Genomic DNA, 138190 nt, shown 5'->3' with positions numbered 1-138190 from the left:
GCCAGTGGAGTGAGGGGGCCCCTGGCGATTCGAAGCCCAGCGGGCCGGCCACGAGATGGTCTGGAGTGGAGCCCCGAGGCCCCTGACAGGGCCTAACACGACCACACACGCAGTATCTCAGACATGACCAGAGGCGGAGTTGGCAGTGGACCCGCCAAGCAGGGGCCCATCGACAAATACACCGGGCCGAGTGTGGGGTCCGGAGCATCTGGAGGCGGCCAGTGCGCGGGACCGGACAATGCAGTGCTCATGGCGGCGATAACCCAATCCAGGGACATGCTGGACGCCAAGATAGGAGCGGTTGGGGCCGATGTGACCCTGCTGCGTCAGGACCTTCGCAATGCAGTGACTCGCATCGCAGAGGCGGAATCCAGATTCTCGAGTGTGGAGGATGATGTGGGGACCTTAAAGCAGAAAGTGGCCACGATGGAAAAAATTTAAAAAGGCCTTGCGATCTGGGTGGAAGATGCCGAAGGGCGGGCGCGCAGGAATAACCTTCGTTTTTGTGGGTTTTCCCGAAGGATGCGAGAAGGGGAATATGGAACACTTCTTGTCCCAGTGGTTGGAGAGCTGGCTCCCTCCAGACGTTCTTTCACGCTGTTTTGTGATAGAGCGTGCACATAGAGCCCTGACGCAGAAGCCGCCGGCCGGGGAGCGGCCCGACCGGTGATCGCTAAGATTTTGAACTTCCACGACAGAGACACTATCTTACGAGAGGCGAGGGCAAAGGACTCTCTTACGTTCGAGAACCAGAAGATCATGATTTTTCCGGATTATACTAAGATGGTACAACAACAAAAACACTCTTTCATAGCGGCCAAGGCGAAACTGCGAGGCCTGAAGCTCCAGTATTCCCTACTTTATCCGGCCCGCCTACGGGTGGTATTCCAGTCGCGGACACACTTCTTTGATACCCCAGAAGAGGTCTTCAGGTGGATGGAGATGGTGAGGGTTCGGCCGCATGCCCAACCAGGCTTGAATCCGGGTCCGTCAAGGGGTTCATCACAGGAGCGGGGTGACCAAAGTGTCCGGAGTAAGAGACACAGGCGATCTAGATCACGGAAGCGCTCCTCCTCTCGCAGTGGAGCACAGGACGGGGCGACTGCTGACTCTGACCACTCCGGAAAGGACACTTGAAGGACATCGGGGTGTGATTTGATCTGCTGGTATTGTGGGCTCCGGCTGGGAGTGGTCGGATGGCTGTGCTCTGCTGATCAGATAGCTGAGGACTGAGTATGTTGAAACTGTTCGCTCCGCACATTTGAGACTATGTGGGACTGCGGGTGGGGTTTGGGGAGCTTGTCTACAGGGGCTATTTGCCTCCTACATGGGTGGGAGTTGGCGGGGGGGGGTTCTTCTTGGTTGAGTGGGTAGTTGGGATCCATTGGTATGGTTGGCCTTGGGCGCTCTGTTTTGGGCCCGAGATTGCCCATGCTGCGACAGATACTTCAGTGTTCTATGAGGTATAGGGGTGGGGGTGGGGGACGGGGGACAGGGAGTTGAGGGGGGTGTTCTGGGGGTGTGCGGGTGGAAGGGTCGGGGGGGTTGGTGGGGGGTGCACGTGATTTCTAATGCCTTGCTAATACTTGTGCTGTGTACTCGGGCCTGCTGCTGGGTGCTCTTGTTCTGTGTTCCCTGGGATCTTGGCTGACGCATCGACTCCGGGGCCCCCTAGGGCGTCCATGCGCATATTGAGTTGGAATGTTAGGGGGATGTTGGATAAAATCAAGAGGGGTGCGATTCTGCGATGGGGAAGAGGGAAGCGGCAGATGTACTGCTGCTACAAGAAACGCATATGATGGGGACAAAAATACTTAGTCTGCAACGATTTGGCTACCAACAGGTTTTCCATGCTGGCTTTTCTAGGGGCTCCAGGGGGGTCGCCATCTTGGTCCATCGCCGGTTGGCTTACGTTCATGAGCGGCGGTGGCTAGAACCGCAGGGTTGATATGTCTTTGTGAAGGGAATGGTGGGTACGGAATCTGTTGTGTTTGGGAGTATATACGCCCCCCCCATTGCAGTGGTCCCTGGCTGACAGGTTGTTTGTGGTATGGGCGGAAATCCCGGAGTCCCTGGCAGTACTGGGAGGAGATTGGAATGATGTGATGGATGCGAGTATAGATCGTCGGAGACTGCAGGAGACACTGCCTGTTGTTGCCCCCACCCGGTTGAGTGCGATGGTGGAAGGGTTGGGCTGGGTTGATGTTTGGCGACACTTGCATGCTAAGGCTCGAGAGTATACCTATGTTTCAGCTGTGCATGGCTCCTTCTCGTGACTAGACTGTGTGTTTGTGCCCTGTGCGTATTTGAGTAGAGTGCGAGGGGCGGATATCCTGCCTAGGGGGTTGTCTGACCATTCCCCAGTGGCCGTAGATGTTGAACTGCACAGGAGGAGGCAACCGTTTCGATGGCGGATGTCCCCATGGCATCTTCAGCAGGCTGATTATGTACATCATATGCGGGGGGCGATAGCCCATTATTGGCAGGAGAACCTGGGTGCAGACGTAGATGTGATGGTAGTCTGGGAGACCATGAAGCCCACATTGCGGGGAATAGACATAGCGTGGTGTGCGGCGGCCTGTCGCCGACGCAGGGAGGCCATAGTTGCAGCAGCGGCGCGCGTGGAGGTTCTTTAACGGCGGTGCCAGAGGGAGGGGGACGATGTGGCGGTGCGGCTACTCCTGCAGGCGCAACAGTCCTATGCGTCCGTGTTGTTAGATGAGGCCTGACAGGCATGGCTAGCCACGCCAAGTAGGATTTACCAGTGGGGTGACAAGTCCTGTACTATGCTCCATAGGTTGTGTCAGAGTGCCCTACAGCCGATTACACTGCCGGGACTCACGGATGGAGATGGAGTCACAGTGACGGACCCGGTGGAGTTGGCGGCTAGTTTTGCTCGATATTACGCGGAGCAGTACGCGCCGCAGGATTGCCCCCCGGTTGATGCGGTCGATAAATTTATTACTGACCTACCCCCGAGGGCCGCCTCTGACGAGACGCGAGCGGCGTTGGACCTCCCTCTCACGGCGGAGGAGCTGGGTGATGCGTTGGCACAGCTCAACACCGGGAAGGCGCCCGGGCCGAGTGGCTTCCCGTGTGAATTCTACAAGAAATTCCAGCTCCAATTGGGGTCCCACTACAGGGCTGCGTTGGAGGCAGCGCGGGAGCTGGAGCTGACTGGCGCCACGCTGAGGTGGTGGTGTTCCAGAAACCGGGTAGGCCGCCTGACCGACATGACTCATATCGCCCTATATCTTTGCTTAACATCGAGGCTAAGCTGCTGGCGAAAGCGTTGGCGAACCGTCTTCTCCCCTACGTGGCTGATCTGGTCCACCCGGACCAGGCGGGCTTCATGCCGCACAGGGCGACGCGACACAACATCAGACGGGCGCAGACGGCAGTAGATGCGATGGGGCCACGGGGGAGCAGGCCGCCCTGCTGTTGGCGGATATTGATAGGGCGTTCGACTCCTTGAGCTGGACTTACTTGTTTGCGCTTCTGCCCCATCTCAACCTGGGCCCTGTTTTTATTTCGTATTTCAAACTGTTGTACACTGACATTACAGCGTCTGAGCGAGTCTCCGGGGCGGTCTCCGAGAGGTTTCCAATTGGTCGGGGAACCCGCCAGGGTTGCCCATTGTCTCCGTACTTATTTGCGCTCGCCATGGAGCCCCTGGCCTCTTGGGTGCCAATCGATGCGCAGCTTCGGGGCTTCAAGTGGGACGGGGGACTCACTGACAGGATCGCACTCTATGCGGACGACGTCCTTTTCTTCGGTTTTGGATAGATCGGGCCCACGGGTACTGGAAATTATGCGCATATTTGGCGAGGTTTCGGGTCTTTATCTTGACCCGCGTAAATCCACCTTGTGGGTACTGGGGGATGGAGCCTGGGCATCAGCCTTACAGGTGGCGGTCGGAGGCTTGTTATACCTCGGCGTGTTCCTGTCCAAGTCTGCGGCGATCTCTTGGGAGCGCAATGTGATACCTGTTTGGGAAAGGGTTCAATCGGACATTAGAACGTGGTCCCGGATGCCTCTTACTATATATGGTAGGTCTGCGATTTTTAAAATGGTTGCACTCCCACGCCTTTTGTATCAGTTGCAGAACCATCCGCACCCGATCGCACCCCAGTGGTTCCGGCAGGTTAATTCCGTACTGGGACGCTTCTTGTGGGCTGGGGGTTCTGCCAGAGTGGCGCTGCGTACCTGTTTCCTGTCCACATACTGTGGTGGTCTTGCGACGTCTGATGTGTTGTCATACTATCAGGCCTCCCACTTGTTAGTATTGAATGAATGGTGGTACGGAGATAGGGGAGACCCAGCGTACGCCTTAGAGCGCTCATTGATGGCTGTTCACACACTGCACATGATCTTGTATTCGGCATGACTACGGAGGCGGTTGCCACGTGCCACGCAACTGGTGTTTGTGATATGGCGACAGGCGCTGCGTCGCATGGGCTGGTGGGGCAGATTGACAGCGGAGACTCCTCTGTGGAATAATGGGCGACTCCCCGCATTGGCCTCGCTGGCGGGGTTTGGCGGATGGGATTCTATAGGGATCTCTTTGCTGGGAGATGTTGTGTCCGGAGTAGCCCTCAAATCGTTTCAGGAGCTTAGAGACGAGTTCCATATGCCTAACACTCAATTTTTCAAATACCTGCAGTTCCGCCACGCGCTTGAGCCCAGTCTGGTGGGTTTGGAGTTGCTGCCGGAGTTCAGCCCCCTGGAAGCTAAGGTTTTCATGGGAGACCTTGGAGACAAGAAGGTGTCACGTATTTATCAAACCCTAGTCATTCATTGTTCCTCCTCCCTACTTGCATTGAAGGAAGCCTGGGAAAGGGATGTTGGACCCCTAGATGAAGATGATTGGAGGGAGGCTTTGGAGTCCCCACAAGGGACTGCTATTGCGGTGCGCCTCAGGCTAGTCCAATTTAAATATCTGCATAGGGCCTACTATACACGAGAGCGACTGTGGAAAGCGGGTTTGATTGGGTCCCCAGAGTGTTTGCGATGTGGAGCTGAGATGGGTACTCTACTGCATACTGTGTGGTCTTGCACAGGCCTGACCCGGTTCTGTAGGGGTGTATGGAGCTGCCTGTCGGAGGTGTTGGGATGGGACCTTCCCCGTACTCATCGACTGGGCCTTCTTCATGTGTTGGAAGGTGTTGGGGGGAATACCTACAAATGCCACCTTTTACTGATGGGTCTTTTTGTTGCCAAACGGGACTTGGCGCAAGCATGGAAGAGTGATCGAGCCCCCCCGCTGAACGTGTGGAAGGCAGGGATGGATTATTGTATGGGGCTGGAGCGCCCAGTGTTTGAGGCTAGAGGATGCCCCCGAAAACATTACAGGATATGGAAGAGGTGGGCGGAATATAGGGGTTTAACTCTAGTCCCTCCAGTGGAACCTGACGATGGTGTGGATTCGGGGGATGGGCCCCAGGCCTGAGGAGGCACATGTTTCCTGGCTCGATACAAACATGTACTAGAGGCTTACTGTGATTACGTGCACTGGGTTAGGGAGGGATAAGGGGTGGGTAGGTGGGTCACTGGGTGGACGTGGGTGGTGGGGGGATAGGTGGGGTTGTCTTTGATTGGGTCTGTGAAATGCTCATACATGTTTTGATGCTTGGCAGGGCTCTCCTGACCGTGGAGGACTGCATATATGCCTTACCTGGTCAATAAAATAAAATTTTGTTGTGAAAACAAACAAGCAAGAACTGCTTGTCTGCGTGTGCGTATTATGTGTTTGTTAAAAGACATTTTGAGCAGGGCTGCTCTTTCCTCTTACAGCCTCACGCAAGTACATAACAATTGTTTGATATCTTCATTCCCTGCGCCACATAGCCTACATTTTGTCCCACAGTTTCTTCTCAACCATGGTTGTAAATGTGGTATCGCTGGTAGGATTCCTAGCCTATGTTTTAAAATGGCTTCTTTTGTTTTCCTGCAATACCCCAGTCCAAAATACGCTTGTAACCCAGGTGATTTGTATGTACACAGAGTCATCCAGGCGTGACGCCGGTTGGAAAAAGTAGCTTTGTCCTCTACGTGCAAGAGTCTCTTTATGCTCTTATTTACTGCACGTTTGAATTTCGCATGCGGTAGTGGGGTTTCCCATAGTTGTTCCAGTCCTGTAACAATCAAGGACTCCTCCAAGTATTTTTTCTCGGGCGTTTTGGAACAGCTGGACAGATCTTGCCAGAGCTGATGGTTCAGTGTATTCTCTGGTGAATTCTTCATTTTGTGCCAGCACTTGATATATGATCCTCTCCTTGCAAGCATTTGGCTGATTAGTCCAAATTCTAACCGGATCTGGGCTTGTGAGGTATAAGATGGCAAATTTAAGAGAAGTCTGTATGCTTTTGAAATGATTGTGTCCAGCAGTTTCGCGTCTGTGCCTCTTAATGCCTCGCTGCCGCAGGTGATAGATGACTGTATTTTTACTTGGGCAACGCGGAGCAGTGGTAAAAGAGTGGGGCTGGTCAGCTTAGTTTTTAGGTGTTTGAGTGTTGTCGCAATCAGCATACCTTTTCTCTTTGTGGCCTCAAGATGGTTTGAGAAGCGACCTCCTTCGTCAACTAAGATTCAAAGGTATTTATATTCAGAGCAGTTTACAACTACCTGTGTTCCAAGGACCCAAGTGTGCGTCTTTTTATTCCCAGTTATTGACAGTACTTTGGTTTTGTCAATATTTACTTCAAGTAAATTCTCTTTGGCGTATCCATGCAGCGTGTTGATAAGATTCTGTTGTCCTACTTTGGTGTGACTAACCAGGACCACATCATCTGCATAGGATATGCTGGGCAGGGCTTTACCCCCCAGTTGGGGTGCGTGCACATTGCAGGCTTCTAGGGCAGGTGGGAGGTCGTCTGTAAATAAATTATTAAGGGTAGGCACTAAGACGCACCCTTGCTTAAGGCCTTTTGTAGTCGGAATACGCCTAGAAAGGTGCGTGCCATTCCCAAGCTTTACCTGCACCCACGTGTTAGAGTGCAATTCGATCAACAGGTTTAGTAGAGGGGCCGGGATCCCCCAGGAGGCTAGTTTTCTCCAAAGGTAGGCTCGATTGACATTGTCAAAAGCTGCCTTGAAGTCCACAAAGCAAAAGTGAAGAGTTTGTTTAGTCAGTTTTGCTTTGTCAATAATTAACGATAGTGCCAGGAGGTTTGTTGTAGTTCCCGTGTCTCTACAAAATCCAGTTTGACTAGATGGAATTATATTACACTTAGTTGCCCATTTGCACAGCTGAGGCAATAAAAGCCCTGCGAAGTATTTTGCCTCAATGTTTAGAAGGGCTATCAGGCGGTAGTTCTTTGGTAACGTTCTGTCCCCCGCCTTATAAATCGGTGAAATAACTGAACCCTTCCATGATGCAGGAAGACACCCAGAATGGCTGATCAGACATGAAGAGGGGGGTCAAGGATTTTACCCAGTATTCCGGATCAAGTTTGAAGAGGGCTGGAGGAATTCCGTTTGGCCCCGGTGCACCATCCTTCCTTCCTTTGGAGATTAATTTCCTAAGTGTAGCAGTACTAAATTCGATTTTAACTTTTTCTTTGTAGTTTTATTATTTGTCGGGGATGGTCTTCCCGGGCAACCTTAGGCTTGTTTGTCACCGCGGCATGTTGATTGAAGTGAGTGTCCAAGAAGGATTCCCAGGAGCTTTTGGTTATATACGATGTTATTCCACCATGTTTAGGATTTAAAAGTTTGTTTAGCGTGGACCAAAATCGGACGCTGTTATTTCCCTTAGAGTCATAGTGAAGTTTAGCCCAGAAATCTTCTTCATTAGATCTTTTGACCAACCATTTCAGTTTGTTAAGGTCTGCCCGGTGTTTGCGAAGCTGTTCGAGAAGATCCCTTTCGCCCGGGCTTTTTCTCAATAATCTTAGGGATTTTTTAACCGCTTTTATGTGGTCTTTTAAGGCTAGTTTCTGGGGGCTTGAAGTCTTCCCTGTGACCTTAGAGCCAAAAGTTGGGAAGTGCCGTACTGTTGTTGAGTATGTGTTTGCAAATTCAGCCGTAAAGATTTCCCATACGGTTACTGGGTTACCCACAGGATAATTTAAGCTGGTTAATTGTAGTTTTGCTGCTTGAAGTGCCACCATCGTGTTTGTGACTGAGGTTTTAATTTGTTTTAGATTTATGGTGTGACAGGCGTGTGGTCCTGTTGGATTGGGGAGAATTGAGTCTGGAAAGGCACGAAAAGAGACTTCCTGGGGGCGGTGATCGCTATCTCCCTTGTCTCGTAGGTTGAAGCCCAGTATATGATGAAAAAGTGGGAGGGAGACTAGCGTGTAGTCTATTGTAGAGGTCGCGTTGCCTGAGTTGAACGAGGCCACAGATGGAGAGTCCTCAGGGAATCTTCCATTTAGGACCCTCAGGCCAATGTGCTCCAGGTCTTACAGCAGCTCCTTCGCTGGCTTGGAGGTTTTACCTTGGCTGCTAAAGGACTGAGTTGGAATATTCCAGTAGTAGGACTGGGCCTGAACGTCACTATTTGAGGATGAGCCTAAAATGTATTGGTTGAAGTCTCCAGAAAGAATTAAATTGGGTGTAGTTTGCGAAGTCATTAAGTGGTATAAGTGGTCCATTAGAAGTTTCGACTCTTGTTTCTTCCTTTTTGGGTTGATGTAGGTGTTAATCAGCAGCACCTCTTCTTTTTTTCCCCTAAGATTTAATGTAATCCGAACTGTATTTATGGCAGGAGAGTTGGTGGTAAATTCCTGCGCACTGCCGACGTATGAGATTTTGATGTAAGTTGCTAAGCCACCCGCCAGCCGGCCGAATTTACTTTTTCTTGTGGCTGGGGAGTGATAGCAGGTGTAGCCTTCTATGTGTGCTGGATCCTCCAGCCATCTTTCCTGAAGGAGGATAATATCAAATAATTTCACATATTGTAGGAATTCAGTGTCTGTTACCATGTCGTTGAGCCCAAGTAGATTCCACAAGCATAGTTTCAGAAGTGAAGTGGCCAAATGCAAGCCTGGCTCTGTTGGGTTCCCTTGTCATTGTGGGTGACTTGGTGTGTTCCTTATTCTAAATAGCCGATGATCATCTGGATTGTCCAAGTAAGAGACGGTTGAGCTCTTTTGGGTGAATGTTGTCTGTATTTTTGTAGGAGATCGACCCAATGCGCCCCTAAGCACTGACGTTGTCATCAAGCTTTTTGTAACTGGTCTGTACCGGGGTCTCTCGAGCAGGGGAAGCGGATATCCTATGTTATGATGTAGGGCAGGTTTAATCCCCCAGGCTTTGAGAATGTTTTGCTCGTCTAGGATTTTATTTACAATTTCGGACGAAATCCAGGTCGCTTTTGTCGCTTCCTTATCCTGTGTTTTGCCAGTTTTTATGAATTCTACAGATAGAAGGTCAGCTGAGAATAAACCATTTAGAGATGGTATGGTGCTAAGGAGACGAAGTAGATTACCTCTATTCAGAATATTGAATGCACCCTCTGATTCGTACTCTGGGGTATAGAGGATAATAGTAGAATTCCTATTTTGATCATCCGTCTGAGCTGGTGGGATAATATTAGAATTCCTGTTTTGATCCTCCGTCTGAGCTGTTGGGCGGTTGCTACGCGCTTGAATCTCTCTGTTGTTAGTGTCGGACTGCGTTAAGATTTCTATGAGGGTGTCACCAGAGGAGAATTTACGGGATTCAGAGGCAGAGGGAGCTGTGAGGCCCCCCACTATAGAGGAGTATGACTAGGTTTGGGTGCACGAAGGCCCTGGTTGCATGGGTTCTTGAGCCCGTGATCTTTCACAGTGAGCGGTGGTCATAGCTTCCCGTGCCGAATCCGGACTGTGCTTTGGAGGGGCCCCCCTTGGTTCGAATGTTGATAGCGATATGGAGGGGCTAACGTCCTTCCCTTTTCCAGGGCCACGATTTACCGTAATATTTGAATTGCCGGTTTCGCAGGTGGGCAGGGCCCTGCCGGCCCCCTGTGTAGGTGCCTCTATGATTGCTGCCAAGTGTTCACCTTTTGAAGAAACGCTGAGCGCCGTGGAAGTTTGTTCTGTACTTGCGTTGTTTACTGTGATTAGGCCCTGATTTTGCGGCTCCTGTCTGGTTTCAGACCTAAAGAGTGGGTAAACTTCTGCCGTACTTGAGATTGTTAGTTTGGTACAACCTTTCCTTCTTTGCTGACGCCGACCCTTGGCGTTCTGAATTGGCACGTGGACCTTGGGAGGTGAAGAGGAGCGTGCTGACAAGTAGCTCGCTTGTGGTGCCAGTACAGCCTTGTCTATAATGCTAGCAGTAATGGACTCTTCTATTGAGGGTTCGAGAATGGGTGTTTCACGGGGATTGATGTACTGGTCCCTTACGTGAGGCCCTTTTGGCCGGCCTTCTAGCAGAGTAGATCTTATATCTGGGAGTGCTGCTAATTTGTCGATGATCGGGCCGCAGCTGCACGCCAACTTTGCTTCCTGCTGGGCTCTGCCGATTAAAGAATTTAGTTGGCCGAGTTTCTCGTCAATCCGCCCCACATAGACAGCCAAGGTGTCAAGTAGAGCCAACTGTAAGTCCATTTTGTCAGATTGAAAGTGGAGAGTTGTGGAAAAGTAAATTTTGCCATGTTGTATGTGCCTACGTGTTCCCCATATTATGCTATATGTGCATGATCGATATGCATGTTTACCCCTCTGATCGATTAAAGACGCAATTACAGTTGTGTCCATCTCTAGTATGCCAGTTTCCAGTCCTCGTGAAAACAACGAATATTAGGCTTATGTAAACCTACGTTGCCACATTTTACGGTGTGCACGTTAACTCATTGAATTGTCCCCGTTTCTAGGCCTCAAAAGGGCCCGGACACCAGATTCAGCTCCTGTCTCCTGAACCCTCTCCGAGGAGCGATACAGCCCCCACCTGCATCCCTGACCCTTCGCTTACTTCATGCCTCGCAGTGCCCGGCCCGGCCTGGCTCTGCCTCCCAGTCTGCCAAGAGTATGTTATGTTTCTAGTTATCAGTCCAGCCCTCCTTCCCTGCATTCCTAAGCTACTGCATCGCATCAATAGTTTCCGTCATGGTCTAGCCTTTATGTCTCCATGTAAGAGAAATACTGTATTAATATTCATAGAATATTCCTCGTACACGCAATACATGTAGAATTATGCATGCATCAGTCCTAATGTCTAGTAGCCTTTGCCCTGATAACTTTTGGATTCTATCAATATGTACTCCAAACACCAGATACCAGATATGCCTTAGGTACATGTCGCTCTGACACTCCAGACTTTAGTCTCCTCTTCTAGCGCAGAAGTCATAGCCCCCAGTTCTCCCTGGTAACACGTCATTGCCCGTTTGCGCGCACCACTAGGTTAGAGGTCCCAGCTGCTCAGGTAGCCCCCTCCATGTTTCCGCCCCGTTTATGACACTTCTGTTACGTTACATCACATGTCTATGTATACGCCCTGTACACGCCTTCTTGTTACATCATTTTGCCCTTATCTTTCGCGACTGCTACGAGTCACGCCTATTGCTACGCCTACTGTATTGAATGTAATGCAATTGTTTTGATATATATACTATGAACTGTTACAAAAAGTTACCCAGTTTCCCTTGTCCCTTCCCTGGCAGCTGCCATCCCGTACTATTGCAGGCTGTCCTGTTCCTGTCCTTTATGCCTGATTAAAGCCTGTAGACTCAAGATACCTCGAATCCTGACTCTTATTTATTGAGCTATCTGTTTCATTCACTGTATTAAAAAATAGAACCGGTAATTAATTATTTATTTACCACATAATGGCGCCCGAACAGTCCCTTGCCCTTTCCCCACGCGCCGGCGAAGCCACGCAGGCCCCCTGATCCTCTGCAGCCGTGACGGAACTCTACTGCGCACCGGCAGATATTTCTGCTTCAAGTATCCCTCAGGTCCACGGAGGAGACGGAGGTTGCGGTCCAGCATCCAGACGAGGCGGTAAGGAACGCGGCGAGTCCCGACCAGAGCCCAAGCCGAGAGTCCAAGGTCCGAGGTATCCGGAGGCCCACCTGTAACTGAAGTCCGAAGTTCGTAGTCCGTCGTCGTAGCAGTCCAGTCCAGTCCGAGGCTTTCCGTTCTTGCTGCCCGGTGAGTACCGTTGCTGGGGTAGTATCTAGACAGGGTCAATTCATTTGTCTCTGGTCCGTGGGTTTGGGTACACAGATCCAACACGAAGTGTTCACCTAGGTGGACGCGGGTCCTGACGTGTCTCTTTATGGGACCGGTAAGTTTCGCGCTGTTTTAGCAGTGCATCTAGTCATTCTAGTAAGTTCTGTTCTCGAGAAATTCATGTGTTCTGTCCAAACTGTTATTCTAAATGTTAATCCATGTGTTTTCAATGTCGTGGTATGAGTGATTTGTTTTTCCAGTTATTATTGTGTTTATCGTGTATTGTATTGTGTCCAGATTCCAGCCTAGACAATGCCTCTATTCTCGAAATTACGTCAGTTAAAAACCAGAAAAGGGTTATTAGAGGAAGCAGTTCCTGTCCCGCCTAGGGACAGTCCAGGTCATTTTATGTATCATAAGCATGGCTTAAGTGCCATATTATATCTAGACTTATGGGTGGATTACACCAAGGAATTAGAAGAGAAATATAGATGGCCCGTATCAGGTACGTGGGATGCCGAGTGCATCATGCGAGTAGAAGAAGCATTATGGAAAAAGAAATCCAGACAGTCCCAGAAAGATGCCATCGAGTTATGGCGCAAAGAATCTCATAAAAGAACCGAAAAAGAGATCAGAAAAACAGAATTAAGTAGGGAATCCTCAGAAAGAGCCCAAGAAAGGGAATTAATCGAAGTAGGTGAACAAGTTAAAGCAGAACAGTCAGACCGACAGAGAAATGCCCTTATTAAGGGTATGTATCCTCTTCTTGCCGAGGGCTTGCCAAAAGCAACCCCGAAGCACCATGTAATTTTCCGCCGCCATTAGTTCCGACTAAGCTACATCACAAACCGACCGCAGCTGATATATTTCTCTCGTCCTATTTGGACGACACAGTCCCAGCCTATGCTAATCCTGTTCCGCCTGCTCCTGTAAATAATGTAATTCCTGTTCCTCCAGCCACCGGGGCACCCGTTGCAGCACCTGTCACGGCACCCCCGGTCCAGCCTACAGTACATGTACCCGCCACATCAGTCACTCTGCCCGCACGTACAATGCCTGTCGACGATTCTAGTCTAGGAGCAACGGGCGGAAGTCCTCCTGGAACCCCGCCTCAACACAGACGTCTGACGCTACTTGAACTACATGAACGAGCGTTACAGCGTTCGCCCAAACTTCAGTCCGTTGCAGATATCAAGCGAGCCCTTACCGAATGCCGTTATGATCCAGTCCCAGGCGATGATGATATGGTCCTGTATTCATTGCGTGTAAGACGGGTGACCGAATATTTGGACACCCTGCCGAATATGAAAGGATATCTAGACAGAATATATCGTTTTATCCGTACCGGAGTAGATCCAGAAAGTATTGGCGACGCCATGGTTCAAAGAAAAGTCGAGACTCAGCTCATGCTTTTAAAGTTTCTAATTAATTGTTTAATAAGAGAACAAGATTATCCGGATAAAGATCCGGAAGAAATGAAAGTCCTGACCAGGTGGAGTGACCATATAGCCGAGGGAAGACACAAGACACAGAACTGTATAGAGAGTATGTACAAGAAAATCCATAGGGAAATAATAAAGTTACACGAGAAACGAGAAGCAGCACAAGTAACCGAGAAAGAAGACGACTCTGATAATGAAGAACTAGACGACGAGAATCCCTCCAGAATAGCGTATGTAGGTAGAACTAGACTTCCCGACCGACATTCACGCCTAGATCACAAGAAAGTTTTCCCTCCTCCAGCACCAGAACAAGGTTCTCTTGAGCAAGTATTCCAAGCTACCGATCACATTCTGAAATCACGAATCGGTTATAGTGAACTTAGCACCATGCATAAACAAGAACTAGCCCGATCAGCAGTCCGGTGGACTACTGATTCTACCACTTTTCCAGACGAAATAGTGGCACAAATGTTTCTGAAACTGCCCCCAGCCGAGCAGTGACTGGTGGGTATGTATATGATCCAGCACCTCATTACACTGTATGAGGGACAGCATTCTGATCCAGGTCCGCTACATGATGTATTGAACGAGTTACTCCAGTATAGATGGAGAGGTCTAGGTACTGATTTAATTAGTATCATTCTAGAACAGCGCCACAAATATCGAACGTTTCTGAATCCGCATTTTGTTCATGTCTCACCTCCAGAAAGTAAATCATTTTACATAGATAGACAGCATCCGTTACGAGAAGTACACCCAGTTAGAGGAACGGGTGGTGAACTAGAACGAGTATTTGTTTACACCCCTATCACAAAGATGGAACTCTTAGAGATGAAAAAGTTAATTCCTTGTCACGACAAAGATCCAGCAGGGTTCCATCGAGAATTAAAAGACATGCTCCGTATGGGAGAATACACGTATCCTGATATCATTAAAATGTTAAAGGTCCTGTTGCCCGTAGGGGTATATGAAAAACTCAAGGAAAAAGAATGGGAGGTGGGAGAGAAAAAGATCGATTGGACAGCTTTAGAAGCTGAAGATAATTCACGAGTACCAGGTACCGGTCTTGGGGGTAAAGTTAAAGAATTGCCCGAGTTATTGATACAGGTTTTGCCAAGATTACTAGCCACGAAAAAGGAAGATTGGGATGCAATCTCAGCTTGTAAACAGAAACAAGATAAAGACACTAGTGATTTTTATTCTAGATTTGAAAAATGTTTTATTATTAACAGTGGTCTGAAAACAAGTAGTGAATCGTACCCTCATCTTTTTGTTACCAAACTGGTCGAGAATTCAAGTCCACAAGTTAAAAATCGAGTATTGAAAGTCGAAAGTAGTTGGCAAGCTAATACTCCGTCACAGATGTTACAAATGCTCCAGTATCACCAGAACAGAATCAGGGAAGAGCAGGAACACGAAAGAAGACGTATGAAAGACACGAAGATGAAAGTATTAGTTGCACAATCTGTTCCACAAGACAGTCAGAAGAGGGGTCCGAATCAAGCCAGTCATCCTGCAGCTCCCGTTAAAGGGACTTGCAATTACTGTAAACAGCCAGGTCCTTTTATAAACGAGTGTGCAGTTCTGAAACACAACATAGCTACTGGTAAGACTAAAGAGAGACCACGTCCGCCTAGACAAGAACAAGTTTCACAGACTTCTCAGCCACCACAGAATGCACAACAGACAGTCACGGTACCGCAGCCTATAGCTGCAACACAACACGTTACACAGCAGATGTACCAGTACGCACAGTCAGAGTATCCAGATTATCAGTCATATTCATGAAACAGCCTAGAGAGGGAGGTAGGCTTGCCTCTCATCGAGATACCTGTAGATCAAGAGGGTCCCTATGTGCACAGTCAAGTATTAGGGAAAGACAGAAAGTTTTTGATTGATACAGGGGCAAGTAGGACTACCATCTGTCATGACGAGGTTCCAGGGGCTCCGCTCTCAGGCTCTAAAAATGTTTCCCTTGGATTTTCAGGAAAGCCAATTGTTAATGAAATTTCGAAACCAGTTACTCTAGAAGTTGGTCCATTGTCCCGAACTACTGATTTGTTACTCACGAAGTCTTGTCCAGAAAATTTGTTAGGCATTAAGACATTGAAAGAATTAGGAGCAGTTATTTGCTGCTCCCCAGAAGGGGTCCGATTGTTTCTGAGAGACTTTAAAGGTCATTATGTATTACGTGATTTTGATCCGAGATTATTGAATGTACCACAGCAGTTATGGGCGCAAGGTCCAACTGATGTAGGTTGTATGCATATCACACCCCATCGTGTGACTCTCAAACAAGGTGTAGTTTTGCCACGAATCAGACAGTACAAATTGCCACCTGAGGCTGTAGCAGCCTCATCCAAAATTATTGACGAGCTTATTGCTCAAGGAGTGGTTGTAGAAACTGACTCCAACGTATGTAATTCTCCTATCATTCCAGTTCTGAAACGTACTGATCCAAATGCACCTCCAGTATATCGATTAGTGATTGATCTTCGGGAGCTTAATAAATGTATCATACCCCAGTATCCAGTAGTCCCAGATATTTCATCCCTTTTGACAGCCATTGATTCTGAAGCTACGTTCTTCACAGTTATCGATCTCAAGAATGCATTTTTCAGTGTCCCCATTCATCCAGACAGCCAGTACCTTTTCGGTTTTTGTTTAAATGGAAGGAGCTATAAATTCACGCGAGCTCCTCAAGGTTTCACAGAAAGTCCTAGTATTTACAGTCAAGCACTTAAGAGACAACTAGACAATATCCGCATGCCAACTGACACTGCCCTGCTCCAGTATGTCGATGATCTACTGATCACAGCCCGTTCTGAACGTGACTGCGAGCGTGCGTCACTTACAGTTCTGTATTTTCTGGCCGAGCAGAGGCACAAGGTGTCCCCTTCCAAATTACAATTCTGTGTCCAGCAAGTGGTATACTTGGGACACTTACTGTCCAAGTGGGGTAGGCAGTTGACACCAGACCGTATCCAGTTAATAGCGAGTCTTCCACAGCCCAAGACACAGAAGGAGGTACGAGCTTTTATCGGCCTCACTTCTTACTGCAGACAATGGATTCCTCAGTATGCATTTCTAGCCAAGCCACTGATACAGTTAACGACACAGGAGGCAGCCGTATCGACTGTCCTCCCTTGGACCCAGGAACATACACTTGTATTCAATGAATTAAAGAAAGCCTTATGTCAAGCACCTGTTCTAGCGACACCAAACTACAGAAAGCCTTTTACACTTTTTGTTACAGAACGTGATGGTACTGCATTATCTGTTCTCACACAAGATCAAGCAGGACAATACAAGCCCTGTGCTTATTTTTCTAGCACATTAGATCCAGTAGCCCAGGCTCTGCCTGCGTGCCTCAAGTCAGTTGCAGCCACAGCTCTAGCTATCAGACAAAGTGATTCCATAGTATTAGGACACTCCCTGACAGTACAAGTTCCACACTCCGTGGAAGTTCTTTTAAACCGAACACAGACTCAACACTTGACAATTGCACGTTTAACAGGTTATGAACTGACACTGTTCCAGCCACACATAGAAATCAGACGCTGCAACATTCTAAATCCTGCTACACTGTTACCGTCGGTTACTTCAAATCCTGCCACACATGACTGTGTGGAAGTTGTTAACGCTATGACAAAGCCAAGACAAGACCTGACAGATCTTGCATTACCTGACCCCGACCTGACACTTTATGTGGATGGTTCATGTATGAGAACGAGTACAGGAGAACTAGTAGCCGCGTATGCAGTGACTACTGACACTGAAGTTATAGAGACACATCGTATTGACACCCTGTCTGCTCAAGCAGCAGAGCTAGTAGCTCTGACCCAAGCCTGCATACGTGCTAAGAACCTGAAAGTAAACATATATACAGATTCACGTTACGCATTCGGAGTTGTACACGACTTTGGAGTGCTCTGGCAGGAGAGAGGTTTCATGACTTCTCATGGAACCAAGATTCAGCATGGTCTCCTCATTCAAGCTCTGTTAGATGCAATACATTTACCGACAGCTATCGCTATCATGAAGTGCAAAGCACATACGAAAGTCACTGACATCATTTCCCAAGGTAACGATCTAGCAGATCGAACAGCCAAGCTTACAGCTCAGACTCCAGACATTCCAGTTAACACGACACAGACACGCACTCCAGATCAGACTACTTGTATGACAGTTAAGGACCCTACACAAGATGTCATAGACATACAGTTACATGCTACTCCTGAAGAAATAAAGAAATGGTCCGAACAAGGAGGGGTCCAGACAGATCAAGGATGGTTGACGAAGGGAAAAGCCACATGGTTTCTCCCCGACTCTATGGTTCAAGTCATTATTAATACCGCACATAGTCCAGCACATCTAGGAGAAAAAGCTATGTTAGACAGTATTCAGAACCTTTGGTTCAACAAGCATTTATGAGCTGCAGCCAAGCAGAAAGTCCGTACCTGTATGATATGTTGTCAGTTCAATCCAGGTAAAAGTGTCCCGGTGGAACAAGGCGGATTCCAACCTCCTGACCACCCTTTTGAAGTCCTCCAGATGGATTATATTCAGATGGAGAGATGTCGAGGTTTCAAGTATGTCCTCGTAGTTGTATGCGCTTTGTCCAGGTGGACAGAAGCATATCCGGTTCCAGATTATACAGCCGCGACCACTGCCAGGCAGTTGGTTCGTGAGTTCTTTCCCCGCTATGGACTCCCTAGGGTCGTGTATTCAGATAACGGCCAGCCATTCTCATCTGAGCTCATGAAACATGTTTCCCTTCTGTTAGGGTACCAGTGGAAGTTCCATTGTGTGCGCCATCCTGAAGCAGCCGGTCTCGTAGAGAGACATAATCAGACTTTGAAAATCCGCATTGCAAAAGTATGTAGAGAAAAAGGTGTAGACTGGCTAGTAGCTCTGCCAGTTGCTCTGTTCTATATGAGGATGGTTGCACATTCCAGATCAGGTCTGTCCCCGTATGAGGTCGTATTCGGCCGCCCCCCAAACATGTGGGGTACACCTAGACCCCGCAGTATTACAGATGTTTCCAGTAATATGCTGACAGATTACCTAGCTTCCTTGATGTCTGCCCTACACTCTTGTCGTTCACAGGTTGCCGCCGCATTTCCAGACAACACCGAGGTGAAACCGCATGAAGTCGTTCCTGGTGAACATGTTTTGGTCCGCAATTTTGATCGTTCAAGTCCGCTGGAGCCCCGTTGGAAAGAACCTCGAATGGTGTTGTTAACAACAAGGACCGCTGTCAAACTTGAAGGCAGGAAGGGGTGGGTCCACCTCAGCCATATAAAGAAGTTCCATGGATTACGACAAAAGACATTTGTTAAGGACTGCCTTGTTCCTAAAGACTGCCTAAAAACAGACTCTGAACTCAAGCCTCCCCTGTTAGAGAAAACTCCGCAGCAGGAGTATAAAGAAAAATTAAGGTCTAGTAAAATAAGTCAGCCAGTTTAATTGTCTATGTCCCTCTCGGGTGAAACGGTTAGACAGGTTCCTGACATGTATGAGATAGACCCACACAGTGAGAGAGTTAGTCAAAACTCTAAAAGATGTATCATCGTTCTATTCTTCTTGTTATTTTTGAGTCTTATGGTTACCTGCACAAGTTATGCTTTACATTTATGTTTTCCAATTTCACATGTACATATGTTTTCTAATGCTACAATAGAGCACACATTTAGTGATCTGCCTCCTCACGAGCTATCCTATCGTCTTGCTATGCGCAATAACACATTCATTCGAATGTTACACTATTCACACCAGACCAGCAATGCCACTAATTGTTGGGTGTGTGGTCGACTCCCCCCTTTCCAGACACCGAAGGGAGTTCTGCCACTCTTTCCTTATCCGTTTTCACATAATGGTTCGTGTGGAGCATGGTCCACGTTAACGTCATCCTCCAATGATATGTCCCTTCTGAATAGAACATGTTTTCCAGACAAGCAGGGTCTCTCCCATAGAACAGGGTTAGATCTAGAAAATGAAGTATATGATTTAGGTAATTATTCTTCGAATTTTATGGTCCTGAATGTTCAGTCTGATACTACTCCAGATTTGCCTGCTATTTCAGTACTACCAGTCAAAGGCGAATTATGTGTCAGAAAACATGGTTCCGCACATGTAGGACATAGTGATTGTACTACTATTGTCAAGTATAGTGACAGTGGGAAATCTATTTTCAAAGCCTCACGTCATTCTTATTTTGTTTGTGGTCAGACCGCATATGTTCGTCTGCCCCTCGATTGGGATGGAACATGTTACATTGCCTTCCTACTGCCACCAGTTTTTCTAGCCCCATCCGATTATCACAGAAACACACATCTAGTACACGTCAGACCTAGAAGGGAGATCGAGTCCCCAATTGTCGATCAAACTGAAACTACTCTAGAACAGTATCAAGACTTCAACAAAGGTTTCTTTTTCTTTATAGGACCTATCCAGAATAGTAAGTTAATACGTAGGTTAACCAGAACCCTTGAAGCTGTAGTGAATGAGACTACTTCTGCTCTAGGTAACTTAACTGAAGAGCAATCTGCTATGAGATTTGTCGTGCTCCAAAATCGTCTCGTTCTTGACGTCATCCTGGCCGATAGAGGAGGAGCATGAAGAGTCATCGGATCTAGTTGCTGCATTTTCATTCCTAATAACGCGCCGTCTGTTTATTCAGCTATAACCAGACTTCATAAAATTGCCCATCAGTTACACCAAAATCCAGGCACCTGGACATGGTCCGGTTGGCTCTGGAGTATTATATCTGCCTGGGGATGGAAAGCATTGTCATTCCTAGGTATTGCAGTAATGATCATATTCAGTTGCTGCCTCTGTATACAATGTGGCCCTGCGATTTGCGGCATGTGCGCTACCTCTTGTATTCCTAGTCCTAAATCCCGTTCCAAGACAAATCGAGACGAGCAAATGATGCTATATGAAATGATAGATGGTATCATGAATATTGATGTTTCCTGATGGAAACGTAGGGCACAAGGAGGGAATGTGGAAAAGTAAATTTTGCCATGTTGTATGTGCCTACGTGTTCCCCATATTATGCTATATGTGCATGATCGATATGCATGTATACCCCTCTGATCGATTAAAGACGCAATTACAGTTGTGTCCATCTCTAGTATGCCAGTTTCCAGTCCTCGTGAAAACAACGAATATTAGGCTTATGTAAACCTACGTTGCCACATTTTACGGTGTGCACGTTAACTCATTGAATTGTCCCCGTTTCTAGGCCTCAAAAGGGCCCGGACACCAGATTCAGCTCCTGTCTCCTGAACCCTCTCCGAGGAGCGATACAGCCCCCACCTGCATCCCTGACCCTTCGCTTACTTCATGCCTCGCAGTGCCCGGCCCGGCCTGGCTCTGCCTCCCAGTCTGCCAAGAGTATGTTATGTTTCTAGTTATCAGTCCAGCCCTCCTTCTCTGCATTCCTAAGCTACTGCATCGCATCAATAGTTTCGGTCATGGTCTAGCCTTTATGTCTCCATGTAAGAGAAATACTGTATTAATATTCATAGAATATTCCTCGTACACGCAATACATGTAGAATTATGCATGCATCAGTCCTAATGTCTAGTAGCCTTTGCCCTGATAACTTTTGGATTCTATCAATATGTACTCCAAACACCAGATACCAGATATGCCTTAGGTACATGTCGCTCTGACACTCCAGACTTTAGTCTCCTCTTCTAGCGCAGAAGTCATAGCCCCCAGTTCTCCCTGGTAACACGTCATTGCCCGTTTGCGCGCACCACTAGGTTAGAGGTCCCAGCTGCTCAGGTAGCCCCCTCCATGTTTCCGCCCCGTTTATGACACTTCTGTTACGTTACATCACATGTCTATGTATACGCCCTGTAAACGCCTTCTTGTTACATCATTTTGCCCTTATCTTTCGCGACTGCTACGAGTCACGCCTATTGCTACGCCTACTGTATTGAATGTAATGCAATTGTTTTGATATATATACTATGAACTGTTACAAAAAGTTACCCAGTTTCCCTTGTCCCTTCCCTGGCAGCTGCCATCCCGTACTATTGCAGGCTGTCCTGTTCCTGTCCTTTATGCCTGATTAAAGCCTGTAGACTCAAGATACCTCGAATCCTGACTCTTATTTATTGAGCTATCTGTTTCATTCACTGTATTAAAAAATAGAACCGGTAATTAATTATTTATTTACCACAGAGTGTCTACAGGTCGTTGCATAGTGTTTAAAAGAATGTCCCAGGTGTTCGACACTTTTGGTGCTTGAGTCCTAGGTTTGGACCTTTTTTGGGTTGAAGATTTATTGGGTGTTGAGGAAAAAGAAAAACTTTGTGAAATTATTGAATTCGAGAGTATAGCCTCCTGGTCGGGAGCCCGCTTGGTCGACTGGGTTTTGTTGTTTAGTTCATCTGTGGGCAGAGATAGTTTAACCGGTGTAGCTGGAATGTAGGAAGCAACTAGATCAGCCCACTCCTGTGATCCCAGATAAGTTAGGTTGACGGGCCGTCACCCCCAGAGTTTGGTTTGTTTTCCACGGCCTCCTTCCGGTGTTTATCGGAAATCTGCTCTTCTGCATTTTCTTCATTGGGTTGTTGGCACAATTTTGAGACGTCCAGTTGGTGCGAGAGGATATTAGCCGTCTTTGACGTGTTGTTTGGGTTAAGGCTGCTTAGGTCTTCTTGCCATTGGTTAGAGTCCTTACCACTGCAGGATGTGAGGTTGCACAGAGAATGCCTTACCTTCTGACTAGTTGAAGGTAAAGGTGAAGTGGTTGGGGTAGGTGAGGAGTTAGTGTGCTTGGGAGGGGGGATGAGCGTAGGCCTGGCCTGGCCCCCCCTGTCGCCTGACCGTGGTGTAAGTGGGCTGCGAATGGCCCTGTTCGTAAACTCCCTCCAAAAGAAGAGAGTTTCCCAGATAAACCAGAAAGGACTGGGTGAATGTAGTATGCAAAAAGAGATTTCCTTTCTGTGTTCTTCCGTTTAAACTAAACCATTTGGCAAATAGCAAAAGCACTCAATTGTTCTAAACACGACATGGTAAAAAAGTATAAAGTACTGAGAATTCTACAAATTCCTCATTTCTCACTGATTTATTTTTTGAAATTCAGAATAACATTTCAATACACAAGTTAAAAAACAATTTAAAAACAGGATGTATACAGTTACTCAGGTTAGATGTACGTACCTATTCTATACAAATTACAGACTAATCTATGAGTTGACAAATATTACATGCATCAATCACATTACAATCAATTAAATTTCATAAAATAAAATTAAAATAAAACATTTGGAGTCCTTCTGTCGACGCGTTTCGGTGCTTTGAGTTTGGATTGAAAACACCTTCCTCAGGACTGAACTTTTTGTTTAAAACCAGGTATTTTCTTTTCTAGAAAAGAATACATACAATTAGACTCTGATTTCAAGTGAGATAAGTTTCCTACTCTAACATGTCGTGTATTTACCAAAAACATTTGAGATTATACTCTTACCAAAATCTCTAGCTTGCTTGTTACTTGTTATTGCGTATTCTTCATTATCTTTTCAGAATACTGGACCATCTGCTTTACTTTTCTAGTCCCTTTGTGAGTGCATAAATCTTGTGACTCAATCGTTTAACCTGTTTTAAGTAGATGAATTTAATCAATCACTTTGTTTTGGGGTATACCCAAAGAGTTATCCAACTAATAATATTGAGAGCTTACTTGTTGCTTGGTATTGCGTATTCTTCATTATCTTTTCAGAATACTGGACCATCTGCTTTACTTTTCTAGTCCCTTTGTGAGTACGTCAAGCTTATGACTCAATCGTTTAACCTGTTTTAAGTAAATTAATTTAATCAATCACTTTGTTTTGAGGGATACCCAAAGGGTTATTTATCTAATAATGTTCAGAGCTGGAATTCATGAACTTACTTTCCAATGGGTGCTACATTCATATCTTTTGCAGATTACTTGACCTTAGTAGTGTAGGATTAGTTGAAATGAAGCAAATTTGTCCACATAGCGTCACATCTGAGCTCTAGGGATTTAAATTGAAGTCACATTGTGTGAAAACCCTAGGTGCTCTATAGGCAAAACACTGAATAATTCCATGAGTTTTTTATTCTCAACTTACGTAGAAACCTTCCCTTCGTTTCGCGCTCACAACCTCCCGACTTTTCTTATATTTCTTAAAAAGTCTACGGGGACTTTTTGTTCATCTCCTTCGTGACCCAAGTCGTTCTTGTTACAGGTTTTGTTGGAGACCAACCTGTTGGTGCAAAGAGAAGGAGGTTTTCTTAGTATTCACATTAATTACAATTGATACTCTGAAAACCATTCACTTTGCTTGACTCTTTAGCGATGCTCTAGAGTCCTGTTTGAGCGTCGATGCTGCCCTGAGATTATTTGTACTACACAAGTTTATGTCTGTCATTTTCTCTATTAATATTTAGAGTTTGTAAAAATTACTACAAAATATCCGGTGCAGATATCTAGTTAGCCGGTCTTTACCAGGATTATGTGCAAAAGCCTTTCTAACAAAATCCGGCCCCGTTATCTAAATGTCCGGTCTTAGCCAAAAGTTTAGGGACGAGGTGCATGGTATGGCCTCTTACCTCAACAGACGCGTTCGTAGCCTTATCTCCTCCACTCGTCGTTCGATCTACTGCGAATGAGAGTATCCAGAGTCCGGCTTTATATACAAGACTCCCGCTTAACTTAATTGAATTATTGTCAATTTTCTCCCTCATTAGGACATTGGATTGAATCGAGTCCGCCATTTTAGTAGTTTTTCTAACGGTCTGTTTAGTAGTCCTTCTATAGTATTTCCATATCGTCGGAACTACTGCACTTGGATAACTCAACATTTCGTACAATACGTTTACCCGTTTAAAGCAATATTTATTCTTAACTTTCAGTGCAAAGCTTATAGCTATAATTATGCCTGTGTCGAGCCGATACTTAACATTATCCTCGAAGGTGTATTTGACCGCCATTTTAGTAGTTTATAGATCTCAGAGTTCGGACACGGAAACAACATTATTATTATTACAGGCCACCCATATGAACGATTACGACACTATTAATCAGAATGCCCTAGTGCCCTTCAATATAAGGGCATAGTTACATTTCGACAATCTGTGGTGCAGTCTATGCTCATGAACGATATTATTAAACACATCCTGTAACTCGGAGAAAACAATTTAGCTAATAGTAGATGTTATGACAGCGTTGTTTATGAAGTTGCAAACCTCGGGAAATATTCCTGATGGTGCAATTATACTTTAAGCGCGATCGATTTAGTTCGCCGCCATTTTAGTAGTTTTTATGTTACGCTGTTTTAGTTCAAAATTATTTTTTCTTAATTGTCGTCCTCCCGTTTGTTCTATATAACAGGATGTACCCGGGCGTCTCAGTTGCTGTTTTCAGACAGCGTTTACATGTATCTGCCAAATTGGGACATTATCAACATATATATTTACTCAACAAACCGGTTCTATTTCTTGTCTCTGTCACATGTGTTGGGTACATAAGCTTCCTGTTTATAACTAAACGGACTGTGCTATAAATGATGTTATTGACGCATCTTTACCACATATATTGACATTTGCAAATATTCACAGTCTTTGATCGATATGTCACCACGGTTAATATGGTGTGGGAAGGGGGGTCGGGTGAAGGAGAGTCGCCACAAGTTTGAATGAGTCTGTAACCGTTTTTTTATTATTTACTTCAATAATACCGGGTTGCTTGTAATCAAAAGGGGTAAAGTACAAAAAAACATAGGCGTGGCAGCACTCCCACGAGGAACCGTCGAGGTCTTCACATCCGGTCTTGCCTCAATGAGAGATGGCCTGCTTGCTCCGGGGATGAACTCGAGAAAAAGAAAAGAGCCACATTAGGGACTGAGTTCGATATATACAAAGTGAGAGGAGGGTTTGGGTAGTGAGGGATCACCAGGGGACTACCACCGTCTATAGCTGCGTATGAGTGCAGGATGGCAAGGCACGGCGAGAGTGTCCACCCTCAGGCTACCCGTTCCCACCCCGTGAGGAAAACAACCCCTGAAAACGCCCTCGTACCTTGTGAAGCCACACTTCTCCCTTGGAAGTGTGGCGGGGCGGCTCATGGAAACGTTGGCCTCCTGGCTTGTCGAGTCTCTGCTCCAGGGGTCTCAACAGCGGTTCCACGACGGTTCCTCCTTCTTCCTCCTTGGCGGCGTCTTCCTCATCTTCCGGTCCGCTTTCCGAAGGTTCCGCGCTGAAGGAATGAGACGGGGCTTCCTTAAACGCCCCCAGCTCCCGTGATTGGTCAGCGGTAGAAGTCGTCCAGGCACCTGAGTGGCTGTGTGTAGACGCTGTCTGAGAACACGCCCCTGTCGTCATAGAGGCGGGACATGGAAACTGACGTGTCGGAGGCAGAGCCGGGGAAGCCCAGGAAACGTCATAAGGATCCTGCGGACGGGGTGGAAAGGAAGAGACGTTAGCAGGCACACCCCGTCCGTCCACTTCAGGGAGCCCGTCCAGGTCAGGGAGCCCGGCATCGTGACACATCCCACCCCCAGGATTGACCCGATCGGGGGAAACAGGATACCGGGACAGAAAGTCAACATTACCCTGCAAGGAACCTTTCCTGTGACGGACCTCAATCTGGTACGGCTGTAGGGCCAGGAACCAACGCAGGATGCGGTCATTGTTCCCCCGGTTGCGCTGGAGCCAAGTCAAGGGAGCATGATCAGTATACAACACAAAGGGCCTCCCCTCGAGATAGTACCTCAACTTCTCCACACCCCAACGGACAGCCAGGCATTCCTTCTCGATGGTAGAATAAGCCTGCTCCCTCGGAAACAGTTTGCGACTAATAAAGAGCACAGGTCTCTCGGCACCATTCGCATCCACCTGAGAAAGAACCGCACCAATACCCACTCCAGAGGCATCCGTCTGGAGTATGAAAGGTTTGAGGAAATCAGGAGACACCAGAACAGAGGAAGAAGTCAAGGCGTCCTTCAAAGCCTGGAAGGCCGAAGACTGTACAACAGAAGGGGAGGGGAGTGTAGCAGACTTGGTGTTTTTCCCAAGTAGGTCAGTGAGGGGCCCTGCCAGACTAGCAAACTGAGCAATGAAACGGCGATAGTAACCCACCAACCCCAAGAAGGCCCTGAGTTCTTTCTTTGTAGAGGGGTAGGGTAGTGCCTTGATTGCTTCCATTTTCTCAGTCTGAGGCTTAATCAGTCCTTCCCCCAAGAGATACCCGAGATACTTGACCTGCTGGAAAGCAAATCGGGACTTCTTTGCGTTAACGTGGAGATTGGCCTCCCTTAGACTGGTCAGTATGTTCCCAAGATGTGTTAAGTGATCCTCCCATGTTTTGCTAAACACCACAATGTCGTCCAGGTAGGCCGACGCATATCCTAAGTGAGGTGCCAGCAGTGTATCCATGACCCTCTGGAACGTAGCTGGCGCCCCATGCAGTCCAAATGGGAGTACTGTGAAATGGAAATGACCAGAAGGGGTTGAGAACGCCGTCTTTTCCATATCTTGAGGAGCAAGGGGTATTTGCCAATACCCCTTGGTGAGATCGATGGTGGTGATGTACCGGGCCTCACCGAGGCGTTCCAGCAGTTCATCGACTCTAGGCAAGGGGTATGCGTCTTGTTTAGACACCCGGTTAACGGCCCTGAAATCGATGCAGAACCGGATACTACCGTCCGGCTTAGGCACTAGAACCACCGGGGAGCACCAATTGCTGTGGGAAGGCACTATGATCCCGGATTTCAGCATACTATCTACCTCGTCCTGAAACGCAATGCGCCTTGCCTCTGGGATGCGGTAGGGCTTTTGTTTTACCACTGCATTGGGGAGAGTAGGTATACTGTGTTCCGCCAAGTGGGTACGGCCCGGTTGATCCGAGAAGACCGCTGCATGAGACATGAGTAGGTTTTTCACTTCTTGTTGTTGGGTGGCAGACAGCTCTGGGTTGATAGGAGCATCAGCAACTGTGTGACTTGTATTGGACACAGGAGACGCCACATTGATTGCCTGAGGGGGTGTTCCTAGCCATTTTTTAAGCAAGTTGATGTAATACATTTGGGTTTTACCTCTTCCTAATTGTATCAAGTACGTCGTGCGTCCTATTTTCCTCACGATCTTGAAGGGTCCCTGCCACTCCTTCCTCATTTTGTGTGTAGAGGATGGTAATAGTATCAAAACCCAGTCACCTACATCTAGTACTCTCCACTTTGTACCCCGATCATAAAGGGTTTTCTGTTTGGTTTGAGCCACCGCTAAGTGCTCGTGAGCCAGGGTCCTGAGTTTATGAAGCCGGCTCTGTAACTGCCTGGTGTAATCCAAAAGGGCCTCGGCTTCCTGTGCTCCCTCGGTCTCCCAACTGTCTTTAGTGATTTCGAGAAGTGTTCTGGGGGGTCTCCCAAACAACAGTTCGAAAGGTGAAGTCCCTAGACTAGACTGTTTCTGGCTACGGAGCACAAAGAGGGCCAGAGGCAATAGCTGATCCCAGTTCTTCCCGTCACCCGACAACAATTTTTTTAACGTTAACTTAAGGGAGCCGTTATATCGCTCAACCAAACCGTCTGTTTGTGGGTGATACACAGAGGTTTTGATGTGTTTGATGTTTAATTGTTTGCACACCTGTTGCATCAACCGTGAAACAAACGGGGTGCCCTGATCGGTAACAATCTCCTTCGGAAAACCCATACGAGAGAAGACCTCAACCAACCTCTGGGCTATTGTTGTAGAAGTAGCAGCCTTAAGGGGAAAAGCCTCGGGATATCTCGTGGCGTAATCAACCAGGACTAGGGCATACTGATGTCCTCGGGAGGATTTCGGCAAAGGGCCGATCAAATCCATCCCTATTCGGTCAAAGGGAACCCCTATGATAGGCATGGGCACCAAAGGGACAGGAGGAGGAGTGTACGGGTTACGCTTCTGACATATCCTACACTCCTGACAATATTTCTGGACTTGGGCATAAATGCCTGGCCAGAAGAAATGACGTAAGATGGACTGACCTGTTTTGTCTACCCCAGAGTGGCCGGCTAACAGATGTGCATGACCAAAGAACAAGATCTGATCACGAAAACTATTCGGGACCAACAATTGAGGGTCGGCATCCGCCTTGGCGAGCCTGTACAGTAGGCCGTTCTTTTCAACAAAGGTGGGATAACTTCTAGTGGACGGGTCTTGTCCACTACGGGCAACCTGCCATGCGTTGCTAAGGCTTGCGTCGTTTAATTGGGCTGTTCTAAAATGAGTGTCTGTGGCCCAGGGCTCTACGGCTAACAAGGCATCACTAGGAAGGGACAGGTGGTGAAGAGCTTCTAACAATAAAGAACTAAATGTGGGGTTGTCTGTCCCTATGATTACAGGCTCGGGTAGGCTAGCCATTACTCCTACGGCTACGTCCATTTGTGTCCCCGAGGGCGTTGTCAACGTGACCTTGGCCACAGGGTACTCCTTAACGTCCCCATGGACACATCGGATACTGACCCATCTCCCTGTAAGGAGAGAGGTGTGTTCTACCAACTCCTTTCTTATAACAGATTGTTTACAGCCGGAATCCAACAACGCTCTTACTTTAGTACCGTTCAATAGGACACGTACATAGAAAGTGGTTCCGGTTTCTTGAGCGTACAAGATGGACCTTGGGGCATAGCTCACGTCCATGGGTTCTTCTTCTCTTTCCTTTTTTTTCCGACAAAAGCGAGCGATATGACCCCACTCTCCACAATCATAACATTGAGGGCCTGTATTAGGAAGTTCGGGTCGTTGGAACCGCGCTTTCACTGGTTCAGGAATGGGTTTTTGGTAAGTCTTTTTTTCGGTTTTGATAGGAGGTAGCACCTTGGCATTTTTCTCTGGTTCCCTCATATAAGGTCTACCCTGGGCTCGGGCGTAACAGGTTGCCATTTCTATAGCGTGATCCAGCGTTAACCCAGCATGTTGTTTAAGCCACCTCTGCGTGCTGTAGGGAAGGGACTCGATGAACTGTTCAAGGTATACCTTGTTCATTATGGCATCAACATTTCCTTCCTGGGGTTTAAGCCATAAGTCCGCAGACTCTTTTAACTTAAAAAACAAAGTTTTGGGTAAATCCCCGGGTGAACCCTTTTCTTGACGGAACCTGAGTCTATGGGTTTCCTCGTCCACCCCCAACCTGTCGAGGATATATTGTTTGACGACCGCATAAGCAGTAGTCCCATCACGGTTCACTGTCTGGTAAGCTGCCTGGGCCTCACCGATCAATAATGGCGCCAAATAGAAGGGCCACCTATCCCCAGGCCAGGAACTGGCTCTTGCCGCTCTCTCAAAGTTCAAAAAGAAAGCCAGTGGGTCCTCGCCTGGACTGAATTTTTGTAATGGAACAACAGTGCCTGGTGGTGGAGCTGAAGTCCTTCCCTGTCCTATCACAGTCATCAATTGTGTTTGTCCTTCAGCCAGTTTTACAAGATTGTCGGACTGGGTCTGAATGGCTTGGGTAAACGCGGCTCTGTCAGCTTCCATTTGGGTCAACAGATTCTCCATTCTGTTTCGAATGGTGGGGTTCACTGAAGGTTCCGAGTCACGGCACCACTTGTGGGAAGGGGGGTCGGGTGAAGGAGAGTCGCCACAAGTTTGAATGAGTCTGTAACCGGTTTTTTATTATTTACTTCAATAATACCGGGTTGCTTGTAATCAAAAGGGGTAAAGTACAAAAAAACATAGGCGTGGCAGCACTCCCACGAGGAACCGTCGAGGTCTTCACATCCGGTCTTGCCTCAATGAGAGATGGCCTACTTGCTCCGGGGATGAACTCGAGAAAAAGAAAAGAGCCACATTAGGGACTGAGTTCGATATATACAAAGTGAGAGGAGGGTTTGGGTAGTGAGGGATCACCAGGGGACTACCACCGTCTATAGCTGCGTATGAGTGCAGGATGGCAAGGCACGGCGAGAGTGTCCACCCTCAGGCTACCCGTTCCCACCCCGTGAGGAAAACAACCCCTGAAAACGCCCTCGTACCTTGTGAAGCCACACTTCTCCCTTGGAAGTGTGGCGGGGCGGCTCATGGAAACGTTGGCCTCCTGGCTTGTCGAGTCTCTGCTCCAGGGGTCTCAACAGCGGTTCCACGACGGTTCCTCCTTCTTCCTCCTTGGCGGCGTCTTCCTCGTCTTCCGGTCCGCTTTCCGAAGGTTCCGCGCTGAAGGAATGAGACGGGGCTTCCTTAAACGCCCCCAGCTCCCGTGATTGGTCAGCGGTAGAAGTCGTCCAGGCACCTGAGTGGCTGTGTGTAGACGCTGTCTGAGAACACGCCCCTGTCGTCATAGAGGCGGGACATGGAAACTGACGTGTCGGAAGCAGAGCCGGGGAAGCCCAGGAAACGTCATAAGGATCCTGCGGACGGGGTGGAAAGGAAGAGACGTTAGCAGGCACACCCCGTCCGTCCACTTCAGGGAGCCCGTCCAGGTCAGGGAGCCCGGCATCGTGACATATGGTTAATGTCATTACTTCCTCAAATGTCATTGGGCATCATATACTACTGTTTTGGTATTAGATGAAACATGTCCCCTTCTACCTTGATGTTATGGGCGGGTTATACGATATTTTTAAGGAACACCAACTGCTCATATTTGATGCCCAATGACTTACATTTTCATCCTCTGAGGATGAGGTAGAAGGGGACATGTTTCATCTAATACCAAAACAGTAGTATATGATGCCCAATGACATTTGAGGAAGTAATTTGAATTTGAATTTGAAAAAGAACTTGATTAAGCGCACTGCGGCCAAGCGGCTTCCTAACGCAGGTATAATGTGATGCCGGGTTTTAAAACATTACTCATCTCCTTAGATGCGTCACGTTGTAAATAGGCCGCATTGTTTACACCGTTGTTTTCTCGTGTCTTTCATTTCCTCTCTCTGTTTCTGAACGGCCTGCTCACCCTCTCTCCACAGCCTGCTCACCCTCTCTCCATGGCCTGCTCACCCTCTCTCCTTGGCCTGCTCACCCTCTCTCCATGGCGGCCTGCTCACCCTCTCTCTATGGCCTGCTCACCCTCTCCCCATGGCGGCCTGCTCACCCTCTCTCCACTGCCTGCTCACCCTCTCTCCATGGCGGCCTGCTCACCCTCTCTCCACGGCCTGCTCACCCTCTCTCCTCGGCCTGCCCACCCTCTCTCCATGGCCTGCTCACCCTCTCTCCACGGCCTGCCCTCTGTCTCTCCTCAGCCTGCTCACCCTCTCTCCACAGCCTGCTCACCCTCTCTCCACGGCCTGCTCACCCTCTCTCCACGTCCTGCTCACCCTCTCTCCTCGTCCTGCTCACCCTCTCTCCATGGCGGCCTGCTCACCCTCTCTCCACGGCCTGCTCACCCTCTCTCCATGGCGGCCTGCTCACCCTCTCTCCATGGCCTGCTCACCCTCTCTCCTCGGCCTGCCCACCCTTTCTCCATGGCCTGCTCACACTCTCTCCTCGGCCTGCTCACCCTCTCTCCATGGCGGTCTGCTCACCCTCTCTCCACGGCCTGCTCACCCTCTCTCCATGGAGGCCTGCCCACCCTCCCTCCTTTGCGGCCTGCCCACCCTTTCTCCACGGCCTGCTCACCCTCGCTCCTCGGCCTGCTCACCCTCGCTCCTCGGCCTGCTCACCCTCTCTCCACGGCCTGCTCACCCTCGCTTCTCGGTCTGCTCACCCTCTCTCCTCGTCCTGCTCACCCTCGCTCCTCTGCCTGCTCACCCTCTCTCCTCGTCCTGCTCACCCTCTCTCCATGGCGGCCTGGCCACCCTCTCTCCTCTGCGGCCTGCTCACCCTCTCTCCTCGTCCTGCTCACCCTTTCTCCACGGCCTGCCCTCCGTCTCTCCTCAGCCTGCTCACCCTCTCTCCTCGTCCTGCTCACCCTCGCTCCTCGGCCTGCTCACCCTCTCTCCTCGTCCTGCTCACCCTCTCTCCATGGCGGCCTGCTCACCCTCTCTCCATGGCGGCCTGCCCACCCTCTCTCCTCGGCGGCCAGCACACCCTCTCTCCACGGCCTGCCCACCCTCTCTCCTCGGCGGCCTGCTCACCCTCTCTCCTCGTCCTGCTCACACTCGCTCCTCGGCCTGCCCTCCATCTCTCCTCAGCCTGCTCACCCTCTCTCCACGGCCTGCTCACCCTCTCTCCACGTCCTGCTCACCCTCTCTCCACGTCCTGCTCACCCTCTCTCCACGTCCTGCTCACCCTCTCTCCTCGTCCTGCTCACCCTCCCTCCTCGTCCTGCTCACCCTCTCTCCATGGCGGCCTGCTCACCCTCTCTCCACGGCCTGCTCACCCTCTCTCCATGGCGGCCTGCTCACCCTCTCTCCACGCCCTGCCCACCCTCTCTCCTCGGCGGCCTGCTCACCCTCTCTCCACGGCCTGCTCACCCTCTCTCCATGGCGGCCTGCCCACCCTCTCTCCTCGGCGGCCTGCTCACCCTCTCTCCTCGTCCTGCTCACCCTCTCTCCTCAGCCTACCCTCTCTCCTCGGCCTGCTCACCCTCTCTCCTTGGCCTGCTCACCCTCTCTCCATGGCCTGCTCACCCTCTCTCCTCGGCCTGCTCACCCTCTCTCCACGGCCTACCTTCTCTCCTCGTCCTTCTCACCCTCTGTCCTCGGCCTGCTCACCCTCTCTCCACGGCCTACCTTCTCTCCTCGTCCTGCTCACCCTCGCTCCTCGGCCTGCACACCCTCTCTCCTTGTCCTGCTCACCCTCTCTCCTCGGCCTGCTCACTCTCTCTCCTCGGCTTGCTCACCCTCTGTCCACGACCTGTTCACCCTCTCTCCACAGCCTGCTCACCCTCTCTCTTCGGCCTGCTCACCCTCTCTCCTCTGCCTGCCCACCCTCTCTCCACGGCCTGCTCACCCTCTCTCCACGGCCTGCTCACACTCTCTCCTCGGCCTGCTCACCCTCTCTCCACGGCCTGCTCACCCTCCACCTCTCCTCAGCCTGCTTACCCTCTCTCCACGGCCTGCTCACCCTCTCTCCTCGGCCTGCTCACCCTCTCTCCACGGCCTGCCCACTCTCTCTCCTTTATGGCCTGCTCACCCTCTCTCCATGGCCTACCCACCCTCTCTCCACGGCCTACTCACCCTCTCTCCACAGCCTGTTTACCCTCTCTCCATGGCATGCCCACCCTCTCTCCTTGGCGTCCTGCTCACCCTCTCTCCACGGCCTGTTCACCCTCTCTCCACAGCCTGCTCACCCTCTCTCCACGGCCTGCTCACCCTCTCTCCTCGGCCTGCCCACCCTCTCGCCACCGCCTGCTCACCCTCTCTCCTCAGCCTGCACACCCTCTCTCCTTGTCCTGCTCACCCTCTCTCCTCAGCCTTCTCACCCTCTCTCCTCGGCCTGCTCACCCTCTCTCCACGGCCTACCTTCTCTCCTCGTCCTGCTCACCCTCGCTCCCTGGCCTGCTCACCCTCTCTCCATGGCCTGCTCACTCTCTCTCCTTGTCCTGCTCACCCTCTCTCCACGGTCTGCTCACCCTCTCTCCTCAGCCTGCACACCCTCTCGCCTTCTCCTGCACACCCTCTCTCCTCGGCCTGCTCACGCTCTCTCCTCGGCCTGCCCACCCTCTCTCCACAGCCTGCTCACGCTCTCTCCTCGGCCTGCCCACCCTCTCTCCTCGGCCTGCTCACCCTCTCTCCACAGCCTGCCCACGCTCTCTCCTAGGCGGCCTGCTCACCCTCTCTCCACGGCCTGCCCACCCTCTCTCTTCGGCAGCCTGTTCACCCTCTCTCCACGGCCTGCCCACCCTCTCTCCACGGCCTGCTCACCCTCTCTCCACGGCATGAAATGAAATGAAAAATTACACTTGTATAACGCATAACTACCCGGAGGCCTCACAGCGCTTTAGACTGATTACTGTGTCGGGCCAACGGGTACTTAAAATGCTTTTGCAAATAAGTGAGTCTTCAGAGCTTTCCTGAATGACAGTCGGTTGTTATTCTCTCTCAGAGTTAGAGGCAGAGAGTTCCAAAGCCTCGCCGCTGTGTGAGTGAAAGAGCGACCGCCCCATCGGGCTTTATTGATTTTAGACGTGGTTGCCAGATGCAGTGTACCAGAGCGGAGGGCTCTGGATGGTGTATAGGGTAACACTAAGGGGTACAGAATGGCAGGGCCTGTTCGATGGAAAGATTTGTGCAGAATGCACATGGCCTTAAACTGCGTTCTGGCAGCCACAGGGAGCCAGTGGAGTTCTTTTAGAGCCTTCCTAGCTGATTGCCAGCGAGGGATGTTAAATAATAGTCGGGCGGGGCAGTTTTGAGTGACCTGAAGCCTATTGGTTACTGCCGCCGGGGCTCCTAGATATAGGACATTTCCATAGTCCAGGTGAGAAAGTATCAGGGCCTGCACCATGACCCTTCTCGCCTGGAATGGAAGCAGAGGGAGCACTTTGCGGAGCATTTTCATTAGCCCGACGCATGTGGAGGCGGTTTTGCTGGCTTGAACTGAAAAATCCAGTGCTTTGTCAAGCCAAATTTCCAGGCTCTTTATCTGGGGTTTGGGAGGGGGGGGGGCACCGAGACATGAGGGCCAGATGGACGCCAAGGTGGTCAAGGAGGGGTTGCCCAATAACATGATCTCGGTCTTCTCCCCATTGAGTTTGAGGTGGGAGGATTGCATCCACTCAGCAACAGCCTCTAGACAAGGGCCCAAGGTGTTGGACGAAACTTCGGCGTGGTCCAGAGAGACCACCAGTTGGGTGTCGTCTGCGTAGGTGACAATTCGCACACCAAAAGAGTGGACTATCTTCTCTAGAGGTTGCATATAAACGTTAAAAAGGGTGGGGTTTAGGGAGGAGCCCTGGGGCACCCCACAGCTGAGCGGATGCTTAGATGATACCGCCTCGCCCTCAAACACCTGGAAGAATCGCTCATCAGGAAGGAAGTCAGCCAGGCAAGGGCCGCGCCCGACACACCCATGCCCTTCAAACGATGTAATAATGTGGCATGGTTAACTGTGTCGAAAGCGGCACTGAGATCGAGGAGTATGATGGCTGTTTTTCCTCCCTGGTCCATTATGGCTCTAGCTGCCTCCGTCACTGCCAAAAGGGCAGTTTCAGTGCCGTGCTGAGGGCGAAACCCCGTCTGGGAGACACGTAGTAGATTATTGGACTCTAAATAATCCACTAAGATCTTATTAACATGTCTCTCCAGCAGTTTACTCATCCACGGAAGCAGCGAGATGGGGCGAAAATGGGACAGATTGTTCTGATCCAAGTTCGGCTTTTTCAGCAGAGCCCTGACCATCGCACACTTCCATGGAGCTGGAACGGAGTTAGAGGTGATGGAGGTGTTGAGGACATCCAGGATGAGCGGGCGGATAGTGTCAATCACCTTAACTAGGGTCTGCGGGGGTGCCGGATCATTGGGAGATCCCGAGGTGACTTTGTGGACCATTTTATCTAGTGTACTGGGATCCAGAAGTGGAAAAGTAACCAATGAGCAGGACGTGGGCAAATCAGAATCTGAGGTAGGGGTGAAACCCGTATCCTCCCTACCTGTCGAGAGTAGGGAATAGATGGCCTGAATCTTCTGAAAGAAGAAAGTGGCAAGGTTGTCACAACGGGCCTGTGCACCATCCGATGCCAGGAGCTCAGAAGGAGGGGAAATGAAAGATTTTGCAATTTAAAAAATTTCTCTAGGAGAATTCGCTGCCAAGTTAATTTTGGTTCCATAGAACTCAGCTTGGGCAAGTTTTATTTCATTTTTATAGTGCCTAATTGCAGTTCTATACTCTGATTCCTTCAGCTGGGAGCGATCTTTCCTCCAGGCTCTCTCCGATTTACGGCAGCCTTGTTTCAGAGTTCTGAGGGCAGGAGAATACCAAGGGGCAACTTTAGATCTTTTTATTGCTTGCAGGGAGCCGTTCGGAAGAACTTGGTCGAGAGTGTTAGAAATCCAATTATCAAAATTAAGAGCTGCCGTGTTGGAATTACTCGTTTTCCGGGGTGGATGCTCTGAGAGAGCTTGTTCCCATTTAAGAAGCGGTAGAGAGCTCCATTTCCTGCCCCAATGTTTATCATGGGTTTGTAAAGTAGGGAGAGTACTTATGGACCATGTAAGGGGGATTAAAAAACGGTCGGTCCAGGGTAGTGGTATCGGTACTTCAACCGAAAGGGTGTCTAGATTACTGTAAACATGATCTAAGAGATGTCCCTTATTATGTGTTGCATGAAAACCCTTTTGGGACAGGCCAATAGCCTGGAGATTTGAACGGAGGCTATTAGCGGCGATATCGAGCGGATCATCTAAGTGCAAATTTAGGTCACCTAGCAAAGTAAGATTTGCTGCGGTGAGCACCAGGTTAGCAGCTGTATCCGTCATGTCAGTAATGAAGTCGCCGGGGGAACCAGGTGGTCGATAGACTAAAATACCCGAGAAGGTGATAGTGGGGGAAAGTTCTAGAGCGAAATATAGGCTCTCACAGGCTGGTGTGGTAGAGGAGGTGATACGACATCTGTAAATATCTCTATAGATGATGGCCAGTCCACCACCTCTACCTGACTGGCGTTCCAGTCGCTTAAGGGTGTAGCCTTGAGGAGTGGCCCATACTGATGCTGGATCATTTTGTAACTGGAGCCATGTCTCAGTTAAGAAAAGGGCCTCAGGGTTGAGCTCCTCAATCAGTAGCGCTAGTTCAGTGTGGTGTTTGGGCAATGTGCGACAGTTAAGGAGAAACATTTTCTTTTTGTGTGTAGAAAAATGTATACCTGAAATCAAAGGGGATAAACACCAGTCGCATGTTTTGCAGCCGGCATTTATAATATTAGGAAGGACCGAGTGTAAACAAAGCGGATTGAAAGTGGGGCGTAATGCATGCAGAGAGGAGGCACTATAACAAATACGACGTCCTACCATATTGCCAGGGCCAGAAGCCAGAAGCTAGGAGCGTCTGGACGCGGACTGGCGCAGACTGGCTTCTCTTTGGCGCCTCTTCGGCGTGTCTATGGCGCTCCCGCTGCGCGAAAGGACAGGGAATATGTAGATTGGGAGGTGAGGGAAGACTAGACAGTCACCCTCAGAAGATGGCCGCCTGCCGAGGGACAACCAGGAAGTGCGAGCGCTATTCCTCCCTCCACTCAAACAGCATGAATTTGCTGCGGTGGACCGGGGAGTCAGCGCGGTGAATGGCAAGGTAACAACAAATTATAATACACAATTTTAAAATTAGAACAGGTTAAAAACCCTTGCAGCAATAGAGTATAATGCACACCCTCGCGCTCCAGTGCTGTTAATCAATCTACAAGAGCGCGTGTATTCAGAGCCCTAAATATTCAGGGAGGGAGGGAAGACTAGACCGTCACCCTCAGAAGATGGCCGCCCGCCGAGGGACAACCAGGAAGTGCGAGCGCTATTCCTCCCTCCACTCAAACAGCATGAATTTGCTGCGGTGGACCGGGGAGTCAGCGCGGTGAATGGCAAGGTAACAACAAATTATAATACACAATTTTAAAATTAGAACAAGTTAAAAACCCTTGCAGCAATAGAGTATAATGCACACCCTCGCGCTCCAGTGCCCACCCTCTCTCCTCGGTGGCCTGCTCACCCTCTCTCCATGGCTTGCTCACCCTCTCTCCACGGCCTGTTCACCCTCTCTCCACAGCCTGCTCACCCTCTCGCCTCGGCCTGCTCACCCTCTCTCCTCGGCCTGCTCACACTCTCTCTTCGGCCTGCTCACCCTCTCTCCTCGACCTGCCCACCCTCTCGCCACCACCTGTTCACCCTTTCTCCTTGTCCTGCTCACCCTCTCTCCTCGGCCTGCTCACACTCTCTCCTCGGCCTGCTCACCCTCTCTCCACGGCCTGCTCACCCTCCACCTCTCCTCAGCCTGCTCACCCTCTCTCCACGGCCTGCTCACCCTCTCTCCTCGGCCTGCTCACCCTCTCTCCACGGCCTGCCCACTCTCTCTCCTTGATGGCCTGCTCACCCACTCTCCACGGCCTGCCCACCCTCTCTCCACGGCCTACTCACCCTCTCTCCACAGCCTGTTTACCCTCTCTCCACGGCATGCCCACCCTCTCTCCTTGGCGGCCTGCTCACCCTCTCTCCACGGCCTGTTCACCCTCTCTCCACAGCCTGCTCACCCTCTCTCCACGGCCTGCTCCGCCTCTCTCCTCAGCCTGCCCACCCTCTCGCCACCGCCTGCTCATCCTCTCTCCTCAGCCTTCTCACCCTCTCTCCTCGGCCTGCTCACCCTCTCTCCACGGCCTACCTTCTCTCCTCGTCCTGCTCACCCTCGCTCCCCGGCCTGCACACCCTCTCTCCTTCTCCTGCTCACCCTCTCTCCTCGGCGGCCTGCTCACCCTCTCTCCTCGTCCTGCTCACCCTCTCTCCTCGGCCTACCCTCTCTCCTCGGCCTGCTCACCCTCTTTCCACGGCCTGCCCTCCGTCTCTCCTCGTCCTGCTCACCCTCTTTCTTCGGCCTGCCCACCCTCTCTCCTCGGCCTGCTCACCCTCTCTCCTCGGCCTGCTCACCCTCTCTCCACGGCCTACCTTCTCTCCTCGTCCTTCTCACCCTCTGTCCTTGGCCTACTCACCCTCTCTCCACGGCCTACCTTCTCTCCTCGGCCTGCACACCCTCTCTCCTTGTCCTGCTCACTTTCTCTCCTCGGCCTGCTCACCCTCTCTCCTCGGCCTGCTCACCCTCTCTCCTTGTCCTGCTCACCCTCTCTCCTCGTCCTGCTCACCCTCTCTCCTCGGCCTGCTCACCCTCTCTCCTCGGCCTGACCACCCTCTCTCCTCGGCCTACCCACCCTCTCTCCTAGGCGGCCTGCTCACCCTCTCTCCATGGCCTGCCCACCCTCTCTCCTCGGTAGCCTACTCACCCTCTCTCCACTGCCTGCCCACCCTCTCTCCACGGCCTGCCCACCCTCTCTCCACGGCCTGCTCACCCTCTCTCCACGGCATGCCCACCCTCTCTCCTCGGTGGCCTGCTCACCCTCTCTCCATGGCTTGCTCACCCTCTCTCCACGCCCTGTTCACCCTCTCTCCACAGCCTGCTCACCCTCTCTCCTCAGCCTGCTCACCCTCTCTCCTCGGCGGCCTGCTCACCCTCTCTCCTCAGCCTGCGCACACTCTCTCTTCGGCCTGCTCACCCTCTCTCCTCGACCTGCCCACCCTCTCGCCACCACCTGCTCACCCTCTCTCCTTGTCCAGCTCACCCTCTCTCCTCGGCCTGCTCACACTCTCTCCTCGGCCTGCTCACCCTCTCTCCACGGCCTGCTCACCCTCCACCTCTCCTCAGCCTGCTCACCCTCTCTCCATGGCCTGCTCACCCTCTCTCCACGGCCTGCCCACCCTCTCTCCACGGCCTACTCACCCTCTCTCCACAGCCTGTTCACCCTCTCTCCACAGCCTGTTCACCCTCTCTCCACGGCCTGCTCCCCCTCTCTCCTCGGCCTGCCCACCCTCTCGCCACCGCCTGCTCACCCTCTCTCCTCAGCCTGCACACCCTCTCTCCTTGTCCTGCTCACCCTCTCTCCTCAGCCTTCTCACCCTCTCTCCTCGGCCTGCTCACCCTCTCTCCACGGCCTACCTTCTCTCCTCGTCCTGCTCACCCTCGCTCCCCGGCCTGCACACCCTCTCTCCTTCTCCTGCTCACCCTCTCTCCTCGGCCTGCACACCCTCTCTCCTCGGCCTGCTCACGCTCTCTCCTCGGCCTGCACACCCTCTCTCCACAGCCTGCTCAGGCTCTCTCCTCGGCCTGCTCATCCTCTCTCCTTGTCCTGCTCACCTTCTCTCCTCGGCCTGCTCACCCTCTCTCCACGGCCTACCTTCTCTCCTCATCCTGTTCACCCTCGCTCCTCGTCCTGTTCACCCTCGCTCCTCGGCCTGCACACCCTCTCTCCTCGTCCTGCTCACCCTCGGTCCTCGGCCTGCCTTCCTCTGGGAGCTACCACACAAGACCCCTTTGAGTCGAGGCCCCCGTGCCAGGCCTGTGCTTCTGTCTTCAGGTGGGGTCTGTGTACCTGGGCACAAGCGGCCCGTGCGCAAGGCAGGGCCGCTGGCACAGAAGGGAACTTTCTGGAGCCTGGCAGGACCGTGGGCAACAAGGGCTGGCTGGCTGGCTGGCTGACTCCTCCCTGAGTGCCAGATCCCCCATACCAGGTCCAGAGGACAGACACATGGACGCACCGAGCATGCACACGGACAAGCTCACCCGATTTCAAGAAGTCTATCAGACAAACGCCCAAGCACGCAGGAATGAGTGCACACAGGCACGCAAGCATGCAGGCATGAGCGCACACAGGCCAGCAAGCATGCAGGCATAAGTGCACACAGGCACGCAGGCATAAGTGCACACAGGCACGCAGGCATAAGAGCACACAGGCCTGCAAGCACGCAGGTATGAGTGCACACAGGCCCTCAAGCACGCAGGCATAAATGCACACAGGCCCTCAAGCACGCAGGCATGAATGCACATAGGCCAGAAAGCAAGCAGGCATAAATGCACACAGGCCAGCAAGCAGGCAGGCATGAGTGCTCACAGGCCCGCAAGCACGCAGGCATCCAGTGCACACAGGCCCGCAAGCACGCAGGCATGAGTGCACAAAGGCCCGCAAGCACGCAGGCATGAGTGCACACAGGCCCGCAAGCACGTAGGCATGAATGTACACAGGCCCACAAGCACGCAGGCATGAGCGCGCAGAGGCCCGCTAGCACGCAGGATTGAGCGCACACAGGCCCGCAAGCACGCAGGCATGAGTGCACACAGGCCCGCAAGCACGCAGGCATGAGTGCACACAGGCCCGCAAGCCGGCAGGCATGAGTGCACACAGGCCCGCAAGCACGTAGGCATGAATGCACACAGGCCCGCAAGCACGTAGGCATGAATGCACACAGGCCCACAAGCACGTAGGCATGAGTGCACACAGGCCCGCAAGCACACAGGCATGAGCGCACACAGGCCCGCAAGCACGCAGGCATGAGCGCACACAGGCCCGCAAGCATGCAGGCATGAGCGCACAGAGGCCCGCTAGCAGGCAGGCATGAGCACACACAGGCCCGCAAGCACGCAGGCATTAGTGCACACAGGCCAGCTAGCACGCAGGCATGAATGCACACAGGCCCGCAAGCACGCAGGCATGAGTGCACACATACCAGCAAGCACGCAGGCATCCAGTGCACACAGGCCCGCAAGCACGCAGGCATGAGCGCACACAGGCCCGCTAGCACGCAGGCATGAGCGCACACAGGCCCGCTAGCACGCAGGCATGAATGCACACAGGCCCGCAAGCACGCAGGCATGAGCGCACACAGGCCTGCAAGCATACAGGCATGAGCGCACACAGGCCCGCAAGCATGCAGGCATGAGCGCACAGAGGCCCGCTAGCACGCAGGCATTAGCACACACAGGCCCGCAAGCATGCAGGCATGAGCGCACACAGGCCAGCAAGCACACAGGCATTCAGTGCACACAGGCCCGCAAGCACGCAGGCATGAGCGCACACAGGCCCGCTAGCACGCAGGCATGAGCGCACACAGGCCCGCTAGCACGCAGGCATGAATGCACACAGGCCCGCAAGCACGCAGGCATGAGCGCACACAGGCCTGCAAGCATACAGGCATGAGCGCACACAGGCCCGCAAGCATGCAGGCATGAGCGCACAGAGGCCCGCTAGCACGCAGGCATTAGCACACACAGGCCCGCAAGCATGCAGGCATGAGCGCACACAGGCCAGCAAGCACACAGGCATTCAGTGCACACAGGCCCTCAAGCACGCAGGCATGAGTGCACGCACGCCCGCAAGTAAGCAGGCATGAGCGCACACAGGCCCGCAAGCACGCAGGAATGAATGCACACAGGCCTGCAAGCACGCAGGTGCTTGGGGACTAAAGGTCAGCGCGAAGGATGTTTGTGTGAGGGTATAGTCTTTGCCACATTTGAAACTGGACGCATTAGTATTGTAGTCTGTAGCCTTTATATGGTTTTTCGTATATCGTTTTGGGGCCTATTTTCGCAGCTGCGGACCTACACCATTGAGGTGTAAACGGGTGGTGCAGAGTGTTGTGTTCCTTGTCATCCTTGGTGTCTTAACTGAATGACCGCAGAGATGCTTTTATCTTGTCTTGTAGTGCGGTGGATACAATTGTGATGGAGGTGGTAGCACGAGAGCCTCACATAATTTAGTTGTAATTAGTTGAGGTTTATCATTTTCTTATCAGGTTCCATGCTATGCTTCAAGCTTTCTATTCCGAAATAGCAAAAGACACACAAATGATGGAAGGAATGCAGAACAAATCAAAACATTACCACCCACAAAACAATTCGTCATTTCCCCTCTACAAATATACTCACATTCCTTTAGCCTTCCATAATTTTACTATCAACAAGTTGCCGCTCTTACCTCTTTTGCACCCCTACTCTTCCTTATCCCTACTCTGCCATTCACCCATACAATCTTCCTTCACCCACACAAAACTTTTTAAATAACTTTCTCACATATTACCTTTTAGCACTCCAAACTAACACGCATTTTTGCTGCATACTGACAGTCGCCGCAGCGTTGCACAAAACTCCATAGTGTAGCCTGCCACTCACCAGCCGCAATTACTCAGGTCCACCACAGCATCACTCAGCATCACCACAACATCACTCACCTTCACCAAAGCATCACTCAGCACCACCACAGCATCACTCAGCACCACCACAGCATCACTCTGCACCACCACAGCATCACTCAGTATGACCACAACATCACTATATGCTACCACAGCATCACTCTGCAGCACCACAGCATCAATCAGCATCGCCACAGCATCAGTCAGCACCACCACAGCACCACTCAGCACTACCACAGCATCACTCAGCACCACCACAGCATCACTCAGCACCACCACAGCATCACTCAGGAACACCACAGCATCACTCAGGAACACCACAGCATCACTCAGGAACACCGCAGCGTCATTCAGAACCACCACAGCATCACTCAGCATCACCACAGCATCACTCAGCACCACCACAGCATCACCTTCACCACAGCATCAATCAGCACCACCACAGCATCACTCAGGGCCACCACAGCTTCACTCAGGGCCAGCACAGGATCACTCAATGACACCACAGCATCACGATGCGCACCACAGCATCAATCAGCATCAATCAGCATCATCACAGCATCAGTCAGAACCACCACAGCATCCCTCTGGGCCAGCACAGCAACACTCAAAGCCACCACTGCATAACTCAAGGCCAGCAAAGCATCACTCATTGCTTCTTACACTTTTTAATTACAACTTCTCAGCATGCTGCACAGCAGCCACACTTCTCGACAGCACAGCTTAGGAACATTGGCAAAGTCAATAGCTCTAAGGTCTCGCCTTTGGGACATTATAAGTGTTTATTATCCAGCACAATATCCTAGATTAGACAACATCGAGTGTTGCATGGCTAAACACTTATAAGGTCCCAAAAGCGAGACCTACTGCCAATGCTTGATTAACTAGACAGCAATTAAGAAGAAGAATCCCCGTAAGTACCTTCGCAGCATAGGAGATGGCGAGACGGTGGAATTCGATGTTGTCGCCGGTGAGAAGGTGAGCAGTGGTGTCTTGTGTCCAGGTGGCATGGTGGAGCTGGTGGAACCGGGAGCTGGGGGTCGCTTCTTTCCGTGATGTCCACCGCAGTCCTGTCTGATGCCATGGTCTGTCTGGGCTGGCAGGGTTTGCTTCTCAGGCCATTGTTTCCACCCACGGCCTTGCCCCGCAGTGAATCTCTCTAGTGAACCCTTGGGTGGGTCACGGCTCTGGTGCCAGGGTCTGCTGTCCGGTCCTTTCTTCAGTGTCCTCCTCTCACCGTCTCTCTTCCTCCGCAGGGAGCAGAGGCCACCAATGTCACCAGCCCAGAGGGTGTTCCTGTCCAGGGAAGTCGCTCTGTCGCCACGGACCCCCGCGAAACGTCAGTCTGTCCTGGGGAGACTGAGGCTACCCTGGGTGCGCTGGGGGGGGGGGGTCCCTGCATGAGTCCAAGGCACTGATGACTGCGAGGCCTAGTGCATGTGGGGGCATCTCTATATTAGATGGGACAGGGTCTGCTGAGCCATTGGGCAGGCAGGGGCAGTGCCCGGCTCCCTGAACCCTACCTGCTACTCCCACATCTCAGGGACTGGCATGAACGAGCAAGCTCCTATGCCCACAGAGGGGCTGGGTTGGGAGGCGCCCCCCTCAAGAACCCCTGGGGTGGTGCAGACCCTTGCCCCAGGCTCAGCTCTTGAGGTGCGTCTGCTGACGAGTATTAACCCTCCCTGCTGCTGACACTGAGCTCTAGCGTGGCCTGGTGTCCCTACATCCCAGGGACTGGCAGGAGTGAGCAAGCTTCGGTGCTCGCAGCGGGGCTGGGAGGCGGCCCCCTCTAGAACCCCTGGGGCGGCGCAGACCCTCGCCCCAAGCTCAGCTCTTAAGGTGCTTCTGATGGCTCGCATGAACCCTCCCTGCTGCTGACACTGAGCACTAGCGTGGACTGGTGCCCCTACATCCCAGGGACTGGCAGGAGTGAGCAAGCTTTGGTGCTCGCAGAGGGGCTGGGCTGGGAGGCAGCCCCCTCTAGAACCCCTTTGGTGGCGCAGACCCTCGCCCCAAGCTCAGCTCTTAGGTGCGTCTGATGGCGTGTATGAACCCTCCCTGCTGCTGACACTGAGCACTAGCGTGGTTTGGTGCCCCCACATCCCAGGGACTGGCAAGAGTGAGCAAGCTCCCATGCCCGCAGAGGGGCTGGGCTGGGAGGTGGCCCCTCTAGAACCCCTGGGGTGGCGCAGACCCTCGCCCCAAGCTCAGCACTTAGGTGCGTCTGATGGCGCGCCTGAACCCTGCCTGCTGCTGACACTGAGCACTAACGTGGCCTGGTGCCCCCACATCCCAGGGACTGGCAAGAGTGAGCAAGCTACGGTGCTCGCAGTGGGGCTGGTCTGGGAGGCGGCCCCCTCTAGAACCCCGGGTGCGGCGCAGACCCTCGCCCCAAGCTCAGCTCTTAGGTGCGTCTGATGGCGTGTATGAACCCTCCCTGTTGCTGACACTGAGCACTAGCGTGGCCTGGTGCCCCTACATCCCAGGGACTGGCAGGAGTGTGCAAGCTTCGGTGCTCGCAGAGGGGCTGGGCTGGGAGGCGGTCCTCTCTAGTACCCATGGGACGGCGCTGACCCTCGCCCCAAGCTCAGCTCTTGAGGTGCGTCTGATGGCGAGCATGAACCCTCCCTGCTGCTGACACTGAGCTCTAGCGTGGCCTGGTGCCCCCACATCCCAGGGACTGGCAGGAGCGAGCAAGCTCCCGTGGCGTCAGAGAGGCTGGGCCAAGAGGCGGCGCCCTCTAGAACCCCTGGGGCGGCGCAGACCCTCGCCCCAAGCTCAGCTCATGAGGTGCGTCTGATGGCGAGCATGAACCCTGCCTGCTGCTGACGCTGAGCACTAGCGTGGCCTGGTGCCCCCACATCCCAGGGACTGGCAGGAGTGAGCAAGCTCCCATGCCTGCAGAGGGGCTGGGCTGGGAGGTGGCCCCTCTAGAACCCCTGGGGCGGCGCTGACCCTCGCCCCAAGCTCAGCTCTTGAGGTGCATCTGATGGCGCGCATGAACCCTCCCGGCTGCTGACACTGAGCTCTAGCGTGGCCTGGTGCCCCTACATCCCAGGGACTGGCAGGAGCAAGCAAGCTTTGGTGCTCGCAGAGGGGCTAGGCTGGGAGGCAGTCCCCTCTAGAACTCCAGGGGCGGCGCTGACCCTCGCCCCAGGCTTAGCTCTTGAGGTGCGTCTGATGGCGAGCATGAACCCTCCCTGCTGCTGACACTGAGCTCTAGTGTGGCGTGGTGCCCCTACATCCCAGGGACTGGCAGGAGTGAGCAAGCTTCGGTGCTCGCAGAGGGACTGGGCTGGGAGGCGGACCCCTCTAGAACCCCTGGGGCAGCGCAGACCCTCGCCCCAGGCTCAGCTCTTGAGGTGCGTCTGATGGCGCGCATGAACCCTCCCTGCTGCTGACACTGAGCACTAGCGTGGCCTGGTGCATATTAAGTGTGGTCTCACAACCAGCCCCCAACCCTGGGTACCTCTGAGCCCCTATGCCCTGGGTTGTGCCAGCCCCCTGGTTGTGACCAGCTCGGTCCCTCCAATCGCAATTTTTCCCACCTTGGTAAAGTAAGTACCTGAGGAAAGGATAACATGAGTCTCTTTCATTCTTACCCTTGATTGCTGGAGTTATTATTCTAGTCAGACTTCACTGGAGTTGTTCGTTTTCTTTAAATATGACTGGGTGAAATGGAAAACCACAGCCGCAAGGTATGTATTTTTATGGTTTGAATTGCGCTACATTTTGAGACTCAATTACATGCTATAGCTTATTTTCTAAAGCTAGTGTATGACCGGTGCACTGCACAATGGTGTTATGCATTGCTGGAATAGTGCTGAAAGCTTCTGATTCTTAGTGAAAATAGCATTTTAAATCCTACATAAGCTGACAACATTCTGTTCAATCTGTTCTCTCCTCCCATTTTGGAATATTTCCAATGCTGCGTTTGAACATTGCTTTTATTGAGTATGACGTTAACCAGTACAATTATACTGAAATATGTATGACATATTTACTTAGAGGTTTTCAGCCAGTCCTCATGTTCATTTAGTCAACCCTTCACATGTTACTTCCAGACACCACAGTATTGGCGCGGTGGGTCAGCCCACTTCAGCCATTGGCTACCTTCACTGTCCGCGACGTGAATCTCCCCCTCACAAGTACACACCAGTACTATTGCCTTTCCCAATACTTGACTTTAACGTTCTTTTAAACTGAATAATAATAATAATAATAATAGGGGGTCTTGTAAAGCGCATGGTGACGCACACCGGCGTGTCCCCACGCTGAGATACGAGCGTGGCTAGAGGAGGTGCTGAGGGGAAGGCCACTATTTCATATATAGGAGTGTTTTTAGTTTTGCTCTAAATATAGACTCTGTAGGTTCAAGACGCAGCGCTACCGGAAGTTTGTTCCAGCTGGATGCGGCAAGATACCTGAAGGATCTGCCGCCCATCCTAGCTCTGGTAACTTTGGGGATGGTAAGGCTCCCTGATCCAGAGGACCTAAGTGCGCGTGAAGGCTCGTATTGAGTCAGGAGACCCTGTAATGGAAGGGGCGCCCTGCCGTTAATAATCCGATGACAGGTGCAGAGGGCCTTGAATTCTACCCGGCTTCTGACCGGGAGCCAGTGTAAGGCCTGGAGAGCAGCTTTGGAGGCTGATCTTCTCGGCAGTCTGAGCACCAGCCGGGCAGCGGCATTTTGCAAAACCTGTAGGCGGCTCAGGTTCTTCTCAAGGGTTCCCAAATAGAGCAGGTTGCCATAGTCCATTTTAGACGTGACTAGAGCGTGCACTAATGTTCTGCGGGCTTCGGTGGGAAGGAGCTCCAATACCTTCCTGATGGTCTTGAGGATCCCAAAAAAGGTGCCGACCACCCTGTTTACCTGGGGGCCAAAGGTCAGATCGCAATCGAACCAGATACCAAAATTCCTCGCCTCCCGGCTGGGAGTGGGTGCTGGTCCCAAGCAAGGCGGCCACCATGCCACCCGGTCTCCCCCTACCACCAGCACCTCAGTCTTGTCGCCGTTGAGTTTAAGGCAGTTGGCAGACATCCAGGCAGCAAGTTCTTGCATGCATGCTCTGAAAATGTCCGCCGCAAGACCGGGTGCACGCGATAGGGAGATGACTAGCTGCGTGTCGTCAGCGTATGACACCATGCGCAGGCCGTGCCTCTCAACTATGGAGGCGACCGGGGCAACATAAAGGTTAAAGAGCGTTGGGCTTAGGGACGAGCCCTGTGGTACCCCCTGGTCCAGTGCCAGTCGCTTGGAATAGCAGTCGCCCTGCCTAACTTGAAAACCTCGGCCAGATAGAAACGACTGGATCCATTTTAACGCTGCGTCGCCTACCCCTACCTTGTTCAGACACTGTAGCAGGATGGAATGTGCTACAGTGTCGAACGCGGCGCTGAGATCCAACAGGATCAGGGCCATGGTGTGGCCCTCGTCGGCCCCCTGTCTGATGGATTCAGATGCCATAAGGAGCGCCGACTCAGTCGAGTGTCGAGGTCTGAATCCAAACTGGGTGGGGTGGAGGAGATTTGTCTCTTCCACAAACTGCATTAGCTGCAGATTTGCCACCTTCTCCGCCACTTTCGAGAAGTAGGGTAGGAGAGATATGGGTCGTAGATTCTCCAGCTTATCGAAGCTGATGTTAGGCTTTTTACGGAGGGGGAGCACAACTGCCTGTTTCCACTCCCGAGGCAGGGTGCTGGACCTGAAGGAGATGTCCAATAGATGCCTGATATATGGTTCTAGTGTCGTCAGGCTGTCGCCCAGCCGTTTAGGAGACGCTGGGTCCCGTGGGGAGCCTGACTTCACTGATCTACATATTTTGATCAGGTCTTCTGCTGACGGGGTGGAAAAGTTGAGCAGCAGGTTATGTCCATTCACCTCTCTAACTGGTGCTTTGAACTCTCCTCCGACCGCTGGTTGGGCGGGAAAGGCGGAGTAAATTTTGGACACTTTGTCGGCGAAATACTCGGCAATGCGATTGCAGGCAGCCGCAGAACAGTCCTCTGGTCCCGCTGATGAGTTGGGGACAGCCAGAGACCTGTATACGCAGAACAGTTCTTTCACTGTGTTCTCTGCATCCATTATTCTACTGGTATAGTGGGCGGTTTTAGTTCTCCTAATCAGATTGTGATATGCTCGTCTGTTGACGAGATATCTCTCTCTCGCCTGACTGTCGTAGGCTTCCCTCCACTGCCTTTCCGCTCGCTTGCACTCCCTCTTGGCACCGTGCAGCTCTTCATTGAACCAGGGTGCCGATATCTGTTTACGCCCGCCCTCCTTAGGGTGACCCAATGGGGCAGTGTGGTCCAGTGCAGCCGTGATGCGGTCGTTGAGCAGTTTATTTGCTTAATCCGCATCATTGCCTCCGGGGGGGCCGTCGGCTGTGAGAGCTTCATGGAATTTGGGCAGGGAGAACCTAGCCCATTTGCGCCTAGGATAATTGAGAGGAATGGGATCTGTCATCTTTTGCTTGGGGAGGTCGATATCAAAAGGTACCAAAAAATGATCAGTCCACGGGAGAGGCACTGGGGGCGCCACACTTACTTCCTCCCAGTTTGCAAATACTGGATCGAGTAGGTGGCCATGTTGGTGTATAGGGAGTTGGCTTTTAAGCTCTAATTGAAGTGCTTGAAGTTCCTGCAGGAACTCCCTCGCTCCTGTGTCTGACAGATCTTCGAGATGCATGTTAAGATCTCCAAGTAGCAGAAACTTGTCTCTCCGCAGCGCTATCTCCGTGACACATTCTATAAGAGTACCCTTGAACCTTGCCAGAGGGCCAGGCGGGCGATAAACTAAATATCCTCTCACAGTGGTGCCCCCATTGATTTTTATTGTGAACACCCCCACTTCACCTGCCGCCAGATGGACTGATTCCAGTTGACAGGCCAGGTGATGTTTGAATGCAAGCGCTATGCCTCCTCCTCTGCCCTCAGATCTATCCAATCTAACCATCAGATAATCTTCCGGCAGTGCCTGAATAATTTCAGGGTCGCAGTACGCATCCAGCCATGTTTCTGTGAGGAACAGTAGGTCCAGTTGTCTATCGATAAGTAAGTCATGGATGTCGAGCTTATGGCAGCGCAGCGATCTCACGTTAAGCAGACCGCACGACAGGGAGGGGTTGTCCCCAATATCTGACATAGCAGTGCTGAACGGATATTGGCAGTACTTGCAACCTATGTCCACCCCTGTATGCAATATGTGAAGTCCGGGTCTGCATGTTGCTGAGGACAGATTTAAAAGCTCGTCCCTGCTCCACTAAGTATGGGCGTAAAATCCGCTCCGCTCGCGGATTTTTCGGATTTTCGGCAAATTCGCAATCCGCGAACGCTCGCGAATTTGTCGAAAATCCGTGAATCCGCTCGCGGCAGATTTTTTGCTTGGTTGCGGCGCGCGGCGTGGTGCACGGCGTTCACTTTCCGTCATTTAGCGTTTGCCGAGTTGTTTTTCTCGATCATATTTTGAGAGTGCTGCGCCATTTTGGATCTTGCTGCGTGTTCCCGCGGGAGTTTGGCTCCCGCGAATACGTAATCGCGGCTTGCCACCTTGCACAGCACATCTCGCGAGAGTTCGCAATTGCGAACACGTAGTTGCGGCGGAAAAGAACAATCTCGCACTTGCGAAGTAGAGATTTTGCAATTTCGCACAAGAAAATCACCAGCAAACAGGATAAACCTTCAGAAAATGATGATTTTTATCAGAATCACTCCTCAGGTTGACATTTGCATGGCCTTTCTTTTTGCAAGGAGTCCATTTTGGGGGGGGGGAGGAAGGAAGTGCCCCACAGTCTCCAACTTCCTGTTCCTGTCCAGCAGGCTCCTCCCAGTGCTTTGTCCATCTCCTGGTCACTTTCATTTGGATCTGGAGCTGGAAGGATTACTTTTTGTGGGTGCTGCTGGATATTTGGATTTGAGGCCTTTTTGACTGTCTTTGGATCACTTTTGGATTAGAAATCAACTTTCACAAGTAAGTTTGTTTGGGGCATTACAGTTGCTGCAAGTACAATTTTGGAACTTTTTCAGAAAATTAAATAAATTATATTGTGGGTAGCCACAGTATCCAGTAGGACCAGGGTTGGTTATGGGTGCATGATACAACTGTTTTGTTGAATTTAAACACCATTGAGGCCATGGATGGGCTGGGATTGTGCTGATTTTTGTCGTTTTTTTGGGCCTGCTGGTGGGGCCCTTTGCCCAGGGGTGGTGAGTGTTGCATGGGCCTAGTCTTTCTGTGGGGTGTCTTCTTGAATTTAAACATAATTGAGGCCATGGATGGGCTGGGATTGTGCTTATTTTATTGTTTTTTGTCGTTTTTGGGGGGCTGCTGGTGTGGCCTTTTGCTTGCCCAGGGGTGGTGGTGGTGCATGGACTGAGTGTGCCTGTGGTGTGGTCTCACTCTCTTTGATGTAAACATCATGGATGGCATTGCATTGTGGTGATTTCTGGCTGTTTTTCTGTTTTTTGGGGGTGTACTGTTGATGTGGACTGGCCATGTGGGTGGTGGTGGTGGCCATCTTGAGTGCTGGCTGGTACAGGCAACATGTGCTTGGGGTGTAAGGGGGCCATTTTGAGGAGAGGCAGTGTCTGAGGCCTGCACTTATTTTGCCTACTTTTCATCCCTTATGCCCAGGGGTAGTGAGTGTTGCATGGGCCTAGTGTTTCTGAGGGGTGTCTTCTTGAATTTAAACTCTATTGAGGCCATGGATGGGCTGGGATTGTGCAGATTTTATTGTTTTTTGTCGTTTTTTTGGGCCTGCTGGTGTGGCCCTTTGCCCAGGGGTGGTGAGTGTTGCATGGGCCTAGTCTTTCTGTGGGGTGTCTTCTTGAATTTAAACATAATTGAGGCCATGGATGGGCTGGGATTGTGCTTATTTTATTGTTTTTTGTCGTTTTTGGGGGGCTGCTGGTGTGGCCTTTTGCTTGCCCAGGGGTGGTGGTGGTGCATGGACTGAGTGTGCCTGTGGTGTGGTCTCACTCTCTTTGATGTAAACATCATGGATGGCATTGGATTGTGGTGATTTCTGGCTGTTTTTCTGTTTTTTGGGGGTGTACTGTTGATGTGGACTGGCCATGTGGGTGGTGGTGGTGGCCATCTTGAGTGCTGGCTGGTACAGGCAACATGTGCTTGGGGTGTAAGGGGGCCATTTTGAGGAGAGGCAGTGTCTGAGGCCTGCACTTATTTTGCCTACTTTTCATCCCTTATGCCCAGGGGTAGTGAGTGTTGCATGGGCCTAGTGTTTCTGAGGGGTGTCTTCTTGAATTTAAACACCATTGAGGCCATGGATGGGCTGGGATTGTGCAGATTTTATTGTTTTTTGTCGTTTTTCTGGGCCTGCTGGTGTGGCCCTTTGCCCAGGGGTGGTGAGTGTTGCATGGGCCTAGTCTTTCTGTGGGGTGTCTTCTTGAATTTAAACATAATTGAGGCCATGGATGGGCTGGGATTGTGCTTATTTTATTGTTTTTTGTCGTTTTTGGGGGGCTGCTGGTGTGGCCTTTTGCTTGCCCAGGGGTGGTGGTGGTGCATGGACTGAGTGTGCCTGTGGTGTGGTCTCACTCTCTTTGATGTAAACATCATGGATGGCATTGGATTGTGGTGATTTCTGGCTGTTTTTCTGTTTTTTGGGGGTGTACTGTTGATGTGGACTGGCCATGTGGGTGGTGGTGGTGGCCATCTTGAGTGCTGGCTGGTACAGGCAACATGTGCTTGGGGTGTAAGGGGGCCATTTTGAGGAGAGGCAGTGTCTGAGGCCTGCACTTATTTTGCCTACTTTTCATCCCTTATGCCCAGGGGTAGTGAGTGTTGCATGGGCCTAGTGTTTCTGAGGGGTGTCTTCTTGAATTTAAACTCTATTGAGGCCATGGATGGGCTGGGATTGTGCAGATTTTATTGTTTTTTGTCGTTTTTTTGGGCCTGCTGGTGTGGCCCTTTGCCCAGGGGTGGTGAGTGTTGCATGGGCCTAGTCTTTCTGTGGGGTGTCTTCTTGAATTTAAACATAATTGAGGCCATGGATGGGCTGGGATTGTGCTTATTTTATTGTTTTTTGTCGTTTTTGGGGGGCTGCTGGTGTGGCCTTTTGCTTGCCCAGGGGTGGTGGTGGTGCATGGACTGAGTGTGCCTGTGGTGTGGTCTCACTCTCTTTGATGTAAACATCATGGATGGCATTGGATTATGGTGATTTCTGGCTGTTTTTCTGTTTTTTGGGGGTGTACTGTTGATGTGGACTGGCCATGTGGGTGGTGGTGGTGGCCATCTTGAGTGCTGGCTGGTACAGGCAACATGTGCTTGGGGTGTAAGGGGGCCATTTTGAGGAGAGGCAGTGTCTGAGGCCTGCACTTATTTTGCCTACTTTTCATCCATTATGCCCAGGGGTAGTGAGTGTTGCATACTTGCATGTCCCTAGTCTTTCTGTGGGGTGTCTTCAATGTAAACATCATGGATGGCATGGGATTGTGCTCATTTTTCTGTGTTTTGTCGATTTTTTGGGGTGTATAACTGAACTGATGTTCCTCTGTCTTCCATTGCTTTTAGGTGCACAAGAAGACTCAAGAGAACCACCAGTGCCAGGAAGAAGTCCTGCAGCGGTGTGTGCAGCATAACGTCACGCGACGTCACGTCTGGACACAGAACCCTCTGCAACTCGTGCAACTGCTGCCTGCTGACCTGCTCTGAAGAAGATGGCCCCAAAAAAAGTAACCCGTAGCTCCTCTAGCAAGAAAGGTGCCAGTAAGGAGCAGAAGAAGCAAGTTACCAAGGATGCTGGTGTGCCGCCCGCCCCTTTTTTTGGGAGTAAAAAAAAAAGTATGCCTGCAGCAGCAGCAGCGGGATCTGCTGGGGACCAAGCTGGCAGCAGCACCCCCGCTCCATTGGGCTCAGTGCCACCACCACCACCACGCCAACTTAAGTCCAAGCCCTTGAGTGCTGCAGAGGCAGCCAGTAGAGTTCTTCAATCACCATCGACCAGTGATGTTGGCTCATCGCAAGAAAGCAGCAGCAATGTCCCTCAATCAACACAGGTTGTTGTAGCTCATCTGACGAGTGTTGAACAACCACAGCCGCAACAACAATCACATGTGCAAGTACAAGCCCAAGTACATGTGGAAGGAGAGGCAGCACAAGGAGATACGCAAGCAGAGGTGCATGGAGGGTCACAACAAGTGCCCACAATAGTTGTTCCTCCCGAAGTAGGGGCACATCAGGAAATCGACAATCAAGGCGAGGTATCATTTGAGGAAGCCACTCCTCCTGATGATCCTTCATTGTCTTCCACAGCCCTAGCAAGGAAGAGATCAAGGGTGGTGTCTACATCCTCTTCAAGCACACCTCCTTCTGATGATACGGATCAAACTTGGGAACCAGCACCACAGCCGTCTGAGAGTGAGGCACACCATGATCCAACAAAGGTAGTTAAGCGTAAAAGGAAGCTCGTCCAAAGTCTCAGAGTTATGGAGTGTGATGAGTCTCAACAAGAAGTGGCGGATACTGCTGCTGATGAAGACTCTGCCAACGACGACCCAGTCATCATAAAGGTCACTGCAGCCCCAGCGGGCATGCAGCAAACAGACATTTTGACCCTAGCCCGAAGAGCTGCTGAGTGTGATGATGATGATGATGATGTTGTCGATGAGGAGGCAGTGGAAACACCACAATCATTGGAGTTAAGTAGTACATCAACTCGTCCCGCTTCCATATTTCTTTCTGGCAAGAAGAGACCTCCGTCAACCTCGACCTTAATTAGTGGCGGTGAAAGTGCAAAACGTACAAAAGTTGGGCAATCCAGATCCTCCACTTCATCTGGCATTAGCTTCATGACCACCACCACCAGTATCGCCGCCTCCTCCATGTCCCACAGACACTTCAAGTCCCCAGTTTGGGACTTCTTTACTGTTTGTCCAAAAAATCCAAAGTTTGCCATTTGTACCATTTGTAAGCAAGCAGTTAGTCGTGGTAAGCCAGGTACCAACGATGGTACCGGAGGCCAGAGAGGTCATCTTAGGAGACAGCACACTGTCAAATGGTTTGCGCACCTAGATGCGATCAAGAAAGGCCAAATTCAAGGAAACATTGATGTTTCATCTGATGATGACGAGCAGGAAGAAGACGTGTCAAACACTTCCCTTACACCCAGTACCCCTGTCAGCAGCACACCCAATGTGAGGCACACTAAGAGTGTTGGAGCGAGTGAGACACCAACGCACAAAAGTTCACCAGCGAGCAAAATTGGGTCAACGAAGTCATTATCAGCCCGTAAATGCTTGGTCCAGGGCAACATTAGAACAATGCTTACTTCAGACGTGCCATATGAACGCAACCACCCACTGACGCGTCTGTATAACACTAAGCTGGCTAAAATGCTAGCTGTGGACCTTCTACCTTTTTCTTTTGTAGAAGCGGTAGGTTTTCTTGAATTAGTGGCAACGCTCTGCCCTAAATGGAAGGTTCCGAGCCGGTTCTATTTTGCCAGAGTTGCGGTTCCAGCACTACATGAAGATGTGCTGGAGGCGATTGGGGCAGCTTTGCAGAAGAGTGCTGTTCACACAATACATCTGACAACAGACATGTGGACCAGTGGCGCAGGCGCTGATTACATGTGCATCACTGCACACTGGGTCTCTTTTTCAGGTGTTAAAGCAAAGCTAAACGCAGGTGTTGACCCGGACAAAGTTTTCAAAGCTGCTCGGAAACATGCAACACTAGCCATGTTTGGCTTGGAGAAAAGTCACACAGCAGAAAACCTTTTGGAAGAGTTTGACAAAAAGGTCTTGAACATGCTATCCCCCCTAAAACGCAAGATTGGTTATGTTTCAACGGATAATGGCGCCAATGTAGTTAAGGCCATGTTGCAGGGTCACTATTTTAGAGTGCCGTGTTTGGCGCACTGTATCAACCTGGTAGTTCAAAAATTCTTGAGTGATAAAGACAGTACAGCGTTCGAGGTAATGGCCACCTGCCGCAAAATGTGCAACCATTTCAGCCATTCTTTTAAGGCCCGGAAGCATCTGAGGAGACTGCTACTTCAACGTGGAATGCCAGTGAAAGCACTCATCCAGGAGGGGGCAACACGTTGGAACTCAACCTTCTACATGCTTGAGCGTCTGTATGAGCAGTATACGGTACTCGATCACTATTTCTTCACAGAGGGTACATCTCAGAAGGAGGACCTGCGGATGAGTGCGGCGCAATGGGACATAGTTAAAAGCCTGACAGACATGCTTCGTCCTTTTGAGTTCTTCACGCGTGCAGTCAGCCAGGAGGACTGTAATTTGGGAAAAGCTATCCCATTGTTGTGCATGCTGGAGCACCAACTGATGGCGGTGTCTTCTGAGTTTGAAAAAGATGAAAAAAAAAAGACCATTTTATGTTGTCTCAGAAATTATTAGAGCGCCTACGTGGTGATGAACGTCTTAAAATGATCAACTCAGAACAGCATTACATTTGTGCTACTATTCTGGATCCACTCTACAAAAAGGCGCTGGCAGACGAAGCATTCTTTCCTTTTGCTGATGCAGATGTTCAAAAGTACAAACATTGGTTAGCCTGGTCAGCCAAGAGGTTTGAAAAAGAACGGCAGGTTATTGAAGGAGAAGCCAGTACATCAGCATCAGCATCAGCAGGCCATCCCCAGTCACAAGAATCCACTTCTGCACCTGTGGCTGGGGCACAAGTGACCTCTCAGCCGTTAAAGACACCGGCAACTGGATCATCTGCACCACACACAATGACAACACTAACAGTGGCTGCGGAGGAGGATTGGCTAAGTTTGATGGGGTATGGTTCTCGAAAAAATGTCACAGGCACAGCAAAAAGTAAGCAAAGTGGAGGAACAGTTGATGACCTTGAGTCGATGGTGCAGGACTATCTGAATGACTCAACAGAGGTCTTTCTTAATGAGGAGCCATTGCAGTATTGGCATGGCAAAAAACAATTGTGGCCACAGCTCTCCAACCTGGCTATAAACTATTTGTCTTGCCCACTCGCAAGTGTGTCTTCTGAACGTGTTTTCAGTGCTGCTGGTGGCATTGTAACTCCCAAACGGAGCCGCCTCTCGCCCAAAAATGTGGAGCGGCTGACAATGATCAAGATGAATCAGCACCTCATACCACCAGATTACAAAGTACGAGAAAGCACGCCGCATGAAGACGAGGAGGACGGCAACGTAGATGAGGGGATTTTTTCTCTGTTCGGTGGCACTGACCTCATCCAGCCTGAATTCGCAGAGTATGATGACGAAATCTTGTTCTTATTCCCTGACACCGAGCCCTGAAAATGAGACAATCAATCAAGAACTTTCTTTTTCGTCCTTATTCACTTTTATTCCTGTGTGCTTTGTGTCTCTCTTTCTTTGTTTTGCACAGTTAATTTAATTCAAACTTTAATCACCTAATCCCAAAAACAAGACCATCATCAGAACTGTCTTCACTTGTTTGCTTATTGATTTGAAGGTGCCGCAGTCTACATTCCTCAGGTTCACAAGTTCTGAAGAACATGCTCCTCTATCCTCCTCCTCCAGACTGCGATTTCCCTCCAAGCAGAGTGCTGGATTACGCCCAATGAAGAAAGACTCAGCACTTGTGGGGGTGTTGTACTTCTTTGCGGGTGAGTTGACGGATTTGGGCCCATTGCTGTGAAGCTCTAATAATGGACAAAAGTGTTTTGGACCAAATATGAGGTGGAAATTTCTTGCCGTTTTTGCTGACTTGCTTGCCTTTGAGGTGCTCTTTGGCGGGGTTCCGGGTGTTTGTGGGTAATTTTTGTTGTCTGTCGAAGCACTGCTGCGAGCCTGCGACAGTCTAATCTTGATTGCATTTGCTTTTCAGGAAATCCGTGGTGGAAAACAGGAGTTATGATGATTGATGATGATGATGATGACCTAGCTGCACAGCGCCGCGTTTGGACCGAAGGCCGAGAGACATTGTAAGTATGAGATTTAGCTTTTTCGCTGTTTGGGGGTGTTGTCGGGTGTTTTTTTGCGGGTGGTTGGCGGGTCTTGCCTGGGGCATTCCTGGGAAGGTCTAATACCGGATAGAAGTGTTTTGGACAAAATCCATAAGGAACAGCCTTTTTTTTGCTATTTCTTCTGACATCTTGCTCAATGTAGCGTTTTGGGGGGCTTCCTGCTGTTCGTGGGTGGGTTGCGGCCGGGGTCTCTGTCGAAGCACTGCTGCGACAGTCTAATCTTGATTGCATTTGTTTTTCAGGAAATCCGTGGTGGAAAACAGGAGTTATGATGATTGATGATGATGATGATGACCTAGCTGCACAGCGCCGCGTTTGGACCGAAGGCCGAGAGACATTGTAAGTATGAGATTTAGCTTTTTCGCTGTTTGGGGGTGTTGTCGGGTGTTTTTTTGCGGGTGGTTGGCGGGTCTTGCCTGGGGCATTCCTGGGAAGGTCTAATACCGGATAGAAGTGTTTTGGACAAAATCCATAAGGAACAGCCTTTTTTTTGCTATTTCTTCTGACATCTTGCTCAATGTAGCGTTTTGGGGGGCTTCCTGCTGTTCGTGGGTGGGTTGCGGCCGGGGTCTCTGTCGAAGCACTGCTGCGACAGTCTAATCTTGATTGCATTTGCTTTTCAGGAAATCCGTGGTGGAAAACAGGAGTTATGATGATTGATGATGATGATGATGACCTAGCTGCACAGCGCCGCGTTTGGACCGAAGGCCGAGAGACATTGTAAGTATGAGATTTAGCTTTTTCGCTGTTTGGGGGTGTTGTCGGGTGTTTTTTTGCGGGTGGGTTGGCGGGTCTTGCCTGGGGCATTCCTGGGAAGTTCTAATACCGGATAGAAGTTTGTTGGACAAAATCCATAAGGAAACACCAGTTTTGGCACTTTTTGTAAGTTAGGGTTCGTTAGGGTTAGCCCTAGCAGCAGGATTGCATGTGTTTCGGGGGGTTCTATTGCAACGCAGTTCTGTTGTTGTAGAGCACTGTTGGAGCGATGCTGGCTATGGATACTTTTGCTTGCTTGCAAGTGGTTTGAATACAATCCACGGTCTGTATTTGGGCCTACTGTTACTTTCAAAGTACGTTTTGTAACCATTTTTCTGCTAGGCATCGTTTTTGGAGATCTGATTGGGGTTCTTCTACATTTTTGCGACTGGCTTTAGTAAGGGTCTTGGTGGGAGCATTGCTGGGAAGGTCAAATTTTGTTCTAAAACACAGTAGTACACCTACCTTGAGGGGAAAGATCCGCTATAATATTTTGGCCATACTTATTGATCCTTAAAAAGGTGACTCAGACAGAGCACGCAATTTCAAAAATATTGTACTGTCTATTAGGGAAATCAAAGTGTCACTTTTTGAACCACACAGCGTACATACCTTTTATTTATTTATCAGTGGTATTGTAATAGCACTTCCTGTTTTCCGTTCAATAATTACAGGCCGGGTTTCAGTCAACATCCGCCAGGCAGGCAGTGGACAGGGTGTCTTCTGTCAGTGGTCACCACATTGATGGACGAAGCGTCAGCTGGAATGGAGGAGTGCCGCCAATAAGAGGAATTGTTTGCTGCATGCAACTTACTTACCAAATTCCACAGGACAACTCCAACAACATACGCAATACAGATACAGTATCCATTGTTGTCTTTTATTCTATGAGTGTGACTGCATGTGCTTACCTTTAGTTTGTAACCAAAGATTGTCTGTATCTTCAATTATTGTTTGTCCATGCTCTGCTTTTTTTTTCTTCTCTCAACAAAACCTACCCAAAAAGAAACCCCCATTCCCATCCATTTTACAAACCCTAACCCTCTTCCCCCGGGCTGTGTTGTTTTGCTTGATGTCTGACTAAAATGACATCAATAATTCCACACACTTGCTGGGGAGGATAAGGTCATAGCAACAGGCTGGTGAAGGAATACGAGGATATCTTCTAGACTTACTCAGCTTCAGTACTATATCTTCTAGTAGAAGTAGCCAATGTCAAATAAATTCAACGCAAGTACTAGTTATACTTGCAAGCAAATACTTTACCATTTGTTAGGCTACATTATGGCACTGTTCTAGTGTACTGTCACCTGCTATTTTCTCGATCGTACCGTAACCGTTGTAATGCTACAGTAAGGAGGACAAACAAGGTTTCGTTTTCTTTTTTTCCATAGGCATGCAACTGCCACTGTGTCACACCACTAGTACCACCGCAATGAGGAAATGTCACCCGCCCAGGATTGACAACGTTAATCCCCATTTCACCTGGAGCCAGCCCTGGGCCTAGCCCTAATTTCTAACACAAATTACAGGTAAGATAAGCGTTTGGTGGGAGGTAGTATAATGGAGTATTATTTCGGAGTAGACAAGAGATTGACGGTTGTACTACTAAAGTCCTACGACTGTTCAGGAAAACAAAGTTACTGTTACACCCCCGCCCCCCACCCACCAGACTGAAAAGCAGTAAAAAACAGGTATGGTCAGATAAAGTTTAAAAATATATTTATTTAGCCCTAACAAAATAATCTCCCTCACCCACCCTAACCCCAACGATTGTCTCTGAAACGTCCCAAAACGATCCCAACTCCCAAATCCCACCCCCCAAAAGTCTATAAAAAAAGGGCAAGGGACACTCCACTACTGGAGGGTGCTGGTGCTGGTGCATGATGCGGCATGGGCATCATACTCCTTGCGGAGGGTGGCAAGCTCGGAGCGGAGGCCCTTAACCAAGTTCTTATACTTCAGGACCTCCTGCTCCAGGTTGGACATGCGGACTCGTAGGCGGCGTTGGCGGTCCTTGCAGCTCCTGTGGGGGGCAGCTGGTATTTCGGTTGCTTGGCGGTGGCGGTCATCTTTCTTAGCCCGGCTCGGTCCTGCTGGCTTAGTCACGGAGGAGGATGCAGTGGTCACAGTCGAGGATGTCGTTGTTGCCCCGCTCGACTGCGTGTCCTCCTCCTCCTCCAGGGCCACCAGCCGTCGATATTCGGCGACAGTGGCCTCCAGCCTCCGTTGCCGGGCCAATCTAGCCTGCTCCCTCCTTGTTGTTAATTTGGAAGGAGCAACTATATGAAGAAAGAAAGACATAGTCTGTAACCAATGCTCCTTATTAATAACACAAAGTGATTGAGCCGAAAGTTGGGTCACAGAGTACAAGTAGCAAATTGAAAGCACAGTACATAACTATTGAGGACAGTATCTATGTAACCTCCCACTTCTGCATCCTTGCTCTAACATTAGTGGTAGTTTAATGAACAAATTCTACGACCACTATGGACTTCCATTACAGTCGACTATGACAGTACACCAGTCTTATTCTTCTTCTTCTCTCTTGTTTAGGGAAATTGTTACGTTATCTTATGCAAGCCGGCAGAATGACATGGACAGCACAGTGAACTTGCACCCGAGAAAAAAAGTTGCACACCATGATGAGTGAGACAGACTTGCGTTACTGTACCGGTCCAGTACATGCAGGTGGTGAAGCTATTACTTTTCTATTACGGGTGGCACTGAGAATACTCTGTTACAAGGGCTACTGCTTAATTAATTTACCTTTCACCCTACAGTGCAAATGAGTACTAGAAAAGGAAAATGAAGAAGCTAACTAATTTGATTATCTATCACTTCACATGGGACGTATGAGATGACTTTAGGTGCTTTGCTTAATATTGAGTGAACAGTGATACACCCACACATGAATGACGTACTACAAGTAAACTAAAGTTATTAAGAGAGGTACGGAGTGTCCACCGTAATAACCAGATATATGCTGTGATTGCAAACGCAATACAAAGTACTGCTACTATTCATGGTAGTATTGGACACATTTACAATTTCTTTTCCTTGCCTTCCCTGCACTGGAACGGACGTGCGGGTGCGGTGGTACATGCTCTTCAAGGTAACACTTACTTCACCTGGCGACCATCTACTCTCTCTAGATACACATGTGCTATCTAAGAGTCAGAGAATACCATGCTCCGGGCATCCATTCAGTCAAAGTATACGCACACATACAGTTTCTGTTTCACCCACCCAGGCTGCTGTCCTTCCACCCATCCTTGCTTCATCATTGACCCAGCCATGCACCATACCATATTCTTTCCTTCCCAGCCACCTCGGGGGCCAAGCAAACACATATCGTTCTTCTTTGCCAGCCATCATACAAGTTCGCGTCCCACTTACTTACACCCTTCTTTCGCTTTTCGTTCATCCCATCCATCACGTTCGTCTAAGAACTTATTGGGATTCTTCTCACCAAAAACTTCACAGCTAAGTCGAAGTACATTTCGAGGAGGCTACTACCTGGTTGATTTGTAATTGTAATACACCCGTGCAGAAAGCACACTATGCAGTCTTCAATCTCAATAAGTAAGGAATATATAGCTTACCTGTTTCCGCCACCACCGTTTGAACCCCCACAGGACCGTCCGCCGGCTCTTGCACCGCCTCCTCCCCAGAGTCCTCCGAGTCCTCGCCCAACACAGCCACCTCCGCGCTGGCCCCGTCACCAGATGTTACACCTACGAAGTACATTTAAGAATGTTAGAATACACCACTCACTACTATATAATATTTGGTCTAGGAGAAATGTTAAAAAAACAGAATACAATGTAATAATTTGTGACTGTCTACTCCATAGTAAAAATGTCCCATTTTCCAGGGAAGGCTGTTGTCTTGCTGCACTTTTATGCACAACTGATGAATGCTTGCTTTTGATTTTTAACACGCACCACTTTTTCTCCTAACAGACAGAAGCTTGACTCCTAAGAACACGACCAGGATCAAGTTCAAACCAGGTGAGAGCTCGGCTCGACCACAAGAAATGTGTCCAATTTATCGTAAGCACTAACCACTTTTCCATTTTCAGTTAAATAGTTTTATGACAAAGTAGATTTTAATAAATGTGTTTACTTTTAATAAAGCTTTTAAACTTAAATAGACTCTGTGGTTTTTGTTCCTCCAGACTAGAGTGGATGAGCTAAAGGTTTTGGAATTTTTGCAAGCATGAGTGCCTCTGACACTTCTTGACTGTGCTGTGACTCCGTACTACTCTCTTGTCCTGCGTACGATAATCTAGAGATCATTGGGGATCTATAATCGGTGACTTCGGGAGCTGAATGACTCTGCCACACTATCTAGTCAGTAAGGAGACAGTGCATAGAGGTATTGCTGAATATAATGGGAGTCCAATGGAATTGCCAAATGTCCAATCTTAGTTAGCTACACAGACAGACTAATAAGAATAGTCTAGTAATACCACAGGGAGTCATATTCGAGGCAGGATAAGAATTTATATCCAGTCTACAAGAAGATCAAAGACGATTTAGAAAAAATCGAATGAGGAACGCTAGGAAAAAATAGGTACTGTTTATTAAAATGTAAACTTACTGGGGCCAGCAAAGGAGCCCTCGCCTGCCCGATCCTGGCCTGCATCCTCAGCACCCTCCTCCTGTGTCCTCTTGCCCTTGGGGGGAGCTGATGTACAACATGAAAGAAAGAAAAACCAGAAAACATGGATGAGATTTTTCAACCAAATCAAACATTTCAAAAGAACAATAACAAAATATTTTGGAAAAATAGCAAATAGATAGACACCTATTCCACGGGATCTATCTCATGTGGTATACTACGTTATTCGTATTGCCTGATTTGCGGAACGTTGACTTAGAAAGTTCCTATGTAACTCAATAAACAGACTACTAAAGAGGTTTGCCTAGGCCTGGCACTGCAGGCAGCAGTGCGCAGCACGCGAAGTGACAGACAAAGTCCATCCTGCTTGCAGATCAGTGAATACTCAAACTATCAATCCACCCGCCACCACCGCCACTATTTCTTCTTATAGCCATGTGTCTAAAGGAAGGACTGGACTTCAGTCTGTTGGGGCTGATTTAGAAGTCCCTTGCGGAAGTTGCGGCTCATTTTCCTCCATTGTTGCGTGCCTTTTGTGACGCAGCGGCAGAACAAAAGACTCGCCATGGTGTTGGTGCGGCGTATATATTAAAAAAAACCACATATGGGCATATGGGCGATGCATCACGTTGTAAAGCCCTGCGCCATCAGAGGGCGTTCCGGCGCAAGGGAGGGCGTACCTGCGCAGGAACGAATCCTAAAAGTGGCTGAGGGAAATCGACAAGATGTCAATCAGTCACTTTTAGGACAATGATGCATGACTCAAACCCTGCGCGCTTGAAGCCGACGTACGGCTTGATGCAGCATTGGGGAGATAGGGTACCCCAGAGCATTGCTGGAGCTGCGCCATCGTTGGCACGCAACTCCAGCAATGCGCTGCCTTTACGGCACAGATGCGTAAGGCTTCTGTGACGTTTTGGGCCAATGGGTGGTGGTGGCATGGCACACAATTACTGCCGCATCCCTGCTACTTTGCAGGGATGCGCCGGTAATTGAAAATATGACCCTTACTGTCTAGCATTACGCAGTTCTTATCTTTACACTACACTCATACATAATTTCTCAGGCCAATGAAATGCTTCTGAACACAACATACAAAACAAAGAAGCATAGTAGCAAGCAAGGCTACTGAGAAGGAGAGCAGTGCACCTGAAATGCATAGAAGATTTTGAAATATAATTTACCTCAATGTAATCGGCAGCATTATTGCTCTTGGTAAAGAACAAAGATTTGCAAATAACAGAGCAGGATAAAACAGAGTAGTAAATGTACTACTACTACTACTCACCAAGCCCGGGGACCTCTACGCCGAGCGCGTCCAGCAAGTCCCGCTCCCGGTCCATGACATCGGTCCAGCGGTGGGTGGCCTGGTTATATGTGCGCCGGACCCCAGAGATCTTGTACATGGCCCGGCACACCTTCTCCCACCGCTTGCGACGCTCCCGGATGCCATAGCCAGTCGCGATCTTGCCGCCTCCCAGGATCGTCTTGGGGAGGCGGCGCTGGACGTGGAAGATCAGTGCCGCCACTTCCTCCGCGCTGAAGATCTCCCTCGGGACCACTTGCTCCCCCCTTAAACGCCCGCACGGGAGCCGGGCACGGGGTGCGGGACCCTTCCCCTTCTCAGGGTGCTTCCCGGCTCCCTTTACCATGGTCTGGGCAGAAATAGAGTTAAATGATAAACAAGAAATAGAATAGTGAAGAAGAAAAGAAAAGAGTTTAAAAAAGTAGTTTAAAAGTAACTAAAAGCTGCAGAAAACACAAAAATATAGAGCTAGAAAAATAGAGGGATAGATAATAAGTAAAATTAGATCAAAAAAACTTCAAACAAGCAAAGGATGGCAGAGATTGAGAGAGGATAGAGAAAGCATGCCCAGAACCATAGCAATGAATGAGAAACAAGATGGCCGCGCCCGTTCACGACCGCGTGGGTAAGTTCGCGCGAGATTTTCCTTGCGAGTACGCACGAAATTGTACTAGCGAGCAGCACACTTTGCGAGATTACACATAGCGGCCGGAAACGGAATTACGTCACGCCAACAAGATGGCCGCGCCCGTGTACGACCGATAGGGTAACTTGGCAAACGTATAGCTAGAAGCGCCTCGCGAACACGCGCAAGATCACGCGAACATACACGTCGCAAAAAAAACACTTTTGTATTCGCACGTATTCGCGGCTTCCGAAATCGATCTCGCACGGATTCGCGCCCCAAAAAACGCGCGAAATTGCAGAAAAAAACGATTTTAGCTAAACTGAAAGCAATGAGCAGGTGCAAAAGTTCAAACTTAACATTAGTAACATTCAAGGTAGTGCTTCCTGATGGGCCCCTCCAGAGTTTGCAACTATTCTATGACCCTGCTATGACCCAAACAGCAGGCTCATAGAATAGCTACAAGTAGACCATAAAGGTCCTGTGAACATTTTTTTTCACTGCAACAAAAAGCAAATTACAGATAAGGAAGGAAGCAGGTGCCAGCCAGACTGGAACTTTCAAAATTACTGACACATTAATGAAACACAAATTAATTGATGGCAGTTGAAGAAGGGCAGGTGTGCTTGCTTTTTTCAACCACCATAATCTACAGTGATAAATAAACCTAATGGGTGGCAGTGAGGATGTACCAGAGGGTGGCATGGGTGTCCCAGAGGGTGGCAGTGGTGAAACAGAGGGTGCTGTGAACCTGTGATGATAAACCAGACGTAGAAACAACATAGTTGCGGCCGTTGCGAGCCGAAAAGTAAGTTCGCAATTGCGAACTTGTCCCAAAATCGGCGCGAACGCGCGCCAACACAAAAAACGGGAAAATCCGCAAATCCGCTAGAGTTCGCGGATCTTCGCGGATTGCGAATCCGTAAATCCGCAAGTTCGCGTACGCGAGATCCGCTAGATCCGCCCATGCTTATGCTCCACATGATCCGGTTCACTGGGCCAGGGGTTGTGGCCCTGGGCCGTGTCCGGTCGCGGACGGGTGCAGACGGGCTTGGCTTTGGCGCGGCTTCGGCGCGCGCCCGCTGCGCTCGTCCGCTGCGCTTCCTGGGCCAGGATAGCATTATGTGGAGTCAGGTGCGGGCGGGGCGGAGCACTAGAATGCTCGCTCAGCTCGTCCCCCTCACCCAAGATGGTGGGATCGGGGGTTCATGCCCTGCACTCTCCAATTTAGGTATTAAAACACAAGGGCAGTAATCATACACGCAGTCTGTATAAAAACAATAGCAGAAGTTTTTTAAAATAATTAGCAGCAGTTTTACTTCATAAACAGTCCCGGCTTTCCGCCTCAGGACAGCGCTCTTTCCTCGTTAGCAATCAGCGAGGACAAGGGTTTTTGGGGCTTTTGTAGAGTCAGGGGCGGGCGGGGCGGAGCACTAGAATGCTCGCTCAGCTCGTCCCCCTCACCCAAGATGGCGGGACCGGTGAGGTGGGATCGGGGGTTCGCGCCCTGCACTCTCCAATTTAGGTATTAAAACACAAGGGCAGTAATCATACACGCAGTCTTTATAAAAATAATAGCAGCAGTTTTTTAAAATAATTAGCAGCAGTTTTACTTCATAAACAGTCCCGGCTTTCCGCCTCAGGACAGCGCTCTTTCCTCGTTAGCAATCAGCGAGGACACGGGTTTTTGGGGCTTTTGTAGAGTCAGGGGCGGGCGGGGCGGAGCACTAGAATGCTCGCTCAGCTCGTCCCCCTCACCCAAGATGGCGGTACCGGTGAGGTGGGATCGGGGGTTCGCGCCCTGCACTCTCCAATTTAGGTATTAAAACACAAGGGCAGTAATCATACACGCAGTCTGTATAAAAACAATAGCAGCAGTTTTTTAAAATAATTAGCAGCAGTTTTACTTCATAAACAGTCCCGGCTTTCCGCCTCAGGACAACGCTCTTTCCTCGTTAGCAATCAGCGCGGACAAGGGTTTTTGGGGCTTTTGTAGAGTCAGGGGCGGGCGGGGCGGAGCACTAGAATGCTCGCTCAGCTCGTCCCCCTCACCCAAGATGGCGGGACCGGTGAGGTGGGATCGGGGGTTCGCGCCCTGCACTCTCCAATTTAGGTATTAAAACACAAGGGCAGTAATCATACACGCAGTCTGTATAAAAACAATAGCAGCAGTTTTTTTAAATAATTAGCAGCAGTTTTACTTCATAAACAGTCCCGGCTTTCCGCCTCAGGACAGCGCTCTTTCCTCGTTAGCAATCAGCGAGGACAAGGGTTTTTGGGGCTTTTGTAGAGTCAGGGGCGGGCGGGGCGGAGCACTAGAATGCTCGCTCAGCTCGTCCCCCTCACCCAAGATGGCGGGACCGGTGAGGTGGGATCGGGGGTTCGCGCCCTGCACTATCCAATTTAGGTATTAAAACACAAGGGCAGTAATCATACACGCAGTCTGTATACAAATAATAGCAGCAGTTTTTTAAAATAATTAGCAGCAGTTTTACTTCATAAACAGTCCCGGCTTTCCGCCTCAGGACAGCGCTCTTTCCTCGTTAGCAATCCTGAACTGCTTCTTACTTTCAATCAGGTTGACTCTGGTTTTCTATAGGACTTAGACAGCATCTCAATTTCAAACTGTTCGCTGCTCCTTTAACTCAAATTACCAATTTAAAAAAATGTCAGTTTGATTTCAAGGTATTTTTTTTTTTACAAAACAAGTACATTCGCATTTTTGTTAAGGGTTACCAGATAAACATAGTTGGTATTACAGAAATTACATGACTCTGTTCTGTACACGTCCAGCTGGTCCCCCCTGTATTGACTAGCTAGAAAAATTAGAAACCGGATAGCAAGAAGAGAGAAGAAAGGAGAGAAAGAGTAGAGGTAGGGTGCAAGTAGTGCTCACTCGCTATGAGCCTAGTCTGGGGTTGTATCACTGTATGGGAGCCGATCTCCTCCCGGGGGGTCCCAAGTGGACTCACGGGGGTTCGTAGGAGTCCAGGAGAATGTCTAGCGACTTCCACATCCCTCTAGTATCTGGTATCTGGTATACAGGGTGAGTTTTGCAGGGCAGTGCTTGTGCACTTGTAGAGAAGTGTGGCTCAATGGTTAGAGCAGCAGACCCTGATGCAGTAGTCTGGCCGGGACCAGGGTTCAATTCCCGCCTCGGCGGGTCTCGGGCTCAATTTCCTCGGACCTGATAATTCTCGCCTCGGTGCCTATTCTAATCAGGAGTCCCACTCTGCACCTCTGGGCAATAGCTTGCTTAATCTCTACAATGGCCCCAACAACGCTGAGGATGCCTGACTTCACCTTGGGGGTGCCCAGGAGTGGGCTCCTCACAGGGAAAGTCCAGGAAGGGTTCCTTGGCGGTATTCGTACAAGCGCCGAGATGCCTACGGTAGTCGTGCGCTATACAAGTGCGTAATCATTTCATTTCATTTCATCTGCGCCTCTGAGGTATGTCTCCCAGTTAAACCAGCATTTGTATGATGTCCTAGCAGTAGCCTTCCAGTTGGACAGGACCAATTTAACTGCTGCGGTCAATAGGAGGTCTAGAAGGTCCCTGTCCTGCCGTATTGTGTGCACGTACAACTTCTCCTGTGTAGGCAGAGTTGAAATGAGCTGTAAATTGTTTAAGATCATCATATGAATCGGGGTTTCTTTCATTGCAAGAGTAGACCTTGCTGTCCAATAACCTGTTAATCCTTGATTCTTTATCATTAATTATTGCCCAAGAAGCTGCATCAATTCATTCATTTTATTTTTAGTTTGTGAGGGGCTGGCCTTTTGACCTTTTTTGCAGTAGCCCAGCAGCTATTTCTAGTATAAATAGTGGTGCTGAGATCTTCCAATTTGAGGAGTAAAACAGTAATCTTTAACTTGTTAGTAATTTAGGGCCTGATGATGGTGGGGCCACCACGGACAGCCGTCTGTGGCGGTCTCACCGCCATTGAAATGAAGATTGGAGAGACCGACCAGCACGAATCCGATGCGCACAAGGAGCCCGCCAGAAGGAACTTCAATCCCTACAACGGTGGCGGTCCATGGACCATGGGCCTGATGATGGTGGGACCACCACAGACAGCCCGTCTGTGGCGGTCTTTCCGCCATTGAAATGAAGATTGGAGAGACCGACCAGCACGGATCCAATGGGCACAAGGAGCCTGTCAGAAGGAACTTCAATCCCTACAACGGTGGCGGTCCATTGACCATGGGCCTGATGATGGTGGGACCACCACGGACAGCCCGTCTGTCTCAGTCTCACCGTCATTGAAATGAATATTGGAGAGACCAACCAGCACGGATCCGATGGGCACAAGTAGCCCGTCAGAAGGAACTTCAATCCCTACAATGGTGGCCGTCCATGGACTTATCAGACAGGGTAACAGAATTAGACTTTACAACATGACCACAATTGCAAACGTCATAAGACAACCCCCACCCCCACCTTTCCAGCTAGTATGAAAACCTAATATATTAGAGGGAGTTGAAGAGACCCGCCTCACTCGTCCCGAATGCTACCGGTGTTTGGTATACATTGTGGATAGATTTTAAAAGTACACATAATGCATTTTTTCCCTTTTAAGCCAAACAGCCTTCTTGTTCCTGTCTCATATGTAGACAGTGCTGACACTTTAGTCTGGAGGGCTTTTCTGTACTGGCAGACACCTGAGCAACAAATCATGTATTTTTGACGTTTTCCCAACAGCCAGAACTGCCGACTTTGGAGCTGGGGAACCAGATTCGAGTCTCGGCATCGGCTGAACATCCTGTAATTCTGCGCACCTCACTTAATCTCCCCCTGCCTACCGAAACAAGCATTGACATACCCAATAGTTCTCGCCTTTGGGACCTTATAATTGTTTAGCCATACAATAGTTGATGTTGTTGCACCAAGGATACTGTGCTGCATAACTAAATACTTATTAGGTCCCAAAAGCGAGACCTATTGGCTATGCCAATGCTTGTTGGACTTGAAGTAGCCAAAAGCTGTGACGATCGGGCTTTTGTTTCCTGGTGCTTCAAGTTCATCCATGTCCAATTTATTTTAGGTTTTACCCATAAAAAAACTGGACAGGAGACTTTGGCCATCCAGACAGAATAAAGAGCTTCTTGGAGCTCTGCTAAAGGGGAGGCGGTGGTATTATTTAAATATCAGACTGCTCTTGGAAGCTAACTTATTATTATTTTTTGTACTGCAGACTGGCATGCTTACTCTGCAGGGTTTGCTGACAGCTGTTGTGGTGGTTCCTGCTAAATGTAACTAGTGATACTGCTCTGGACTATGTGTGGGTACCGCATGGGGTGAGTGTGTCCGGAAAGCTAGTCAACTTGCCCATGTGCTCCAACATTGGCACGCGGCAGGGCACGCGTGTTCCTCTGTGCGCTCAGTGACTGCCTCCCCTTTCAAGCTCTGAGATCCTTACCATTCAAGAGGACCACGAGTTACTTGCAAGTGGGAGGTTGGTCTTGATGTGGTCTCAACTGTAGAATGTAGGCATCTTTCTGCCTGGGCTTTCCCTGCATTCTGGCTCCTCAGGAGGGGTTTAGTTGGTTCAGAGAATGTGGCCTAAAGGTGGAGCTGCCTTTGTACAAGTTTTCGCCTCCTGGGCCTACCGTGTACAATTGTCCGTTCCTAGCCTTTCTTTACAGCACAAACCTAAGTAGATTCATGGACTATGCGTTCCTGTGTGTTGAGCGCCTTGGTGGTGGTTTATTTTAGTTGTAATGGTAGGCGCCTTCCTTATCTCTTGATCCACATCTACTTTGGGGGCCTTCGTGGAATTGCAGTGGGTTCAAAGGGGCAGAGTCTGGCTTGCACTGTGCCCCTAGTGGTGACTTTACCTCGTCGCTGTCAGAGGTGATAAGATGAAGGTCCCGTGCTCATATAGCCCATTGGTTCAACCTAATATACACTTGTGATGAGTTACCCTGCTCATCCAGATACACTATTGCAGGCATTTATTTGCGAGGGCGCAAAACTCAGGGGTTGCCATTGGGACTTTGCATCTTTCTGGTGCGCGTTTCTGCGTCCAGAAGATCGCTATTGGAGGTACTGCTGATACCATACAGTCTTGCAGGATACTTGTCTGTCCCTCTCTGCTCTAAAGTATGGACTGATGGAGGTAGAGAGAGGCTACCTGCCCTGTTTGCTCCAGTTTCTTCCATTTGGGCAGGGGCATCTCTGCAGTGTCTTAGCGGTCAAGTGGCTGTAGTTTTGTTCTTTTAGTGTTTTCAAGTTTGTGTGCTGGTCGTAAAGCCTGGACTGTACCCATCTCCTAAAGCTTGTGCTCGGCATCTCTTCTAGGGTGGACAAGGTGAGATGAAGGAAGGCGGTGGCCAGAACCCGCAGCCAGGACGCCAGCCCAACAACAGGCCGCGGTACCGCAGGCGAGGCCGCAGTGTTATCACCAGAAGCTCATGGCTGGTGGGGCTGAGGAAAGTAACTATTTGTACTACTCTAGCGGTAATCCCAGGGGAATCCAGCTGGTGTCGGCAGGGGGCTTATGCTGAACACCCAGAGTAGCCTATTGCTCTGTTTCTCGGTTTAACTTTGTATGAGCAGGGCCACTGGAATTATGCGGCAAGGCAGGACCAACATATCTGACTGGGTTCATTAAATTATGTAACAAGGAAATGTTAATTATGTGGCATCATGTGGCACATTTTGTGATGGTATCGATTCATTATTTTACGATTTTAACACCTTAATGTCTGGGCACAGGTTTCGCCGTATTAGTTTAATCGTACAGGAATGTTAATGAAAGTTGGAGTCGGCCTTGCCGAAGGGCCCTCCACGTTGCTGCAATTTAGTAACTGTCCATTTGAGTTGGACAATTTTCTTCTTTTTTTTTTTGTAATGCACCGATTTCTGTTACTCGTCAGATCCAGAACTATGCAAAACAAGCATTGGCATAGCCAATAGGTCTTGCCTTTGGGACCTTATAAGTGTTTAGCAATGCAACAGTTGATGTTGTTGAACCAAGGATATTGTGCTGGATAACTAAACACTTATAAAGTTCCAAAGGCGAGACCTATTGGCTACGCCAATGCTTGTTATACCTGGTATCCACTTAGAAGTGGGAAAACGCTGGAGTCTTACCCACTGGAAGGTGTCTGGAAGTTATTGCCTCCTTGCCCCAGCCCCAGTCTGTCTGCAGGCAACATAGGCTAGTGCAAAGTTCTTTGGTTTTGAGCTGCGACAATGTCTTTGAAGTGTAATTAGGGCTGTTCACTGCTCCACCTCCCCATCCTGCCTTGGATGGCCCAACCTGCCAACACCCAGACCTTCTATTGTGTTGCTGTCTGAGAGGAATACATAAAGCCAACTGCCAAAAACAGCTAGTCTAGTGACCCAGAAGAGACAACAAAATGGCAACTTTCTAAAAGTCTATGAATTCTAATGGGTAAACTCTGCATCCTGCTTAACCTGGGAGAATAGTGCTATACATCAGCAACTGGTTCTGTAGTGAAGAGAACAATTTATTTTAAGCTAGAGTATTTGACTCCTGATTAACTAGGATGTGCCAATAAATGGCATGACATATGCAGGATTCCAAAACATAAATTAAATTAATAAGCAACACCGACACATAAAAAATGATTCTCTCCACATAATAACATTCATATATTGCATAAATACAAAGTGCTACACATCACAGACAAGGGACTGGTTTTCAACAAAAATAATAATAATAAAACATAAATCAGTACCATACGAAAAATGTGGTGACATAAAAAGTAATACCACATAACAAACAATTAACAATATACAAGAAACAAAAATCACTTAATGCGGTGTCCGTTTAGAACTTTTTAGTCTGTTCAAACATATCCTAATTTCTTGGCAGTACATATGTAAGATATTGGTATGGAACACCTATTTGTATCATTGACGTTTCGACCACCTCAGATAGGTTTGTTCATAAACATCACAACAGGTCATCCTAAGGACTAGAAAACATGAATACAGCCCTGTCAAAGTACGAACATCGTGTTGCTTGAGGCTCTCATCAAAGTATGAACTGGGAAGTATCCCTCCACGTAGTGAAGAGGTGGACAAAGGATCAAGTGTATCCAAGTTCTGTAAGGGTCCTAAAAAGGAACCATTGAAGAAGAAAACGCATGAGGTCAGATTTATTGAGAGAATACATTTTTCTAAGTCTGTGGTGCTTATTAATTAAATTTGCTGTGTTTAAAAATCACTTATGTTTCACACCATTCGTTGACACGTCCTGGTTAATCAGGACCAGACTCCTCTAGCTTAAAATAAATTGTTCTCTTCCGTAAATAACCAGTAGTTGTTGCATAGCAACTTTTTTAAAGTGGCATTTCTAAAATTGTGTCTTATAATCTGACTTTACCACTACAGGGGGTTTTAAATTACAATTCTTCACACACCAAACATGACATTCCTACCCGCTCCCAAACAAACCTTATAGGTAATCCAATGTTTTCCTTTGGAAGAGGTAGGCCTCACAGTGGTAAAAAATGAATTTGTGGGGTTTTTACTACCAGGAAATGTAAAACTTTAAAGTACATCTCCAACTATTTGAATACACTGTGCTCTGCCCTATGTTCAGTTCATGATGAGTTTGGCAAGATAATACTGTACTGAGGTATTCCAATTGCATCCCATATCAACATTCCAAAAGAGTTAGCGTTAGACAGTTAGTGTAGGAGTTAGTATTAGATAGTTAGTGTAAGAGTTAGCATTAGGTAGTTAGAGTAAGTGTTAGCGTTAGATAGTTAGTGTAAGAGTTAGGGTTAGGTAGTTAGTGTAAGAGTTAGGGTAAGATAGTTAGTGTAAGAGTTAGGGTTAGACAGTTAGTGCAAGCCGTTAGATAGTTAGAGTAAGTGTTAGCGTTAGATAGTTAGTGTAAGAGTTAGGGTTAGGTAGTTAGTGTAAGAGTTAGGGTTAGATAGTTAGTATAAGATTTAGGGTTAGATAGTAAGTGTAAAAGTTAGCATTAGATAGTGTAAGAGTTAGGGTTAGCTAGTGTAAGAGTTAAGGTTAAATAGTTAGTGTAAGGATTAGCGTTAGATACATAGTGTAAGAGTTACCATTAGATAGTTAGTGTAAGAGTTTATGTTAGATATTTACTGTAAATATTCGCTGTAGATAGTTAGTGTAAGTTTGCGTTAGATAGTTAGTGTAAGAGTTAGGGTTAGATAGTTAATGTAAGAGTTAGGGTTAGATAGTTAGTGTAAGAGTTAGGGTTAGACAGTTAGTGTAAGAGTTAGTATTACATACTTACGGCCACATGCATCATTGTTACATTTTCCTATTTATTAATTGCGAAAATTAAGGAATCGCAATTAAGAAATCGCAAAATGCTATGCATTAAGAAATCGCAATTTTTTTAGCGATTTCTTAATTTTCCTTAATTGCGATTCACAATTTGCGAATCACAATTAAGGAATCCCTTCCCATTGATTAAGGAATCGCAAAATGAGAATGCTATTTCATGGGTGCAGGGGGGTTCAAAGGACCCGCCCTGCACCCCTAAAATTAAACTTTAAGAACATTTTTCACACACACATGCCCTAAGGGCATGTGTGTGTGTGTAAAATGAAACTTTCAAAAATGCACTTTTGTGCATTTTTGAAACTTTTCACAAATTACCATGAAGTTCAACTTCATGGTAACTTACCTCTTCCTATTTGCGAATTCGCCCAAAAAAAATGTTAATGCATTGCATTTAAGAAATCACAAATTGCGATTTCTTAAATGCAATCGCAATTTAAGAAATCGCAATATTAATTGCGATTCCTTAAATTGCGAAAACATGAAAAAAAATAATGCATCCCAAAAAAGGAAATTGCATTCGCAAACGGCCGAATTTTGCGATTCGCACCGTTTGCGAATGCAAATTACCTTGATGCATGTGGGCATTAGTGTAAGAATTAGCATTAGTTACTGTAAGAGTTTGCGTTAGCGTTAGTGTAAGATTTAGGGTTAGAAAGATAGTGTAAGAGGTAGTGTTAGGTAGTGTAAGTTAGCTTTAGATAGTTAGTGTAAGAGTTAGAGTTAGATAGTGTAAGAGTTAGGGTTAGATAGTTAGTGTAAGTTAGCGTTAATCAATCAATCAGGGTTTTGTAAAGCGTGCTACTCACCCGCGAGGGTCTCAAGGCGCTGGGAGCTGGGTGCAGCTCCGGATCAGTTGAAAAGCCCGGTTTTGAGGCTCTTCCTGAAGGTGTGCAGAGTAGGGGACCGTCTGATGTTGACTGGGAGCTCGTTCCAGGCCTTTTCAGCGATGTAGAAGGCTCTTCTACCTGCTTGGGTTCTGCGGATGTGTGGGGTCACTGTCAGGGCGAGGTTAGCGGAACGGAGCTTCCTTTTGGGTACGTGGAAGGCGACTCTTTCGTTGAGGTATTTGGTCCGATGTTGTGGAGGGATTTGTAAGCGTGGGTGAGTAGTTTAAAAAAATATATATATTTTTATTTGCAGTTTTATGAAACAAACAAAACAGGCACGTCACATACGATCACCCTCCACTTCCCTCCCACCATCCACCCTCCTCTCCCCTCCCACCTGCACACGATCTCCTCTTCATCTTGACAGGACTATACCTTGTTTGTGCACAAATCCCTAAAGTGTGGAAATAAAACCCCCCTTCCAAATCCGCCCCGTCATCAGAGTAGCCGGGTGCCTCTCCCACCTTAGTTTACAGATCCACATCCAGCCCATGGTATCGGCGCCATTTCCCCCAAACTCTGTTGAATTTCTTGGGCCTCTAGCATTGTACGTGACTCGCTCCGCCGCCATGTACAGATCATTGGCCCTTCTACAGTCATCTAGACTCGGCGGCTTTGGGGGCCCCCCATGCCTGGGCCACATCCCTCTTAGCCACCACTAATGCCAAAACTACAAATATGAGAAGTGGGTGACCCAAGTCCACGTCATTTGTTACTCCCAGCAGCACCAATTTGTGGTCCAACGGAAAATCGACTTCCAGCACTTCTCCCAGCTCCCCCAGAACCTCGGCCCAGTATGCCTGTATTATGGGACATGTCCAAACAGTATGGTAGAAGTCACATCTTAGATAGTTCGTGTCTCTAGCCCGGCCCATGCGATGTAGCCGCACCCTGTCATAGTACACCCTGTGTAGGATTTTGTGGGTGAGTAGTTTTTAGGTTATTCTCTTCTCGATGGGGAGCCAGTGGAGGTCTCGTAAGTGCTGGGTAATGTGCTTGTGTCAAGGGGTTCAGAGGACGAGTCTGGCTGTGGTGTTTTGGATGGTTTGGAGCTTGTGAAGCAGGGTTCTGTTTATTCCAGCATAGAGGGAATTGTCGAAGTTCAGTCTGCTAGTTACAATTTCATGGGTGACGGTCTTTCTGCTTTCGAGGGGAATCCACTTGAAGGTCTTGCGGAGTATGCGGAGGGAGTTGAAGCAGGTGGAGGTGACTGCATTGATCTGGTGGGGCATGGAGAGGGAGGAGACTAGGATGATGCAGAGGTTACGGGCATGGTCTGACGGAGTGGGTGGGTTTCTGAGGGTTGGAGGCCACCAGGTGTTGTCCCAGGCGGTGGAGGAGGGTCTTCTCCGAGTTCTCCGAGTTGAGCTTTAGGCAGCTGTTGTTCATCCAGGCTGCGATGTCTTTCATTCCTTCCTGGAGTCTGAGTCTGGTGTCTTAGGGGTTCTTCGTGAGGGAGAGGATTAGCTGGATATCATCAGCGTAGGATACTATGCGGAGTCCATGCTGTCTGATGATGGAGGGGAGGAGGGCCATGTAGATGTTGAAGACCTAGGGATGAGCGAGGATCCTTGTGGTACTCTGCAGTTGATCTCTGTGGGTTCAGAGAGGAAGGGTGGGAGTCTGATCCTTTGGGTTCTACTGGAGAGAAAGGAGCGGATCCAGTTGAGGGCGGTTCATTGTATACCGGCTTCGTGGAGTATGGTTGCGAGAGTGCGGTGAGAGACAGTGTCAAAGCCTGTGGAGAGGTCTAGTAGGATGAGGGCCGCAGTGTGGCCTTGGTCGAGTAGCATGCGGATGTTGCCAGTGGCGGCAAAGAGGGCAGTCTCGTGCTGTGGTTGCTGCGAAATCCGGACTGGGAGGAGTCAGGGATGGCGTTCTCTTCGATTAAGGTGGTCAGTTGGGCAGTGATGAATATCTCTGTGATTTTGGCTGTGAAGGGAAGGAGAGAGATGGGCCAGTAGTTCTTAGGTCCGTCGGGTTGGAAAGGGTTTTTTGAGGAGGGGCTTGTCCTCTGCCTGCTTCCAGATGTTGGGGAAGATGCCAGATTCGAAGGCGGCATTAAAGGTCTGGCCTAGCTCGGGTGCTATGGTGGCGGCGGCTCTGTGGTAGATATGCAATAGGTAGGGGAAGTGGGGGCTCCTGAGTAGGTGTTCTTCATGGTCATGGCGGTGTCTTCGGTGGTGGCAGGTGTTCAGGTGGTGATGGTGGGCTGGTTGTTGGTGGTGGGGTGGGGGTTGGTGTCTGGAGTGGGTTCGCTGAAGTTGTCATAGAGAGCCTTGATTTTCAGGTGGAAGTAGGAGCTGAGCTTGTTGCAGAGGTCCTGGGATGTTGCGAAGTCCATGGCTTCGCTGGAGGGTTTGGTGAATTGCTGTATGATGTTGAAGAGTTCTTTTGCGTTACTGGTGTTGGTGTTGATTTTGTTCTTGATGAAGGTCTGCTTGGTGGCTCTTATGCGCTGGTGGTATTCAGCCATGGCATTCCTGTAGGTGTTCTGATCTTGGTGGTTTTCCTGTTCCTCCATAGGTTCTCAAGGCGTCTGCAGGAGCGCCTGGCTTTTTGGAGGTGGAAGGTGACCCAGGCGGCCTTCAGGGGGCGTTGTTTGACAGGGTGGCGGAGGGGTGTGAGCTTGTCTGCGCATCTGGAGATCCAGCTGTGTAGTTCTTTGGCTGCGGAGTTGGCATCGGTTGTGGCAGAGGGGGGTCATGGAGGAGGGTGTGCTGGGGTGTTCCTCTGTGATCTTACTTCAGTTCCTTCATGGCAGGCACGGGGCGGGTTTGGGTGCGGTGGTTTAAGTGTACACAGTGGTGGTCTGCCCGGAGGGGCTGTGTGGCGTGGCTGAAGTTGATGTTTGTCCCTGCTGCGAAGATGGGGTCGAGGATGTGTCCATCTCTGTGGGTGGGGGTGGTGACGAGCTGTTTCAGTCTGAGGTTGGCAAGGTTGTCAAGGAGGGTGGTGGAATCAAGGTCGCTGTGGTTGTCGAGGTGGAAGTTCCGGATGTCCGATGAGCATGTAGTCCGTGTAGGTCATGGCGTGTGGTGCAACAAGGTGGGCAAAGGTGGTGGCGGAGGAGGCACGAGGCCTGGGCGGTCTCTAGACGAGCGTCCCGCACAGTGTGGTTCTGGGGGTGGTCTGGAAGTGGAGGTGCTCTGTGTTGGAGAGGGGGGCGCTTGTGCTGGAGATGAAGAGTCAGAGGGAGCTCTTGTGCTCGATGACGAGTCCTCCTCCTGGGCGGTGGGGGAGGTCCATACTCTGGATCTTGTATCCGTTGGGGATGGCAGTGGCAATGTCAGGAGCAGAGGAGACATTGGTCAATGTTACAGTGAAGAAGGCGATATCTGGCGAGAGGGTGTTGAGCAGGTCCAGTTCTCTATGACGAGTCTGTGTATGGACTGCAGTTAGTGTAAGAGTTAGGGTTAGAGAGTTAGTGTAAGAGTTAGGGTTAGATAGTTAGTGCAAGAGGTAGGGTTAGATAGTTAGTGTAAGTAAGCGTTATATAGTGTAAGAGTTAGGGTTATATAGTTAGTGTCAAAGTTAGTGTTTGAAATGTTCTAAAATGATAATTTGGAACCTCGGAGCAATATTCTATGTGAGGCCCGGAGGCTCAGATTATACTTCTCTACCAAAGAGCTATTCAGCATAGTGAAGGAACTCTCTAACCCCAGCGCCAACACCAACGACATCCCACCCTCACAAGATCTGTGCAACTCACTGGCCACCTTCTTCCATCGCAAGAGCACTGACATCCACGACAGCTTCAACACCTCGACCGCCCCGACCACGGCAGACCTCGCCCCCTCTACGAACACCACCTGCAACAACCGCCTGACCTCCTGGTCCTATGTCAACGACGACGAGACATGCAAGATCATGAACTCTATCCACTCAGGATCACCATCTGACCCCTGCCCACACCACGTATTCAACAAAGCCGACACAACCATTGCACCCCAACTATGGAAGATCATCAACATCTCCTTCGAGACAGCGACATTCCCAGAAAGCTGGAAACATGCATGAATCAATGCCCTCCTCAAGAAGCCCAAGGCGGACCCCAAGGACCTCAAGAACTTCCGGCCCATCTCCCTGCTCCCCTTCCCGGCGAAGGTCATCGAGAAAATCGCCAACATGCAACTAGCCCACCACCCCGAGGACAACAACATCTTAGACCCGTCCCAGTCTGGAATCAGACGTAACCACAGCACCAAAACCACACTCATCACCGTCACAGACGACATCAGGCACCAACTAGACAACGGCGAAACATCAGCCCTCATCCTCGTGGACCTATCAGCCGCCTTCGACCCGGTCTGCCACCGCACACTAAAGACACACCTCCAAGAAGTCAGAATCCAGGAAAAGGCCCTGGACTGGACCACATCCTTACTCTCCGGCAGAACACAGAGAGCCCGCCTTCTACCCTTCCGATCCGAAGCCACCACTATCATCTGCGGCGTACCCCAGGGCTCATCGAGAAGCCCAACCCTGTATAACATCGACAGTGCCACCCTCGCACAAGTAGCCCGCCAGTATGACCTGAACATCATCTCCTACACCGATGACACCCAGCTCATCCTCTCCCTCACCAATGACCCACACACCGCCAAAACAAACCTCCACGCGGGAATGAAGGCCGTCACCGAATGGATGAAGAGCAGCCGTCTGAAACTCAACTCGGACAAGACAGAGGTCCTCATCCTCGGACTAACCCCCTCTGCCTGGGACGACTCCTGGTGGCCGACCACACTGGGAATGGCACCGTCACCGTCACCCACAGACCACGCACGCAACCTAGGATTCATCCTCGACTCCTCCCTCTCCATGTCGTAGCAGGTCAACGCCATCTCCTCCTCCTGCTACAACACCCTCCACATGCTCCGCAGGATCTACAAGTGCATCCCGTCCGAAACCAGAACAGTGACCCAAGCCCTCGTCAGCAGCAGGTTAGACTACGGCAATGCACTCTACGCAGGAATCCGGCCAAACACCTCCAACGACTGCAACGCATCCAAAACGCAATCGCCCGCCTGATCCTCAAAATCCCTCGTCGCAGCCACATCACCCCCCGCCTATGAAACCTGCACTGGCTCCCCGTCGACAAAAGAATCACCTTCAAGCTCCTCACCCACGCACACAAAGCACTCTACAACTCCGGACTAGCCTACCTGAACAGCAGACTCAGCTTCTACATCCCCACCCGCCAGCTCCGCTCCGCCAGCCTCGCCCTCGCCGCCGTCCCCCCGCCTCCAACGAACAACTTCTGGTGGCAGATCCTTCTCCTTCCTCGCCGCCAAGACCTGGAACACCCTCCCATACCATCTGCGGCAGACCCAAGACCTGCTCACCTTCAGAAAGCTCCTCAAGACCTGGCTCTTCAACCAGTAGCGGCACCCCCTCCCCTCAGCGCCTTGAGACCCTCACGGGTAAGTAGTACGCTTTACAAGTATTCTGATTGATTGATCTTTTTCTTTTTTTTTTACTGAATTTTCACAGCTGCCAATCATAATGCAGTAATCTCAAAAGACAGATTTATATACTATATATTAGTAACCACAGCCTACCAATCACTGCCCTTTATTCTCCTCAAATATGGCCAGCACCATCTTGACTGCCTCTTTTTTGCTGCTCAGCAGCCAAAATAAATGCGGAAGTATTTGAGTGAGGAAGGTATTGTAGGAATGTGCCCCTTTTTGACATGGTCACCCCAACTTCATCTAGTATTTGATGCGATTTTGACTGGAAGTGCATTGGGTTCCTCCTAACCAGGTTCACATTGCCAGATCTCTTTCCCAAAACTGTTCAATTGTTTTCACAAATGGCAATGTCTTTAGCACCCTCTGTAAGTCCTTAGTAAATGGTACCCCAGGTACCTAGGGCAAGGAGGCTAAAGAGGGTACCTAAGAGCTGCAGCATATATTGTGCCACCCTAAGGGACCCCTCAGCAAAAACCTACGCACTGCCACAGCAGGCTGCAGGTCTTTGTGCAGACAAAAGTGAAAACACTACATCGCTCACCTCCCGGTCTGCCATGCCAGCATACCCTGCATTCAGTGTGGATAAGTCACCCCTACAGCAGGACTTAAAGCCCTAAGGCAGGGAGCACTATGCTACATGTGTGGACATATCTGCATGAGCAGATTATGGCACTCTGTTGGTCAGTTCCATTACTGCCTGTAAAAGCGAACAGGGAAGCGGGTTTAAGTGCATGTGCAGAACACTGGTGAAAACGAGTTCCCCAACTACATGATGGTATCAAACATCTCGTATTAATAAGCCCACGCTGATTCCAGTGGTGATTTATTAGTACATGCACCCAGAGGGCACCTTAGAAAACCTACCAACTACCAGTGTGCTACGCTGACTGGTCCTAGCCAGCCTGCCACCACAGACATGGTTCTGGGACCCAAGGGTGACAGCCTTTTTCTCTCAGGAGGTCTGACACAAAGCCCGCTCAGGCAGAGGGTGTTTACAATCCCTCCCACAGGATGACCTCTGAATTAGCATTCTAAGGCAGGGAGCTTCAAAGAGCCCACCACCTTTGGGAACTTGGCTTCGCTCACAGGAGAGGATGCTGATCCCTCTTGGCCAGGGTCTGCTCGGCGCCTGGACAAGGTGGGAACATTAATAGTCAGACAGGTGTGTTCACCTTCAGGATAGTTCCGCCCCTAAGATGGGCTACCTGAGTGAACGTGAAATCTCAGAGTCATCTTTGTGATGACAGAATTAGGAACTCTGGGACAGAGTTATGCCCACTTCCCTCAGGACTCTTTGGCTACTACCCTTCACTCCCGTAAATCTAGTATTTAGGGGAGTTCCTGGCACCATGAAATCAGATCCTGATGACCTGAAACAAGAAGACGGTTGTGAAGATTCGCAAGAAGGAACAGAAGACACGAACTGACTTGGTGCCAACCGGATTGCTGTCCTGGACAACTGTGACAAAGACCACTTGTTCTGCAGCTGCTGTGTCTGCAGAAGCCTGAAAGAAGTGCTAGCACTTCACCCACGAACCAGGATCGCCCATGGAGCAGCAGAGCTGCTTCCCTGCAGCCTGCAGGCACCCAAACAGGACTGAGAGGACTCCGGACACCAAAAACCCAACACGGCATGCACCGTTGGCAAAGAGGACCAAAGGTGTCCCTGAGTATCATAAGAGCCGAGTCCACCTGCTGATTCAGCCTGACTGGCCTCCCAGTCCAAACCCGAAGCCTTTGTTCAACCAGACCGATCCCCATAGATTAACATTGGGCACCAGATGCTGTATTGCACCACTGCACCTGGCCGCCCTAGTGCCCCTGGGGGTGACCTGTTGATGCTGCCTTGGACCTTGCCCCATACTCACCTTAAGATCACGAGACTGATCAGGTGAGTCGCTGTAAAGAACTTGTATGCAGCATTTGTTTTTCCTCCATAGGATAGCATTGACGCTTATGAAAATTGCACTGTTACCTGATTGTATTGATTCTGGTGCCTAAATATATATATATATCAAGGGTTATATATCTCCTTGAGTCGTGTGTACCATTTATTGACTCTGTGTGTATCACAGATGTCTGACACTCCTCTCTGATAAGCCTAAAGCTGCTCGACCTCACTACTCCCTAGAAGAGCACCTTGAAGATTGCTAAAGCAAACCCCGTCCACTCATTAGGAAACCCCTGGGCTCCATGCACAGTATACCTCTTTTTGGTATACTTTATAAAGAGCACAGTTATCATTCATATATCTGGTTGTGGTCCGATCTTCTTATATAAGCTTATGTACGGTGTATTTGCTTCTTGATTAATTCTTTTATTTGATTCTTAATGTAATTGAAAGAGAAGCTGCTACACTTGTCTGCCGAGCGATGTAATCGGTGGGTAATTGCCACAGCGTTTCCATCTGTGGAGCAGTAGATTTGGGTCAGACTGCACCCTCTCTGATCGGTGGAGCGCAGTCTTCTACTGCAAGCTTTGATGCACACGCCCCAGTGTGCCCACACCGCTTTACGCGAGCGATAAGCCCATGGTCAAGCTGTGATAATTAGACCCACAATACATGTTCAATACCACCTCGTACACTGATCGGGGAACACTGAGGGCCTCATTTACCAAGAATTGGCATACAGCAGCATTGCAAGTCGTTTTTGGTGCACTGCTCTGCGCCATTTGAAAGAGCAGGAATGCACCATACAGGACACAGTGCATTACTGGCCTTTCAGGCGCACATTTTCCAGCCGAGCACCAACACAGACACCCTTGCACCATGGTGCACTGGGGTCTATGTCTGCTGAAGAACGTGGCACACATGGAAAGAGGAATAAAAGAGGAGAAATGAAAACATTTCTCCTCGTTATGCCTGCTTTGGGGAGGTGTAAGGTTTTGGCATTGCCCCAGGTTTGCTTGAGTGTCTAAATCTTGGGCGGTGTCAAATAAATGGGTGTTTCGTGGGAAAACCCACAGCAACACCCATGGAACACCTCCTTGATGCAGAGTAAGCCAACGCAGCGCTTTGGGCAGCCCAGCCTTACTCCATATCCATGAAGTGTTTTGCGTCGCCTTGTAGATATGATTCAGAGGCCTGCACCACACGGGCTTTAAAAGAAAAGTGACGCTCCAGCTGGGCAGGCCTCTTGTAAATGAGGCCAGAGTTTGCACCAGCAAGATCAAAACTATTTGTCTACAGGGAGTAGCTGTCAAGTACTAGGGTACTCGGCCCCTGATGCCCTTACCACTGAGAAGGACTACAATAATTCAATTAAGGGGGGACCGCCCGGAGCGAGACCTCCCTCCATGCTTATTTTTCAGGGTATAGATTATTCCATGTCAAATAACATTTGGGTGGCGGGAAAAATGAGATATTTCTTTAACAACTGGGACATGTTGTCTCAAGACACCTGGATACTAGACAAGGTAACAGGTTTCAAGTTGGAGCTTTACAGGTCTTCAGCTGAGTGACGTTTATACAACTATTGCAGTGTTCCAGGTTAGACAAAGAAGGTAATCCCATCTAGGACCCGGATATTGTGGATGAACTGTGTGAAACTGAGAATACTCAAATATGAGGCAGTAAGATGGTGCTGGCCATACCTGAGCATAATTGACAGTGGTTTGTGGACTGTGGTTACTGACATCATGGGAAATGTAGTTTTTAAGTGTCCTGTTGATTGGTTGCTGTGAAAATTCAGTAATAGAAAAAAAAGCATTATTCCCACCAATATGTCCTTAATAAAATTTGGAATTCTTGACGTGATAGCTCAAATAAAATTTCTCTCAACACTTATATACAGATACATAAACATTAGGTCTGGGCGGTGAACTCCGCTCCGTTCGCAGACTTTGTGGAGTTTTTCAAACTCCGCAGAGCACTCGGAGTTCAGAAAAACATTTCCTTGCTTGTGCTCACCAACGTTAAATTGAAGAGCGTGAGCACGGAAAATCCAGCACTAGACCATCTCCCTGCCAAATTTCTCAACGCGGCTGCCCGGGGATGGGCACTCGCACTCATGTCGAGAAACCTCCCCTTCACGTTGAGGAAGCTGCCGCTCTAGTAGAACTTCTACTCAAGTGGCGGAAAGATGCAGCGCCCTCTTGCACTGTGCGTGGTGCTGTTCGCACTGATTTTACTGCGCGGGACAAACATCTGGCGCCAAAAAATCACTGTGTTTTAGTAAATTAATTTTGAGTGTAATATGCTAGTAACTTGTACTTTTAGAGCCTGTGTAAGCCGAATAAAGTTTAATGTCTGGCTGATATGCCGTAAATGTGTCAACGTAGCTGTAGCAATCTTGTGACCCGCTGGCTTGCTCTTGACAATAATCCAGTATCACAGCTTTAGCTGAGGCCCCCAATTCCTAGTCTCATCATTCACTTAGCCCCCAGGGCGTATCATCATTGCACACACATACATGCCACCATTGCTACTTAGTTCATTCCTAGAGATCCACACGTCACTGCAGATCCAGGGCTTGCTACCAGCCACAGCAAACTCCAGCACTTGCCCAAATAGGATAGGATAGGATATATGTTTATAGAGCGCTCGATTGCCATGGCGTCTTGGCGCTAGTGTATGTAGAAAGGAAGTATGGCCTGTGTTACTGGGGGACTATGTGGAAGTGAACAGCCATGTTTTCAAGTCCTTCCTAAAGACCTGCTGATTAGATTGAAATTTCATGGCCATAGGCATTTTGTTCCATAACTTTGATGCACAACTTGATAAAGTCCTGCCATCCCATCTTGCCCGTCTGATCTTAGCAATCTGGATAAGGCCCAAATTAGCAGATCTAAGGGCACTTGGGGGGTATAAGGTAGGAAAATGTTTTGGAGATCCTCAGCACCTCCGCCATAAAGTGCTTTGTACACCAGGCATAAGGCCTTAAATTCCACCCGCTGCTGGATGGGAAGCCAGTGCAGTGACTTAATTCCTGCCGAGGTTGATTGTCCTTTAGGAATGTTTAGAAGTAATCTTGCTGCAGTGTTCTGTAGAGACTGCAGTTTTCTCAGCTGGGTCTTATCAATGCCCAAAAAATAGCATTGCAATAGTCCAGTTTAGACAGGAAGAGCGCCACCACCACCGTCTTTTGCAATTCTTGTGAGAAAAAAGGCAAGATTTTTCTCAAGGTTTTTAGTAAAAAGAAGCAGGAGGAAGTGAGACTGTTTACCTGGGCAGAAAAATTAAACTGGTCATCGAAGATGATTCCGAGGTTCCTGACCTTGGGGACAGGACACAGGCATTCCCCGGCCTCAACCGGCCACTAGGAGTCATTCCACAGGCACCGGCCAGGGCCAAACTTGATCACCTCCGTTTTGTCAGTGTTCATTTTCAGGAAGCTATGGTTCATCCAGGTCATGATCTCAGTGAGAGAAGCATGAAACCCGGCGACTGTGGCCTCAGGCTGATTGAAGATAAAGATAACAAGCTGAGAATCATCAGCATATGAGACCAGGGCAAATCCATGCCTCCTGATAAGTCAGGCCCAAGGAGAGACGTAGATGTTAAACATTGTGGGGGATAGGGGTGGCGACATGGGCACTGGTGTCTGAGTGACCCCAGAGCAGCCTCGCACCAGGCATCTGTCTGTCCTTTGCTTCATGGTCACTGATGACTATGGGTGGATCTTGTGGGGGGCACACAACATTCACCAGGATGATTCAAGACTTCATACACTAGTGCTGTTGCTTCCATATAATAGTTTGGAGGCACGCCTTGTGCGCTCACAGATGGCACAGTGTCCAGAGTAATCGACTATTTTAAGCCAACCAATACGCTCAGTAAAGGAAAAGGTCCAAGGGACAAAGGTGTTCCCAAAGCAATTACACTATTAAACTTCAAAAGTTTTCTTCGGAAACATCAACAGTGCAAAGTGTACTTGTAACGCTTGCACTACTCTAATAAACACAGCGATGGAGCGAACTACACACTGGAACGCCTCACATCTTCGGGGCGGGTGGTGGAAGGTCTGCAGGGGGGCGTAAGTTCCTCCCCACCCTCTTCCGGGACAGACTAATCACCAAGATAGAAAACAGACACTCTGAACGTACTGATGAGTTTGAAGTATCTCCAGTCTCATCACCACATGGAACAGGCAGGCAGATTGGTTTATTAGCAAAGTTTTATTGCGTAAAATAAGACATTCTTGGCAAAGAGCTCATTGCAGCAGTGTCCTTTGTCTAGTTGTCAATCTCACCCCTCACACTAGAACAGGACACAACTGACCTCACAAAACACATCACACAATGAGATTAAATACTCCTTACAGTGTCTTTATCGGACAATCTGCTTTGTTTTGTAATGTATGTGAACGTTAGTTTTTGGGTATTTAATTCTGACCAAAATAGCGGCCAAACTCCGGCCGACTTCTACCATATAGTTTGCTTTGCCCAGGCCTTGACCCCTTCTGGTCGGAGGTGAAATCTGAGCTCATACAGACCTTGGGTTGGCAGGTTCCACACGATCCCTTACTTCTTCTCCTGGGTGTATTTGAAGATTTGAACTGCTCTAGAGCGGACAAACATTTTCAGGGAACAGCGGTCGCTGTGGCTAAATGAGATATTGCTGCAGCCTGGGCCCAGCCCAACCCCCCTACCCTGCGAAAGTCGCACCAGGGAGTGGATTGGTGAGTGGCCCAGGAGGAACATGGTTGTCCCAGAAGGTGCCATAGGGTTTGGGGCAAATGGCTGAACCTACTGTTTTAAATTGCCAGCTTTGGCTCTCCCGTGTATCGGGGTGCTGCTTTCCAGCTTGGGTGGCTTGCATAAATACTCCTACCCACACAGTGGGGTTTTTTACTGTCTGTTGGAGATGGAATTGGCTTTACAGTGTAAGATGTATGCTGTCTTTTTTTTTCTTTTCAAATGATAATACAATTGATTATAAAAAAAAAAGAGAATTCTCACCAGAATATACCATCTCAAAACATTATGAATTGTGTAACGGTCTCCGCAGTTGAAACTGCAGAATCATATGGTTGGTGCCACCTTTGTAAGTTGTTAGAATCTGGACATCCATGAATCCTCTTTTGATCTCTCAGCCTGGATGGGTTGTACAGAATATTTACACAGCCGGTCTGAAGATACTGATAGGGAGTAGATGTTCCTGCTTTAGTGAGTTTATATTTTTTGCCCTCAAGTGGTTTTTGATTCCTATTTCTTCTGCTAGTTTCTTTTTCCCATGTGCTCAGGTCTTTCAATAGTTTGTTGTTGAATCCCAGACGTTATGTATATCAGGATAGTTTATGATCCACACTTGGTAACATGTCTTCAACACTGCACACATTTCATGGGAGTCTGACAGGTTTAATTCGCAGTGAAGCAGCCTCTACGAAGTTCGTTGCTTGGTGAAATGACATTAGTGACGTTGAAAAACCTACATTCTGTTTGGAGACGCTGCGAACGTTACAGTTTGTCCTTTAACTCAAAGCTCTTCTGACATTCAGAGGAAAGGGAGGATCTCAGCCCGGAAGGGTTGTTAGATGTCATAGGAGATCTAACTTTAGCTGAAGATTCTTAGATGATGTAAAAGATCAGATTTCTTTTTTTAAATTAAGGGTTTTTGGCAGTGCTTCAAGAAGGTTTCCATCTTGTATGTGTTACTTGAGGTTGCTGAGCACCACCTTTTGTTTACAGCAGTTTCCATATCCTGTACGGCGTCACGGCAGTCGCCTGTGTGTTCTTTGATGGCGTACAAGGTTTGCCTTAAGATCAAAGCTCTTGCTACACACAGTGCAGTGATAAGGCCTCTCTCCTGTGTGTACGCTTTGATGCCGTACAAGGGTCGCCTTCTGAGAAAACCTCTTGGAACACACAGTGCAGTGATAAGGCCTCTCTCCGGTGTGAGTTCTTTGATGCATTACAAGGTGTGCCTTCTGAGAAAAGGGTTTGGAACACACAGTGCAGTGATAAGGCTTCTCTCCTGTGTGTACGCTTTGATGTTGTAGAAGATTTCCCTTCTGAGTGAAACTTTTCTCACAGACATTGCAGTGAAAAGGCCGCTCTCCTTTGTGAGTTTTTTCATGTGTTACCTTATTAGCAAACCTCACTTCATGCTCAGTGTAGGGGTACCGATCTGTGTGTGTTTGTTTGTGCAGTAAAAGATGCGTCTTTCCAGTAAATGTCTTCTTACACTCAGCACAGGCGTAAGCTCTTACGCATGTGCATATTCTTTTCTGCTTTGCAGGTAGTGTTTTATTGTTAACATTCTGTCTTTTGTCTATTCCTTGGTGTTTTCTTTCATTCATTTTCAAAGCAAAATTCTTCCTTCCTCTAGAAGCTTTACGTTTCTCATTCCTATTCATACTTTCTGTCTGCGACTGCTGTGCTGCAGAATGAAATGAACACTGAAAATTATACGTGGGAAATATTTCTTGAAAGAAATGCACAGTTATAATATGAGAAAGGTGGACAGTAATATATATGAAGGAAGGAAAATGTTACTACCTGTAAACAATCATTTGTTGCTTGTAGTTCTACAGTTCACATGTAGTGATCTCTCATGGGTTGGGTTCTGACTACTAAAAATAAATTAATTGAAGATTGAGTTTTGATCTGGAGAACGACTCGTAATCCTATACAGAAAGGCATAATGCATCAGCGCGCAGACTTCAATTAAAATCAGTGTGTTGTTTTCTCCATTGGAGTACAACTGCTTATATGTGTAAAATTAAAAAAATAAACTGCTTAATCTGAGCAACCTATATACTTTCCAACCATACAGCAAGTGGGTGATGCATGTGAGCCTGCAACATGCAAGTGAGTAACATTTTCCATTTGCAGCAAGCTGTGGCACATCACAGGTTGTGCCATAACTTTGAAGAATAGGTAAGGTTCAGAACGCCGCAGCCAGGCTCATTCTAGGGACACCACGCCACAAACATGACCCAACACCTACGAAGTCTCCACTTGCTTCCCGTTGAGAAGAGGATCACCTTAAAACTCCTCACCCACGCCTACAAATCCCTCAACATCGGACCCACATACCTCAATGACCGAATTTGTTTCCACCTACCAAAGAGGACCCTCTGCTCCACTGACCTCGCCCTGGCAGAGTTTCCCCGCATCAGCAGAAACAGAACCGGCGGTAGAACCTTCTCCTACATCGCAGCCAAATCCTGGAACAAGCTCGCGGTCAACATCAGGCGCTCCCCAACCCTCCACACGGTCAGGAAGGGCCTCAAAACCTGGCTTTTCGACAGACCCGGAGCTGCTCCCCCCACCCCCAGTGCCTTAAGACCCTCACAGGTGAGTAGCATATAAACCGCTGATTGATTGATTGATTGAAACGAAAGAATGGCTAATTGAGTTACTAATATGCTTAGAACAATTAAACACTTCTGGTTATATTCCTTGCATTGATGTCACCAGAGAAATACTTTATGAAAGTATGCACAGAACCACATGTTTCTGCTTTACAATTATCTACTACAGGTATGTTGGGTAGAAAATCCATGGTTGCATCTTTATCACACGTGGACTCAGCCTGTGGTATTTCTATGTGGTGTCTCCACTCTGCCTGGGTGGTAAATTCAGTTCCACTTGCGGAATTTGAGGAATTTGGGTAATTTCACATTCCGCGGAGAAAGTGGAATTGCCAAAACCTCCGCGATCCGCGGCTTCGTAGAATTTTTTGCTTGTTCACGCTTTCAAAATGTGTGTTCGCAAGATATTTCCCCCCGAGCACGCAAACAGCGTTTGCGTACAGGAAAAAATCATTGTGAACAGGCGGAAGAAGCAATTCAGCGTGTTCGCAGAATTCTGCGTGCTCACGGAGATTTTTTTCGCAGAGCTTTGCGTAACATGACTACACACATTCCGCCCACCCCTAGTCTCCGCACGAGTAGAAAACCATTTGCCAAATTGTGCCGGTGCAATAAACTGTCTTATTTTTCATACATTTTCAATTCTGATAATGTAGAGCATGAGTGCATGTTTAACTCTTGGAGCATATTTAACTTTGTCTTTGTAAACTTGCAGGAACTGTTCATCTACTTATGGGGTGTGTAGTTTGCTAACTGTTTGAGGAAGTGACTGCTACTAGGTAGACAACTATCTCCATTAAGGCTTGCAGTCATGTAGTGGCTTAAAAGGTGGACTTGTTACTCTTGATAAAATCTTAACTTGATGCCAGGGGTGCTCTGGTGGGATAACCATTCCCAACTTTCCCATGAACATGTTCACAAGAGTTTTTTCAAAAGTATTCAAACGTTAGTGTAGGCTTGGCCAGCTTCTTTATGTATGTATCTATATGTTATTTCTATACTGCAAACCTAGCCTAAAGCTAGGGCCAAAGATGAGCATAAATTATTTTTAAAGAAGGGAGTCTTCAACTCTTTCCTAAACGGGAGCAATGTCGGGCGGTCCTGATGGATACAGGGATGTTGTTCCAGATCATGAGTTCATAGATGGAAAAGGCCTGCTAACTTGTTTTTTTTTTTTTACAGTTCTAAGTCTGCAGTCTGATGGAGTTCTCCAACTTTGCATTGAAAATAAGAGCTGAACTTAAGGACAACGAGAATGATGAACAAGTGACAAGAAAGAGGTAATAGCTACAAAAGAGGAACTTTTAAAGGGAAAAGCAAGACTACTGTCCTCAAAGAGTCTTAAACTTTGTAAGATGATACGAATAAGTAAGGAGAGCAGTCAAAATTCCATTGACACAAAGATGACATGAACTTCTGACAGAGGAATCAAGCTCAGAAGGTGACTTGGACGACTCTACCTAGGAAAAAAACCTACTTGCCACTTTTTTAGCTGAGTAGGGTTTACTGAGACAAGGACGGACAATGGAATATCCACACAAACAGAGGAAGAGAAAGACAGGAAAGAGCAAATGAAAAAGATAACTCACCCCATAGGAAGAGAAATTAATAACTCATCACAACATTAAATGACAATGGATGAACTAAATATCCAGAACCTCGGCTTATATTTCTGCCCTAGTAGGGACTTCGATTACAGTTCATGTAGAATTGACATATTTCCGTTTCTAAGATATCATCGTAAAATCAGACCCAAGCCAATGAACATGAGAATGGGGGAGCCCAATACAGAAAATATGACTTGTGTTCAAGAGACACTGATACTTCATGACATTGGCTGGTCTGGATAATGGAAATATATGTGCTACGAAATAGCGGGAAGCGTTACTTGGCAATGAGGCACAGATAGATCAGGGAAGCCTAACTCGCTTCGAAAAGCAAGCTACATATAACTCCTCCTTGCCTCATGATAATCTGGATGTCTTTAGTGACTTGGTCGCCAAAGACTTGTTCAAATAAATTGTTCACCAGTCAAGGCAAGAAGGGAAGAATCAGATCCAACTTGAGTAATGGACAAAGGGAGCCCATTAACACATTCCGTAATGACAACATAAGTACCAATGTCATCCGATAAAGTGCAAGAATGTGGTTTTATTTTATTTTATTTTTTTATAAACTTTTATTAAGAAAAAAGAAACAACATACAAGGCAAAATACAGTGCGAATGGACATGTGTTCACAGAGAAGGACATTCGATCAAAGTGTTATAAAGCAGATCAGCACTACAGAGAGGGGGGGGTCAGCGGGGAAACAAATCAGAGATAACAGAAAGAACGAAGTACATAGAATGTCGGATCAGGGGGAGAGGGGGACATCTTGGCTCCCCATAAGTGGAGGCGTACATATGTTCCCCCGGTATGCGTTCTACTGGCTCCAAATTTTATTCCATTTCCGAGGTCTGCCCCGCGCCACATACACAGTCTTCTCTCTGTACATACACCTGTCCATGTTCTCCTTCCACACCGATACCGTGGGTGGCCACTGGGAACCCCACAACTGCGCAATGTCTCTCTTAGCGATCATATTCCCAAGGGTCGCCCACTGCATCTGCGCCACGTTATAATCATTTGGCTCCCACACATTCAACAGGCAGCGTCTGGCTTCGGGCAATAATACCACTCCAGTGACACTTTCCATCACAGCATGCACACGACTCCAGAACGTCACCACCTCCGGGCACTCCCAGACGATATGATGGAAAGTTCAACCATTCCAGAACCGCGCTTACAAAACCCATCAGAGGAATAGCCCATACAAATCAAGCGTGGACCCGTAACATATACACGATGTAAGATTTTGAGCTGAACGAGTCAGAGACTGACAGGAATCGCCACTTCCTTGGGCGAGGATAATGCAGATTGTCAATCCTCGTCATCCAGCTCCAGACCGTCACCGGTCCAACCCTCCCTGAGGCGCACCAACAGATCCACCCGACTGTTGATCAACTTTTTGTATATCAAAGAAATAATGCTGTCGAGCACGTAGCCGTCGAGGACCCGATCTTCAAGGGGGGAGGACTCGGGGATGTCGGTTCCCGCAGGGAAAACCGAATTCAAAGCATGGTGAATCTGTGCATACCTGAAGAATTCCCTATCACCCAGGTCATATTCTATCTTTAATGCCACAAAGGTCTTGATTTTGCCCTTGGCCCTGAGGTCGCCCATCCTACTGATACCAATGATATCCCATTTTTCAAAGCCTTTCGTTTTCCAGAGACATCCCAATCTTTCAGACGCATACAGAGGGGTCGCTCGAGTCAATCGATCCCTCCATCCCACAGCCGCAGTCGCATCATGCCACACTCGTACAGCGATCTTGGTGGGTCCAGATAAATCCTTCCCCGCCACCTTGGAATAGAGCGCCCTATTGTAGTCCCCGCCCGGTAGTAGATATTTGTCCATCTCAAATGCAGGGTTAGAGACAGGAGCATACGTTGCATGATTGATCGCACTCAGCTGAGAGGCCCAATAATAACGCCTGATATCCGGAAGTGCTATACCTCCATTGTACCAGGGAAGTGTGAGTTTAGCAAGGGCGATACGTGAACGGCCATCCCAGATTAAACGTCTCTGGAGGCTCTCCACCTCTCGAAAATAGCTCACCGGAATAGTATCGAACGTATTCTGGAGCGCGTACAAAAACCGCGGCAAGGACATCATTTTGAAAAGAGCTGCGCGCCCGAGTGGAGATAGCGGCAGTCTGCGCCAGCGCAGCGTCAGCGCACGACATCTAGCTTTAACCTCTAAAGAGGAGGGAGCAGATTACGCTCATAGCGAGCAGCGGGGTCCAGAGATACAAAAATCCCCAAGTACTTGAATCCCGTCGGTGAGACCTGAATAGGGCACCTGCGAGGCAGGGGAGGGAGACCACCCGAAAGCACATACACACAGGATTTAGTCCAATTGATCACAAGGCCCGAGTTCTTTCCAAACGAAGTAAGCACGTCAAACAAAACATTCAGCGATTTTCGAGGGGACATGAGATACAACAAGATATTATCTGCGTAGAGCGATACGAGATCCTCGAAATCCGGGGACCATTGGATATCCTTAATCGAGGGCTTCCACCGCAGCCAGGCAGCCAGTGGCTCCAGGGTGAGGGCGAAAAGTAGTGGTGACAACGGACAGCCCTGCCGTGTGCCCCTCCCGAGGACAAAAGACTCAGATACTCGGCCATTCACAACCACCTGCGCCAGTGGCTCCTCATACAAAAGTTTCACCCAACCGATGAATCCAGGACCAAAACCAAATTTCGCAAGAGTGGCCCAGACATAAGGCCACTCTAGTGTATCGAAGGCCATCGTGGCATTAAGGAAGCCAAAATGGCCGGCTCACGAAGAGACGCTGCCCTCGCGAGAGCACCATGCAAGCGCCGCAGGTTGAGTGCCGTATTACGGTGTGAGATAAAACCGGACTGATCCGGGTGGACCAAATCACCAATCACCTTTATCAGACGGCCAATAATTTGGCAAGAATTTTCGGTTCGGCATTTAGAAGCGAGATGGGCCTATGCGAAGCACAGCGATCCCGCGGCTTCCCCTCCTTATGAATCACCACGATAGTGGCAAGACGCTGATCACGAGGAAGGGAGCCGATGTCTCGTGACTCTAGAAACATATCACGAAGATACGGAGCCATTTTATCAGGACGCAATTTGTATAATTCAATGGGCAGGCCATTGGGACCCATGGCCTTGCCAGAACGCACGGAACGAATAGCGGTAGCTACCTCATCGGCCGAAAGTGCCACGTCCATTAGGTCTCTGTCAGCCTCAGACATGCAGGGCAACGCAATATCGCGGAGCAACAGATGAGAGTCTTCCTCCAGCCTATCAGAGACCGGAGAATAAACAGTTCGGAAATGTTCCACGAAACACTCAACAATGTCAGCCGGATCCGTCACACGCACTCCATCAAGCTTCTCAATCCCGGGAACCACACGACTCACCCTTTCTTTCTTGTCCAGCCACGCGATCAATTTACCTGCCTTATCTCCAACATCATACAGTCTGCCCTGTTGCTCTCTATTCATGACTTTCGCAGCATCAGTCACCAGGGCTCTGTAATCTAGTTGTTTAAGGCTGAGGGAATGAAGCTTAGCACGGGTCATGCCAAGCTCCAAGTCACTTTCCAGCTCGGTTATTTCAGTCTCTAGACGGGCCTCTTCTTCATGTTTACTTTTCATGGCACCAGCGATTAGAGACAAAGCCTGTCACAGTCTTAAAAGCCTCCCACAATGATACAGCAGAGGACACAGATCCCACATTTTCAACAAAGTAGTGATCGAGGGACTTTATCAACTCGGCGCGGGTCTTAGGGTTGTGAAGATACCAGGGGTTTATCGGAGCGACCCCCCACCGCATTACTCATAGTAGTATCCATGCTGAGCTACAGTGGGGAGTGATTGGATATGCCCCGGGCCAGGTGTCTTATCTCTCTGACAGAGGAGGCTTGCGCCGCTGGAATCAGAACATAGTCGAGTCTAGAGAGACTGCCATGGGCTCCAGAGTGGAAGGTGTATTGTACCTGCTCGGATGCATCAACCTCCAACAATCCACCAGGCCCAGTGTTGAGGAAAATGAAATTTTGCCTGACCAAGATGCCCCCTACGTATACCCTATGTTACATGTATGTGCATGCCTCCCATGCATTTTCTCGTAGTGGCCTGAATTACAAGGCCTCTGCAATCACGCCCTGCTTTAAGATGCCAGTAATTAAGTCTCCCATGTAACAAAGTTAAGTTAGCAGTAAGGCCCATGTTTTTGCATTGTGCACGTTTAATATCGAGATGAACCCTTTTTGTGGTTCAGCCTGAGCCACTTTCTGAATTAAGGGTTTTTCATGGCTCAGACACTCTGAAAGCTACAGTTACGTATCCCTGACCTCGCATACTTCTAGCTCAGCCGAAAAGGGCCCAGCAAGGGTTGCCAAGACAGTGTTTTGCAAAATAGTTATCTGCTTGTTGTACAGAATCACATTCCTGCCCGGTTAACAAGAATAAACAGAACCCGTCCGTAGAGATAGAGACCTAGCCTTCCTGTCTCCGTTTAAATGTAATTACAGTACTTGCATCTGTAGAACGCTCACAGCCCCATGCAATGCACAAAGAAATATATGCCCTTTCTGTCTTTTAGTGATGAGCAACCTTTGCTTCAGATAATACATCCCCGACTCAAGATATCAGATAGTACCAGATGTGCTGGTCGCCTTGACACTAAAGATCTCTCTACTAGACTGAAAGTCAGCTCTCCTCCCAGTTACACATCAATTGCACGTCATGATCCAGTTGCGTGCACAAGTAGGGCAAAGTTCCAGCCTGCCATGTAACTCCTCCTCTATGTAGCCACCCACCTATGACCCACCTATCACACACCTATGACTCATCAAGTGCACACCCTCATGCACGCCCACATGCTCTTATCTCTTTCTTTCTTGCTCTGCCTCGAGCGTTCCTCCCTATGTACAAGGAGAAATGTATATATATGATTTTCAGAGAATAATTGTTAGAAGACCCTTCCTGATCCTCAGTGGAGATGGAACTGATTCTCCCTTAACTCGAGTTATTGGAATAAAGCCCTTTTAACTTGGACACCACGGACTCTCTGCCTCTCATTTGATACATGCTAATTGTTAATGCCTAGAAATTATGCCAGGGTAATATTTTATTTACCACATTAATTTGGCGCCCGAATACAGGGACTATCCCTTTCCCCACGCGCCGGTGACGTAGGTACAGCTCTTGGCCCCTTCTACAGCCGTGACGGACTTCAAAGTGCGCACCAGCGGGACTTCCTGCTTACTCCCTCAGTCCTGCTTCCCGGTGAGTACCACTATGGGGAATGCATAAAGTTCAAGACGGGTTCATTTATTTGAGCACGGTAAAGATGGGTCCACGGTAACACGTGGGCACGGTAAAGACGGGTTCACGTTATTCGTGAAAACGGTAAAGACGGGTCCACGGTAACACGTGGGCACGGTAAAGACGGGTTCGTTCACACGAACACGGTCAAGACGGGTCCACGGTAAAACGTGGGCACGGTCAAGACGGGCCCACGGTAAAACGTGGGCACGGTAAAGACGTGTCTCATTTCTGAGACCGGTATGGCTGTACTGTATTTCAGTGCATAACGTTTTTCAAGTACATGTTTAGCTCTCTGTATCAGTTTAGGTTGTAACTGTTTTAGTGCTTAATATTTGTTTGTGTGTGAATGATTGTTGATTGTTTCAGTCTATTTTTGTGAATATTGGTTTCAAACATGCCACTGTTTTCGAAGTTACGTCGGATAGGGACCAGAAAAGGTATACTAGAAGAGTCAGTTAACATCCCGCCTAGAGACACACCTGGTCATTATATGTATAATAAGCATGGGTTAGACGCCATTTTGTTTTTTGATTTCTGGGTAGACTATACAAAGGACCTGGAGGAAAAGTATAGATGGCCTATCTCAGGAACATGGGATCCTGAATGCATTATGAGAGTAGAGGAAGCGCTATGGAAAAAGAAGTCAAGACCCTCTCAGAAAGATGCCATTGAATTGTGGCGCAAAGAGTCACATAGGAGGATAGCGAAAGAATTGAATAAAGCAGATAAAACTAGACAAGCAGGGGAAACAGCCAAAGAAAAAGAACTACGGGAGGGGGGGGGGAACGGGTCAAAACAGAAAAGACTGACTGAGAAAGAAATGCCGTCATTACTGGTATTTATCCTGTCCTGTCAGAAGAACTAGCTAGAGTGACCACCTCAGTAAGTCCCAGTAGGTCACGAACGCCACCACCTGTACCATTTAGAGTATGTAGAATAAAGCCGACAGCATCAGAGGCTTTTATTTCCTCCTATCTAGAAGAGCCCGCACCAGACTACGTAAACGCAGATTTCCCTCTGCCCCCATCGGCCAGATAAGTTTACTGTGGAGTTCCTTGTAAATAGCTCCTTGTAAATATGGTTTATGAAGAGCATGTCATTATTATGACTTGTTGAGTTTCTTGTGAATATGGCTTGTGAATAGCGCCATGTGGTTATGGTTTGTGCAGAGCATGTTATCATTACGTTAGGCAGGAGAGAGCTGGATCTCTTTCAAGTGCTTGAAGAAAAGGTTCTGAAGATGTGCGTACGTGTTATGTGATAACGTGGAGAAATGAGTTCATGACTTTCCCATGTACTGCAGTCATTGGGGAATGATTGTGCTTCAGCTGCCAAAGGGTTAATATCTTGTATTGAGAAGTTAGTATTTGTTTTAACATGCTGTTTAACATGCATGGTTATGTGAGCTGACACTAAAAGTCAGTGAGTGGTGAGATGAATGATGGTTTGATTTAACTTTTTCATTGGTTGCTGGGTCTGTCCATGTGCTTTGTCAGCTTGCTGACTGAAATGGTAACATTTTGCATGGAGAGTATAGAAGTGTTCATTTAACATTCTATCCACGTATTCGTGTGGGTTTGCCTTGGAACACTTGATTTAATGTGTTTGACTCAGAAGTCGGTAAGTTGTAAATAAACCAGTCTGATTGAGATAAGGGTTTGCACAGAGGGTGCTTTAATGTTTTCACGGCTGAGGGTTCCTTTCAAAGGCACGGTTGAGAAGAAAATATAAAACAGACCCATCATAGAATGTGCTTTTAATTAGTGTAATGCAACCGTGTGTTTTGTTTTTTTAAATAGAAATGTGTTCTACAAAATATACATTATTTTTCCCAATGCAAGCTGCCCTTTAGAATAGCGTGTGACAGTTAATCCACTCAATTAGAAAACATGGCTTTTTGAAAAAGATGAATCTGGCCCTTTTAATAGGTAGAATAGAAGAGCTTGCACACTTAATTATGAAAATCTTGGTTATGCAAAGCAAAATTATGGTGTTTCACATGTTATTTTCAAAAAGTAAAATGTGGTGTGTTTCCATGCCATGTTGTTCTGTTTCTTTTTCCTTTGCAGCTAGTATCAATATTTTATGATATAATTATTTTAAAATGCTAGCATGTGTCTAAACTACGAAATAAAAAAAATAAGTCCTTATTAATTACTGATTTTAGGATGCTTTTTATCACGTTTTAAATTTGCTTCAGTTAAGTTAGAGAATGTTGGTTAGCCCTGTGGCCTGGGTACAGATATGTTTTGAATTACACAGAATGTGTTTTTCGACCTTGAAGTGGCTCAGGCTGAACCATAGTTCAGCCAGGCCCCGTAGTGGCCTGGCGTTCAGCCAGGCCCCGTAGTGGCCTGGCTCCCAGGGAAAGATATTTTGTGAAGGGAGGGCTTTTCACTCTTGGAGCTCCGAGCAGTGCCTGTCTTGTTATCATTGGCCATACTCCAATTCCTTTCCGCGGAAGAAATGTTTATATAAGGTGGGGGTCAAGTTGCTCTTCCTTACAGTCAACACTGGAAGTTTCATTGACTTTAAAAAAGTGCATGCTTGCAAATGAATAGTTTTCCCTCGTAGTGTAAACAGAATAATTGGCAGGAGTTTCGCTCTTGCAATGAGCCCTAGTATTTACAGTCAGGCATTGAAGAGACAGCTGGACAGTATTGACATGCCTTCCAACACAGCACTGATACAGTATGTAGACGACATCCTAATTACAACAGGATCTGAACCAGACTGCGAAAATGCATCACTGACAGTTTTACACTTTCTGACAGACAAGGGACACAAAGTGTCCCCTTCAAAGCTGCAATTCTGTGAAAAGCAAGTGGTGTACCTTGGACACTTGCTTTCCAAGGAGGGTAGACAGCTAACACAACCTTTCACAGCCAAAGACACAAAAGGAAGTACGTGCCTTTATTGGCCTCACTTCATACTGCAGGCAATGGATTCCCCAGTATGCCTTTCTAGCCAAACCACTCATACAATTGACAACTCAGGAAGCAGCCACTCCGACTGTCCTCCCTTGGACACAAGAACACACCTTGGCATTTGAGGAATTAAAAAGAGCATTATGTCAAGCGCCAGTTTTAGCGACTCCATGTTACAGTAAACCTTTTATGCTTTTCGTAACTGAACGAGATGGGACAGCGTTATCTGTCCTCACACAAGCTCAAGCAGGAAAACACAAGCCGTGTGCTTATTTTTCTAGTACACTAGATCCAGTGGCCCAGGCTCTGCCTGCGTGCCTGAAATCAGTTGCAGCAACAGCCCTAGCCATAAGACAAAGTGACTCAATAGTGTTGGGACACCCTCTGATAGTACAAGTACCACATGCAGTAGAAGTTCTCTTAAACAGGACACAGACACAACACTTGACTGTAGCGAGACTGACAGGATATGAACTGACATTATTTCAGCCACACATAGAGATCAGACGTTGTAATATTCTGAACCCTGCAACACTTTTGCCCTCAAGTACAGTAAATGCACCACCACATGACTGTGTGGAAGTAATGAATATAGTGACGAAACCAAGACAAGACCTGACAGATATTGCACTTCCAGACCCTGACCTGATGCTCTATATAGATGGATCATGCATGAGAACGAGTGCAGGAGAGTTAGTAGCAGCATGGTCCGCTTATTCAAGCCCTGTTAGAAGCAATACATTTACCTATAGCCATAGCTATCCTGAAATGCAGAGCTCATACCAAAGTTACAGACACCATTTCCCAGGGTAATGACCTGGCAGACCGAACAGCTAAACTTACAGCCCAGACACCAACAGACACGACAAGGACAGAGGTACCATTACTGACAAAATGCATGACAGTCAGGGATCCTTCTCAAGATGTACTAGACATACAGACACATGCCACTACAGATGAGATAAAGAAATGGACTGAACAAGGAGGGGTCCAGGCTGACCAAGGTTGGATGACTAAGGGAAAAGGTACATGGTTTCTTCCAGATTCTATGGTACAAGTAATCATAAACACAGCACATAGTCCAGCACACTTAGGAGAAAAAGCAATGATAGACAGCTTACAGAATATTTGGTGTAACAAGCACATGCGTGCAGCAGCGAAACAGAAAGTACGAACATGTATGATCTGTTGCCAGTTCAATCCAGGTAAAGGCATTCCGGTGGAACAAGGCGGATTTCATCCTCCTGACCACCCTTTTGAGGTCCTCCAGATGGATTATATCCAAATGGACAGATGTAAAGGTTACAAGTATGTCTTGGTAGTTGTGTGTGCACTGTCTAGATGGACAGAAGCATATCCAGTTCCAGATTACACTGCTGTGACAACAGCCAGGCAATTGGTGCGCGAGTTCTTCCCCAGATATTGCCCCGTGTCATCTATTCAGATAACGGTCAGCCATTTTCCTCTGAATTAATGAAACAAGTGTCTCTTCTGTTGGGTTATAATTGGAAGTTTCATTGTGTAAGACACCCCGAAGCAGCAGGCCTTGTAGAAAGACATAACCAGACAATCAAAACGAAACTAGCTAAGATATGTGCAGAAAAAGGCGTGGATTGGATGGTAGCCTTGCCGGTTGCCCTCTTTTACATGCGTATGGTAGCTCATTCCAGAACAGGCCTATCTCCGTACAAAGTGGTTTTCGGTAGACCGCCAAATATGTGGGGTACGCCTATGCCTAAAAGAAAATTACTGATGTTGACAGTAACATGCTGACAGATTACCTGGCTTCCTTGATGTCTGCACTACTTTCTTGTCGTTCACAGGTTGCCGCCGCCTTCCCTGACAACACCCAGGTCAAGGAGCATGCCATATCACCAGGCGATTTTATTCTTGTCCGGAATTTTGATCGTTCAAGCCCCCTTGAGCCGCGCTGGAAGACGCCGAAGTTGGTATTACTGACCACGAGGACCGCTATTAAAGTGGAACACTGCAGAAAATACTTTGGACAATCTGGAACTTTTGAACAGAACCATGACATTAAAGACTTTGCGTCGTTTGCGCCGCCTTTGCTAGAAAAGACTCCACAGCAGGAGTATAAATCTAAGTTGCGATCTAGTAAGTCAGACGTAGTTTAATTGTCTAAGTACACTCGGTGGTGAATCGGTTAGACTAGATTTCTGACATGTATCAGATCACAGACGAGAATAGTGAGAAAACCCAAATGAAAGCAAAATACTGCAAGCTATTACGCAGTAGATGTATAGTTACTTTGATTATTCTTTTTCTTCTGTGCATTGTGATAATCTGTGTCAGTTTAATACTCCATGTTTTCTTTCCTCCTATTTCCTCACATATACACCTTCCAGTAACAGCACCATACAGCATACATTTAGTGAATTGCCACCTCATGAATTGTCATATCGACTTGCACTACGTAACAATACATTCATTCGTATGTTACACCATTCTCACCAGACCAGCAATGCAACTGACTGCTGGGTATGTGGCCAACTGCCCCCTTATCAGAAAACGAAGGGAGTTCTGCCATTCTATCCTTTACCGTTCTCACACAATGGTTCATGTGAAGCATGGTTTGCTTTAATGACCTCAATAGACAGAAAGTACATAGCTTATCCAGGTGGCTGGATATATGGAAACTTGAATAAAGTAATGAATAAGGCATGTTTCCCAGATGAAAAAGGGTTTCCCTAAAGGAAAGGAAGTGATCTAGAAAATGAAGAGTATGAGCAAGGAAATGCATCTCTTAACTTTATAATGTTAAATGTTCAGCCCAAGCAAAATACAGGTCCACCGTTTATTTCAGTCCTGCCAGCAAAAGGTGATTTGTGTGTCAGAAAGAAGGGCTCAGTACTCATGGGACACAGCGAGTGTAACACTGTAGTAGAGTTTAATGATAAAGGACAGTCTTCTTTCAAAACATCACGCCATACCTATTTCATTTGCGGTCAGACAGCCTATGTACATCTGCCCTTAGACTGGGGTGGGACATGTTATATAGCGTTCCTGCTTCCACCCGTTTTTCTAGCCCCATCCAATTATCATCGAGATTCCCGACTAGAGTATGTTAGACAAAAAAGAGAGACAGATTCCGCAGGGATTGATCAGACTGAAACAGCTTGGGAGCAATATACAGATTTCAACAAAGAATTCTTTTTCTTTGTAGGTCCCGTCCAAAACAGTAAACTGATACGCAAGTTAACAAGGACTCTTGAAGCAGTAGTGAATGTGACTGCATCTGCCCTGGCGAACTTGACCCAGGAACAGTCTGCTATTAGATTTGTCGTTCTTCAAAATCGCCTCGTTCTAGACGTCATCTTGGCGGATAGGGGCGGAGCTTGTAGAGTGATCCGATCTAGTTGTTGCATTTTCATCCCAAATAACGCGCCATCTGTGTATGCAGCGATAACACGACTCCACAAGATAGCTCATGATATACATCAAGACCCAGGCACATGGACTTGGTCCAGTTGGCTCTGGGGTGTAATATCGGCTTGGGGATGGAAAGTGTTGTCCTTCCTAGGAGTGATCCTACTTATGATATTTGGTTGCTGTCTCTGTCTGCAGTGTGGCCCGGCCATTTGCGGCCTGTGTGCAACTGCATGTGTTCCACATCCACGTATACAAAGGATTAAAGACGAACAAATGATGCTGTATGATCAAATATACGGTCTCATGAATATAGATGTGTCCTGAAGGGTAATGTAGGGGACAAGGAGGGAATGAGGAAAATGAAATTTTGCCTGACCAAGATGCCCCCTACGTATACCCTATGTTACATGTATGTGCATGCCTCCCATGCATTTTCTCGTAGTGGCCTGAATTACAAGGCCTCTGCAATCACGCCCTGCTTTAAGATGCCAGTAATTAAGTCTCCCATGTAACAAAGTTAAGTTAGCAGTAAGGCCCATGTTTTTGCATTGTGCACGTTTAATATCGAGATGAACCCTTTTTGTGGTTCAGCCTGAGCCACTTTCTGAATTAAGGGTTTTTCATGGCTCAGACACTCTGAAAGCTACAGTTACGTATCCCTGACCTCGCATACTTCTAGCTCAGCCGAAAAGGGCCCAGCAAGGGTTGCCAAGACAGTGTTTTGCAAAATAGTTATCTGCTTGTTGTACAGAATCACATTCCTGCCCGGTTAACAAGAATAAACAGAACCCGTCCGTAGAGATAGAGACCTAGCCTTCCTGTCTCCGTTTAAATGTAATTACAGTACTTGCATCTGTAGAACGCTCACAGCCCCATGCAATGCACAAAGAAATATATGCCCTTTCTGTCTTTTAGTGATGAGCAACCTTTGCTTCAGATAATACATCCCTGACTCAAGATATCAGATAGTACCAGATGTGCTGGTCGCCTTGACACTAAAGATCTCTCTACTAGACTGAAAGTCAGCTCTCCTCCCAGTTACACGTCAATTGCACGTCATGATCCAGTTGCGTGCACAAGTAGGGCAAAGTTCCAGCCTGCCATGTAACTCCTCCTCTATGTAGCCACCCACCTATGACCCACCTATCACACACCTATGACTCATCAAGTGTACACCCTCATGCACGCCCACATGCTCTTATCTCTTTCTTTCTTGCTCTGCCTCGAGCGTTCCTCCCTATGTACAAGGAGAAATGTATATATATGATTTTCAGAGATTAATTGTTAGAAGACCCTTCCTGATCCTCAGTGGAGATGGAACTGATTCTCCCTTAACTCGAGTTATTGGAATAAAGCCCTTTTAACTTGGACACCACGGACTCTCTGCCTCTCATTTGATACATGCTAATTGTTAATGCCTAGAAATTATGCCAGGGTAATATTTTATTTACCACAGGGTCTCCAAAAACCCATTCAACCAGGATTGAGACTTGGTAAGATCTCTGGGGGGGTAGCGATCCACGTTGCCGGAGACAACAGAGTTAAAGTCTCCGCCCATCACCAGGATACCCTCTGGGAGCGCCAGTACCACACGCCCAAGTTCCACAAAAGTCGAGGTCTGTAGAACCGGCGGGATATATACAGTAATCAGTGAGACAGTCCTCCCCTCCAATCTGCCGGTGAGAGCAGCATAGCGCCCCCTATCATCGAGAATTACATCATCTATTTCCAAGGGGAGAGAGGACCTGACAAGGATGCCCAGGCCCCTAGAACCAGAAGTAAATCCAGAGTGTACCGCGAGACGATACCCTTGCGGATTCATGGCATGGCACGTATTTCCAATCAGATGTGTTTCCTGCAATAGTACAATATCGGGGGAGAGGCGCCGGAATAACTGTAACACCACACCCCGTTTTATCCTATCTCCCAATCCATTGACATTCCAACATATTAGTTTCAACCCACTACCCCCCATCCCGGAAAGAAATGCAGAATCCACCCGACAAAGAACACAGTAACCAAATCAGAAAGGAAAACAATACGTTGCCTTGAGAAAAAATACCAAACACCCAAACTCCCCCCTCCACCCCCCAACTTGAAACCGTTACGATACCCCCCACCCTGCACCCCTGCGTTAGACTCAAAAGCCACACCAACTTGCAGTGTGCCTGTCGCCCTAACATTAAACTAATCTACAGAAAGAACCCCTTAGGAGGATAGAGTCCCACTCCCCCCGCCACCCTCGGGTGTACATGAATAAGACACAGTGGTATGAGAAGCATCGAACCCAGCTGTATGACATGTCAATTGTTCGAGAGTCGGGAATCATAAAGTCACTCTTGTTCCAACAGGCCACCCTCGGCTCCACCCGGATGCCCGGTTCGGTCATTCTGTTTGGGTAGAGTATCCAGCCAGTCACTAACTCTCTCGGGACGATCAAAGAAGAATGTCCGGTCCTTGTATTCAACACAAAGCCTAGTTGGAAATAGCATCACATATTTCAGGCCCATGTCTCTCAGCCTTCTCTTCACCCCATGAAACCCCATCCTTTGCCTCTGAATGAGCTGGGTGAAGTCCGGGTAGAAACTCACCGTCGTGTTCTCGAACTTTACGGGGCCACCCACTCTCGAAGCCTGCAGGATAATGTCTCTGTCCCTAAAGTTGAAAATTCTGGTGATGATAGGCCTCGGAGGGGCACTCGGCTTCGGTTTCCCGCCTGGCACTCGATGGGCATGCTCCACAGCGAAAAATGTACTCAGTCCTGTAGGGGCGAGGTGATTTAAGACGAGGTCTTCCACAAGGAGATCCGTTGCCAGATCTCCAAATTTGTCACCAATGTAACTACACATATTCCCAAACATTTTACTATTCGGATGGTCTTTATTTTAACTACTCTTCAAAGACATAGTATTCCTGTACTTTTGGACTCAGGGGCTACAGGAAATTTTTTCGATATTGAGTTTGCCCATAAATTGAATCTAAAATTTGTTGCCAAGGAGGAACCTGAGTCTGTGAGGGCTGTTGATGGTTCGGTTTTGTCTTCGGGAATGATTCAATTTAACACTGAACCATTGACTTTAGTGGCAGATAATGGTCATACCGAAAGGGTGGTTTTTGATCTTATTGATGCACCAAGCTTTGGTGTCATCTTGGGCATTCCTTGGTTGGAGTTACATAATCCCCAAATTGACTGGATTGAAAGAACTGTTACCTTAGAGTCTTCTTTTTGTAAGTTGCACTGTTATCAAGAAACCAAGGATCCGGTGATGCCTCTTTTTTGTGCTACTTTGAATTCTGAAGATAATAGGCTTCAAGTTGAGTATAGGAATTTTTCTAAGGTTTTTGATCCTGTTGAAGCAACCAAATTACCACCGCACAGAAATTTTTGATTGCAGGATTGACTTAGTTCCTGGTGCTATTCTACCTTGTAGTAGGATTTACGCCTTAACTGAACCTGAAAATGTTTATTTAAGGAAGTATTTGGATGAACTTTTGGAATTAGGTTTTATCCGTCATTCTACTTCCCCAGTTTCGTCTCCTCTTTTCTTCGTTGCGAAGAAGTCTGGGGATTTGAGGGCTTGTATTGATTATAGAGCGGTTAATAAGGCAACCATTAAAAATAGATATCCGTTACCTTTAATTCCTGTGCTTCTTAATCAAATTAAAGGCTCTAGCATTTACACCAAACTAGATCTTAGAGGAGCATATCATTTGATTGGAGTCAAAGAAGGTGATGAGTGGAAGACCGCTTTTCGTACTAAATTCGTTCTTTTTGAGTATACAGTTATGCCGTTTGGTCTCTGCAATGCTCCGGCGGCTTTTCAATATTTTATCAATGAGGTCTTGCACGATCTATTGGATGTCTGTTGCATTGTTTATATTGACGATATCTTAATTTATTCTAAAAATGTGGAAGAGCATGTGCAACATGTGCAGCTAGTACTACAGAGACTGAGGGATCATTCCTTGTATGCTAATTTGGAAAAATGTGTCTTTAATGCCTCCCAAGTGGAATTTCTTGGCTATTGTTTGTCACCTGAGGGGATTCATATGGATCCTAAGAAAGTTGAAGCTATTTTAACCTGGCCAATTCCTGTTTCGATAAAAGACACTCAGAGAATTCTTGGATTTGCTAATTTTTATAGGCGATTCATTTCTACATTTTCGGAAATTGTTACTCCTATTACCGAGTTATTGAAAAAAGGGAAAGCTTTCTCTTGGACTGAGGAGGCCGATCAAGCGTTTTCTTTGTTGAAAAAGGCTTTTACCTCTTCTCCCATTTTGGTCCATCCTGATCCTGATAGGCCATTTTTTGTGGAAGCTGATGCTTCGCAGACAGCCATTGGTGGTGTGTTGCTTCAAAAGGATTCAAATACTGGTCATTTACATCCTATCGCCTTTTTCTCTAGGAAGTTACTTTTAGCTGAGCAGAATTATACGATTGCTGAACGAGAACTGTTAGCCATTAAAGATGTATTTCAGGAGTGGAGACATCATCTCTTGGGGGCTAAACATACTATCACCGTGTATTCTGACCATAAAAATTTACAATTTTATTCCACTGTTAAGGCTTTTACTCCTAGACAGATGAGATGGGTACAATTTTTTAGCGAATTTGACTTCCTAATTATGTATCGGCCTGGAAATAAGCAGTTGTCATCTGACACACTTTCACGATTAGTTTGTGAGAAAGATTTAAATTCTGTTAAAGAACCGCCAAGTATTCTGCCCTTGGAAAAAATAGCTGCTGAAATCCATTCTGAAGGTTTCTTAGACTCTGTTAAGAAGGAATTAAAAACCTTTAATGTTCATGAATGGTTATCAAAGAAGGGGAATTCTATTAGAGATGGTTTTTTCTATCACAATGATAAATTGTTTATTCCCACAAGAGATTTACAGGTTATGGTTATGCAATGGAATCATGATTTGGCAATTGCTGCACATCCAGGTATAAACAAAACCATGGATTTATGTCAGCGTCATTTCTGGTGGGAAAAAATGATTCCAATAATTCAGCAATTTGTGAAAGCTTGTCCAGTTTGTTCACGTCAAAAGGCCTTACATGTAGCTCCAATGGGTTTACTTCGTCCTATGACAATACCTCCTCAACCTTGGCATACGATCAGTCTAGATTTTATTACTGATCTCCCTAAGTCTAATGGTTATACTACAGTTCTTGTAGTGGTGGATTTGTTGTCTAAAATGGGACATTTTATTCCTTTACACAAGATTCCATCTGCAGCAGAATTTAGTACTGTGTTTTTATCTAATATTGTAAAACTTCATGGTCTTCCCTCAAAGATTATTTCAGATAGAGGTCCTCAATGCATTTCGAAATTCTGGTCACAACTCAGTAAACAATTAGGAATCGAGTTAGCTCTGTCCTCTTCCTTTCATCCACAGACTGATGGTCAAACTGAAAGAGTGAATCAGCATGTAGAACAAGGTTTAAGATGTTTGTTAACAACTTCTTCTTGTCCTTGGGATGAAGTTTTGCCTTGGGCGGAATTTTCTTATAATAATACCACTCATTTGGCTTTGGGTTGTTCTCCTTTTTATTTTCTCACTGGTCAACACCCAAGATCTATCCCTATACTCTTACCTGACGAACAACTGTCCATGCCTGCAGTTACAGATAGGTTGACACATCTGTTGGATATTCAAGATAAGGCTAGAAAGCAATGGGTTAAAAGTAAGTTAACTATGAAAAGGACTGCTGATTCTCATCGTAAACCTTCTCCTTCGTATGAGGAAGGTCAGTTAGTGTGGTTATCAACTAGAAACATCCAGTTGGAGGGTCCTAGGAAGTTGAAACCTAGATATATTGGGCCTTTTCAAATTAAGAAAATTCTAAACCCTGTGTCTGTAAAATTAGTTTTGCCTGAAGAATATGCTATTCATCCTGTTTTTCATGTTTCTCTTTTGAAACCTTTTGAACCTTCTACTCGATCTGATAATCCACCTCCGCCAGTAATAATTGGTGATCATGTTGAGTACGAGGTTAAATCTATTCTAGATTCTAAAAGGATACGGGGTTCCTTGTTTTATTTGGTTGATTGGAAGGGTTATGATCCTTCTGAGCGATCTTGGGAACCTGAGAAGAATGTTCATGCCCATAGACTTGTTAGGTCTTTTCAGGCGTTGCATCCTGATAAGCCTCGACCTGTAAGACGACCTTTGGGGGGAGGAACTGTTAGGGGTGCTACCGGTCGTCTTATTTAAATTCAGACTTGAAACAGACTCTGTTAACATCTTCAGAATCTGAAAAGACAATTTAGATTAGTAGGTAAATTTTAGGATTGTTTTTTAAGTGTTAAATTATAAGTTAAATCCATTTAGTTATGATCTTTTAGAAAATTGCTTTTGGCAATGCTTGTTTGTTGGCAATCTGATATGTGGGTTAACTGAACAGAGTGTGCGCTCTCTAAGAGACAGGCTCGAGCCAGTCCTTGTGTCTGGTGTCATCACAGTAAGGGGCTCGCGCTGGCTCTCGTGGCAGAAGTTATAAATAGGCGCTCCTCCCAACGGCTCAACGCTTCGTCTCTCGTTGAACCTGACGAGAGCTTCTGATTCAGCGTTGGATGTAATTCTTTGGACCTTTGGATCTTCCGTTTCCCTGCCTAAAAGCAAAGTCCCTTTCTACAATCTAATTGAATCCTAAACCTCTGTAAGCCCCGGAAGCCCTAGCTGTCAGCGCCTGCTGATTTGTGAGCTTCGTCGAAGATGACGCATCCGGTCTCCCTTCCTTCATCGTGACAGCCGGGAGGTTTGTTTATCTGTTTCCTCTCTGCCGGCTGATCGAGTGTCCTGTTCACCGCAGCGCGTCTTGATAAGGACAGTAAGACGTTAATTATTTCTGCAGTCAAGAACTATTTGGCATTCATGTTTCTGAAAGTAAATGACTTTAAAGTAGAACTTAAAGCGCATAAATTAAAGGGTTAGCGCACGTTTAGTTAAGAGTGTAAAAACAATCCTTGGAAGAGGCAAATGACTTTGAAATAGAATTAGAGTATACAATTCAATGGACTAGCGTAGTCAAGCTGAGAGTGTTGAAAAACAAGCCTAGGAAGAGGCAAATGACTTTGAAATAGAATTTATAACATACTAGTCTATGGACTAGCGCTTGTCCAGTTGGGAGTGATAAAACAAGCCTTGGAAGAGGCAAATGTCTTTTATTGAGAAAACCTTCACTAAGGTCTTTTAAGGGCCTATAATGTAAAAGGTTAAAGTGCTCATTGAGTTGTCTGAAGAGATAAAACAAGCCTTGGTAAAGGCAAAAGACTTTGGTGTGAAAGCTTAACTTGTATGAATAATTCTGCAATATTAACGAACTCAAATTGAGTAATGTAAGGAAGGTTAATATTTACAAAAGTCAGTTCGGAATGATTATTTACAGATAGCAGTGTGATTTAGATATAGGCTGCAATTTCTTGTCTTCTAACTGCAGAATTTCCAGAACAGAAGAATTATAAAAGTCTCAGGTATGCTCTTGCATGAAGTATTTAAGTTTAGTTCTAACTAACCCAATTAATCAAATTAGTCTGTTTATTCAGCTAAAGTGTAAGAGTATTTTCTGACATGTTATGTTTATTTGAAGGTGTCAAGATACTGAGCCAGAGCTAAAATTTCTGTTAAAGTGTGAACAAGGGCCAGCCTAACTTATGGTCAGTAAGCACAATGTTTAGTTATTAACCTGAGTTCAAGAATTCAACAGCTGGGTAATTACTCGTTAATATTGTACTACAGAGTAGCGTGAAATCAGCGCAGAACATCCAATAAGAAAAGGTCCACGGCCTGGAACACTTTCTTGAGAGAGACACAACTGAAGATCTTATCTTGTTTATTTGTTGTAAGTCTCTCTGTCCACTTCCCCTTTCCCTTGGGGGGAAGTCAATCCAGTCAGTGTCAAAGTCCTGATTGGGTTGGTTGATCCTTGAGGGAGCTGGGAGTTTGCAGCTTGAAGAGGAAACGTCAGAAGAGTCTCACAGGACTTCTCAACAAGGTAATCGTCAACCTGCCCATTCTGGCCTATGAGAACGATGGTAACAGTGAGATGGAGGGTAACTCGCTATTAGGACATGCTACACAGACCTAGGCATTATAGTTATCCTAAGTCATACAGTCATCTTTACACAGGGAGCATTTGTGCTGTGGCACAAGTGATTGGCAGTGGCACGGTGCCCAGAGCATCTAAATACAGCCAACATAAAAGATAGGAAGCGAAAAGAGGAAGGGAGACCCACACCACTGATGCTAGGTCTAACAAAACATAATTGAAGCAGCTGTTTAAAGCAACACATGGAATGTTGATTTTCTTTCTTCTGCTCTATTTTGCTAGCTTACTGTGACAAGCAGAGAGAACAAGCTTATTTATTCAACTCCTTAGATAGAGGAAAGGTGGAATCATGGAATCTTTCTGCATGTTTCTACATGTTCCGAGGTACTGCAGCTTTTATATGACTTGTATTGAACTGTTTCTAATATCTGTGTGCAAAAAATATCCCACAGGTTTTTGATGTGTTTAATTTTGCACTAGAGGCTTTATTTGTATTCTTCATGTTTGCAAACATAATTGCTCTTTCATATGAAAGAGCTACGCAACAAGGTTTTAAGTGGTTTGTGGGAAAGGTGATGGTGGTGTGAACATGTATTATATGAGATAAAGTACCACCTGGCACACATTATAAGATTACCGCAAGTCACCTCGGAGTCACACAACCTTATAAATTAACTCTGCCTTCGGCCTCGTTCCTCTATATAGTTATGGAACTCCTCGCTGACATGCAATATTCTTTTAATGTGTGGCCTGAGGTACTTTATCCCTAATATATTTTCACTGAATAAGGTTAAAGTGAAATTATAGTTGGTTTTGTTATAACACCTTAATGGATCTTTAAAAAAATAAAAAATAAATTTGCTTAGAAAACAAGGGTGAAGTGCATTTATAGTTAAAACTTAAAACTGATAAAACCACTACAATATGCAAGTTCTAGTTCGAACCATTCATAACTCGCACTACGGGTGTGCAAACCCTAACTCATGATGCGATGAGATTTTACATACTTAAAGAGTTTGCTAAAGGCAGGATGTTCCTGTAGGGAGATCGCTACTTTTGTCTGCGCATAAAACAATTCATACCACACTTAGGACTGAGCTAGTGGTTGGGAGGGTGAACTCACCAATGACACATAACAAATCACTTTGTGTAACTGTCTATCAGGAGAAGGTGAGCACTCCAGGAGAACCCTGCAGTGACAAGAACATCCCTGGTGGGCCCTGCTGTTGAGGCTGAATACAGGCTAGCATTTTTATATCAGGAACTGGAGATGACTGCGTTTTACCCACTGTAACTGTGCAACAGGAAACAGTTCCCTCTCTAGACTGCGCATGTCTTCTATTCTCAATGAACACCACATCACTTGCATCAGACTATTAAGTTTGATTCCAGCCAGTAATTCCTCCCATGAATAGCGCCGTTTCCAGTTCCTCAGCCTGGAATGGGGACGAACAAGGAAGGACGAGAGGTACTAGCCTATTTGTCTCATGCAGAGTCCCATTACCAGGCCTCTTTCTGCACAGGAAGGATGCAGTCCTGTGTGGATACAGAGAAGAGTGCAGGGACACATCTGCACCCAGTGTACTCTGGGGGTCAGTATCTCTCAGGGGGTTCCACCTACCCAAACCATATTAATCCCCTCGGAGACTTACTAAAACCTGCCCATAGGCATTCTAAAGAGGTTACATGTGTTAGTGCACTCAGCGTGTCCATTTACAGCGAAACACATACCTGGGGTGGCTTTGGACTGCAATAAATGTGACTGTGTTGGTCCTGTCTCCATTGAGTCTGAGGGGGCATCTTCATCTGCAGTAATTGTGTCCAGTTCTAGGCATGATGGAAGCACAGGCTGACCCCGCTCTTCAGGACAGAGCATTTCTGCCTTGCAGTTCTGATGTTGATGCTGTGATTCAGGATGGAGTAGTTTGAGTATGTAGCTCTGATCTGAGCCCTCTGCATCAGGACGGGCTGGTTCTAGCTTGCAGTTCTGATTTGAATCCTGCTCCTCAGTGTGCAGTGGTTCCACCGTGTTGTTCTGATCTGTTTTTTGTGCTTCAGGAAACACTGATTCTCTCTCTCGGAATGCTGACTGTATGCTCTGGTCTTGCTCTGGTGCCTGGCCAAGAACAAATTCTGAGTGAAGACACAGGTTTGCCTCCAGTGATCTGCCTGGAGGATCCATCTGAGAGCATCTGGATAGAGTACAATCCAGCTGTAGTCCATTTCCATCTGGAAACCTAGGCTGCATGCACTGGTCCTGCTGTGACTCATGTACATCTGGAAACCCAGGCTGCATGCACTGGTCCTGCTGTGATTCATGTACATCTGGAAACTCAGGTTGCAAGCACTTGTCCGCCCGTGGGTCACGTTGATCTGGAAACACTGGCTGTAGACAAAGGTTTGGCTCATATGGACGCACTTGAACATCAGTCGGAGAAGAGAGCGTACACTCCTGCTTTGGTGCATGCCCATCAGAGAACACCGGCTGAAGACACAAGCTCGGATCCCCTGGCCTGTCCAGTTGAGGTGTCACAGACCGGCTAACAGTACAATCTCTAATGCTCACTGGACAGACCATCTCCAAAGACACTGTATCATTATCTAGGGAACCTTGATCCTTTTCTATCCAGATTTTCTTAATCAGCCCAGCGACTCTAGAAGGTACGTCCTCCACAGCATGCATCAAGTTATCCAGTTTGGCTTCCAACTCCTCCAGCATGGATAAAAGGATAATGTGGGGGAGGTCATCCAGAAGCAGTTCCTGCTCCTGGTCCCTCTGAGCACCATTTCGGGATCCTGAAGTTGAGATGTCATGAAGAGGTAAAGACGGGACTATGGCTCTTACGTATTCACGTGAACACTGCGCTGTCACTTTCTTTTCTGGAGCCCGTCTTCTGCCCATTCTGGTACTCTGATTTTCAAGTCTCAAGTGTCTACAGAGGAGAGGAAAAGAGAAAAGATAACACATTATCACAGGACCACTAGGCCAAAATATTCGTTCCTGTCTCACCAACCCCAGTGTGATCAGAGGAAATTGCGAATTTCTAAAGCCAGAAAAAAATTAAATCATTAAAATTTAACAATATCCATAACATAGTTCATATATTATGAAAGGCACTGATTTGAAATGCATTTCCAACTCTATGTGTGTTCCTTGGTCTGCTCAAATTGCACACTTTTGTAAAAATAATTTATACTGTAAGAGCCTTGCAGCAATGAAAGGTTTATAATACCCTAACAGACAAGACTGCTCTATCATTCTCACTTGCACTGTACACCTCTCTTTTGCAATATTCAGTTCAGTGACGGAAGCACGAACCAACATACCAAACCTCTACAGGATCTACAAAACGCTTGTTATGTCATTACATATAAAGAGAGCATGTTCAACCTGGGGTTTCTTGGAATTGAATCAGAAATATGCAAAATAGAAGACAACGAATCAGACCAGGGAAGAATGTGGTATGAGTAGGCTTGTGGTTTGTTAGATTTCTGGGAAAACACTTGAAGTTAGATTCAAATGGATTTAACCGGGAGAGAGCCCCGTATGGAAGGAGCTTGTATCCCAAAGCTGCGTCCACCTGATCTGATCTTCTGTAATTTCGGAATAGCAAGTAAATTCAAGAGAGATCGTAAGTTTTTTGCGGGTGTATCTTGCAATGAAGTGAGGGACTAGACCTCTCAACCCATTAGGGCTCAGACAGAGGGTCTTAGACTGGATTTGTTATTTCAATATAGGTGTGACGTGTGCCCACCTCGGTATGTGATGTAGTACACAAGCTGCGTCGCTGTGAATTACTTGTAGTCTATGAATGGTGTTATTGGGTAATCTTACATATACTCGGTTGGCATAATGTGATCTAGATAGGACTGCAGCCACCACTATTGCTTTTCTTGTCTAAAGTGGGAGGAGTGGGGTTAGTTTCTGAAGCAGTTTCAGCATAAATCTGCATTTAGATCCTACTGCTACAGCCTGCTGGTTCTTGCTAAGATTACTATCGATTATCACTCAGAGGCTTTTAGCTGTGGGTTTAGTCTCCGGTGTCAATCTCATTTCTATTGGTGAGTTAAGTTTCCAAACGTTGGTCTTATTCTTTTGAATTACAATCTCAGTTTTGTCCACATACGGTTTTAGCTGATCCAACCTCATCAAGTAATCATCAAATTGCATCATATTTTGAGACTGGAGTGGTGAGGCTGACATTCCATTGATAAGAATTATCTGAGAGCTGGTGTAGTTATAAAGCCTGGAACCTCTTTAAGACAGTTCTCTGACCAATAGTTTTTGCAGGTTAAGGGAGCGGAGGTATTACCCCATCATTTTTGGTTATATCCGGGACTTCTCCCTGGTTTTTCAGTATCTTGAGCTCTACAGAATTTTGAAACACACTTGGAACGACAGCTTGAGCAGCTGAATTGATGAAAACGCTCTGCAGGGGATTGCTCAAGACCTTGCTTTTCGACGGAGACACAGCAGCCTCAGCGTCCAGATACCATTAGGGGTACACTTTACAAATGCTGATTGATTGATTGCTGAAGTCAGTGATTCCATGACTGCTGGAGGGCAAGGTCATTGGTGACCTGGATTTGACCTTGATCATAAATTCATGAAGCTTGTTTATTTCTTCAAACAAGGATAAGGTGGTTGAGTTCTTTTAGACTTGACATCAGAAAAAAAAGCCTTACATAAGAAAGTAAGAGATAAGGAGGACAATAGGAAATGTAGGAAACTGTACAATGAAGCTAGAAAAACTAGGATAAATGAAATGAAAGAGAAGGCTTGGGAGAACATTAAAGAAGCTTTAACGAGAAAAAACAGGTTCCGCATTTTGGCAGGGCGTGAACGCACCTTTTTTTACTAACAAGCCCGATGCACCTTCTATTGAGGTAGCAATTGATGAAAAAACTTGGGTGTACTTCTTTTTAAATGTTTACTCCCTACTGAATTACTGAATGCCACAGAGAGGGAAACAGACTGCATGCTAGTGCTCAGGGGGGGGGGGCAGGGGGCGGGAATGAGGGCTGGGGGAGGGGGCTGCGGACCACCAGGGTTTTCTGCCTATTGACTTTTATATCATGCTTGAAAATGTAACCATGGCCACAAATGCAAGCAAGAGTGGCAAGGCCCCAGGCCTGGATGGGGTACCAATTAATGCATTTAGGTCAATTCCGCAGCTGTGGTCCCCAATATTAACACAGGTTTTATGAGCATGCTGTGCAAAAGGATTTATAGATACATGGTGCGAATCGATCATTGTCCAACAATTTTAAGAAGGGGGAATCGGGAAAATCGCGCCTGCTACCGCCCGATATCCTTATTAGAGTCACTTATGAAGGTAGCAGGAAGGATTGTTTTAGATCGGTTGAAAACACGGGCAGAAGAAAATAATATTTTAAGTGATGTACACTATGGTTTTAGATCTGGTTTCAGAATCAACGAGCATGCTCTTAATCTTAGTATTTTAATTGGAAAGTACACTCAGAATAAATCAGGGACATTTTATTTGGCATTCGTCGACCTTACAGCCGCATTTGACTGCATTATACACAGCAAACTGTGGGGCATTCTTAGTAATCTCAAGGTCGACCCAATACTAATCCAGTTTCTAAGACAGTAATACTCTGGTGCCACAGCTAAAGTTTGTTATGGACTTAAGGGAGAGTGTACCGCACTGTTCAAAGTGGAGAGGGGAGTGAGGCAAGGATGCGTTTTGGCACCACTCCTGTTCACTCTTTATACCAACGCATTGGAACAGGTGTAGGTGTCAAACGCTAGGGACCCGCCATATGTAAATAAGCGTCCGATAGTCTCCCTTCTCTTCACAGATGATGCGTTACTTATGGCACGTACACAGATTGGTTTACATGGGGCTCTTACTTTTTATACTAGTGTTATGGACAACTTGGGTTTGAAAATCAATGCAAAGGAAAGCTTTATAATGACTTGTGGGAGAGGGAAACAAAAGTGTAGAAGCTTTCAAGCTTCAGGGAGCAGGGTGGAACCTATTAACTATTTTACATATCTGGGTGTCCTATTTAACCGTACTGGGTCTTGGGCTCAAGTGATCAAGAATAGGAGCCTTTTGTTTATGAAGTCTACTGTGGCCTGAATTCATTTTACGAAAAACTGTGCAAAAGGCCGCCCGAAATTCTCCTGAAAATCTACCAGGCTAAATGCGTGAGCAGAGCAACCTTTGGGGCGGGTATATGGGAATTTCACGATTGTGCACCAATCCAACATGTCGAAAACGCTTTAAGATTTATATTGACAGTTCCCACCAGCACCCCAGTTTTTATCTGCCACAGCGAGTTAGGTGCATCATACATCTCAGACTTAATCAAGGTACAACCTGTGCTGCTCTGGCATAGAATTTAGAACTCCACCAGCACAGGCCTAAATAAGGAAATCATAACTTAGGCAATGAAATTAGACCATGCCAGCAAGATTACTTCGCTAAAATACGTAAAAAACTTTATGCAAGATATTGAGAATCCAGAATATTTTTGCCTACCTGAAGCAATGAATTCCATACATCGGAAGGAATTCAAAAAAGCTTGTATGACTTTCCTGGAAGAGAACAGGTTAGCTCTGGAAATGAATAAACGTATGGTGGTTCAGCACCAAATAATTACTATAACGTATAACATCCAACCGTATCTATTGTGCTGTATAGGGGGATACCATAGGAACGTGTTAACATGTTTTAGATTTGGGACCTTCCATCGTTTGATTAGTCACCCAAACATGAATAATTGGTCAAGGGAATAATGCCCGTGCCCCTGCGATAATATCTCTCCATAAACAACTATCCATGTAACCCTATTTTGTAAATTTTACGTAAATGAACGACGTATGTGGTTCCCAAAATCCGGACCCTGTGGTTTTCCCGATATCGAGGTCCAATACCCGTGTCACGAAACCTCAACGTACCGAGACGATTTTTGTGTCTACGAACCGATAATGATTAGGACATCATTCCTATGTATTTGCGTTTACAATCGAGGGTTGCCAACACCCCTAAATCACAGTTTCCGTCCCATCCCTTAAACTCCATTTTGTGAACGGCATCCATCTTGCATCTTGCCCTCATGATAAGTCAATTAAAGGTCGAGCTTGATCCAAATAGACACGTCCACCTTTTCGTGACTTTCCCCTGACCTGTCCCAACTGACTCCACTGTCTTCGGCCAAACCTGTTTAGGCAGCTCCTCGCCCAGTGGCCGAATACGATAGCATCTACGCATAACATTCCACGAACCATTCACTACATACAGCCCATGTTTCCTTCAAACACGCAGCTGTCCCCGTATCTTGTTTATGGCCCTTTTATGGCTGGGTTGTACCTTCCTTTATTGGTGGTTCATCTATATCTGATGGGAGTTCCCGATCCAACTGGGTAATCTATCAGCAAACTGGACATCTAAAATATGGGCTTGCTTACATGACTTCGCTCTTTGTATTGTTGTAGAAATATGTGTGTTGCCATACCATAAACTCAAGAATTCTTGCTTGAAGCCATATATTTGATATATAAGGAGACGGCTGGTTCTGTAAAAACGAACAGTCTCCCAAGAACCTACTCTCTGTGTGGTGTACTTCTGGGACACGTGTTACTTGGTAGCTACCAATAAAACTTGATCTTTGACTGCGACTAGAAGACTACGTGTTTCTGTGGTCCGGAACAAGGGAACTCAGAGGTCTTCGGGTGTTCCTAAAAACCCGTTACCTCAGTTGGCGCCCAACTCGGGGCGATATCAAGCGGTGACGGTCCAAGCCAGATGTTCGTGAGGAGCTTCGTGTGAAAATTCCGGAGGACGGCCAGCCACTTCAGCGACCCCTGTATGTCGACGTGGTTCCGAAGGTCTTTGCTGCGAGGTTCCCCGCGTCCCGACGGCTACGAAGGACTGCTGCCCTGACTATCGCCTTGTTTTGGACCCAGTGATCCTTGGTAGAGCGAAACGATAGACGAGTCTTCTAGCGACGTCATCGATCTTCAAATACTTCAGTTAAGTATAAGTGGAGCGTCTCCTAGTCCTTAGTTTGTTCTTAGTTTTTGGTATCCTTGAGATACGACTTGATTTGGAACTTGCAAGCCCCAAAGCCGAAGGACTCGTGTATTCACGAGAAATATCGTAACAGATAATCCTTTGAAGTTTGAAGCTAGACCAGTGAGCGAAGATGCCTGGTTTTAGCAAACTTGGAAACTTGTTTTGTCTTGGTTGTAGTAAGGACTCCCAGTTGGAAGATTCTTGTCCGGTTCCTCCAATTGGAACTCCAATGTATGAACTCTATGTGAAGCATGGCGTAGGTCCTATCACATATAACGAGGTATGGATAAAATACACCCGCAAGGATGGTGTTTTAAAATGGCCCCAATATGGTAGTTTCGACCAAGAAATATTAGATAACTTAGAGGTCAAATTGTTCAAGAAGAAAGCCCGGCCGGCAATGTTTGACTCTTTCCGCTTATGGCACAAGGAAGCCAAACAGAAAGAAATAAGACTAGCAAAAAAGAATAAAAGAGGTATGTCAATGGTGCAAGCTGCCGTTGCATACAGAGATAACGAGGAAGAGCAGGAGAGCGAACAGATGCTTAGGAGCAAGAAACTAGCGATAGATAAATGTTACCCAATGCTGCCAAATAGAGGAAAAGGTCAACAGGAAGGATCCGAGAAAGATCCATTGATGTCCCACCTATTAAATTCTCCGCCACCCTATGCACAAAATGCCACAGCACCTCCGCAACCTTTCGTTGCACCTTTGGTAGCTGTAATACAGGCTCCTTTACCGCACTCACCAGCTACTCTTCAGCTGGCTCCTGTTTCTTTGGCACAGCCTCCTCAAGGCTCACCGATCACATCTATTTCTCCTACCGTTCCTTCTAAAATTTCGCCTAGCGCACCTTCTAGTCTCTCTGATACTCGTTCTACGAACATTTCTGTTTCTGCTTTGCGTGACTCTGTTCTACTACCAGCTATTCCTCCACTTTCACCTTTCGTCTGGCATAAAATGGCCAGCATTGTTACTAACTTTCCTTCACCACTTTTTCGGTCGCCTAAAACGACCCCTAACACGGAACGAAGACAATTACGAAGCCAAATGCCTGATTATCAGGAAAGGGAAACATTGAATAAGTTAGCACGAAATTGGGCTATGGATACAGCGAGATATGATGTAGAGTCTGTCATGAACGTTTTCCGTCAATGGGATGAACCAACGCAAAGATACGTCTTTGAGCAGATGTGTGTTTTCCTGTGTGAGGATTTGGAAGATAATGGTCAGAAGAGCAACCTGCAGGAGTTATGTAGGTTACGATTTAAATTTGGGGAGGGTATGATAGTTGGTCCCGACGTTGAAAGAGCAGTAGAGATATTATTATCACATCGAAGTACAGGTGGTAATTCTGGGTCATCCTCTGACAGTGGTACGTATAGTAGGAAAAGAGCGAGACAGTACCCTATGAGAGAGGTTCCTCCGGTGTGGAGGGAAGGTGATGCAAACGCAGTTCCACCGGTTCTGCCTCATTTCCAGCGTGTATGGGTACATGTCCCCTGGAAAAGATCCGAAGTTCTAGCACTCAAGTAGACACTACCCGATCCCCGTAAAAACCCGACTGGGTATTATAAGGAGTTATCCCAAACTGCAAGCTCATGTATAATGAATTTAGCGGATATAGACATGTTGTTTGGGAACATTGTTCCACATCCTTTATGGAGTAAGATACGTCATACGGATCATGACCAAGAATTAGGTGACTCATGGGCAAACATTGCGACTACAGATGCTAGACAAATCGGTGGTTTCAAGCCTGAGCCGTTAATAGCTGAACTTCCTGGTAGAATTATCGCATACATGAAGACAATTATGCCTGAAGTACGTGTAAACTGGGACAAGCTATCCGCGTGCAAGCAGAAGAAAGACGAGAATGTGTCTGACTTCTTCACGAGATTTGAGGAAACCTTCACTGACCATAGTGGTCAGGATATGGCTACCGAGGGTGGCCAAAGATTGTTTGTAGACAAGTTTGTACACAATTTGCTTCCTGAATTGTGTGCTAAACTAAAAGACTCAGAAAGTGCTTGGGCTGTCTCTACGTCAGCGCAGATTCTAGCAACAGCCCAGTACTATGAAAATAGGCGTAAAGACGAGTTAGACAAGGCAGACAAAAAGACGAAAGATTTGAAAACTAAAGTTCTTCTCCAACAGGCCTATCAGCCTCGTATGGCTAGCCAGCCTAATTATCAACAGAATCTGCAGTACTCTAGAGACGCGCAAGGAAACGAGCTTTCCCATCAGCGTCCTACGTATGGCCCGAATCAATGTGCGTATTGCAAAGAAGAGGGCCATTTTAGGAATAATTGTCCGGCTCTTGCACGTTTAAACGGTGCACGAGGTGTAAGGGAAAGAGGTGTTCAGCATGCCTCTAGAGGTAGAGGCCGTGGAAATTTCACTCAGAATATAACTTCTTTTCCACCTCAGAAATCAATGAATAGCTTTGATCAACAGGGTAATTCATCGTCCAAGTCAGCTCAGTACTATGCTGACGACTATTACACCGAACATGACAATGAGGGTAACGATCGCTAGGACAGCCATGGACAAAGAGAGGGAGTTGTTTCAGTTCCAGTAGATCAGGATGGACCTTATGTTGAGGTAATTACCTCAGGAGTGTCAGAGCCATTTCTGCTGGATACTGGTGCTACAAAAAGTTCTATTATGCACTCAAAACTTCCTGGCGCACCTTTGTCTGGCGAAATGAATGTCTCAGTAGGCTTCTCTGGCGCCCCTGTTAGAAACCCGATCTTTAGTCCTGTTTCCGTTTCTGTTGGCCCCTGTGAATTAGAAGCACCCCTCATTCTTACAACAGGTTGCGGTGAAAATTTGTTAGGATTGGATTTGCTAAAGAGGTTGTACGCGACTTTGTACTGTTCTCCCTCGGGAGTACAGCTTACTTTAGGGAGAAAAGTCATTTCTCCAATGTACTTGTCAAAAGAAGGTATCCCAACCGAATTGTCATCACTTCCAGATATACTATGGGCTAATGGTTCCAACGATGTAGGTCGTTTAGAGATAGCACCGTATGTCATAACTTTGAAAGCAAACGTCAGATTGCCACGTATTCCCCAATACAAAATTTCTAACGACTGCGAACAGGCATTGTTAACGATCGTTTATGATTTGGTCGATAAAGATGTTATCGAGGAAACAACAGGAAACATTTGTAACAGTCCAGTTTTACCGGTCTTGAAACGTACTGATCCTTCACAGCCCCCTGTGTATAGGTTTGTGATTGACCTCCGAGAAGTAAACAAGGTAGTTATACCGCAGTTTCCAGTCGTCCCCGACATTACTGCTTTATTGACAATGGTTCCAGCTTCAGCAGCTTGGTTCTCGGTGATTGACCTGAAGAACGCTTTCTTCAGCATCCCGATCGCCGAAGAGAGTAGAGACCTTTTCGGCTTCAATTTAGGAGGACGAAGCTTCCGCTTCAAATGCGCTCCTCAAGGCTACTGCGAAAGTCCATCAATATTCAGTCAGGCTCTGAAAACACAACTAGACACAATTGTACTGCCAGATGGGTCAACATTGATTCAGTACGTAGACGATCTACTGATCGCTGCAGACACTGAAGAGATTTGCAAGGAAGCTACGTTGTCGCTATTACGTCACCTATGTGACATGAAGCACAAAGTCTCCCTTTCAAAACTGCAATTTTGTCGACAAGAAGTAACCTACCTAGGTCACATCTTATCGAAGGAGGGAAGGAGACTGACACCAGAAAGAATACAGGCAATCACAGAACTAAGTGCCCCAAGGACACTGAGAGGTGTCCGAGCTTTTTTGGGCATTACATCGTACTGTAGACAATGGATACCGAATTTCTCACTACTAGCCAAACCCTTACTGTCACTACTCCGCAAAGACACGCCTAAACCTATGCCTTGGTCTGAAGATTGTCAGACGAGTTTCCGCGAGTTGCGCGATGCATTGTGTTCGGCTCCTGTGTTGGGAAACCCCAACTACAGTAAGCCTTTTACATTGTATGTCCACGAAAAAGAAGGTTGTGCATTATCAGTCTTAATGCAACTCTTTGGGGACAAACAGCGCCCATGCGCGTATTTTTCGGCAACTCTGGATCCAGTGGCTAAGGCACTGCCAAGTTGTCTAAGAGCAACAGCCGCAGCAGCTGTCTGCATTCGACAGTCTGCTGGATTAGTCATGAATAACACTCTGATCGTTATGGTTCCGCATGCAGTAGACATTTTACTAAATAGGACAAAGACACAACACCTTACTAGCGCTCGACTATCCAGTTACGAACTTACCCTGCTAGCAAGTCACATCCATATAAAGAGGTGTGATACACTCAATCCCGCTACGTTATTACCCATCCCGACAGAGACAGACAAGATTGACAAGCATGACTGCTGTTTCAGGACAGAGGAAGAGACAAAAGGGAGAGTAGACTTACAGGACACTCCCCTTCCCGAATGCAATGATACTCTATGGGTTGATGGTTCATGTTTCAAGTTGCCGAATGGTGATACGACTACAGCATATGCCGTAACGACGTTACACACCATTGTAGAGACTGCACGCATTCCCCACAGTTCTGCACAAGCTGCAGAGTTGATAGCGCTTACTAGAGCATGTGTGCTGGCGAAAGGAAAGCGAGTGAATGTGTACACTGACAGCCAATATGCCTTTGGTGTGGCTCACAGTTTTGGGAGATTATGCCGTGAACGTGGGTTCCTTACGTCCCATGGTGCAAAGATACAACATGGCCAGCTAGTTAATGAGCTCCTTGAGTCACTCACCTTGCCCCTACAAGTCGCCATTATAAAATGTAGTGCACACAGAAAGATTCAGGATGATGTTGGCCGCGGAAATGCATTTGCAGATGAGGTTGCGAAAGGAACTGCAAGGAACACAATGAATCGGATGTATGTCATGGGTCCCGCTAGATGGACTGCTGATGTAGGAATGTGTGAGGACACCATTGAAAGCGTAAAATCAATACAAGCCGAGGCCACTGAGAACGAGATGAATGAATGGAGAGAAAGCACAGGTAGATTGGATGCGAATGGTTGTTGGGTCGAACTATCGGAACACCAGAGATGGTTACTACCTAATGCATACGTACTTGCAGTGGTAACGATGGCTCACGGAATGGCACACATCAATTCGAGAGGAATATGTAAACTATTGGCCCCAGAATAGCAATATCCCAAAGTACGCAGAAAACGTGGTCAGAAAGTGTATGGTATGTTTGAAGTACAATCCCGGTAGGGGAACGCCAACTCCAGCTGGTCATTTTGCGCCTCCAACGTACCCGTTCGAGGTTTTGCAGCTAGATTTCATCCACATGGAGAGGTGCAACAACCTGAAATACGTTCTCGTTGTTGTTTGCGCCTTTTCAAGGTGGGTGGAAGCGTACCCCCTTAAGGACAACACCGCCTTATCGACTGCCAAAGCCCTTGTCAAAGAGTTCTTCCCTAGATTCGGTATGCCTAGAATTGTCTGGAGTGATAACGGAAGTGAATTCGTAGGATGCGTGATGAAGAGAGTGTGGGAGTGTCTAGGCATACACCAAAAATTCCACTCTGCGAATCACCCCCAATCGGCTGGATTAGTAGAATGCTACAATGGCACTCTGAAACTCAAACTAGCCAAAATCCAAGCCAGTACAGGTCTTAAATGGCCTGATGCTTTGCCTCTAGCACTTTTGTCAACCAGGACGACTGTCCACTCCAGGTTAGGACTTAGCCCCCATGAAATCGTGTTTGGCCGCCCAGCCAACGTCTGGGGCGTGCCAAGACCCAAGAAACTGAGCGAGATAGAGCACCCCGTACTGCTTGACTATTTGTGCGAATTGACAACTAAATTGCGTGTTTTACACCAACAGGTTCACAGTTCTTCTCCACCAGCCTCTGACGATCCAGGTCAGCTCATCGAACCCGGTTCGTGGGTTTTGTTGCGGAATTTTCAGCGCACCAACAACGGACAACCGAGGTGGACCGGACCGCACCTGGTACTACTTTCAACAAGATCTGCTGTTCGGGTTGAAGGCAAGAAGAACTGGGTACATGGGACCCACTGCAAACGGGTCCCTCTACCCCTTCCATACGACCAGTGGGTCAACAAAGGACTTGCTGACTCTGAGACAGAATCCGTACCTCGCTTCATCCCTTTCAGCGATGCCCGTTTGAAAGAAACTAGCACCGAAAAGAAGAGTGATCATATTTTGCAAGGACTTGTGTCACCATCTATGCAATTGGACACTACTGACCCTGAAACGCTGTTTGAAGATCACACCGTACCTGGGAAACGACGATACAACCTGCGGTCTAGACAAAAGAACTAATAAAAGCTTGATCTAATGTAATTTCCTCTTCTCCCCTAAGAACTATTTTTGAATTTTCAGCTCTCTCGTCCCAAGGGAACTAGCTCATTTTTGATTTTTCGAACCGCCATCCGGTTCTGCTGCTAGGGTCGCGGTTGAAGTCTGGGGAGTGCAGCTGGGAAGTTCTAGGTCCACGGTTCTGATTGGTCCACGGGAGTTACCCCGGACTGAGCAGAGCGCGCTCCCTGGGAGAATCAATCAACCACCGCGGGCAGCAACTAGAGGATGGAGTTTCCAAGGGTAGAGAGACCTGTCAGACTCACGAACTTCGAAAAACAGTTATGCACGATACTGTCCAGAAGAAGATTCCTGATATTATGTGTTTTATTGTTATGTAGCATACTTGTGTTTTTTATTGGTTATACCTTGTTCGTATTTAAAGTTACCTTTTCGAATGACACCCAGACACGACCTCCTCCCATTATTTCTCCACACTACTTTCACCCTTTACCTGAACACGAGTCTGCCCGAAGACTCGAATTTGTAAACAACTCTTTCATCCAGCTTCTACACCAACACCAGTCCATAATGAACACGTCAAACTGTTGGATATGCGGACTTATGCCACACACAACCGATAAGGGTATCCCATACTTCGTTTTGCCATTTAGCTACTATGGTTCTCTGTGGGCTTTCCAGACCATGTTCCTATTCGCCCTAGAACCATACCCGACCCGTTCCGCTGCGAGCGACTCCAGTAACAAGGCACTAATTGCAGGGATAAGGAACATGAGTAGGGATATCGACACCTATCTGACAATCCCCAAAGATGAACTGAGTCCCTACACCCGTTGGAACGTGACCAAACATGGGGTTTACCTGGTCAAGAGCCAGGCAGCACAGAAATCTCGCCCAGTTTGGATAGTTCCCCACCGAGGTCACTTATGCTTACAGGGTATTGGTAGGAACCCCACAGCACAGTTAGGAAAGAGCATTTGCACGGAAACATATGTATTTGCTTCCCGAACTTCCCCGATACTCTTGGCAGCTAAAGGCACGTATTTCGTTTGCCACGACCAAGCCTACACGTGGTTGCCCCCTGATTTCTCAGGTATATGTTTTATTTCATTTCTGCTGCCTCCTACCTACACGGCCCGAGCAGATTACCACCGGACAAGGACAGCTAGAGGTGTCGTGAGTAAAGACGACACCGCGGGTCAGGAATTCGCTCACTTCGCAAAGGGTTTTCTGCCATTTTGGGGGCCTATGGTGAACAGCAGGAATATTCGCCAGTTAGCGAGGATAGTTGAATCCGCCGTGACCACAACGGCCGGAGCACTTGGCAATTTGACAACAGAGCTTCAGTCGGATCGACTTATGACCCTTCAGAACCGAATTGCCTTAGACATTATACTCGCCGATCGTGGTGATGTGTGTAGAGTCATCCAATCCAGTTGCTGCATTTTCATCCCTGATAACGCACCAACAGTATACCAGGCCATCTCCAAACTACACGAAATATCTGGTTCCCTTCACATTGAGAAAGGGGATTGGTCCCTGCTGGGGTGGTTCTGGGAACTGATCACTGCCTGGGGATGGAAAACTTTGATTTTCATCGGGATGATCTTGGCACTTCTGTTCATGTTTTGCTTGTGTATACAGTGTGCTCCTGCACTATGTGGCCTCTGTGCTACCTCGTGTGTACGGAAGTCTGTGTCACAGGACGAGCTGAGTAGCAGAATGATGCTCCAGCAACATCTCCACGAATTTCTTCATACCGATTTGGACTCAGATTAGCATGAGTTATTGCCTTATATGAGGGCAAAAGGAGGGTCTGTGGTTCCCAAAATCCGGACCCTGTGGTTTTCCCGATATCGAGGTCCAATACCCGTGTCACGAAACCTCAACGTACCGAGACGATTTTGGTGTCTACGAACCGATAATGATTAGGACATCATTCCTATGTATTTGCGTTACAATCGAGGGTTGCCAACACCCCTAAATCACAGTTTCCGTCCCATCCCTTAAACTCCATTTTGTGAACGGCATCCATCTTGCATCTTGCCCTCATGATAAGTCAATTAAAGGTCGAGCTTGATCCAAATAGACACGTCCACCTTTCGTGACTTTCCCCTGACCTGTCCCAACTGACTCCACTGTCTTCGGCCAAACCTGTTTAGGCAGCTCCTCGCCCAGTGGCCGAATACGATAGCATCTACGCATAACATTCCACGAACCATTCACTACATACAGCCCATGTTTCCTTCAAACACGCACCTGTCCCCGTATCTTGTTTATGGCCCTTTTATGGCTGGGTTGTACCTTCCTTTATTGGTGGTTCATATATATCTGATGGGAGTTCCCGATCCAACTGGGTAATCTATCAGCAAACTGGACATCTAAAATATGGGCTTGCTTACATGACTTCGCTCTTTGTATTGTTGTAGAAATATGTGTGTTGCCATACCATAAACTCAAGAATTCTTGCTTGAAGCCATATATTTGATATATAAGGAGACGGCTGGTTCTGTAAAAACGAACAGTCTCCCAAGAACCTACTCTCTGTGTGGTGTACTTCTGGGACACGTGTTACTTGGTAGCTACCAATAAAACTTGATCTTTGACTGCGACTAGAAGACTACGTGTTTCTGTGGTCCGGAACAAGGGAACTCAGAGGTCTTCGGGTGTTATCCCCTGACACCAGCGGGTTCCTAAAAACCCGTTACCTCACGTAGATGGATTATACCTCTATTAAAACAGGGGGGATGGAGACAATGCCGTCCAGCTCTTTTGTATTTACAGATGTCGGATAACTATTATCGCATTGGAACGATGGTGGGTTTCCTAAAAAGCATACTGAGAGCAAGAAACATTTTAAATGTTAGGTGTCTGACAGAAAATATATGGGATGTGTTATTTTTATGTTGACGAACTAGAAATAGCGACAGTAAATGAACTGTTTTATGAACTTGTACCTATTTATGTTTACCATTGTATTTTCAGAAGTAAGATGAGATGTTTTTAATTGACTGCTTTTATGATTGTACATGCCTAAAATCGAATAAAGCGTGTTTTGATTTGATTTGACTTCAGAATTACTGCTGCTGTATTTGTTTATACTATTTTTGAAGATTTTTTTTGTTAAGTATTTAGACTGTCACAGAATGCCTCGATGGGAGTCAGGGAAGTTCTCATTTCATCTGGGGGCGACAAATTATTCAGGATATAAAAAAATAATTTTTATTATTTTCCTATTAAGAGGACTTTGCATGCGCGGTTTTGCCTTTATATTCTGCAAGCTCAATTTTCAATGTGATTTTTCTCTCTTTATCATCCCTTTCCCGCCAGTGTCGAAGCAATGCAGGTTTTCCTTCTTGTACCAGGGTACTGGTCTGGTGCGGTTTATAACTAGCCTGTCTGAGCCACAGAGAAGATTATTTTTCTTTGGAGAGAATGTTTTCAATTGATGGTAAGAGTGGCGGGGTGGAATTGTGAGAGTGCTGATAACACTGGCTCTGTGTTAATGTATTGCCATGTGTATGGTTTCATTTGCTGCTTGTGGATCAAGTTAGAAAAATCTACTGGAATACAAACGCTGATCAAATATGGATTGGACCATATGCAAGGAGGGATTATTATATTGGATTGATTCAAATTATACGCCCAGATCAGATCTAAGGGATTTTGTTTTATTGGGAGATGAGCATGTAATGTGTTGGTGTAAACTCAACATTATTCACTCAGCAAATTCATTATCTTTAGGGACCGAGTTGAAGTCATCAGTTCCAAAATTGAGAAAGGGAGCAGATCTACACCTTCAGTATGAGTAATTTGTTTCAGAGATGTGCGGATCCACTGGTGAATAATTGCTGCTATCTCACCTCCTTTCTCTGAGCTCGTTCTCTTTTGGTTATCTTAGGGTATGGCTTCTGGAGATCTGTAGTAGATTCCTCTGACAACCAGGTTTCAGTTAAGAACAGGATATCCGGCTTAGGAGATTCTAATAATTTTAGTATTTCCACCTTATCTTTGCCTAGGGAGGGTGGGTTTAGTTAAGCCGCTTTTAACGACTCCTCAATCTTAGGATGTAGAAGAGTCTTATTGTTTATTTGTCCGCAGTGAGGGCTGTTGAGTACCAGATTACTCTATATATGTGGCTGGCATACACGCCATTTACTTCTAAAGTTGAGACAAGCATGGGGGGATACTAAAATCTCTGTACCTGAAAGACAATAGATCTCATGCTGAATATGCAACATTTTGAGTATACTACCCGACTCCTGGTCCGAGCGGATGTGGCTAGGCATGCCTGGGAGCAGACAGGCTTGTCTTTGGCAAAATGCTTGCAACACACACACAAAATGTTTGCAACACACACACACACAAAAAAAATTGCTCTTTAAAAACTCTATTCAACTGTATACTCACAGATGTGACACAAACTCCAACTCTTCTTGTACAGCCTCACACCTCATTTATAAATGGATTAATGTAACACACCAGATATCTCTCAAACACATCAAAAATCTTCGGTTCCACACAATGCTGCACAAAGACATAGAATTACACAGTCATTCAGCTCTGCCGTGCACACACATTTCATTAAACACAATTCATACACAGATTGTGCCCCAGGCACAAAGACGTACACATTAGAAAGAAGCAAATGTTTTTATCAGACTGATCAGTTGCTTTCAGTCCTCGCCGGAGGGCTGTCCGAGCCAACTGTTCTGACCTGTGGCCCCCCTGATGTATGTTCAACCTCCGCCAGTGTGCCTTGGGAGAGACACTCCTAAATGAACGAAGGCAGGGGCAGCAGGAGGGGGACAGAGAGCCTTTGACCCCCAAGATACTCCAAGGGCCGATAACCCCTCACTAAATACCCCTTCAGAGAGGGATACTATGAGAGTTGGCACTACAAGAACTGCATTCACACTTCCTAGATTGCACGACGAGTGTGAGAGGCTCATGCATGCACACTACATCCAACGCCTAACTTACCCCGCTGTGGGTCGTACGACTGTGTGAGCATTTAGTGCTGCCCCCTGCATCTGACTCCAAGTCATATGCACTTCACACCTGTATGAGCTCATGTGCTGCACCATGCAGTGCTACCACTGCTGCAAACAAGGACTGCAGGACACCTGGTGCTGCCTCCTGCATTGCTGCTCAACTCTCTGCACCCACTGGTTTTTGTTTTTTAGTTTTATATCGTGCCAACTAGGCCCTCCCCCTCTGCCTTCATCTGCCTTGGGCCCCACCTCCCCCCCATCTCTGCCTCGGGCCCTCCTCATCGCTCTGCCCTGCCCCCCTTCCAAATACTCCGCCCGGGGCCCTATCCCCTCTGCCCGGGACTCTCCCCCCTACTCTGCACTGGGGCCTCCCCCCGTTTTCCTAGGCCTTCCTCCCTCCTCTGCCAATGGCACTCCTCCCCCCTCTGCCCCGGCTCCTCCTCCCTGGGCCCCTCCCCCCTCTGCCCCCGGGCCTCTCCCACCTCTGCCCCGTGCCCTCCTCCCCCCTCTGCCCCGGCCCCTCCTACCCCCTTCTGCCCAGGCCACTCCTCCCCCTCTGCCTGGACCCCTCCTCCCCCCTCTGCCCAAGGCCCTCCTCCCTCCTCTGCCCAGGGCCCTCTTCTGCCCTGGCCCCTCCCCCTCTTCTGTCCCGGCCCCTCATTCCCCTCTTCTACCCGGCCCCTCCACCCCCCTCTTCTGCCCTGGCCCCTCTTCTTCCCTCTGCACTGGCCCCCTCCCCCCTCTTCTGCCCTGTCCCCTCTCCCCCTCCTCTGCGCCAGCCCCATTTCTGTTCAGCCCATACACCCCTCTCTGCTCTGGCCCCCCTCCCCCTTCTCTGCCCCAGCCCCTCTCCCCTGCCCCCGCCTCTGCCCCAGTGCCCCCTCCCCCCTCCTGCCCCTCACCTCCCTCCCACTCCTTCTTCCTCTGCTCCAGCCCCTCCTCCCACCTCTGCCCTGGGCCCCTCCTCCTTCCTCCCCCCTCATTTGCCCCTCCTCCCAACCCTCCCCCTCCTCTGCCCTCTTCCTCCCCTCATCTATCCCCCTTGCCCCCTTTTCCCCCCTCATCTGCCCCCTCCTCTGTTCCCCCTCCCTTGGGCCCTCCTCTCCTCACCTTCCTCTGCCCCTCCCCCATCTGCCCCCTCCTCCTCCCTCCACATCTGCCCCTTCCCCCTCTACCCCCTCTCTGCCCTCTCCTCCCCATCTCTGTTCCCCCCCTCTGCCCCCTCCTCCCTTCTCCCCCCTCCTTGCCCCCTCCTCTCTCTCCTCCTCCTCTGCCCCTTTCCCCTCTGCCGCCTCCTCCTCCCTCTTCCCCCACCTCTGCTCCAGCCCACCTTAGTCTCACCTTCTCCCCTTCCCCTCTCCTTTGCCCCGGCCCCTCCCCCATTCTGCCCCAGCCCCTCGTCTGCCCCGGCTCCTCCCCCCTCTTCTGCCCCGATCATGCCTCCCTCCTCTTTCCCCCACCTCTGCCCAGGTCCACCCAAGTCTCATCCTCTCTCCTCTGCCCTGGGCCCTCCTCCCCCCTCCCCCATCCTCTGCCTCGGGCCCTGCTCCCCCTCTTCTGCTCCAGCCCCTCCTTCCCCTCTGTCCTGGGCCCTTATCCCCCCTCTTCTGCCCTGGCCCCTCCTCCCCAGGCCCTCCTCCCCCCCCAGCCCTGGACCCTCCTCCTTCCTCTGCTATAGCCCCTCCTCTTCCCTCTGCACTGGCCCCCTCCTCCCCCTATTCTGCCCTGGCTCCTCTCCCCCTCCTTTGCACCAGCCCCTCCTCTGTTCAACCCATCCTCCCCTCTCTGCTCTGGCCCCCCTCTGCCCTTCTCTGCCCCAGCCCCCCTCCCCTGGCCCCGCCTCTGCCCCAGTGCCCCCTCCCCCCTCCTGCCCCTCGCCTCCCTCCCACGCCTTCCTCCTCTGCTCCAGCCCCTCCTCCCTCCTCTGCTCTGGGCTCTCCTCCCACCTCTGCCCTGGCCCCTCCTCTTCCCTCTGCACTGGCCCCCTCCTCCCCCTCTTCTGCCCTGGCCCCTCCCCCTCCTTTGCACAGGCCTCTCCTCCTCCTCTGCACCAGCCCCTCCTCTGTTCAGCCCATCCTCCCCTCTCTGCTCTGGCCCCCCTCCCCACTTCTCTGCCCCAGACCCCTCCCCTGCCCCCGCCTCTGCCCCAGTGCCCCCTCCCCCCTCCTGCCCCTCACCTCCCTCCCACTCCTTCTTCCTCTGCTCCAGCCCATCCTCCCTCCTCTGCTCTGGGCTCTCCTCCCACCTCTGCCCTGGGCCCCTCCTCCTTCCTCCCCCCTCCTTTGCCCCTCCTCCCAATCCTCCCCCTCCTCTTCCCTCTTCCTCCCCTCATTTACCCCATTCTCCCCCCCTCATCTGCCCCCTCCTCTGTTCCCCCTCCCTCGGGCCCTCCTCTCCTCACCTTCCTCTGCCCCTCCCCCCTCTGCCCCCTCCTCCTCCCTCTGCCCCTCCTCCCTCCACATCTGCCCCTCCCCCCTCTAACCTTCTCTGCCCCCTCCTCCCCCTCCTCTGTTTCCCCTCCCCCTCTGGCCCCCTCCTCTCTCTCCTCCTCCTCTGCCACTCCCCCCTCTGCACCCTCCTCCTCCCTCTGCCCCCCTCCTTCCCCCTCTACCCCCCTCCTCCCTCCACCTCTGCCCCTCCCCCCTCTGTCCCCCTTCTCCCCCCTATTGGCTCCCCTACTCCCCCCTCTACTCCCCTCCTCCCTTCACCTCTGCAATCCCCCCTCTGCCCCCTCCTCATTTCCCCCTCCCCCTCTATCCCCATTCCCCTTCCTCGCCCCCTTCTCGCCCCCTCCTCTCTCTCCTCCTCCTCTGCCCCTCCCACCTCTGCCCCCCTCCTCTGTTCCCCCCTCCCTCGGCCCTCCTCTCCTCACCTTCCTCTGCTGTAAGAAACTGCACAGTTTCACTTCCGGGTCAGCACTTGCTGCTTCTCCCTGGCCTGCGAGTGTAGTAGTCACTCCAAGCTTGTTGAGATGTTTCAAGAGTATTTATTGTAGATCAAGAGAACATCAGTAATACAGCCCGACCAGGAGCAGCCAGCAAGGCGCTCAGACCTTCTCCAACTGTGGTTTTCATACAACAACATTCCATGTTACATCATCCTTACATAGTTCCGCTGGTGGAGAGATGGATGATACAACCTACAACATAGCTAAAATATAATCCATGTGACATCATCCTTACAGGGTTCCACTGCTGGAGAGATGGATGATACAATCTACAACATAGCTAAAATATAATCCATTTTACATCATCCTTACAGAGTTCCGCCAGTGGAGAGATGGATGATACAAACTACAACATAGCTAAAATATAATCCATGGGACGTCATCCTTACAGGGTTCCACTGGTGGAGAGATGGACGATACAAACTACAACATAGCTAAAATATAATCCATGTTACATCATCCTTACAGGGTTCCGCTGGTGGAGAGATGAATGATACAATCTATAACATAGCTAAAATGTAATCCATGTGACATCATCCTTACAGGGGTCCACTGGTGGAGAGATGGATGATACAAACTATAACATAGCTAAAATATAATCCATGGGACGTCATCCTTACAGGGTTCCGCTGGTGGAGAGATGGATGATTCAATCTACAACATAGCTAAAATGTAATCCATTTTACATCATCCTTACAGGGTTCCGCCAGTGGGGAGATGGATTATACACCTACAACATAGCTAAAATATAATCCATGTGACATCATCCTTACAGGGTTCCGCTGGTGGAGAGATGGATGATACAACCTACAACATAGCTAAAATATAATCCATGTTCATCATCCTTACAGGGTTCCACTGGTGGAGAGATGGACGATACAAACTACAACATAGCTAAAATATAATCCATGTGACATCATCCTTACAGGGTTCCGCTGCTGGAGAGATGGATGATACAACCTACAACATAACTAAAATATAATCCATGTTACATCATCCTTACTGGGTCCCACTAGAGAAGAGATGGATGATACAAACTACAACATAGCTAAAATATAATCCATGTGACATCATCCTTACAGGGTTCCACTGGTGGAGAGATGGACGATACAAACTACAACATAGCTAAAATATAATCCATGTTCATCATCCTTACAGGGTTCCACTGCTGGAGAGATGGATGATACAACCTACAACATAACTAAAATATAATCCATGTTACATCATCCTTACTGGGTTCCACTAGAGAAGAGATGGATGATACAAACTACAACATAGCTAAAATATAATCCATGTGACATCATCCTTACAGGGTTCCACTGCTGGAGAGATGGATGATACAAACTACAACATAGCTAAAATATAATCCATGGGACGTCATCCTTACAGGGTTCCACTGGTGGAGAGATGGACGATACAAACTACAACATAGCTAAAATATAATCCATGTTACATCATCCTTACAGGGTTCCGCTGGTGGAGAGATGAATGATACAATCTATAACATAGCTAAAATGTAATCCATGTGACATCATCCTTACAGGGGTCCACTGGTGGAGAGATGGATGATACAAACTATAACATAGCTAAAATATAATCCATGGGACGTCATCCTTACAGGGTTCCGCTGGTGGAGAGATGGATGATTCAATCTACAACATAGCTAAAATGTAATCCATTTTACATCATCCTTACAGGGTTCCGCCAGTGGGGAGATGGATTATACACCTACAACATAGCTAAAATATAATCCATGTGACGTCATCCTTACAGGGTTCCGCTGGTGGAGAGATGGATGATACAACCTACAACATAGCTAAAATATAATCCATGTTCATCATCCTTACAGGGTTCCACTGGTGGAGAGATGGACGATACAAACTACAACATAGCTAAAATATAATCCATGTGACATCATCCTTACAGGGTTCCGCTGCTGGAGAGATGGATGATACAACCTACAACATAACTAAAATATAATCCATGTTACATCATCCTTACTGGGTCCCACTAGAGAAGAGATGGATGATACAAACTACAACATAGCTAAAATATAATCCATGTGACATCATCCTTACAGGGTTCCACTGGTGGAGAGATGGACGATACAAACTACAACATAGCTAAAATATAATCCATGTTCATCATCCTTACAGGGTTCCACTGCTGGAGAGATGGATGATACAACCTACAACATAACTAAAATATAATCCATGTTACATCATCCTTACTGGGTTCCACTAGAGAAGAGATGGATGATACAAACTACAACATAGCTAAAATATAATCCATGTGACATCATCCTTACAGGGTTCCACTGGTGGAGAGATGGATGATACAAACTACAACATAGCTAAAATAAACTCCGTGTGACATCATCCTTACAGGGTTCCACTGCTGGAGAGATGGATGATACAAACTATAACATAGTAAAATATAATCCATGTGACATCATCCTTACAGGGTTCCACTGCTGGAGAGATGGATGATACAAACTATAACATAGCTAAAATATAATCCATGTGACATCATCCTTACAGGGTTCCACTGCTGGAGAGATGGATGATACAATCTACAACATAGCTAACATATAATCCATGGATACAAACTACAACATAGCTAAAATATAACAGAGAGTAATAAAGACAGAGTCAGCACATGAAGAATTTCACTTCCGGGTCAGCTGCGACAGATGAGCTCTCCTCAGGTCTGTGAGTGTGATAGTGTGGGGTAATTTGTGGCAGAGTCAGCACCAGCAGTGAGTCCTGTCCAGTCCCAGCCTCCTGCAGGGGGAGGGGCCCCTGAGGGTCTATGCCTCATGCATGGGGAGGGGGCCCTGAGGGTCTGTGCCTCCTGCAGGGGGAGGGGCACCTGAGGGTCTGTGCATCCTGCAGGGGGGAGAGGGGGAGAGGGGGCCCTGAGAGTCTGTGCCTCCTGCAGGGGGGAGAGGGGCCCAAGGGTCTGTGCCTCCTGCAAGGGGAGGGGCCCCTGTGGGTCTGTGCCTCCTGCAAGGGGGAGAGGGGCCCGATGGTCTGTGCCTCCTTCAGGTGGAGGGGCCCCTGGGGGTCTGTGCCTCCTACAGGGAAGAGGAGCCTCTGAGGGTTTGTGCCTCCTGCAGGGAGAGGGGCCCCTGAGGCTCTGTGCCTCCTGCAAGGGGAGGTGCCCCTGGGGGTCTGTGCCTCCTGCAGGGGGAGGGGCCCCTGAGGGTGGGTCTGTGCCTCCTGCAGGGTGGAGGGGCCCCTGAGGGTCTGTGCCTCCTGCAGGGGGAGGGGCCCCTGAGGGTCTGTACCTCCTGCAGGGGGGAGAGGGGCCCCGGAGGGTCTGTGCCTCTGTCTGTGCCTCCTGCAGGGGAAGGTGCCCCAGGGGATCTGTGCCTCCTGCATGGGGAGGGGCCCATGAGGGTGGGTCTGTGCCTCCTGCAGGGTGGAGGGGCCCCTGAGGGTCTGTGCCTCCTGCAGGGGGGAGAAGGGCCCCTGAGGGTCTGTGCCTCCAGCAGGGGGAGGGGGCACTGAGGATCTGTGCCTCCTGCAGGGGACACAGGGGCCCCTGAGGGTCTGTGCCTCCTGCATGGAGAGGGGCCCCTGAGAGTCTGTGCCTCCTACAGGGTGGAGGGGCCCCTGAGGGTCTGTGCTTCCTGCAAGGGGGAGAGGGGCCCCTTGAGGGTCTGTTCCTCCTGCAAGGGGGAGGGACCCCTGAGGGTCTGTGCATCCTGCAGCAGACAGGGGCCCTGAGGGTCTGTGCCTCCTGCAGCGGAGAGGGGCTCCTGAGGGTCTGTGCCTCCTGCAGGGGGAGGGGCCCTGAAAGTCTGTGCCTCCTGTAGGGTGAGGGGCCCCTGAGGGTCTGTGCCTCCTGCAGGGGAGAGGGGTCACTGAGGGTCTGTGCCTCCTGCAGGGGGGAGAGGGGCCCCTGAGGGTCTGTGCCTCCTGCAGGAGGATGGGCCACTGAGGGTCCTTGCACTTATCCTCATTTTCAGACCCTCACATACCTCAGACCCCAGGGGGAGGAGAGGGTCTGTAAATGTCTGCTCAGGGAGGAGACTTTCAGCCCCTCCTGCTGAGTTTAAAGAAAAGACTGATTAATCCTTGAGCAAATCTATGAGTGCTGGCCCCTGACCTCATGCCTTTGACCCCTAACCTCATGCCTTTGACCCATGACCTCATGTCTTTGACCCCACTCTCTGTTGAACTGTGCTTAAAATAACCTGGTGACGGATTGATTTCTGTGTCCCTGTTAGAACTTGCTTAGCCCTCCCCGCTCCTTGCGGTTGAGCCGATTCCGAGAAGCTGCTTGTGTACTTCT

The 138190-nt window shown here is 48.2% G+C and overlaps 1 protein-coding gene across 1 annotated transcript; it reads right to left on the bottom strand.

The window, feature by feature from the left end:
* Positions 1-86296: 86296 nt before the first annotated feature.
* On the bottom strand, positions 86297-133863 carry LOC144759870 (uncharacterized). The gene is made up of 4 exons (XM_078646505.1): positions 133817-133863; positions 113320-114521; positions 89063-89358; positions 86297-86437 (listed from the first exon to the last, which is right to left on the bottom strand). The coding sequence occupies exons 2-4, from the start codon at positions 114488-114490 to the stop codon at positions 86297-86299; spliced, it is 1608 nt and encodes a 535-aa protein (XP_078502631.1). The 5' UTR covers positions 114491-114521; positions 133817-133863.
* Positions 133864-138190: the final 4327 nt, after the last annotated feature.

Source organism: Lissotriton helveticus, chromosome 1_1, assembly GCF_964261635.1.
Source record: "Lissotriton helveticus chromosome 1_1, aLisHel1.1, whole genome shotgun sequence".
NCBI lineage: Eukaryota > Metazoa > Chordata > Amphibia > Caudata > Salamandridae > Lissotriton > Lissotriton helveticus.
This window is presented reverse-complemented; position numbering and strand designations above follow the sequence as displayed.

Bases quoted from the DNA above. Each gene is read 5' to 3' on its own strand.
- LOC144759870 (XM_078646505.1), bottom strand. From the start codon at position 114,490: ATGGGCAGAAGACGGGCTCCAGAAAAGAAAGTGACAGCGCAGTGTTCA. The intron at 89,359-113,319 runs GTATGTGTTTCG...TTCATTCTGCAG, and splicing joins GCAGTCCAAAGCCACCCCAG to CACAGCAGTCGCAGACAGAA. The intron at 86,438-89,062 runs GTAACACATGAA...ATCTTCAATCAG, and splicing joins AAGTGAGGTTTGCTAATAAG to CCTGAGGCCACAGTCGCCGG.